Source organism: Telopea speciosissima, chromosome 3, assembly GCF_018873765.1.
Source record: "Telopea speciosissima isolate NSW1024214 ecotype Mountain lineage chromosome 3, Tspe_v1, whole genome shotgun sequence".
Lineage (NCBI taxonomy): Eukaryota > Viridiplantae > Streptophyta > Magnoliopsida > Proteales > Proteaceae > Telopea > Telopea speciosissima.
In genome coordinates this window covers 12,596,438-12,737,487 of record NC_057918.1, presented here as the reverse complement: position 1 = coordinate 12,737,487, position 141,050 = coordinate 12,596,438, and the positions used below count along the sequence as shown (strand labels likewise).

General features: G+C 40.1%; 12 protein-coding genes, 1 long non-coding RNA gene and 1 other non-coding gene across 19 annotated transcripts; 8 read left to right on the top strand and 6 right to left on the bottom strand.

Moving 5' to 3' along the window:
- Positions 1–3,233: 3,233 nt before the first annotated feature.
- TRNAA-UGC lies at positions 3,234–3,306 on the top strand. Its single transcript has one exon. It is a non-coding gene; the product is annotated as a tRNA-Ala (tRNA).
- Positions 3,307–4,666: 1,360 nt separating this feature from the next.
- LOC122654136 (protein NEN1-like) lies at positions 4,667–8,593 on the bottom strand. Its single transcript, XM_043848112.1, has 6 exons — positions 8,272–8,593; positions 7,999–8,156; positions 7,013–7,059; positions 6,260–6,323; positions 5,146–5,726; positions 4,667–5,049 (listed from the first exon to the last, which is right to left on the bottom strand). The coding sequence occupies exons 1-6, from the start codon at positions 8,552–8,554 to the stop codon at positions 4,815–4,817; spliced, it is 1,368 nt and encodes a 455-aa protein (XP_043704047.1). The 5' UTR covers positions 8,555–8,593; the 3' UTR covers positions 4,667–4,814.
- Positions 8,594–28,550: 19,957 nt separating this feature from the next.
- Positions 28,551–57,146, top strand: LOC122653987 (integrin-linked protein kinase 1). Of its 2 annotated transcripts, XM_043847960.1 has the most exons (13): positions 28,551–28,898; positions 30,315–30,389; positions 31,638–31,754; positions 36,062–36,156; positions 36,704–36,824; positions 36,964–37,043; positions 38,275–38,334; positions 46,158–46,279; positions 46,370–46,455; positions 46,558–46,673; positions 47,618–47,749; positions 56,864–56,873; positions 57,137–57,146. In XM_043847960.1, exons 1-11 carry the CDS (start codon positions 28,593–28,595, stop codon positions 47,742–47,744), a joined length of 1,305 nt encoding a protein of 434 aa, XP_043703895.1. In that variant the 5' UTR covers positions 28,551–28,592; the 3' UTR covers positions 47,745–47,749; positions 56,864–56,873; positions 57,137–57,146. The 2 variants fall into 2 exon arrangements, with proteins under 2 accessions (XP_043703895.1, XP_043703894.1); XM_043847959.1 differs by lacking the exons at positions 56,864–56,873; positions 57,137–57,146 and having other exon boundaries at positions 28,552–28,898; positions 47,618–47,884.
- On the top strand, positions 52,822–55,387 carry LOC122653988 (uncharacterized protein At5g39570). Of its 2 annotated transcripts, XM_043847962.1 has the most exons (4): positions 52,822–53,492; positions 53,523–53,723; positions 53,778–53,910; positions 55,103–55,387. In XM_043847962.1, the coding sequence occupies exons 1-4, from the start codon at positions 52,867–52,869 to the stop codon at positions 55,199–55,201; spliced, it is 1,059 nt and encodes a 352-aa protein (XP_043703897.1). In that variant the 5' UTR covers positions 52,822–52,866; the 3' UTR covers positions 55,202–55,387. The 2 variants fall into 2 exon arrangements, with proteins under 2 accessions (XP_043703897.1, XP_043703896.1); XM_043847961.1 differs by having other exon boundaries at positions 53,523–53,910.
- LOC122654856 (pentatricopeptide repeat-containing protein At5g66520-like) lies at positions 55,722–57,573 on the bottom strand. The gene has a single exon (XM_043849124.1). The coding sequence runs from the start codon at positions 57,571–57,573 to the stop codon at positions 55,927–55,929; it is 1,647 nt and encodes a 548-aa protein (XP_043705059.1). The 3' UTR covers positions 55,722–55,926.
- A 464-nt stretch (positions 57,574–58,037) lies between these two features.
- LOC122656263 (putative pentatricopeptide repeat-containing protein At1g74400) lies at positions 58,038–59,562 on the top strand. The gene has a single exon (XM_043850745.1). It carries the CDS (start codon positions 58,101–58,103, stop codon positions 59,514–59,516), a length of 1,416 nt encoding a protein of 471 aa, XP_043706680.1. The 5' UTR covers positions 58,038–58,100; the 3' UTR covers positions 59,517–59,562.
- A 24-nt stretch (positions 59,563–59,586) lies between these two features.
- Positions 59,587–64,339, bottom strand: LOC122656265 (transmembrane emp24 domain-containing protein p24delta9-like). Its single transcript, XM_043850746.1, has 4 exons — positions 63,931–64,339; positions 63,585–63,794; positions 60,121–60,197; positions 59,587–59,858 (listed from the first exon to the last, which is right to left on the bottom strand). Exons 1-4 carry the CDS (start codon positions 64,129–64,131, stop codon positions 59,714–59,716), a joined length of 633 nt encoding a protein of 210 aa, XP_043706681.1. The 5' UTR covers positions 64,132–64,339; the 3' UTR covers positions 59,587–59,713.
- Positions 64,340–74,713: 10,374 nt separating this feature from the next.
- On the top strand, positions 74,714–85,972 carry LOC122654709 (rhamnogalacturonan I rhamnosyltransferase 1). Of its 2 annotated transcripts, XM_043848922.1 has the most exons (9): positions 74,714–75,193; positions 75,242–75,447; positions 79,888–79,955; positions 80,041–80,129; positions 80,231–80,393; positions 83,353–83,642; positions 84,235–84,439; positions 84,860–85,017; positions 85,520–85,972. In XM_043848922.1, exons 1-9 carry the CDS (start codon positions 75,057–75,059, stop codon positions 85,791–85,793), a joined length of 1,590 nt encoding a protein of 529 aa, XP_043704857.1. In that variant the 5' UTR covers positions 74,714–75,056; the 3' UTR covers positions 85,794–85,972. The 2 variants fall into 2 exon arrangements, with proteins under 2 accessions (XP_043704857.1, XP_043704858.1); XM_043848923.1 differs by having other exon boundaries at positions 74,714–75,330.
- On the bottom strand, positions 79,195–98,995 carry LOC122654712. Its single transcript, XR_006331956.1, has 3 exons — positions 98,984–98,995; positions 94,526–94,528; positions 79,195–79,350 (listed from the first exon to the last, which is right to left on the bottom strand). It is a non-coding gene; the product is annotated as an uncharacterized LOC122654712 (long non-coding RNA).
- LOC122654711 (fructose-bisphosphate aldolase-lysine N-methyltransferase, chloroplastic) lies at positions 87,306–90,740 on the bottom strand. The gene is made up of 7 exons (XM_043848924.1): positions 90,171–90,740; positions 89,982–90,010; positions 89,477–89,688; positions 89,086–89,208; positions 88,295–88,699; positions 87,454–87,701; positions 87,306–87,385 (listed from the first exon to the last, which is right to left on the bottom strand). Exons 1-6 carry the CDS (start codon positions 90,674–90,676, stop codon positions 87,486–87,488), a joined length of 1,491 nt encoding a protein of 496 aa, XP_043704859.1. The 5' UTR covers positions 90,677–90,740; the 3' UTR covers positions 87,306–87,385; positions 87,454–87,485.
- Positions 98,996–99,265: 270 nt separating the features above from the next.
- LOC122654148 (phosphate transporter PHO1 homolog 3-like) lies at positions 99,266–104,698 on the top strand. Of its 2 annotated transcripts, none has more exons than XM_043848125.1 (13): positions 99,266–99,910; positions 100,923–101,257; positions 101,384–101,432; positions 101,551–101,622; positions 101,891–102,020; positions 102,184–102,304; positions 102,730–102,988; positions 103,079–103,183; positions 103,277–103,321; positions 103,417–103,566; positions 103,648–103,926; positions 104,009–104,145; positions 104,292–104,698. In XM_043848125.1, the coding sequence occupies exons 1-13, from the start codon at positions 99,266–99,268 to the stop codon at positions 104,389–104,391; spliced, it is 2,427 nt and encodes an 808-aa protein (XP_043704060.1). In that variant the 3' UTR covers positions 104,392–104,698. The 2 variants fall into 2 exon arrangements, with proteins under 2 accessions (XP_043704060.1, XP_043704059.1); XM_043848124.1 differs by lacking the exon at positions 99,266–99,910 and having other exon boundaries at positions 101,122–101,257; positions 101,891–101,939; positions 101,979–102,020.
- A 4,133-nt stretch (positions 104,699–108,831) lies between these two features.
- Positions 108,832–116,578, top strand: LOC122654149 (phosphate transporter PHO1 homolog 3-like). Its single transcript, XM_043848126.1, has 13 exons — positions 108,832–109,517; positions 112,925–113,318; positions 113,432–113,480; positions 113,628–113,699; positions 113,993–114,122; positions 114,285–114,405; positions 114,829–115,087; positions 115,177–115,281; positions 115,364–115,411; positions 115,506–115,652; positions 115,735–116,013; positions 116,096–116,232; positions 116,380–116,578. Exons 1-13 carry the CDS (start codon positions 108,866–108,868, stop codon positions 116,477–116,479), a joined length of 2,493 nt encoding a protein of 830 aa, XP_043704061.1. The 5' UTR covers positions 108,832–108,865; the 3' UTR covers positions 116,480–116,578.
- Positions 116,579–122,662: 6,084 nt separating this feature from the next.
- On the top strand, positions 122,663–127,386 carry LOC122654150 (phosphate transporter PHO1 homolog 3-like). Of its 2 annotated transcripts, none has more exons than XM_043848128.1 (13): positions 122,663–123,312; positions 123,445–123,795; positions 123,954–124,002; positions 124,178–124,249; positions 124,533–124,662; positions 124,820–124,940; positions 125,642–125,900; positions 125,992–126,096; positions 126,192–126,236; positions 126,331–126,480; positions 126,563–126,841; positions 126,924–127,060; positions 127,169–127,386. In XM_043848128.1, exons 1-13 carry the CDS (start codon positions 122,678–122,680, stop codon positions 127,272–127,274), a joined length of 2,439 nt encoding a protein of 812 aa, XP_043704063.1. In that variant the 5' UTR covers positions 122,663–122,677; the 3' UTR covers positions 127,275–127,386. The 2 variants fall into 2 exon arrangements, with proteins under 2 accessions (XP_043704063.1, XP_043704062.1); XM_043848127.1 differs by having other exon boundaries at positions 122,670–123,308; positions 123,456–123,795.
- Positions 127,387–131,699: 4,313 nt separating this feature from the next.
- On the bottom strand, positions 131,700–139,965 carry LOC122654147 (cystathionine gamma-synthase 1, chloroplastic-like). The gene is made up of 11 exons (XM_043848123.1): positions 139,441–139,965; positions 138,275–138,378; positions 137,883–137,956; positions 137,613–137,781; positions 137,276–137,335; positions 136,986–137,189; positions 136,692–136,778; positions 136,384–136,491; positions 132,502–132,597; positions 132,250–132,368; positions 131,700–132,001 (listed from the first exon to the last, which is right to left on the bottom strand). Exons 1-11 carry the CDS (start codon positions 139,934–139,936, stop codon positions 131,878–131,880), a joined length of 1,641 nt encoding a protein of 546 aa, XP_043704058.1. The 5' UTR covers positions 139,937–139,965; the 3' UTR covers positions 131,700–131,877.
- Positions 139,966–141,050: the final 1,085 nt, after the last annotated feature.

The following is a 141,050-nucleotide window of genomic DNA, read 5'->3' as shown; positions in this document are numbered from 1 at the left end:
AACATTTGATCATGTGAAATGTTTAAAAGTGAGTTTGGAGCTCAATAAAATGGTATTGCCAGTCGATGATTTATTAATTAATACAATAGAATATAATGACGTTCTGGTAACTCTTCTGTGGCTTTCGATTCACTTTCAAGAGAGTCTTGTATGGGGCCGCGGGCTGGGCCTGGGCTTTTTTTTTTTGTTTTTTTGGTAAACGCCGAATTTATTGCAAGGTGGGGCAAGGTTCGAACATGGTGTCCTGATTACAAAGATCAAGAATCCAATTAGTGGATTGTGGCCAAACTATCTTACTTGCCTGAGATAGGGTCTTCCTAGCTAGAGAATGAGCCACTATATTGGCTTCCCTAGGGAGCCAGCTACTATCACTGGAGATTAGCTGGGCCATAAACAGACGGATATCCTCAATAATGGTTTTGAGAGACATAGATCCGCTCGTTTTAAACTCATTAGTTAAGCATTTGTTGTGCTTGTTTTGAGCTGAAATTTAATCAATGAAATAGGTTTAGGTTCCTTAATCACATGCAGTCTCTCATGGTCATGCTGCTATGGAAGTTTGCTACGTATAGCACAATTGATTTTTTTCTTTAAAACAATTTCAACATTTTAAACAATTTGGAATAGTCTAAAAATTAAACATGGTTAATGTTAACAATCAACAGTCTACTCACAAATTCTAAGACATGCCACACATGATAGAAAGCGTGCGCCATTGGTCGCACATAAATTACAAACTCCCATTTTTGGTGGCACACCTCTTAACGCTAGCTCTACTTTGACAGATAAGGAAGAAAAAAACAAAAAGGCATATGTATAATTTGTTTCATCAAATTTATCTTAGTATTCAGTTTTCGTTCACTCCTGATAAATGGATCCCATTAGGGGTTTGTGACTCATAGATTGGTGGGTGAATCCTCCTCTATGGGTGGAGGAAAACTTTATTCTTTATTTTATTATATTCATTTTTTTTGTATAATTTTTAATGTATTTATATTCATGTGCATGATACACGATAAACATTAAATATTGTTAGATGGACACAAATGCTTATCCAAAATGACCATAACACCCGTCCCCCTTGTTTGATGAATTAATGTACGCACAGAATGTTATAATGTGGGGACAACGGTCGTGGAAGTCTCTAGAACATTGTCCTGTATCTCAGTTATCAATTACATGAGGAATGGATGGCAATAATGATTCACTAATGGATAAAGCTTATATGGTTGTTCCTATGTTACGGGTTCATGGCCTTTTTCAATTTGTGAATTAGCAGTTCGCACAGTTTGCTTATTTTCCTATTCTACAGATATGCACAACAAACAGATGCTGGACAACTAACAAGGAGTCTCCTCCTACAGCCCCGTGCAACCGTGAATGTAAAACCTAACCTCCAAATCATTGCTGATGATGTCAAATGCTCTCATGGTGCTGCAATAAGAGACCTTGAGAAGGGCCAGCTCTTCTACTTCCTGGCCCGGGGTATCGATTTACAGACAGAAAGAAAGGCCCTCGTCTTCTCCTTTGCAGCTGAGGTGATGGAGCGTTTGCCTTACACCTCCCTTCGAGAGAAACTAGAGAACCATATCCAAGGGTTGCTGGAACCTACACAGGATGGAGTTTTGCAATAAGATTATTGTTAAAATTTCCTATCATAATGAGCCATTTTGTTGCCATTTTTTTTTGTTTGTTGTACCAAAATATGTACAGGTTCAATCAGTGGTATCGTATCATAAGCAATCATTCAACTATTGGTAATATTTGGCAATCATCATTTAATCAGTGGTAATCATTAGTAGTAGTCATTGAGTCATTGGTATTGCTCACCTTAATTGAAAAATGGAGATTCTCCAAACCATCTGTCATTCAGGAGGTTAGTAAGATTCATTGAACACCATTCCCAAAACTCGACTCAAGGAAATCAAATGAAATTTTACAAGATCTTGACTAATTGATTTGTTATACTATTAATCATCTTTTAGAGTTAATATAGATGTTATACCTTAGAGCTGCAGAGGGTGGATATTGTACCTACAATCTTTATCCTCTCCTGTCCGCTGCCCGGACAGGACCATGCTGTCCCCTCACATGGGGGTGCGGAATGACGACCTAACCCCCTGTCCGAACACACTGCCCAGACGAGGTTAAGTCGTCATTTCGTGCCTTCATGTGAGGGGACAGCACGGTCCTGCCCGGACAGTGGGCAGGAGAGGAAAAAAATTCATTGTTACCTAGGTATTTAAATCAGTGAATCACGCACCTAATGTGTGAGTTTTGCTAGCTAGATAGATGGTCATTGTAAACATGGTCTTAGTACATGGTATTGGAAGAGGAGAAAACCTTCTTGGCTAACCCATAAGTAATTTATTACAACTCAACTTTAACGCCTGTGGTGTCCAAGTAAGTCCTTGTAAGGTTTTACATTGAGTTATTCACATCCAATGTGGGATCATGCTTTCACACGAAACCCTAATAATCTCCTAAAAATGTCAAACGGGATGGTCGGGGTAATTTTGACAGGTCATTACCGGTTCTAGTCCCAAGGGGCCAATCTTATAATCATCCCGTTTACTAAATGGTCCAAAAACTAGGATCCGATCCCGTTTACTAACGGGATGGTGCGGGTCTGGTTCCTTAATGGTTCTGCCTTCTCTTTTTTTAATGTTACAAAGGAGCTGGTCCCGTTTAATAACGGGATGGTCCGAGTCTGGTTCCTTAATGGTTCTGCCTTCTCTTTTTGAATGTTACATAGGCAGTTAATTGAGTACGGTTACTTTCATCAGGACATGAGAATAGAACAAAGTTGTGTTCTATTCTTTGTGAAGTACATGTAACAAAATCAAGATTACCATTCAGTGGGTCCAACTCATTGTGGTAAATTTATTCATCATCAATCTAAGGTGGTTGCTGATGTGTCTTCATCCCATTTACATGATTTTCATTTTTATTCTCTATCCACGGTGGTTGTTCATAATCACGTCTAGTCAAGTGCAATCCTTTTAGGACTTCAGAACCCTACACTTTTCATATTTCAGTAATTCCTACTGCTAATGTGAACGAACCTCACCCTTCTGCTTATTTTCAGTAACCCTAAACTTCTCCTTCTCCCCTTCCCCTCCGCCCCTCCCCTACCCCCAATTCATAGGTATAATATGGGGAAGTTTAGTCTAATTTTTAAATAAAATATATTAGTTGATTAATTATTACTTAGCTACATGAATTATACATTCGGGGATGTAGCTCAAATGGTAGAGCGCTCGCTTTGCATGCGAGAGGTACAGGGTTCGATCCCCTGCATCTCCATCTTTTTTTTTTTTTTTTTTGGGAATTTTTTGTTCATGATCACAATCAAGAAGTTGAAATTATGGTTGCAGTGGCAGAATGGTTGACCTCAACCTTGGATTGTTTTAGAGAAATCTGAAATGAAGAAATAGGTAAAGATTTGTTATTCGTCGAGATCTTCGATTTGATATATTTTTTCAGGTCTGAACCAAATGGGTAGGTCTCTAGGTGTAGTTTTGTATTTTCTGGGTTAAGGTTTTTTTATATATTGTAGTTATCTCTTTGAGAGAAGGAGAGAGCGAGGCTATGTATTTGCTTCACAGAAATAGTGGATTTGTTCTATCGCTTGATCGTGGATGTAGCCTTCCTTCTTGAGGGTGAAGCACGTAAATCTTGTCTTATGTGTGTGTGATTTGTCTTTCCCTTTGCATTTCTTCTGCAAAATCTCCATTACATTGCGTTGTTTTACTAATAAGATTGCCACTATATATATAGTGCACTCTAAACCATTCATAGAGATATCGAGAGAATGGATGCCTTCGTCTATGGATAGGTTGAAATTGAAATTGATGGTAACTCATGTGGATAAATCCCATGATAGAAGATTGATGGAAACAAAAATCCTTAATTTAAAGAAAAATTCTACAGGACTGTTGTCTGACCGGCTATAATGTAAGAGGCGGAATGTTGGGCAATTAAGAAGTGTCATATAGCGAAACTATGTGTAGCAGAGATGAGGATATTAAGATGAATGTGTGGCAAAACTAGGAATGACAAAGTAAGAAATGAACGTTTTAGAGCTGATTTGGGAGTTGCCTCGATTAGTGACAAGCTCCAAAAGTGTCGTTTGAGGTAGTATGGACATGTCCAACAGAGGCCTGGGGACGCCCCAGTAAAGAGGAGTGATCTGATCCCGATTGAAGGAGTTAAAAGAGCTACGGTCAGACCTAAAATGACCATAGGAGAGGTCGTGAAAATTGGCATGCATAGGCTGGGTCTTGTACCAAGTATGACTTCAAATAGAACCAATTAAAGAGCAAGAATCCATGTTGTCAACTCCATTTAGCTGAGATTTTCCTAACTTCCTAGGCTGTACCTCTTTTCTCTTACTTTCATTTCCCATTTCCCACTACTCTTCTTTCATTTCTTCATTTTATTCTTCATTCTTCTTACTTTCATTTCCCTTTTGTGTGGACTTTTTCAATTTTCCCTACTTTGTCTTGCAAGGATAGCCGACCCCATTTAGTTGGGAAAGGCTGAGTTGTTGTAGAATCATTGATTTGTTTTCATGTTAAATCCTCAAAGGAAATGGTATTGTGATTCATCTATATCCATGCACTACGAAGTACTATCAATGACTTGTGCATCATTTTCTAATTTGAAAACAATTGCTTTTTTCATTGAATCAGTTAGTGAAATTTACAGTCAAATACAAGTATACAATCCAATAATTGAAATCAATAGTACATGGGATTTCGCCCCCTTGGGCATATCATATGCCTTCTTCCTTTTCTTGACAGTTTCTCCAACTATCCGGAGTGGATGATCAATTTTTTTGCCACTAATCGAATACCAACATTTTGTTGATAATCATACGAGTCCAAGGAGAAGTAAGCTTCCACCAAAGTTCCTGGAAGAAATAAAGAATCAAGTTCACCTGGATCAAATTTACTGAACACAAGCCTCTGAGCATTGCCTGAAGCTTCTTGCTGGTATATCTCTGTCTCATAGATGTCAATGTCACCATTTGCTATAATGGGTATACTGTGTGATAAGAAAATACAGAGTATCTTCAGAATAGAACTTTATGAGGAGAGGAGAGCAACAAACTAGATAGAATTCAAGGATATGAAAACTTACTTCAGTCGGATTGTTGGAGGAATTAAGCCATTCTTCCTATTCACAATAGGCCTCCACCTTGAGCTGCTACCAGAATCCAGAGTCAATTTTTGTGAAACATGGTCACAAGCATCAAGAACCTGGCATAAGCTTGGTGGTATGTCAACCACTATATTCAATCGCGGCCTACCAGCTTTGTCGAAAAACTTTGAGCTTACTCCGTAACGCACTCTCAAACCAGTGGAACTTAGCTGAAAAAGGACATCTTGGTGCAATAGTTGTATCTTCTGGCCTCGAAAAAATGGGACATAGGATGCCCTAATAGAAGGAATTGAGACTTCATCTGGTGCTAAGAAGCCAGCATAGCCACTGCAACCTTCGGATGACACTGGAGTGGAAGACGTCGCTGGAGACTCTAATATGAGTCTCTCTTCCATAATGTCATCCACTTGCAGACTCTCTGTTTTCATTTGATCAATATGGGTAGACATATTTTGGTTTGTTTCATCAGGTGAAGCTTTTCCATTGCTACGAGTCCTTGCTGTACCATTATTTGGAGAGACCCAACTGTAGGGTGTAAATATATCTGAAAGGTTTGTTTCCTGCAGAAGATGCAGCAATGGCCCTTGAGCTACCAAGTAATGGAAGAACTACAATGTTGATGTAATTGAACCAAGTAACCATCTATCAAAGAAATACCCAAAATGTAGCACACAAAAGGGAATGTATCAATAAAAGTTTTCAAGTTTTCCTCAATTAGTAGACAATTTCTTTCCCAGAACAACCAAGAAGAAATTGCAAAAGATTGGATGGTTAGGATTGTCCAATTTTCCAGTTAGTTCAAAATTTTGTCATAGCTCAATGGCCCCAATGTTCCTACAATCCTACCATCAGATCCTAAATCCATCAACAATTTTCAATTTGAAATGATGCGCATCTCAGGTTTTAAAGGGTCCAACAGTTTTGTTTAAGGACCAATTTATCATTCTCTATAAGACCAAAACTTTAGATATTGCAAAAAATAAAGATTGGAAAATATGCATAATTTCAAGTAATTAGCAAACAGGTAAATAGCATAATGGCTTAATCATCAATATAATTGTAGCTGTTACAGCTTCTGGAGTTCTAAGATTACCAAGAACAAAACTGCAGCGCAGTTCTTGACAACTTCAAGATTCATCCGAACATCACCCAAGCTCCTGAAACATTATTTGAGTAATTATTAGTTATGACAGTTATAATTTTTGTGATGGAACCAGAAATTTGCTTCCTCAAACCCACAAAGAGAGCATCAGTTGAACCATATTTACGTAGACTGCTTCAATTTGGGTACAAACTTTCTTTAGAGTCTTGGCCACTCTCTATTATCAAAAAGCCCCTAACCTATTATGGAATAAATTTTGAAGCCTAAGGTTCCTAGTGTTCTTTTTTTTTTCAGAAAAATAGCTGATAATAATGATTGTTAATCCTGTTCAAGATCTATGGAAGAACAGAATCATCAAGTAAAGGTAGCATACTGAAAACATTTAAGCTGTGTTTGGTATGCATTCTATTTCTAGGTCGATTTTGCATTCTTGAATGATAAAAATAGTTGTTTCTATCATCGAAGAATGCAAAATTGAACTAGAATGCATACCAAACGCTGCCTTAATTTCTTGATTCACACTTTTGTGGGTTAATTTACTGTGAATTGATTCATTGTTCATTGGCAGGCATGATGAAACTGGAAACTACTACCTAAGTTGACCTAATGTCCTTTTGTAGAGCTTGAATTGGTTAGATGTTGACCAGCACAAGTATAATATTTACTAAATTAACTCATGAAATTTACCCCATTGAGGGTGGGGGAAGAATAATAATTAGAAAGTAAAGCAACCAGATTACGTACCTATGAGTCTGCTGGCCAAGTCCAAAATAAGTTGCTAGAGATGCCATCTGCATAGAAGAAGCTCAATCTATCAAATATGCACAAAGTCACATCAAACTAATTATGGGCATCAATTTAGAATCGAAATCGGATATTTAAAAGCGAAGTAAATTGAACTGAACCAAAATAAATTGATTCAATTTTTGTTTCAAAATATGGAATCTTTACTTGATTCGATTTAGTTTCGGTTTCAAGGTTGAACCTGTCGATTCGTATAATTGGTGGATTATGGTCCAAACAAACAAAGGTTTTTTTGGTTTTTTTTGGCGAAGATGTGAAAACATTTGCCCAAACACCTAAAACATGACCCAAATCAAATACAAACCGGGTCATCAAAATCAAATAAAAGCGAACCGTGTTATATGTTCTGGTTTTTCAACATGTTGTATCTTGATCCGAACCAGAAACTAAACCAAAATGAAAAGCAAAAACCGAACCAATTTAAACCCTTACATAATGACGTACGGTGAAGGGATTCTCCTTCACCATGCGTGAAGGAAATTCCATCCTCTACCGAAGGGAAAAAAGAAAAAAAGAGGAAAACGTAACCTTCGGTGTTAAACGTGCATGGCTTACCAAGAAAAGGATATTAATTTGGGATTGACCTTTATGCCCAAAAGATAACAATTGGACATTGAACCTTATGACTCAAAAAATAAATAGACTCAAATGATTTATGCGAAAATTAAAATCTTTTCCAATTCTTTGATCGGATTGAGAGGTCGACACCTGATAGGCACGACATCCAACAGTCCTAGGTCGATTGAGTGAAATTTCTTTTTTCTTTTTTCTTGAGCTTAGCATGATTGGATGTCTCGAGCTCAGCATGATTGAAAGTCACGTAGCTGTTAGGCCCGAACTCCACCGCATTTTTAGGAAATTGGAGAGGAATTCTTTTTCCAAAATCTTGAGGTACTAAACAAAGAGAATTAGATTAGAGCAGCTACCTTCATGTTCCCAGCTCTCCTTCCAAATGTATGGGTCAACAATTTCAATGAATCTATAGTTCCTTTAGGATGTGGAGCCGGCTTCCCTATCTCTGCAAATGCCTCCCAAATTCTTACGCAGTCGAATTTCTCTATATTATGTCCCGCCCAAACTCGACCTGCAAAAAACCTTACAAAATCAATTCACTGAAAAAAATCAAAACCTAAGAATGAAAAACCTCACAAGCCAAATTCTGTCATAGAGAGAGAGAGAGAGAGAGAGAGAAAGGGAACCATGAAGCATGTCGAAGATCTTATCGGAGACTTCTCGGAAACTAGGAGCAGAGGCAACGGCATCTCTGGTGATTCCATTACAACGAACGGAAGCAACGGAGACAGAGTAGAGATCGGCAGGCTTTATCAGGGTTGAGTAACTGTCCAGCTCCAACAGCTTTCGAGGACACACCAGAATCGCTCCAAACTCTAAAATGGCGTAACCTTGACCCTGTCGGGAAGGAATTGTGGTTTCCAAATCGAAGAAGACGATTTCTGAGCGTTCTTCACTACTCGACCCCATCTTTAGTTTTCCAATTTTGAATTTATGATTAGCTAGCTACTCTGTAATACAATACTAACTCAGGACTCGAGGAAGGAGACTCAGAAATGGAGGTAAATAATCTGAAAATGAAAACTATATTCCACGCGTGCCCATTTATATATACTTCTCCTTGCTTTCAAAAGAAGTAATCTATTTACACATGGAAGTGCCCCCCAGGAAACAATATCATGGGCTTTGACCAAAAGCCCATCTAAACTTTGGGGCCCCATTATCTTCTTTTCCCTTTTTTTAACTCCTACTATGCATGTGGGGCCGCATGGTTTTAAATATTGGTATAACGGTCTACTGATACATGGCTGATCCAGTATCGGTGTAACGGTTCTTGTTATGGGCAAATTTATAAATAATAATAATAATAATAATGTTGAGGGTAAAACTGTTTGATACAAGTCAATACTTATCGATATCGGTATTAGTGTCGATACTGATTTTTTTATATTTTTATAGGTAAGGGAGATGTAGGATGTGAACCAGGAGACTTGAACTCAAGACCTCTTCGTAGCAATGGGCCTTTACGCACCACTAGCTACCATGTTGAGGAGGTAGTGCTTAAAATTGTCCTCTGTTTCTATGGAGCATGGTTTCAAATATTGGTATAACGGCCAATCCATATTGGTATCGGTCTCTGATACTAATACATAGCTGATTTTGGATCGGTGTAATAGTTCTTGTTAGAGCTAAATTTGTAACAAAGTAATGTTTTTATTAAAGTTGAGGGTAAAATCGTTCAATACAAGCCGATACATTGATATTGATAGTGATATTTGAAACTATGTTGTGGAGGGAGAGTATAAAATTATAGCTTTGTTTGGTTGCAAGTAAAGGAAAGTAAACTCACTTTTGAAAGAGAAAAGGAAAAGTTTTTAATGACGACTGGTTAACTTACCTAAAACTCTTTATCACATTTGATAATTATATTTTTCAAAATAAATTTTGAAAAAAAAGAGTGCTAATGAGTTGAAATTTCTATTTTAATAATGATTTGATTTCACATCCCTTCCCTTTTATTCCCTACAAACCAAACTGAGTCATAAGTTATAGCAAAAGCTTATAGGTTGCGTGGAAAATGTAGTGGTGGAGGTTGGGGGCCCAAACAAATGGGGTAAACAAAAGAGTTGGGCCTTACAATGTTTTTGTTATATAGGTTAGGGTCCAAGTTAGAACCAAATATATCCAGTAACTAAGAAGCGTAGACGACCAAAATACACATACACATCTAGTATTATACGTTACCTCGTCCGAGTGCCCCGCAAGGAACCTATAAAAACCTCCCGGTAAGACTCACAAGCAAAGCAACCAACAGCTTACGATACCTTAACGTGGAAGTATGGAATATGAACACTTCCTTTTCGCTTTCTCGTGCTTTATAATTATAATTTGAAAAAGAGACCGGTATCTTGAGTTGATATATTCAATTTTTATTTGAATAACTTGATAGATCGTGGGAGAAGTCTAAACATTTAACAGAGTGGATCATATAGTAGGAATGAGATTCGAATATGCCACATGGTTGATCCTTTTCGTCTAAAGGTTGGTTTGTTTGAAATGAAGAAGTAAAACCATATTCTCTCTCTCTCTCTCTTCCCCTTTCATTTGTTGCTCCCCAAATCCCCAATGCTACCACAATTTGCGCCCAATTTTATTTGAAATGAAGAAGTAAAATCATATTCTCTCTCTCTTCTCCCTTCCATTTGTCCCCCCGAGCGCGGATTGTGTTTTTGTACAATTACCATCTAAGGTTTAGAGTGGATCTATGTGAGTGGCCCTGGACGGCCTTGGACGGTACTTGTACAAGGACACGATCCGATCTTCCCCAACATACTACCACAATTTGCAATTTTTGGTGTGCAACTCCCCATCTCTCCAACTCCAATGCACTTGTTCAGTGAAATGTGTGTATTGATATCGTAGTATCTCACAATAATATCATACCATCTACAATGATTTTTTTAAAATCATTTTGTAAGGTGAACACAAAGATATTATAGCACCACACAGTAAAATCGTAGTACTCCACACTAAAAGAGCATTGAATCAAATCAAATTACGTTTAAGTATGGGATTGTCTGCTTAACACTTCTTTTTTTTTTTTTTTGGTAAATAACAGGGCTATTCATTCACGTGCACCCAACGCCAACAGAAAAATAGGATACATAAAAGGATACTAAAAAAAGATAGGTAGTATGACCAACAGAAGGTTTGGGTATACAGAACCCAGACCGACGAAGCGAAAAGCGACCCGTTCTCGCATGCCAAAGACTGAGTCATTCAAAGAAGGGGATGGGTGAAAGCCATTGCCCCAGATAAAGCGGTGTCAACACAGCAATTGATAAGTTCATGCACTTTCGTGCCAAAAGAAAGGACCCCAAAAGTGCCAAAAAGATTTGCGCCATCATGCCTACGCGAGCCGGCATGCTGCCTCTCCGAGAGGAGCTTCGATGAACGGTGACCGGGCCCCAAGATCTGTATGGCGAGAGGGGTAACGGAGCCGGCTATTTCTATGGCGACACCAACGCCAAAATCAGAATAACCTGCAAAGCCAGAACCTAAAAAAGAAAGAGGAGGTGGTGGAACTCGGCACCACCCAAATAAAAAAGAAAAACCTTCCACACCAAACACCTCGGCGTTACTCACAGCTAGCATTGCCGATACTTCCAACAACTGCAGGGACTGAAACTCCATCAGCATCAGCCACGTCCCCCTGCCTATGAGGCTTCCGCCATCCTTATCGCGCGGGTCAAGAGCCCACCCAAAACCATCGTCAGAGATGAAGACGAAGACGCCGACGCCGCCCCGGTGGAAGTCGAAGAGCACCCTGACGTGGGCAGTGAGCAGGGGAACCACGGCCTTGCGCTGGAAGATCCAGAGAAACCAAAAGGTAACGCTGCCAAAAGGAGAAGGAGAGCTTGTATTGTTTATGCACTTGGGCTCAGCATCATTCCAAACGAACCAGATGCAGAGGAAGATTCCGGCGTTGGTCGGCAAGGCAAGCTTCTAGCATTCCTTGTCCAGATTGAAGAGACCGGTTGTCAGAGGGTAGTGGTGCTCGAGAGACAGGTTGCGTTTGGACTTGAGCTCACTGTTGGAATCGTCATCGGCATCGTCTTCGGCTTCGGCGTCTTCTTCGCTGGGGGATCCGATGAGCATGGTGAGAAAACGGAACACGCACTAAGGCGAAGAGCTAAACATGCACTACGGCGGAGAACGAAACACGCACTGCGGTGGAGAACTAACAAGCTCGGCGATAGAAAAATAAAATCACGCATCCTGCAGCGGACAACAGGAGAAAAGAAAAGAAAAACCTAACCCTGCGTAAAGTGCCATTTGAAACCCTTGTTCGAAACAACAGAAAGAGCTCGATCGCTTTCAATAGAAGTAGAGGCAGCAAATGGATTCAGCATTAGAGACAGCGAGAGCACAAACTCCACAATTGGTAACCAATATGATTACTCTGAGAGAGTCTGCGTTGCTTCTTTGATGTCTCTTCTTCTTTGTCTTCTGCGTTCAGTTATTCAAACAGAGTAGACACAGAGAAAGATTAAATCGTTGATGTCTCTTATCTTTATTTTATCATACTATCTTTGATACATCCAATATTCACCGGGCCAATCAAAGACCGCCACGTGTCACAGACGACCCGCTCCATAGCTAAGGGGAACGGACCGGGGTCCCAGCACCACTCGGGGGCGCGGCCACCACTCGGGCACGGCCCCGCATCAGGGCGCGGCCTCCTCACCCAGGCGTGGCCTCCTCACCAGGCGCGGCCTCACCCAGGCGTGGCCTCCTCACCAGGGCGCGGCCTCACCCAGGCGCGGCCTCCTCACCCAGGCGCGGCCTCACCCAGGCGCGGCCTCCTCACCAGGGCGCGGCCTCACCCAGGCGCGGCCTCCTCACCCAGGCGCGGCCTCACCCAGGCGGCTCGACCTCCTCACCAGGGAGCGGCCTCACCCAGGCCACGGCCTCCTCACCAGGGCGCGGCCTCACTCAGGCGCGGCCACCACTTGGGCGCGGCCTCACCTAGGCGCAGCCACACATCCAAGCGCAGCCTCACCCAGGCGCGGCCTGCACCCAGGCACAACATCGTGGGCACGTGAGGTGGGGGCCACCCATCTACGATCCGATCATATGGCTAAGACTCATGTCACTACCAGGACTCTAGACCGCCGCTTAGAGGTCACGTCATCCAGACGGATTCAAGCACCAAGGACGTTATCACCACACGCGGGTATCTATCCACCAAGGATCCTGATGCCACCAGGACACTCCCTCCCACGGGGAGATGGCCAATCAGGATAGAGCCCCGTTACCCAGGGCCTCTATCCACTCAACAGCACAATCACCATCAAACGGGGACTCTCCACACCGCCATATGCTACTATAAAAGGCAAGGTACGCAACCCCATCAAGGGACATCAAAACTCATACTGAATAATCACTATTCATCTATTTGCGCCAGGAGATCTAACTTTGGCATCGGAGAGCCCTAGGCCGGGACCACACCGGTTCTCTCTGATTGACCCCTTTGGTCCACTTGCAGGTGACGGCACTCGCAGGACCGCTCGATGATTTCTTGACGCAACAGATTGGCGCCGTCTGTGGGAACGACGCTAGCCATTACAGCTACTAGCTCGCTTCCATACTCATTCAATGGCACGAAGGAAGACTACCACCACCAACAACGGAGCAAGGAATGGATCACCACCCCCCAGAGTGCTCTGCGGCGAGCCAACGACCAGGACCATGTTCCTCTGGAGGAGGAGATCCCCCTTAATGACCAGTTCGTGATCGCCGAGCCCAACAATGACGAGGCCAACGATGTGGTGGTGGAGGTGACACCGACCCCAATGCTCCAGCCACTCGTGGGTCGATCAACGACCTGCAATGATAGATCCTCATGAACAACGACTCTTTCGAGAATACCGACGCAGCGTGCGACATCTCACCGTCGGAGGACTTCACCAGCGAAGGGTGGAGTCCATACCTCAACAAGAGCCAAACCCTAGGAGATCATCTCCCGGGGCGCGAGATCGAGAGACTTGCGCGACAGGCAACCCCCACTCCGCAGCGGGGGGGAGCCTTCCCAGCATCCCAGGAGAACAAGAGACCTCTCGCCACGGTCAGAACGTGGGAGGACGCCAACACCCAAGGCGAGGGTGTCTAGCCCGCAGAGATCGGTCCGGAGGTCCGTGTTTGACGGACGACTGGAAGAAAGTCACATACCACGACGAAGCCGGACCTACAGAGAAGAAAGCCCCTCACCTTCACGACAGGGTTCATCACGGCATGACCATTCACCATCCCGCCAACACTCAAGGCGGGAGGGGACATCCAGGAGAGAGCGTGAACGGGGCGCAGCGAACGTCCGGCTAGGCGTGGGGGCGCATACAAGGGACGAGGAGCTCGATCAAAGACTCCGCGACCTGGATGAGAAGCCGGAAGGGTTGAAGAAGCGCACCAAAGGCGAGACACATTCCATACCTGGACAACACCCCTTCTCGGCAGAGATCATGTCAGCCACACTACCTTCCAGGTTTCGACTACCCACCTTTGAACTCTACAGTGGTACCACTGACCCTAATGACCACATCAACTATTTTAATGGCATGATGACGCTGTATGGGGGTCGGACGTGGTATCCTGTCGGGCATTCCCTGCGTCCCTCAAGGGAGCAGCCACATCATGGTTCTCCAGGCTACGACCGAGATCTATATGCTCGTTCGCGAGCTATGCGACAGTTCGTCACCCGTTTCCAAAGCGTCAAGCGAAGAAGACCACCGCAATCTACTAAACGTGGTACGAACCCTGGGAATCTCTCAGGGAATACGTTACCAGGTTCACCAAGGAGTCCCTGGAGGTTCGAGACTTGGATGACCGGACACACGATGCAGCCCTAGCGGGAGGTATTAGGGACCTGGACTTGATCAAGGACCTGGCACGTCACGAGACCAGGACTATGAAAGAACTCCTGGAGAGGTGCAACGAGTTTGCAAATATGGCCGAGGTACTACAAGCTAGAACAAAAATAATCGAGGCCAAGCCACAGGACAACAAGAGGTCAGCACCTGATGACCGCAACGAGAGTAAGAGGTCGAGGACAGAGCGCCGACAAGAGAAGAGCGACCGCCCATCTAGGAGGACAGACCGCCGCCCAGAGAGAAGCGAGAGGGCAAGCACCCCTGAGTTCACACCACTGAACACCACCAGGTCCCAGATACTCATGCAGATCCAGGACCGTGACCTACTCCATTGGCCACGACCCATGCTTAGCAGCGCCAGAGAAGCGAAACCCTAACAAATATTGTCTCTTCCACAAAGAGAATGGGCACGACACAGAGGAGTGCTATCAATTGAAGAGAGAGATAGAACAACTAGTAAAAGTAGGAAGCTTGAACAAGTATGTGAAGGGGAGACGTGACAACCGCTCAGGCCAAGGAGATAGAGGTCGCGACGGAGACAGAGTGGAGCCGAGACGAGAAGAAAGAAGAACAGTCGAGAGAGAGACAGCCGAAGAGGCGGAGAGATGCCACGTAACCTAGTGGCACCAAGGGACCTCCTATCCTCACCATACTTGGAGGACCAGGGCAAGAGTCCACCAGAAAAGCTAAAGCCCATGCCAGGTTCGTGGGAGTGGCAGAGAAGCCCAGCAAGATAGCCAAGACTGAGGCGGTGATCTCCTTCTCGGATGAAGACCTGGAAGGACTAAACTTCCCGCATGAAGATGCCCTGGTAGTACAGTGGAGGTAGCCAATCGACCTGCATACGTGGTACCGATAGACACGGGGCGTCCGTTGACGTACTCTCCTTGGACGCCTATCGACAATTCGGGTTCGAGGACGACCAGCTCAAACTAGAGCCCACTTATCTCCATGGATTCTCAGGTGCCACCGCCTCCATCAGAGGTACCATAGAGCTACCCGTCACCTTCGGGATACACCCTCAACAAGTAACCATCATGGTAAATTTCATGGTAGTCAAGTCCGTGGTGTCCTTCAACGGCCTCTTAGGGCGACCATCACTGACAGCCCTTAGAGGAGTCATATCACTACTTCACCTGAAGATGAAGTTCCCCACCGAGAATGGGGTAGGCGAAGTCCGAGGAGATCAGAAGAAAGCAAGGGAGTGCTACGCCACCTTCATGAAAAAGAATAATGACAACACCCGTGGGATGGCACTCTGCCTAGAGAGCATGATCAGTGACTAGAGAGATGAACTGACAGAGAGAAGGGGAAGGCCAGTGGAAGACCTCATCCCATGGCCCCTCAGCCAGGATGACCCCTCCAAGGTCGTTCAGGTCGGCTCGCTGCTAAGCAAGGAACAGAAAGAAGGGCTTGGACACCTCCTCCAAGCGAACATGGATGTCTTCGCATGGTCGACCTCCGACATGCTAGGAATACCACGTTCCATAGCGGAACACCGACTACATGTCGACCCAACCAGGAAGCCCGTTCAACAGAAGCGGCGTAACTTCGCCCTCGACCGACAAGCAGCAATCAAGGAGGAGGTCGAGAAGTTAAGCCGATCAGGGTTCATTAGAAAGGAGAAGTTCCCAACCTGGCTCGCCAACGTGGTCATGGTACCAAAGCCAAGTGGAAAGTGGAGGATGTGTGTCGACTACACCGACCTGAACAAGGCATGCCCAAAAGATGAGTACCCACTGCCCCCGAATCGACCCTACTGATCGACGCCACCGCCGGCCATGAGATGCTGAGTTTCATGGACGCCTACTCCGGATACAACCAGATCCTCATGTATGAGGATGATGAGTCTTACACCGCATTCCAGACGGACAAAGAGAACTACTGCTACAACGTCATGCCGTTCGGGTTAAAGAATGCAGGGGCCACCTACCAGAGAATGGTCAACAAGATGTTCGAGGAGCAGATCTGGCGCAACATGGAGGTATATGTGGATGACATGCTTGTGAAAAGCGTCCACACCAACCAACACCGACCGACCTAGAGGAAGCATTCACGAGTGCGAGGAGGAACCGGATGAAGCTAAACCTGCAAAGTGCACCTTCGGTGTAACGTCAGGAAAATTCCTGGGGTTCATGGTCTCAGTCCGTGGAATAGAAGCCAACCCATCCAAGATCAAGGCCATCCAAGAGATGGCACCTCCTCGAACGGTCAGGGAAGTGCAGAGGTTGAATGGAAGGGTTGCCGCCCTTTCCAGGTTCGTGTCACGATCAGGTGATAAGTGCTTACCATTCTTCAAAACATTGAAGAACCTCCGAAGCCCTAAGGACTTCACATGGACGGAAGAGTGCCAAAAGGCGTTCGGAGAATTGAAGGAGTACCTAGAGAGCCCACCCCTGCTTGGGCAACCGGAACCTAACGAAGAGTTGCAGCACTACCTGGCCGCCACCCCTGTCGCGGTCAGCACAGTACTGCTAAAGGAAGAGGACAAAGTCCAGAGGCCCATCTACTACGTCAGCCATGTCCTGATCGATGCAGAGACCAGGTACACTAGGATCGAGAAGGTAGCCTATGCATTGGTAATGGCAGCCAGGAAGCTACGACCATACTTCCAAGCCCATACCATCATAGTCCTCACAGACCTACCCCTGAAGAAGATACTGCATAAGCCGGACGTCTCCGGGAGATTGATAGCATGGGCGGTGGAGTTAAGTGAGCATGACATCAGGTTCCAACCCAGGACTACCATCAAAGGCCAAGCCTTGGCAGACTTCGTCGTTGAATGCACCTTACCAGAGACAGAGCCAGGAAAAAAAAAAAAAAAAAAAAAAAAGGGAAGAGAGAGAGGCCAAGTGGCTACAGCCAAGAGGCCATGGCCAAAAGACCACGACCAAGAGGCCACGGCCAAAGGGCTATGGTCGTCACCTATCAAGAGGAAAAGAAAAAAAAAAAAAAAAAAAAAAAAAATAAAAATTTTTGGGTGCCATCCGTCAAAGGCCGCTGCCCAAAAGCAAAGAAGAAAAGAGAGAAGAAAGAAAAATAAAAAGGGGGTCTTTGGCCATGGCCAAGGACCACAATCGACAAACCATGGTAGAAGTTCAAGGTTCGAGGTTCGAGGTCCGAGGTCAGGAAGTTCGAGATGGTTCGAGTTCTAAGGATCGAGAATGCAACTTTGATGCACCGTCCAGGCTAGCCAATGATGAACTCGAAACCTGGCCAATGCGATTACGTGGAAATATTACATGAGCTAACATGCCGGGAGAAGCAAGTTAATGAGATTGAGGAGGGGCCTAGCTAGATGGACCCTATACTCAACTACCTACAGGACGACGTCTTACCAGAAGACAAGGCCGAGGCAAGGAAGGTCGATGAGAGCCGCAAAGTACACCGTCCCTAGACGGGATCGTACAAGCTGGGGCAACAAGACCACTACTCCTAGGTGCCTAGGACCCAAGGGGGCAGAGTACGCCCAGCCAAGTCCATGAGGGGATATATGGAAGCTACATGGGGGGACGAGCCCTAGCCTACAAAATCCTCTGCCAGGGACTATACTGGCCACGAATGCAAGAGGAGGCCATCCAATATGCCAAGAAGTGCGAGCAATGTCAGTTGTTCGCCCCAGTACCCATCTACCCGCCACCAAGCTGACATCAATCCTCAACCCCATACCTTTTGCCATGTGGGGACTAGACATCTTAGGCAACTTCACCGCAGCACCAGGAAACAGAAGGTACCTGGTCGTCGCGATCGACTACTTCACCAAGTGGGTTGAAGCTAAACCCTTGGCCAAGATAACAGAGACAGAGATGGAGAAGTTCGTCCGCGACGACGTCATCTACAGGTTCGGGGTGCCACGGATCCTGGTCTCCTCGCACAATGGAAAACAATTCAACAACCCTAAATTCCAAGCATTCTGCACATACAACATCGACTATCGGCTCGTGTCGGTAGCATACCCACAGCCAATGGTCGGTGGAGGTCACCAATGTAACGCTACTCGGAAGGAGTCAAGAAAAGGCTAGAAGGAGCCAAAGGCAAGTGGGTAGAAGAGCTACCAAGCGTCCTGTGGGCATACCGAACTACAGATGAACGCCCACAGGAGAGAGCCCATTCCGCCTAGCATATGGCACTGAAGCATTGGCACCGGCAGAGGTCTGCGCTATGTCCCATAGGGTTCTGCACTTCAATGAACGCACCTATGTCGACGGACTGCGGGCGAACCTAGACTTTATAGATTAGGTCCGCGAAAGAGCACTACTAAGGAACGTCGCCCACCAGCAACGTACTGCCAGGTACTATAATGTCAGGGTCAAGGAAAGGCTATTCCACCAGGGAGAGTTAGTACTACGGAGGGCAAGTGCTTCACATGACCACAAAAGGCAGGGAAGTCGTCACCCAATCGGAAGGACCCTACATAGTCTCCAAGCGGATACGCCCGGGGACCTACACGCTTGAAGACTCCAGGGGGCAAGAAGGTAGACCGCACTGAACTCACTATACTTGAAGAAGTACTATCGAAGTAACAACAATGAGTTTGGCACCACCAACAGAGCAGTAGATGGCATTACAGCTTTCAAAGATGAATTGAAAAAAAACGGGAATACTCGGCTTCTTCTACTACTCAATCGAGGCTTGTGCCTCGAGGCGTCATGCCACCACCGAGGCTTCATGCCTAAGGCGATATGCCAACACCGAGGCTTCGTGCCTAAGGCGATATGCCAACATCGAGGCTTCGTGCCTAAGGCGATATGCCAACAAAGAGGCTTCATGCCTAAGGCGATATGCCAACACTGAGGCTTCGTGCCTAAGGCGATATGCCAACACTGAGGCTTCGTGCCTAAGGCGATATGCCAACACTGAGGCTTTATGCCTAAGGCAACATGCCAACACTGAGGCTTCGTGCCTAAGGCGATATGCCAACACTGAGGCTTCGTGCCTAAGGCGATATGCCAACATTGAGGCTTATGCCTAAGGCGACATGCCAACAACGAGGCTTTGTGCCTAAGGCGATATGCCAACACTGAGGCTTCGTGCCTAAGGCGACATGCCAACACCGAGGCTTCATGCCTAAGGCGACATGCCAACACGAGGCTTCGTGCCTAAGGCGATATGCCAACACCGAGGCTTCGTCTAAGGCATGCCAACACTGAGGCTTTATGCCTAAGGCAACATGCCAACACTGAGGCTTCATGCCTAAGGTGATATGCCAACACTGAGGCTTCATGCCTAAGGCGACATGCCAACATCGAGGCTTTATGCCTAAGGCAACATGCCAACACTGAGGCTTCATGCCTAAGGCGACATGCCAACACCAAGGCTTCATGCCTAAGGCGACGTGCCACCACTGAGGCTGTATGCCTAAGGCGTCATACCAACACTGAGGCTCTACGCCTAAGGCGTTAACCCACCAAGGTCCAAGGATCACCAAGGCACGACGCCACTACCAAAATCCTATGACTATCAAGGGTCAGAAAGCATCAACGCGCAAACGATCACCAGGAGACAATGCAATCAATATCAAAGCGACAAGGATCAAACCATATCAACATCTAAAGAAAGAGTCAAGTACATACAAAAGCAAGCATCACAATCCAAAAGTTATCATTAAAAAAGTCAACATCCAGAAAGAACATCTATAAAATCAGGGGGCATCTAATGGAGGAGCAGCCTCTGATCCAGAAGGAGACATCATATCAGCCTCAGCAGGACAAGCAACACTCTCCTCTGGTAAGACCGCACCCTCCTCTGTCACCACAACATCATCCTCAGGAGAGACACGAGCCACTATAGCAGTCTCAGGTAGCAGCGTAGTGACCTCAGGGAACCTTGAGAAGTCATAATTACGGGTCTTCTCCAGGATGCGAACCGCCAAGTCCGAAGAAGTCAAGACGCTAGGAATGAAAGCCAACTTACTCCTAAGGTCACCAACAGAAATAGAAGCTCTGGAGGCCCTACGACCCCTACTAGGGGTGGAATCTCCAGAAACCTCCTCCTCCCCTTCACTACCAACAGGGGAAGGCAAAGAAGAAAAAGTATCCGCGGGGGAAGAAGACTCCTCAAGGGATCCAACCACGACCGCAGTCAGATCAGAGTCATTAGGTGATGACATGGATAAAATAATGAAGCAGACTAGCTACTTGCTCAGAGCAACGATCTCCCAGACAAGAAGCCAGCAAGAAAAATGAAATGAAGAACACCTGCAAAGTATAAACAGCAGATCCATCACAGACAAGAAGAAGGGGAGTGGACAAGCATGAGGGTCCATCACACCCACGCCGTGGCCACCATAGGCGCGGCCTCACACCCACAGCCACGGCCATCCCGGCCAGCCCCTCACACCAGGGGCGGCACCCAGCGCGCTGCCTCACGCAGGCGCGGCGACCCAGCGGCCTCACGCCCGCAGGTGCGGCCACCCAAGGCGCGGCCTCAAGCCCCACAAGCGCGGCCTCACGCCCCACAGGCGCGGCCTCGCTCCCACAGGCGCGGCCTCACCTAGGCGCAGCCCTGCATAAAGAAAAAAAAAAAAAAAAAAAAAAAAGAAAAAAGAAAGAGAAGGGGTCCGAACTTACCTCAAGGGGAAGGCGATCGCACTGGGAGGCAGGCACACGACGACGCGGCCACCCCACTGGGGCACGATCAAGTAACAGAGATCACAAGAGGGAAGGCACTCAAGCCAAGCACCACTCAAGCTTTCCAAGCAAACCAAGGCACCAAGATAACACAACCCCAACACAAGGACCCAAAATCAAGCAAAATGGATACTAGTGGAGGTGACCCAAAAACAAGCACATGGTGGGCACCAAAGAGAAGACCAAAGACAAAAAGGGGGAATTAAAGGAGAGCAAAAGGGGAGACAAGAAGTAAGAAAGAGAAATGAGAAGTGAAAGAAGAAGGGAGAGGAAGGAACATATACCTACAAAAAACAAAAAGAAAAAGTGTAGGAGGTAAGGTTTGAACCCCCAACCTCTCCTACCTCATTAGTGGATTTACAGGCAAACCCCACAAGAAAGTCTATTCGCAGCGGACCCCTCACTATGCAAAGATACCTACTCTCTTGGACATCCTATCCCAAGAGAGTGGGGGGGCAAATGATACATCCAATATTCACCGGGCCAATCAACGACCGCCACGTGTCACAGACGACCCGCTCCATAGCTAAGGGGAACGAACCGGGTCCCAGCACCACTCGGGCGCGGCCACCACTCGGGCACGGCCCCGCATCGGGCGGCCTCCTCACCCAGCGTGGCCTCCTCACCGGCGCGGCCTCACCCGAGCGTGGCCTCCTCACCGAGCGCGGCCTCACCCGAGCGCGGCCTCCTCACCCAGCGCGCCTCACCCGGCGCGGCCTCCTCACCGGCGCGGCCTCACCCGAGCGCGCCTCACCCAGCGGCTCGACCTCCTCACCGGGAGCGGCCTCACCCAGCCACGGCCTCCTCACCGGCGCGGCCTCACTCAGCGCGGCCACCACTTGGGCGCGGCCTCACCTAGGCGCAGACCACACATCCAAGCGCGCCTCACCCAGCGCGGCTGCACCCGCACAACATCGTGGGCACGTGAGGTGGGGGCCACCCATCTACGATCCGATCGTATGGCTAAGACTCATGTCACTACCAGGACTCTAGACCGCCGCTTAGAGGTCACGTCATCCAGACGGATTCAAGCACCAAGGACGTTATCACCACACGCGGGTATCTATCCACCAAGGATCCTGATGCCACCAGGACACTCCCTCCCACGGGGAGATGGCCAATCAGGATAGAGCCCCGTTACCCAGGGCCTCTATCCACTCAACAGCACAATCGCCATCAAACGGGGACTCTCCACACCGCCATATGCTACTATAAAAGGCAAGGTACGCAACCCCATCAAGGGACATCAAAACTCATACTGAATAATCACTATTCATCTATTTGCGCCAGGAGATCTAACTTTGGCATCGGAGAGCCCTAGGCCGGGACCACACCGGTTCTCTCTGATTGACCCCTTTGGTCCACTTGCAGGTGACGGCACTCGCAGGACCGCTCGATGATTTCTTGATGCAACAATCTTCATATATAATATATCATATAACATAATATCTTTTTTTTTTTTCTTTTTTTTGGTTAGAACAAAATGTCTTCTATATGTATATATATTTAGGATATATATTTGTAGTTTAATTCATCCTCAGTCGTATTCCTTAAAATTCTTCAAGTTAAAAGTAGAAAAAGATTTTTAAAGATAATTTGAAATTTATTTACCATCATGTTATTCTCAAGAAAGGTCATTGTCTTACATGTTTTTCAAATACACGCTGCCCTGCACCTAGACATAGGGGTGCATGAAATGACCGCTACACCCCTGGTCATTTCCATCTTTTCGGGGATGCGGCGGTCATTATGTGCGCTTGAGTGTCTAGCTTAGGCGTGGCGTGCACTGCACCACCGAGTGGCATTCTTTTTCCCAAAAAATAAAATAAAAAAAGGGAGAAAGAACACCTATCTGTGCGTGTATAGTGCACTGCCCCTTGCGCCCAGAAACAGTGGCATGCAAAATGACCATCGTACCCCAGGGAAAAGCAAAATTTCCCAGGCACACGCTAATCATTTCGTTTGCCACTATAGTTGAACATAGGGGCAACACACCACACACATCCAATAGATAGGGTTCTCTTTCCCAATAGGAAAATTAGGAAGAGGATTTCTTTATGGAGGAATCAAGTTGGAGTCCTGTCGATAGGGGACTTCTCTCCATTGTCGCGTTTTCCTTCTATTTACACATACCACCCCTGAGGTTTGACGAAAGGATAATTTTACCCCCCCCCCCCCCAGTTTTGAAAAATTTTGCGTACCCCCCTGAGGTTTGTAAACAGTAACAAATAAGCCCATGCCGTCAGTTCATGACTAACAGTGTTAAAAATAAGAGGTGAACTGACAAAATTACCCTTGCAAAAAAAGAAAAGAAAAAAAAACCTGCAACTCGTCTTCCCCAAATCGATTGGGGGGATTGGGGAAGATGAGTTGCAGGTTTCAAAACCCTTTCAACCCTTCAGGAATGTAGGGTTTCAAATTGGGAAAAAATCCCAAATCAAAACCCTTTTGCGCCATGATTGTTGTTATCCTTTCAAGGTTTCAGCCTGTTATCATCAAAACCCAAATAATTATCAATTTTTTGAGACCAAAATTAAATTAGACCCAGCAATGGAAAGGGAGAGAATCACTGTACTACAGAAGTTGTTGTTCCAGAAGTGAAGACATGGCAGGCCGTGATTGGAACTTGGAAGTCTCCGAGTTGAGGCCAAGACACGCTTTTAAAAACTATAAAATAAAGATTGAAAGAGTGGGAATGATAATGGCAAATGGCAATCGTAGAGCATATCAATTTGACATGAAAGACTAAAACCTGATGGGCCTTTACAATGTAAGCAGAGGTCAACCTAGGAGAAAATATTTGGCATTTACATTATAAGCATTTCAATGTTTGTGACCAAAATTAAATCAATTCAATCACCATTATTTTCGTTCTTTGATTCTGATAAATGGATTTCAATATTTGGGTCCATTTCATCAGAGATCAGTACTGAGTAGCCAATTCGATTTCCGAAAACATTTGATTTAGTCAATTGATTCTTTCATTTGAGGCTATCACTCTGCCTCTGTGTACTCTGCTTTTAATAATTCTTCAAAAGTCAAAATTGCAGGATAGTCTTTGTATTTCCCCTAAAATTGCCAGACAAAGAAGAAGTTGTGCACTCGTCGGCAGACTCGATACTCGCTGGTCGGTGGGGAGTGGTGGAGGACTCCATGGCCTTTCTCTCGCTTGGAGTATCTCAAGTGCGCAAAAGGGTTTTGATTTGGGATTTTTTCTTAATTTAAAACCCTAAATTCCTTAAGGGTTGAAAGGGTTTTGAAACCTGTCGACTCATCTTTCCAATCGATTTGGGGAAGATGAGTTGCAGGTTTTTTTTTCTTTTTTTTTCTTTTTTTGCACGGGTAATTTTGTTAGCTCACCTCTTATTTTAAGACTGTTAATTATGAACTGATGGAATGGGTTTATTTGTTACTGTTTGCAAACCTCAGGGGGGGTACGTAGAATTTTTCAAAACTAGGGGTAAAATTATCCTTTCGTCAAACCTTAGGGGTGATATATGTAAATTACCCTTCTTTTTTCTTATCGATAACCATCGAAGAAAAAAGGGCGAAAAAAGTTAAAAGACAGGAATCCCGCCACTGAAAACATGGTGGAGAGTGGAGACACCCTTTCCCATCGTCAACTTATGTGTTTGGCAAGATCGACACTTTCGCGTATATCTTAGATGTATGCTGCCTCAGGATGGCCCAATATAAACCGCCATCACCGACCAGGCCCACAGGCCACAACAATGAGGATCACTTTGTCCCCAAGTCGGCTTCATTCCAAAACTCTCCTCCTACTTCTCCCTTATTGCCGACTGGTGACTGTGAGAACAAAGGCATTAACCGTGAGAGGTGCAAAATCCGATGTCAGATTTGGCCAACATGTGAATTTTAACCAGGGGCCTGTCAAATCGAGGATCATCAAATTTACGGTTTATTCAAAGAATTAGAAATGCTGATTGGGCATCAATTTTTTTAAAAAAATATAATTATTAATAAGTATTAATATTTTAAATCCTTTGTAAACTATGTACAAAACTTTCAATTATACTTAGTTTTATAAACTATTTCAAAACTGTTATCTCAAAATATTCATCTTATTCGAGAAGTGTATTCCATATTAAGCATCTCTTTCATTACTGGATAAAAACTGTGAATCCAACATACTAATATATAGTCATTGGAGGCATCAACCATTAGCACACCAAACGACACAATGTCTGACTACTACAGTAAGGACCTCATAGATGTGGGGACCAAACAAATATTATAGAGAACCTTGCTTCATAAAAGATTGATAGTAATTCATATAAGGTTCTCAAATGATCATGTACTCGATACACACATATGAATACTTGCATTTTTGTCTAGAATCACCATTTGTAGACTCGAGTTGGGATTTTGAAGCTCGAGGTTGGGTTAGTCCTAGCCCAGGCTACCTTGACTGACCCAACTCAACCCTATATAAAATATGTCTTTCTCAATTTATGTATATAAAAATATAATTTTCAATCTATTAAAGATTATTCATCAAATTTATTTTTTTTTTTGGGGGGGGGGGGGAGAGGGGGTTAGAACTTCGAAGTTAGTTTATCAAATATGAACTATTTTTCATTTTGATGTTTTGTATTTACATGCTATTGATATATTATGGGTTGATCTATGCTACATTGATTTATATTGGGTTAACAATGTTTTTGTTTTTTAAGAATGATTGGTGTTGGTCATGTTTCAATTTTTTCTCAATGCATATAGGGATACAAATGGAAATATATGGAGTTGCTAGGGTCAATCAAGGCCATCCCAGCTCTAATCAGGGTCAATCAAGACCAATTAAGGCTAGGCTACACCCGATAGGCTGGGTTAAGAGGTATCCCAGCCCGACCTAAGCTTGGGCTGCTTGGGCTGGGCCTAGGCTGAGTTAAGAGACCTTAGTATTGGGTTGGGGTTTTGGAAAACCCGGCCCATTGACACTTCTTATAAACTAAATTTCTTACTTTATTTAATAATAATGCTTTTTACATGTAATTTTTATTTCATTTTTGAAATCCAAGAAATTTTTAGATGCAAAGTAAATTTTTATAAACAAATATGGAATAATTTGAAGTTAATAATATAATCATGTGAGGATAATGATTATGAAACTTATTTTTTAGGTTGGAATATTTCATTTCCCTCCCCATTAATTTTACCTTCAACCAAACAAGAGCTAATGTGAATGCAAACCCTCTCTAGTTCTTCACCACATATTATTCATAAATGATAATTTTATAGGACAAAGTTTTCTTCCACTCATAGAGGACAGTTCACCCACCATCCTAGGGTACACAAACCCATCCTAGGGTTTTAGTATGTTTCAAAATACCCTCCTTATACCCTTTCCTGCTCTTTCCCACCTTGCGGTGAATGAGATCCTAATCACTAAACTCGATCCTTTTTATATTCCTTAAAACAAACTTACACCATATTGAGATTTATTTTGGATTGTCTTGAAAATGTATGGAGGCAAAAGGTCAATCTCCATATTCCAGCCTCCCCCCCTACCCTCTCCTCAAAAAAAAAAAAAAAAAAAAAAAAACTTCATAAAAGTGAGGTCATGTTCAACAAAAATTGTAACTATGCCCTTTGCTCAGCCATTATTTCCAACCTTTGGTTTCAAAATTGATGGACAACCAGGAACAGCCAGGATACCTTGGTCAACCCATTTCCAGATCAAAATCTCAAAAACGGGATTTTACCTTTCCTGATAGATAGAAAGGATTAGCTCAAGACTTGATTATTGGAAAAAATAATATTCAATTCTCTCAACACTGAGACAGTTAACTTTGATTAATTCAGTCATGTCAAGCAGGGTTTCATGGACCTCAAAATCCGGATTCTTTGATTCGGATCCAAAAGGAATCAATCATCATTGGAAGCTCAAGTTAATCATGAGAAACGTACTAATTAATAATCACACGTACAGCTTGAAAAGCAGTTAATCTACTCAGCAGCAGCAGATTTTCGAAGGATGGCTATGGAAATTTTTTAATGAAAAATATTCTTTGCACCGGATGCCTCCAGATACATTGGGTAGACAAAATGACCATCTCATCCTTTTGAATAATCAAAATGACATCTTATTTTGTCCCTAGTCTCCTATGTCAGCCGGTGCCCCATGAATTCTCATTTCTCAAAAATAGAACATCGCTATTCACTATTGTTTGATGTACCAAATACTTTTAAAAAGTTTAAAGGTTGAAATGTCAGCCATGTTCATAAAGATTTTGCACATCATGGCTTGAAAAGCAAGATTAGAATCCTTAACATCATGGGTTGGAAAGCAAAATTAGAATCTTTAACATTGTTTACCTACTTAATTTAATGATAGGGAATCTAATCATCGTTGGCGTGTAATGTACGCTGAGGTAATGGAATACAGAAAATAATCCTCTCTAATTCCTTAAAACTGTGCAGTTCAGCAATTCAAGATGGAGATGTTTGACACGTGACATTTCGGACATCCAACATTACATTTTATAGACGGAGAGGGTGAGGCGAAGTTGCAGGGTAGGGGAGCATGGTGAGTAGGAGAGGGAGGAGTTGTAACTGCCGGAGTGGGGTAAAATATTGGTTGGGTCAGGTGTGGGAATGGGGTTGAGAGGGATCAATTTGAAAAATAAAATGATTTTCAAACAAAACTACTCCTAAAAGCTATCCAAACGTTAGTTTTCAAAGATGAGACACCCTAAACCGGCGGAGGACCAGGATTTCCTAGAATAAGGGGTCCGGGGTCCTCATTGCTCAGGGCGATGACTCCGATGAGGCGATCCGTATGGAGCGTCTACTATGAGTCTCATGTTTATTTACCGAAACACCCTTATTCAGGTGAAAATAAAACACCGTCGATACTTCCAGACCCATGTGGTGTGAGAGAGACATTGGTGAATGACGTCCCATAGGGGTGGACATGATAGCGACTCGTGTTAAGCTTCTGCTACTCCCGTGCCAATGGGGTGTGGTTGACCTCTCATTGGCTGCAGGCTACTCTTCAACTCTTAAATTGGTAAACAGATCTTCACGATCCACAAACCCCATAAAATTTTCATTTCTATTTTTTTTTTGTCAAATCTGAATTCTTGAACTGGAAATGTGAAAGCAGAATCGCAGATTAAAGAAGAAATCAGAATCATATTCGGAAGGTAAAGTAGAAGAAGAAAGGAGCAGAGAGAATAGAAGAACAGAGACCTCCACCTCAGTTTGACTTGTGTGGCGATCGCTTTATATCTCACCGCATATCCCCCCTTCTTCCCCGCGCCACCGGTTTTGTTCAATCGAACACGCGACAGTTTTACTTCAAATTGAGCAGAATAACCTCACTCTTCTCACACTCTCTGAACAGTGAGGAGCACGATTTAATCTGAACTCTCTGAAAGTCATCCGATTCGACCTTCGATCTTATTTTTCATTCAATTCGATTCAACTGAGATGAGTGGAAAGGGGGAAGGAAACTCGGAGGGGACTGTGGGATCGTCTTCGTCTGCGGCGGCATCGGAGAAGCAGAGGGAGAAAGCTCGGGTGAGCAGAACGTCCCTAATCCTCTGGCACGCTCACCAGAACGACACTGCTGCTGTTCGAAAACTTCTCGAGGAAGACCGTTCTCTCGTTCACGCGAGGGATTACGATAGTAGGACTCCCTTACATGTCGCTTCTCTTCATGGTTGGATCGACGTCGCCAAATGCCTCATCGAGTATGGTGCCGATGTCAATGCCCAGGATCGTTGGAAGAACACGGTAAATTTGTCTTTTTCTGCTCAAGTTGATCGTCACTTGGAGGTCTTTTCGCGGTTTCCATTGCACTAGTCTTTCCTTCGGATACGATTTCACATACTATAGTCTTTTAGCCATTTGAAGTTCGGAAACTTCAATGGACATAATTCCAATGCTATACGCTCTTCTCACCGGGAATTTGAGCTCTCTACCCCAAATTCTTTGGTTTAGCTGAAATGCTGAGTTAACTAACAATTTTTTCGGTTGGAGGTACCGAAACATCACCCTCCCACAAGTAGTGCAGTGTTTTGATGTGTTGTTTTATGTGGGGAAGTGTTCCTTAAGTAGTTAGTGTGGTTACCACCAGAAGTCCATAATTGATTCATCTTCGTACACAATTGATAAATGAAAACTATGGAGGAACAAAATATGGAGGATATAGAAGAATTGGGACCCGTTTTAATGGTGTATTGTAAAATTGTAGAGCATAGTTGTATCCTTACATTTCCACAAAGTTATGGGTGAACTAGCACGTCCTACTTACAAAGATATCTTAGGAAACTGTAGTTCTCTTTCTTTACCAGGAGGTCAGAAATCATATTTATGCACAGTGACATGTCTCCTCATTTATCCCTCTGCCACTCTGAAATGCTAAATCCATTTTCCAAATGTAGCTTGATTCATCATGTACTCCCAGAGATGGAGAGAGAGAGAGAGAGGTAGAAAGCTTGATTCATCGAACTTAAGGATTAGTTAGTGTAGGAATATTTTAATGGGCTCGGTTATGAAGCCGGTGGACCAATAATAAACCAATTAACCGGTAACAAACCGATAATAACAGATTAATAATCAGTCTGATTTGGGTTTATACAGTCGGAATCAATTAGGAACCAGAACCGATTTACACCCTTAAGTGTTACATTGTGATACAAGGACATTGTTTTCTTCCAGGCATTGATCTCCTTTAGAGCCGGAGGCTCAGATCTTGTTAAAATGGTGCTATTTGCCATTTTATGGGTGTATCCGCAAGGAGCAGAATAGAAGGGATTTATTTGATGGGGGGGAAAAAAAAATGTCGGAAAGTTGGTTCCTTCTTGGTTGACCAGTCTTCTGCAACTAAAGAAATCCAGAGGATACATAGAACCTACAGCATCTTGATGTATTATGTTTCGTTTGGATTATCTCTAAGCATTTTAAAGAGGCTCTGTTTAAAAGCTTGTAGTTACATGGTTTCTCTAGTTTAGGCAAGAGCAATTAAGTGAAACACTTGCCTAAAATGCTTCAACTGTCTGAAACATTGTTTGGTAGAGTTGATGTATTCTGATAAGATATTCATTGTCTTCATCTTCTCATATTGCAAAGTTCTCAAATTTAATAGATATAGTGAAACAGTTTTTTGCCATTCTGTACTATTAATTGTATAATCTTGTCTTCTGACAGCCCCTAGCAGATGCAGAGGGAGCTAAAAAACATAGCATGATCGAGCTGCTGAAAGCGTATGGTGGCTTGTCTTATGTAAGTTTATTACTTCCATCGATTGTACTTTGATATAATTTGGCTTGTTAGTTTTGGTATTTCAGTCTTTGTGTTTCTATTATACTTGTAATTGCTGATGGATTCTCTGACTCTTTCATATGATTCATTTGCTTTTAGTTTGGTTGAGCCCTAGAGAAACTGAGCTCACCAAAAGGATAAAATTGTAAAGGAAGGGGGATGGCTGCCAGGCTGTGTGGGCCCTGCACCAGCACAGGGGCATCCAACAGGGGTGGGATTTTTCATTTCACCAGGGGGGTCATTTCACCCTTCCTGTGTCTGGGTGCAGGTTCCACGCAGCCTGTCAGCCTTCTTTTTCCCAATTTTTAATTGTACTAGGTGGATTTCTGCTAGAAAGAAAACCTGATGCAGTGAAATCTTAGTCAAATTAAGTCAATACCTCAATTTTAGGTGTGCTGTTGGACAGCATTATACTCGTGGTGGGATGCAGGTATAGGCATATAGCAGTGGTACCTTGAGTAACACTCAATATTTTATGGATGAAACCTTTTCATAATTGGTTTCCCTCTTCATATATTTATGAAGAACCAGGTTTTCCCAAACTCAGCTTGTCCCAATTAATCAGGTTCAGGTAGACATATTCTTTCATATGGTCGAGTAACCTGGTGTTGTGAAAAATAACACTAATGTTCCCTCTTGAAAGCTGCTTATCAGAGGAGTCCAATCTAAGGTATCAATTATAATCAGGAAAATTTATGTAGGAAATTACCAGGGTCTGTCTGACTTCAAATATTTTTTCTATAAGTTGCCACAAAATTGAAAATAGCCTCACACCTCCTGCTTTTTGAATTTATTGGGAACTAACTATATTTCTCTCTTTTTGGGTCTAAGCTATTCAAATACAAAATATAATTCTTTCCCCTTCTTTTTCTGTATTTTTAGTTATTCTAGAATGGGCATGCACCTCTTACCCATCCACACCCAGTCTAACTATACGCCTATACCTGCAACTATATTTTCTCTTAGCTTAAATCAAATGTAGATTTATACCTAAATAAACATCCTGTGCTTTCCATAAAAAAAAAACATCCTGTGCTGGATTACTTTAAACCTTTTTTTTTGTACCTTTGTACAGATGCAATGCCTTTTTTTTCCCCGTTTCTATTTGTCTTTGCTTTATGATCTACTTGATGCTAGCATTGCACTGAATGCAATTGTATACATTCTGAATGACTCCTGGTGCCTTGTATCTGAGAATGGCTACTGCAGGGTCAAACTGGCAGCCATTTTGAACAAAAGCCTGTTCCACCCCCTCTCCCAAACAAGTGTGACTGGGAAATTGACCCTTCTGAGCTGGACTTCGCCAATGCAAGTATTATTGGAAAGGTATGGCTTTATTTCCCTGCTTGAGATTGATGTGTGAAGCAGAATTTGGAAAATTATTATCAGTTGTTACATTTTGATTAAGTAAATTAATCACTGATAGTGGTCCATGTAGCTTGCTTTTTTTGAAAATATAAAATTGAGACCTGGTGCTTACCAAATATGGTGAATAGGATTTGTCTTGGTTGGCCCTTGTACTGTTGAAAACAAGTAATGTCTTTGCAATGATGGTTCTATTAAAATTTTCCTTTGATTGTGGACTTGAGAGCAATTTGGAGAGCCCTCCCTGATCACCATAAGCTGAATTTTGATGCATGTTACTTTGAGAATCTGTTGCCATCAAGAATGGGGGGAGGGAAAACTTCTGTTGAGATAAGGCAAGAATGAATACTTGGGTCCTAAAGAGTAATGCAACTATGGAGCTACAATCTATGCCTGTCTACAAAGGCTGGAAGTATTTAATGGCTTTTATTTTTGTGGCTTAGTAGTGTAAGGTGTGTTTAATGATGCTAGTACTTGTGCTACCGATATTATCATCTATCATCAAGCATGTTCCCTGACTGATTTGTTCAGCAGGATCTTCTCCCTTGTTCCAAGGGTGATCTGGAGCTTAAAAGGGATGTAACTGGTAGACTTCACATTTTGAGTGCATGTCCTGCTGTAGTACGGATTTTGTATTTTTTTTAAACAAATTAGTTTTGTTTTCTTTTTTGCTGATTATAAAATATTCATGATTCTCTTTTGAGTTTTTTTCCCCCATTCGTCACCTATGTTTGTCTAGCCTTATATGACATTACTACGCCATTTTGTTTTTTAACAAATTTTTTTTTTCCTGATTATAAAATTTCCATGACTCTTTTGAGTTTTTTTTCATCAATAGGTAAGCAAGGTATTAAGGTGACCCACCTCTTATTGTTTTTATGCATTGCCAAAGTATACATAAATTTAGTACTCCTTTACACTTTGTTCCTAATACATTACTTGTGGAAAGTGTTCACCATCTTCTGACACAGAATTTGGGAATGGATGTCACATGTTTGGAAGATATTGCTGTATGCTGCAATGGATTATCTTGTTTCATGGTTACAACATTCACTGCAATGATACTGTATAGGATATTGTGCTATAGGATTATCTGTGAGACTTCATTTGATTTAATTATTTAACTAATGCAACATTAGTAGCAATTGTTGTACGTTCACCAATTTGTTCTCAATTAGATGGGGGCAGACTCTTTGTGAATGTCAGGATGTGTATGATTAGGGAATACCATTCGTGTTTTTTTTTTTTGGATGATAAAAATTTAATTACAAAGAAAAAAGAGGGAATATACAAGCCCAAGGGCAACAAAGCCTAACTAGGGACTAGTTAGGGTGCAAAATAGATGTAGGGAGGCCCCAGGAGACAACAATGAGCTTGTTCCTTGGGGAATCCTTCACATCACAAAGGAGGAGGGAACTAACTTTAGATGAAACATAAAAAAAGATGGCCTTCCAAATCGTGTCGAAAGAGCGGGAGTTGGATGTCCATCTTCTAAGGTTGCATTCCATCCAAATGTGGGAGATGGTGGCGCAAAAGGCAATCTTGCCAACCTAGTCGCAGATCGATTTCCCTCCGAAAGTCATGTCAATCCGAATCCATTCCCAGTTGAGGGGAAGAGGAGTGCGCCGGCCAGGTCAACAATGGCGAAGGACACGGGACCAGATGGAGGAGGCAAAGGGGCAAGTGAAGAATAGGTGATCGACATCTTCAGTCCCATTCCAACAGAGACAGCAGTTGGGATGGACCTGAATATGCCAATAAATAAGGAAGGCTTGGGTAGGACGGCAGCCAGCAAGGGCGCGCCAGGCGGTGAGGCTATGTCGAGGTATGTGACCACGAAACCAAACAACTCTATGCCAAGGACAAGGGGTCCCTCTATGTCTAACCAAATCCCAAGCGGAGTGAGAGCTGAATCTGCCCGATTGGGATGGGAGCCACAAGATGGAGTCGCCTCTACCGCAATGCCCAGGGGGGATGGGAGCTCCAAAGGTCGGCGAGGGGGGGAGGGGAGGGGAGGAGGGGGGGGACCAAGAGCCTGAGGTAATGATGGCAGCAACATGGGCAAATCTGTCCAATCCGGAGGAGTAAATATCTCAGGAGCTCACAATAGAAGAGAGGACACCAAAGGGGTGCCACTTGTCAAGCCAAAGTAAGGTAGTCGTACCATCACCAATCCTACACGAAATGGCATCTCTGGCTAAATGTCTCACCTGCAGAATTCTACGCCAAACCCAGGAGGAATCAGTCCCTGGGCTAACAGACCAAATGGAATCTCTACGGAGGGGCCCAACGTACACCCATGAAGTCCAGATGGAGGATCTGTTGGTAAGGATCTTCCAAATAAGCTTAATGGACCCAGCCGTGTTGACATCTTTAATTCTCCTCAGCCCGAGGCCTCCTTCAGACTTAGGAACGCAAAGGGAAGCCCAGCTCATAGGATGAAGGAACCTGACAGAGTCCACACCTTTCCAGAGGAAGGCACACATAATGGATTCAGCCGCCTTGATGGTGGCCTTAGGGAGGCCAAAAACACCACTCCAGTAAATGTAGCAAGACTGGAGAACCAATCTGATGAGCCCGAGGTGACCTGCATAAGATAAAAGCTTGGCTTTCCAAAGCTGCAACCTCTTGCGGAGGAGATCCAGGATGGGGGAGCAGTGGTGGGCTGAAAGTTTGGCTGGTATGAGGGGGAGGCTTAAGTAGCGGACAGGGAGGGCGCCAATGGTAAAGCCAGTGAGGGAGGAGAGGGAGGCTTTGGTGGTATCTAAGACTCCGGCAAGGAAAATCTGGGACTTTTGCAGGTTAATGCGAAGACCAGAAAGACCTTGAAAGAGGTTGAGGGAAGACATGATGGTTTCAATGGAGAGGGGGTCAGCCTTAGAGAAGATCATGAGATCATCTGCGAAGGCAAGGTGAGTCAGGTTGGTAGGCTTGCACTTAGGGATGGGGGAGATGAGGTGGAGGTCAGTTTTGGACTGGATGCTACGAGAGAGGACCTCAAGGGACAGGCAAAAGAGAAAAGGGGATAGGGGACAGCCTCGACGGATACCAACTGAGGAGGAGAAATAACCTGCAGGACACCATTTACGTGTTATTATGAAGCAACTGCTCAATCACTTTTTTTAATCTCTAGCTTGAAGCACCATGAGAATATTTACCTCCTAAATTCAATATATTTACAATTCCAGATATATTTGAGTTATTGTAGAATGTGTAACATCATATTAGAACTTCCACAATGCCATTTTTTTAGGATAAATTATCTTTGATTGCTAATCACTGTGCTGCAGTCAGTCAGTCTTCTTTAAGCTTTCAACTGATATTGATTCAGTAATCCCATATGATGGTGACCTCATATGACACTTCATCTCTATATTGTGTTAGATATCATGTGAAAACTAACAAGTTTGCTGTACCTAGGTTCTCAACATGTGTCTGCAGAATGCATTTCATATGTGGTGGGATTTGTTTCTATGTTAGCATGGGTTAGGCGTTCCTACAGGCCAGACAGAAACGAGTATTGGAACTGGTATGAAAAAAGTTCCGGAAAATAAAGTTCTGGAGTCCTTTAAAGGGAAAATAAGACTGCACAGCCTATGAACTGTACCAGTTAGTGAAATAGTCTGAAGGAATGAAAACAGGAAAGGAATATGAGTTACTTGCCTTTTGGGGTCTATCAAGAAGGGAGAGCCAAGGGGCCTGGGGGTCCACCTAGGTAAAGGAGATTTATCTCCAGGGAAACTGCTACAGATCCACTGGAAAATATAAATTAATTCAATTAACCATTGTGCTTACAAATAAGGATGAGTTCCCCTTCGTATAGATTTCTTAAAGACAGGCAAACATTGAATAACACTTAGAATTCCATGACCCACAAGTTCCTAATCAAACTAGACTCACCTAGAAGATACTTGCCCAATTAGTACTTCTTGAATGAGTCAAGCACTCAAAGGCTTGTTCACTGTCCCCAACTACCTTGGGTTGGCTACACAAATATTTTCCTGTAATTTCACTTAATTTTAAGCCTTCGGTGGGCAGACCTTTTGTGGGAGCCATTTAATTGTGAATCCAGACCCTTGCATGACTTGTATGGTTGCACAATTGATACTTCTCACTGAAGATTGATAAGAAAATAGATTTCCTTATGCTAAAAGTGATGCTTCTATATTGACTTCATTTGCTTTTGAATGAAATATGTATATTTCTTGTGCCACACAAGATTTGCTTTGACGTATGACGTTTTTTTTTTTTCCTTTTCTTTTTAGCAGGGGTCTTTTGGTGAGATTGTGAAGGCCTCTTGGCGTGGAACACCTGTAGCTGTGAAACGCATTCTTCCTTCTCTTTCAGACGATAGATTGGTGATGTAATATCCTCTGTATACCTCTGCTGTTCTCTAGAGCAAGTTAAAGTATTTTGGTTCTATAGGGCTTAGTTGATCCATGATTTATGTTTCATCTATCTTTTCCTTTTCGTTTGTTTCGAGAAAATTATTTCCTATGTAAAGCAAAGCCATCGACACCACAAATTCACCAGAAGGAGATAATTTGCTGTGCCACTTGGAAGTGGCTTTATCTGGCATACTCATGCCATATGGCAACACCATAGATGTCTACAGTTATTCTCCAAGAACATTTGATTTTAACAGGTTGAAATGGGATTTATGAGAGATTATTGGATTAATCCTTTTTATCCACCGTGGAAGAGATGGTGTTGTTTCAATTAAAAAATGCTGCATCAATCATTCAATTCCAAGAAATAATGATTTTCCATTGAAATTGAAACTAATTTATATTTCACATTTTAAATTAAATGGATTGACTGTTATAATAATGGGTTTTATGTTTCCTAGTTTATTTATTTCTGGTTTTAAAGTACAAGTTCCTTATTTGTTCTATGCTCTGTTGATTCAGCCAGGATTTCAGGCACGAGGTGAATTTGCTAGTGAAGCTGCGCCACCCCAATATTGTCCAATTCCTTGGAGCAGTCACTGATAAGAAGCCGCTGATGTTGATCACTGAGTATCTACGAGGGGTAACATTGATGCTTAATTCTAGTTGATATTCCAGTTTCCCCTTTTTTTCCTTCTAGCTGATTTTTAGATAACCGGGCCATGTTTTTTGCTCAACTACCCGCTTTTCTAAATTGTAGTTACATTTATATGCTATGTCAGGGTGATCTTCACCAGTACCTCAAGGAAAAGGGATCACTAAGTCCATCTACAGCTGTTAACTTTGGTTTAGATATAGCCAGGTACATAAAACTTGTAAGCTTTTGTCTTTTACCTTTGCAATAGTTGGATGTTCTATTATCATTCTCCTTTGACTGAGGGATGGATAATTACACGCCCCATATATGGAAGTTACTTGGTCAGACAATATTGATATGTGTAGAATCAGAACCATACAATTGAAAACTCTCAACCAAGCAATTATTCACGTTGATGTAATCCCAGTTCCTCCTCACAATGTCATTATTGACCTCCCTTGATTACAGAAGGAAATAAAGTTGAATTTTCTGCTTTCCAAATCAGTAGTTCACTGGGATGACCTTTTCCTTGAAAAGACCAATGATTTCTCCCCTTCAATATATTCCAACTTTTTAATAGGAACAAATTCTTTCACAAGTGAGTAAAACCTTTCTCCAGCCATCATAAGTTTTATCAGTCATTATTATATTCACATAAAAGGCTTCATAATTAAGGCTTAATTTTGAAGGTTTTCTTGAGATATACAAAGGAAATTATAACTGGGAAGAGGGGAAAGTAAAACCTTGTGGGAAAAGGAGGAAATATGGATATCATGTAATTTTAATGATTGCACTGCTTTAGTATTTTTTTTTAAAACTTGTACTGTTGTAGTATACCTCCATTGTTTGGAGTTGTAGCTTTTCCTGGAACTTTACACCCTTCAACCCCATTGAAGCTTAAATCCTCAGAATTCAAGATATTGCAGGCTGCTTACAACAAGTAAAAGACTTCAAACCATTTGTGAATTGAGAACTTAGGTATTGATTGGAGACTTGATTATTAAATGCAGAAAATTTACATACATCCTTTGTTGTTAAGGCACAACCAGGAGTGTGCTTGAAGCACTCCTACCTTATGATCCCTCTCTTGCACCTTGATTCAGGTGTATCACTTCTGTTGGGCAACTGCCTTTTGAAGTATCATGTTTACTGTAACACCATGCCCTTTTTTTAATAGATTATAAGTGCTTATAACTGTAAACAGATTGAGAGGGGGTGAGAGAGATTGCGCCTGCTTTAGTATACATTGCTAATTTTTTGCCAATTGAGTTGACTTCTAAAATTCAGTTAAGTTTGGAGCGAACAAGCACTGAAACAATTTGCGAGGGAGATCAATTTGGAATATGCTATCTCACATTGCTTTTAGCTATTCTTTCTCCTACCTTAAATTATAACTGCAGATTAAACTTAGTTACTTGTCCATGCATAACCTCAGTTTTATGATCGTATGTTGCAGGGGTATGGCTTATCTCCATAATGAACCAAATGTCATAATTCACCGAGACCTAAAGCCAAGGTGAGGTTGTTTTGTGTCCACTGGAAAGCTAAGCCTGGCTATGATTTTCTTCTCTTTTTCTCTGATGCCCTTCATAAGAATATTTACATTGATCATTGGCATTATTTGGTAAATCAAAGGCACAGAATAAAAAAGTAAAGCTTCTCCACATTCACTGAGTATAATGTGGTTGATCTCCACATCCTGTTTCTAGTTACCATCTGGCTGAATTTTGTCTTCTTATTTTGCTAGCAACTTATAATCTTGTTAAAGTTACTGTTCATTACTTGTAATCTATTGTAGGGGAGTTTATGTAGTGTTCTTTTCTTATTGGGGACTTATGTGCAAATACATATAAGTTCATAGTTTAAGTTTGTATTTATTACTTTTTGCTTTAATATACATAAGGGAGTAGGGGTGTAGGGCTCACAGTTTCATTATTTAGAGAACCCATGAGCTAACTTTCCTTCTTCTATATTAACATGGTATCAGAGAAATAAATATCTGCTATCCTGTTCCTTTTTTTTCTTAAGAGTTCCATTAGGGTTTTCTCCATTGTGGTGTGCAGCCACCTATGCTGTTTTGTCTTTATGAAACCCTAATTGATTGAATATGGAAAATTAGGGTTTCTTGTATCGATATGATCATATATCTCTACTGCCCTGCACTCTGTGGTTGCTGTTTTCCTTGCTGATTTGTATATTGTGGTTGTTTCTTTGTCTTCTTCCTGTGCAAGAAGTCTCATTGCTGATCTGCATGCCCTTATCTCTATATGGTTTGATATTATGAAGATCACATGTTCTTCTGTGGCCTGTTAAGAGTGTTTTCTTGCCGATTATTGGGGCATCACAGTTTTGACTTTGATTCAAGTTTTCTGCAGGCATATCCTGCCTGAGATCCACCTGTGGTTCCGCTTTTCATATAATTTCCTTCTCTATTTGGGACTTCTATGTGCAGCATCATCTAGCCATCAGATTTGACTGAAAGTTTGGTGACTTATTATCTATGTTAAGGGGTTGCTTTGACTGTGATTGATCTGATCAGACTCCCTGATTGCTACTTCTTGGCATTCCTATATTTTAGGGACTCTAGTTTCTATTTCTGAAACAATCCTATATAGTCATATCCAACCATTGGATCCTCCTCAACTTTTATGGATCAATTCTGCTAAACAAGAGGGAAACTCAATCATTTCACCCCATCAGATCTTCTGATTTTGGTTTATTAATTTTCTCCCACTCTGCCTTCTTTTGCTCTACGATTTTCTGGTATGGTGTTTTCGTTCTTTAATTGATCTTTTGTGATATGATGTGCCACTCTGGTATTATCTGCTTGTGTAACAAGTTTTTCTCAGCTGTGACAATTAGGGGTTAATCTATTTTTCCTTATCTGATTTAAGGTCATTGGTGTGAAACTGCATCCTTCTCAACTTTGTTGGATTGGGGGATCCGAAGCCCTCTGTGGACTCGGTCAATGTCCAAAATATTTTTTTTGAGCTCAATGGTGAATCCAATTATCTTCTGTGAGGACATGTTGTGAAAGTATATATTAATGTAAAAGGGAAATTAAAGTATCTGAATTCCACACCTCCTGTTGCAGGCTCTAAAGATTATGAAGTATAGATGCGTGAGAATGATACTTTGCTTGTCTGGTTATGGAATATTATGAACTTGTCTGTTTCTGCAAATGTTATTTATTATACTGCAACTAAAGGTGTTTGGGATAACCTCAAGAACAGCTTTTCTCAAAATAAAAATCTATGGTGTTTGGGATGACCTCAAGGAAAGCTTTTCTCAAAATAAAAATCTATCTCGTGTATATGATCTTTATGAGAAGATCTTTTCCTTTAAAGGTGGTGATTCTGTTGGTCAATACTATAGTGCTCGCAAAGGCATGTGGGAGGAATTTAATATCATCAACCTCTCTCCAATGATTTGGAATTGTTGAAAACTCAACATGCAGAATTTCAAGTGGCAAAGTTTTTATCTGGGTCGAATGCTGACCTGCAACCTGTCAAAAGCCAATTTCTCACTGGTAATAGAGTACCTTCCATAAATGAAGTCCACCCGGAGTGGGCAAAGGTACTAAGTGAGATGGGTCGAATCATATCAGAGGAGTATTTAAGCTGGTTGGACCAGCAACAGTCCACCCGGAGTAGGCAGAGGTACTAAGCGAGATGGGTTGAGTCATTTATCAAATCAAAGATCTCGAGAAGCCTACTGCCTATGGCGCTGATGTATGCGTTTTTTGGCCATCCGGGCGCATTTCAAAGGCAAAAAAGCCCACCGAAGTTTTGAAATTTGAATTTTGGCGCAATATTTTGAATTTTGAATTTTAGCGCGCTTTTTAAATTTTGAATTGTATTTGACCTTATTGAAAGTCTCTTTTGAATTTGTAACCTTCATTCTGAAATCTATTGAAAAATTGATGATCTTGTCCTTTTCTCCTACCTTGTGGATTCGAGGTCATTTGAGCTAGAACGATATCTAGCCCACCCTTCTTCTACTGCGTCAGTCTTCCTCCCTCACTAAATCTGAACTCTTTTGTAAGGAAAGTTCTGCCTTTACTGCTAGCAATTATGGTACTGGTAGTGGCCGTGGCTCTATTTTTCTTAGTAGAGATCGTGGTTCAGCTGTTCAGGGGAGATCAAGGACATGGTGGAGGTCATGAACAGAAAACTGCCCAGACCTTACGTCAGTGTTCCCACTGTGGGAAGGTTTGTCATATTGTTGGAATACTGTGGGAAGGTTAGTCATATTTTTGATAAATGTTTGGTTAAGCATGATAAACCTTAGTGGGCACAACAACAACAATTTTCCAACATTTATGGAGGGAATTCTGAAGTGGTGTTATCTAATGACACTAATCTCGCTTCTTTGTCTGGAGGTAACCAATTATCTTCTTTGCCTCGTAATGATTTGGCCAACCAATTACTGAAACGTGTTCAGTAGCTTGTCCTCCACTTCCTCATCTACTGTTACATTAGCCCATTCAGGTACTGTTGCACTTCTTGCTTCCTCCTCTCTACAACTTTGGTTATTGATTTTGGTGCCTCGTCTCATATGATTGGTAAATCCAATATATTTTCTTCCTGGACCCCTTGTCATCCATCTCGTATTATTCTTGCTAATGGTACCGCGACTCAAGTTTTTGGTCATGGTGATGTGTCACTTCCTTCCTCATATTTAACTTCTATACTTCATGTGCCCCAGTTATCTTCAAATCTTCTTTCATTTAGTCAACTTCCCAGAGTACTAATTCTGTTACATTCTAGCAAGAAGGATCTCAAGACAAGAAAGACGATTGGTGGAGGGGCTTGAGAAGGATGGGTTATACTATCTTGATGATGCTTCTTCTACAACTGTCTCTGCTTCTTCTAATGTTGCTTACCCTCTAGAATGACATTTTTGTTTGGCTCATTTGTCACTTTCTAAACTCCAGCACATGGTTCTCAGTTGCAAGTATGTCTCTCGCATTGAGTATGAAGTATACGAGCTTGGAAAGCATCACCGTATTTTATTCCACTCCTAATGCCCCTAGGATTCGCTCTTTATTTTCCTTAGTCCATTCTGATATTTGAGGTCCATGTTGTGTCAAAAGCCAGTTTGCTTTCTTTTTTTTTGGACGATCATTCTCGAATGATGTGGTTGTATTTGTTAAAGGGTCATTTTTCCTTCTAGTCTAATTTCAAGTAATTTTGTAATGAAATAAACTCGGTGTGGTATTTGTTTGAAATTTTTTCGTTCTGACAATGCAATGTAATATACTCAATGAAAAAAATTATTCATTTTGCTCTGAGCATGCTATATTACATCATACTAGTTGTGATAGAATGGTGTTGCTGAAAGGAAAGACCAATATTTATTAGATATTGCTCATTCTTTAATGTTTCATATGAATGTTCCTAAGATATATTGGGGGGATGTTGTATAGACAGCTTGTTATCTTTCTTTCTCCGTGTTTTTTCCAAAATCCTCTTTGTTTAGGTCCACACCTAAAGTGTTCGGTTTCACTTGCTTTGTTCATGTTCTTTGTCCTGGTCTTGATAAATTGTCCCTCTGTTGCTAAATGTGTTTTCTTGGATATTTTTGTATCCAAAAGAGGTATCGATGTTATGATCTTGTTACTCAACACTTAATCAGTGCAGATGTTGCCTTTTTTGAGAATTTACCCCGTATTTTTCCATTGTGGGACATGACCTAGAAGTTGCACTTCCTATTGCACCTTGTTCCTACTTTGCTTCCTCTTGCAGATTCTCCTACTCTGTCGCGATCAGTGCCCCTCCAAGTCTACCGGCACCGCCCTTTGCCTTCTCCTCCAGTTACAATGATTCCTTCTCTACCGCTCTCTGAACAGTTGGATTCATTGCTTGGAGGTCCGTCCTTGACTGTTGAATTTCCTGTTGCTCTTCGAAAAGGCACTTGATCGTGTACTCAAAAGTCTCTTGTTACTTATCCTATTGCTCATTTTGTGTTTGTTTCACATTTTCTTGATTCTCTTTGCAATTTTGTTGTGTCCTGGTCTACATATACTGTTCCAAAAACCTATCAGGAGGCATTGTCCTATCCTGATTGGAAATCTATGGATGTAGAAATGGATGCGTTGTTTAGTCGTTGGACTTGGACTCTGATTGACTTACCTCTAGGTAAGAAACTTTTGATGCGTCATTTAGTGTATAATGTTAAGTACAACCCTGATGGTTTCATTAAGTGGCTTAAAGCTCGCTTAGTTGTTAAAGGGTGCACTCAGACTTTTGGAATTGATTATTTTGAGACCTTTTTGCTTGTTGCACGACTTAATGGGGTTGATATTTTGAGACCTTTTTTCCTGTTGCACGACAACTCTGTTCATGTTCTTATTTCTTTGGTTGTTAATCATGATTAGCCTCTCTTTCAGCTTGACATAAAAAATGATTTTCTCTATGGTGATTTAAAAGAAGAAGTGTATATAGGGCAGCCTCTTGGGTATATTGCTCAAGGGGAGAATTCATAGAAAGTCTATAAGCTTCACAAGGCCATTTATGGTTTGAAGTAGTCACCACGAGCCTGGTTTGATAAGTTTAGCAAAGTTGTTGTTGGTTGTGGCTTCACACAGTGCTACTCTGACCATTCTATCTATGTTCGTCGTCGGGGTTCCAAGGTGGTTATATTGGTTGTTTATGTTGATGCCATTATTGTCTCTAGTAATGACTTGTTTGCTGTTGAAGCTGTCAAAAACTATTTACAACAATATTTTCAGATGAAGGACTTGGGGGATTTCAAGTACTTTCTGTAATTGAGATTCGTAGCAAAAAAGGTATCAGCTTGTCTTAAAAGCTTATTGACTCCTATGGATGCCCATAAAAAGTTGTGTTTGTGAGGACAAGGAATTTGAGGACAAACACCAGTACAGGCGGTTGGTTGGTATACTTATGTATCTAACTATCACCTTTGTTGGTGTTAATAATCAGTTTATGGAAAAGTCTAGTGTTAGCTGAACAGAGATTGAGAGAATGAGAGAATGACTTGAGTGAGTTGAAGCTCTCCTCAGTCCCTCTATATAGATTTCATTAATTAGGACAAGTATACCCTCCATAGCCGACTATGATAGCTAAGAAGAGAAATAAAGAAACAAAAATAATAGAGGAAATGCCCAAAGTACCCTTATTGGGTTACATAACTTAACACTCCCCCTCAAGTTGGTGCATATATATCATGCATGCCCAACTTGATTAAACTAGGATGAAACAACTTTCCACTTAGCCCGTTGGTGAAGACATCTGCAAGTTTATCTTCTGACTTCACAAAGGGTATACAGATCTGCCCATGGTCTAACTTTTCCTTGATGAAGTGTCTGTCAATCTCCACATGCTTAGTACGATCATGTTGCACTGGATTGTGAGTAATGCCGATCGCCTCTTTGTTGTCACAATACAACATCATTGGATGATGAACAGAACCACCAATATCCTGGAGCAAACTCTGAAGCCATAATAGTTCATATATGCCCTGAGCCATGGCGCGGAACTCTGCTTCAGCACTGGACTTAGCCACCACATTTTGCTTTTTTACTTCGCCATGTGACAAGGTTACCTCCGAAAAAAGTACAATAACTTGAAGTGGACTTTCTGTTAGGGTTACCACCCCAGTCAACATCTGTGTAAGCCTCAATGCGGAGATGATCATGTGGAGATAAGAAAATCCCCTTCCCTGGAGCTGACTTCAAGTAGTGTAAAATACGAAGAACGGCAGCCATATGGGTAAAGTAGAGATCATGCACGAACTGAATGACCAAACTAACAGTAAATGCAATGTCTGGTCTCATGTGGGAGAGATAGATCAGTTTTCCCACCAACCTTTGATAGCGCCCCTTATCAACTGGATCACCATCCTTCTCTTGTATTCGAGTAGTAGCGCCTCCAAAGGGGTGTCACATGGGTGACATCCTAACAAACCAGTCTCTGAAAGTAAATCTAGAACATATTTCCTTTGGGAGAGGAAGATGCCTTTGGGAGAACGGGCAACTTCAATCCCAAGAAAGTACTTGAGCTGTCCTAGGTCCTTGATTTCAAATTCTCGGCCCAAGAATGTCTTTAGGTGAGAGGTTTCCTTTGCATCATTGCCAGTCACCACTACTGTACCACTTCTTTAACTGTCAGAATCTGATCCAGATCCAGATTCCGCTGCATTGAGAGAATGAGAGAATGACTTGAGTGAGTTGAAGCTCTCCTTAGTCCCTATATATAGATTTCATTAATTACGACAGAATTACAAGTATACCGTCCATAGCCGACTATGATAGCTAAGAAGAGAAATAAAGAAACAAAAATAATAGTGGAAATGCCCAAAGTACCCTTATTGGGTTACATAATTTAACACCTAGATAGGCTCACTGGGAGGAATCATGTTGTATTGTGAAGTATTTTAAGGGTGCGCCAGGAAAGGACTTATTTATAGGTGTCATTGTCATGTTGGTATTGTTAGTTATATTGATGCTGACTGGGCTGTTGCTGATGGTTACCAACGATCAACTACCTGGTATTGTACATTTGTTGGAGGTTGTAATATGGAGAAGTAAGAAACAAACTACAATAGCTCGATCTAGTGTTGAGGCTGAGTATAGGGCCATGACACACATTACGGTTGAATTAATGTGGTTGAAATCTCTTGTTAAGGAACATGGTTTTGCTTAACAGGCCGCAGTCTATATTGCTAGCAATCCCGCATTTCATGCGTGCACCAAACATATTGAAGTTGACTGTCATTTTGTGTGTGATACTGTAATGCGGATGTTGATCTCTCCTCCTTTTGGTAGGTTTACTGTTCAGCTTGGTGATATCTTCACCAAGGCTTGTTTCTACCTTTCTTGGTTGTTGTTTCAAGCTGGGCATGGGTGATATTTATGCTCCAGCTTGAAGGAGATTGTTAGCTACTGTTTATTACTTCTTGTTTATTGTAGGGGAGTTCATATAATGTTAGAGGGACTTATGAGCAAATACATATAAGTTCATTACTTTAGGTTTAATTATTACTTTTTTCTTTAATATAAATAAGGGAGTAAAGTTCACGGTTTGGTTATTTAGAGGAACCATGAGCTAGCTTTCATTCTCTCTTCTTTTCTCTTCTTTGTCTCTTCTATATTTTCACAGAAACTGGTTTCCTTGCTCTTGGTATTGTAACAAACCTAATGCTGTTAATTAGTACAATTAAATTGGTCCATGTAATTTGGAGGTTGTTTACTGACTAAAGATGCTCATTCTTTCCATCTTTCCTGCCCTCTATTATCAATCAACAATAATATGTGGTCAAAGTTCACTTCTTCTTTTTTCCGTCTTCTGCATCTGGCTGAATTTTATATGTTTCCAGGAATGTTCTTTTGGTCAACACCAGTGCAGACCACTTGAAGGTTGGAGACTTTGGATTAAGTAAGCTCATCAAGGTTCAGAATTCTCATGATGTCTACAAAATGACAGGAGAGACTGGCAGCTGTGAGTTTTCCTTAATCACATTCTATTTTACGGAATTGTATGCTTATAACTTAAACTTGCTTTTGATGTTTTCCATGGAATGAACCAAAGATCGTTATATGGCTCCGGAAGTCTTCAAGCACCGCAGATATGATAAGAAGGTTGATGTTTTCTCCTTTGCGATGATACTGTATGAGGTAATTTTGATTCCCATAATTAGTTTTGCGTTAGAACTAAGGTGTTGCAATTACTATGGTCTTGGAATTTTCTTTTATTGACTTGGTCAACCTTTATCATAGATGCTTGAAGGAGACCCACCTTTGTCAAACTATGAACCTTATGAAGCAGCAAAATATGTGGCAGAAGGACACAGACCCATTTTTCGTGCAAAAGGCTACACTCCTGAACTGAAAGAGTAAGTTAAAACCTGAATGATTTCTGTCTCAATAGGACTAAAGAAGTGGTCTTTGGGCTGTACCATGTGGCCCACTTTCCAATTAAGGGTCCCTTCTGGGGTGGAGATAAATGAAGGAAACTTGAGATTCTCAATTGCACCCATTGGCATTCCCATCCATTCCATAGCTTCCTTAGGTTGGTTTGCTGTTTGGATTGGGCTACTACCAACCTAAACAGAGCCAACCAAATTTTAATTCCGGTTGAACTGGGCTTTCTAGCCTGTGGGTTTAGGGCAGGTTAGTTTTTGGAAAGCTATTATCCATTGACACAGACATTAGTGTTCTGTAGAATGTAGACGCAAACACTAGTGTCTTGTAGAAGGTAGACACAGACATTTAGTATCAGGACATGTCCTAGATATAGAAATGCATACATGGGCTAGTAAATTTACTTGATCTGTTGTGGTTGACATTATCATTCTCAAGATTCAGAGGAGCCTTGACTTTGAGACTCTTTGTTGCTTGGATTATGGGAAGAGTGTATTCTTGTTTCTTACCTCTGTGTTTTTGTTTATGTATCTGGATAACTAAGAAGGTAAAGTAAGGAACATGATTTGGGGGTAGAAGTATCAGAACAGTTGAGGGAAATTCCATATGGAAAATTTATATGGGATTTCACAGATTTCACACCTTGGCCCAACCAGACCCAGAAATTGGGTCTGTTGGGTAATAGCCTAGCAGGATTGGTTGAGCTTGATAAAGATGGGTTGGGATAGGACGGTTTGTAAACTTGGGTTAGGCCATGATTTACACCAACCTGAGCTACCGGCCTTTTGCTCGTACTTTGGGGTTCTCGACAGATTTATCATTGTTGCATTTTGCATTGCTTTGAATTCCTGTTCAGAATATTTCCCGTCAACCATGGATAAAAGGGTTCTCATTTAATTAGTATTGAATATTTTAGGTTGATAGACCAGTGCTGGGCTGCTGACATGAACCAGAGACCTTCTTTCTTGGACATCCTCAAGAGACTTGAAAAGGTTAAAGATAGTCTATCTGTGGATCATCACTGGAGCATCTTTAATCCATGACTGCCGTGTAATGAGATGGGTTGGACCTTGTTAATTTTCTCCAAGGTTCGATCATTTCCACTTCTGCTGCTTTTTTTAGTTGTACAGATTGAGATGTATGATACCCAATTGGATGACTTAAAAAAGTATGGCTTATTTGATGGATCCTATGCCAGCATGGTTGATTCCAATTATGAGATGCAAAGGATAGGTCCATTCCACCCCCCCCCCCACCCCCATCCACCCAAATTCCAGCATCCTTATATCATGTGGATCTTCAAGGAGCAGGTCAAGGAGGTTTTAACTCACCAATTTTATTTTCGCTATAATTTGTTCTCTAAAAATTGTTGTCATAAGCCAAAATAGGCATTCTAGCCATCAGCTATTTTACTTTTAGTAGTCACGTTGGAAATTTTGTTAAGACTCTAGTGTTGTCTACTGTAAATACTGGAATTTTTTACGTTCTAGGGTGTTAAAACTTCTGAGATTCCTGGAATTTCATTGATAAAGGCTTCAATGGCTGATTTTATTTGCAATCAAACTAGTTTGTTGGTTGTTTCATAGAGGAGCTTTAAATAGATCTGTTTCTTATGTTTTTTTTTTTTTTTTTTTTAATTTAAATCTTTTGTTGAAACATATTGTTTGTATCCTTTTACTCTCCAAGTTGCAGTTAAGAAATCATCAATCTCATGGAAAATCTCAAATTTTCTTAATAGGGTCTACAAGGAAACATACTGGATCAGATGGATGTGGCAACTCAGTGGTGGTTATAGCCATATGTATGCCCATGTGCCCTGAAGTTGTGCTTCCATACGAACAATGAAACTAAAATGCCCAAAGGATTCTTGGCTGCAAAGACTATGTAGTCTGTAGCGCCCCCCCCCCCCCCTCCTCCCAAAACCGGCAAAAAAAACGGCAGTTCACCTTTTTTTTTTATGGTAAAAGAAAGTATTTATATTAGAAAAAGGAAGTACATACGTCTATACAGCAAGGGGTATGGGGGGCAGAGCCCAGAAAACACCTAAACCAATTCACAAGGGTCTAGTTAGGAAACGACTATCAACAGAATTAGTAGAGATCTTCAAAAGGTAGTCAAGGACTTCAAGGGGCCAAGGGGAAAGGGATGGAGTTGGAAGAAGTCCAGGTATCGCATCATTAGAGCATCAAACTTCTTTTAGCTTCAAACCTCTCAAGACAGCAAAATCAAGTACGTTGAGTATTCCAGTCAGCTCAGGTTCCAAAAATAATCATTGTGTCATCATCACTAATGAGATATAAAACTAAATTCTATGAAAAGAAAAAATATATAGCTAAGGTATTTATTAATTGAAGTTATCATCTAGTGTTTTACATGAGTAACATTGAATCTCATTTTTTTTTCCTTCTGCAATTTGATTTGATCCCGTAGGTAATGTCATCACTGCTCATTCTGGTATGCATTTTACTAATCTTTGTGTCCTCCAAAGACATGGACCTCTATTTGGAGAATTGTAAATTCCTAGTCCAGCGTTCCTATTTCATTTTTAGTAAAAACTCTTATACTGGCTTCCCATTTGATTTGTAACCCATGCCTGTCCAAAAGGACCTCATTCTGATGAACAGTCTCGATTGGCTGCATCATTCCTTAATGTTTGACTCGTACTCAGATGGGGAAACTGGACAGGTTGAGGTTACTAATGTTAAGAATTCAAATCACTAGAATGAGATATAGAACTTAACTTAAACGGCACCAATAAAATGGATTGATCATGGACACTTTAAGAGTTCTTTTCGCAAACAGAACATCAACTGCTACGATCACAATGTGGCACTTGAACACAAATGAGAGTGGGTTGAGGCGTGCCACTGGTCACTCTCTTTAAAATTATATTCACCCACTATGATGCAAATTGGGTTCATTGCGAATCGAACTCCAAGATAAAGGCGTGCACTCAACTAATGGGCCACATTGAGACATCAAGATTATTGTTCAACAATCTCTTATAAAACTATCAAAACTTGGTAAAACCAACAAGGAGATGAAAACACATGAGAGAGAGTGTGTTGAGAGCAAATAGGAGCAATAGAACATTAACAGATATCCCTCAACAACTATTTTCGGTCGTCCTTTTTGTTTATCTCATTCCAAAAAAAAAAAAAAAGTGTCTATGCCACACTCCCATGAATCTATCTCTCTCCTCCCCTTATGAAAAGACACCTCTACCCCCATTGTTTTGAGGAAGAGAGAGATAGACACATGGGAGTGCTGGCATAGGCCACACTCCCGGACAGAAAACTAGTTCCCTTAAAAAAAATACACTATTTTCATTCTCTATATAGAGGGAAAGTGTCCCTTGGACACACCTGTCTTGTATTCGAGATTCGGAGACCATGCATGTAATTTTATGGGGATTGAAAACTAGACAAACAATGAGGTGTTTTTCTCTTTCTCTTGATTAAAAATCAACTTTATTGTCAAAGAAGATGAAAAGATAATCAAGGGAACCCACTGGACCCTCAAGTATAAGCCCAAGGAGAGAAGGAGGAACCCCAAACCCAAAACAAAGCAGCACAGAAACCTAACCCGACCAGCCCTGGGGCACCCCAAGGGGAACCCGCTCAACCACAAAGAAACCAAGAAAGAAAACGGGGAGCCCAAGGCTTGGCCCTTAGGAACAGAGGCTCTACATGTGTCTTCAACATCATCACAAATGTCTCTCACAATCGTTGATCAGGCTTGGGTTTTGTTTCTGAAAATCCGAAGGTTTCTTTCCTTTAGTAAGTTTGGCAATGATCCAATAGTGTCTCCCTTGAAAGTCTTTTCCATCCACTGAGTTTCCAGCTAAACACTCCTCCTAGATTAGATGGTTCTTACTCTCCATCCCAGCCCAATAGAAAAACAAAAAAAAAAAGAAAAAGAAAAGAACAACCTGGAATGGATCTCCTCCGAAGTTGGTCTTACAAAAACAAAAATCTTTTCTTCTACTTTTTCTTATTCAGATGTTTAGGGTTCAAGCCAATTGATCAAATTTTGCCGACCAGGTTGTAGTTTGTGACAAGTGATTAGGATGAACCAGAAACATAATCTGACTCCTAAATTGCTCCTAGGCTGTTGATGAAACAGTTCAGTAACTACCATGGATGAGGGATACATGGCAGAAGGGTGAGACATCCTGGGGAGGAATAAGTTATGGCCCATTAGCAATGGCAGTTGCATAAGACGAGAGAAACGATTTCCAGCCAGAAGAAGTCAATAAAAAGTGAGGCTGGCCTAATATCTCTCTTTTCTTCTTCCACACATACTCAACTTGAAATGTAGTAGCATGGATTTTCTCTGCAATTTGGCAACTTTAGATTCCCATTATTCTACTTGAACTTGTTCCTTCGGTCTTCCATTTCATTTTTCTTTTCAAATTGGTCGTTCTCTGTCAACTGGACATACGCTCTCCATAGTCTATGCAGTTATGAAAATGGTCTGAATTTCCTTTTATTTGTTCATCCTCATCATTGACTAGTGCTTAAATTTGTATTACTGGAAGGTTTACTTGTAAGTTTTATTCAAAAGTAAGGAGAGAGTTGGGTATGTGGTATGCCACTAATTTTCGGTAGAATACATCAGTCACAGGGCTGGACACAGAAGAGTAAGGGTGTCTTTTCCAAAGGGGGAGGAGAGAGGATGACACATGTGGGCATCCTGGCAGCATGGCCAACTTTTTCCCTTAAAATTAAATCCTTTTGTCCTTTGAAATTGGGGAAAGTTTTCTGTCATGCGATAAAGGTTCACCACACCATCTTAGGGTTTTAGTATGTTTTCCAAAATATCCTTGGGATATCCTTCTACAAGTATCTAAAGACCCACGATAAATAAATTTGTATTCTACGTGGCTGAAGAAATACTCGGTCCTTTGAAGTTTGTTTATCTTAAGTTGACATCATTTAATCTATTGATATTTTTGCACCAAAAAAAAAAAAAAGACTGGGTTTCCCTCCATCCTCGGTAAATGGAATTCCATTCACCGAAGGGCGGGAGAGGCAGGAATGGATATTGGGAGGGTATTTTGAAACACACAAAAACCTTAGGAGGGTTTGTGAACCCTAGGATGACGGATGAAACGTCTTCTATGGATGGAGGAAAACTTTGTCCAAAAAAATTGATGAAAAGAAGAAAACAATAAATTATGGCCGAAATCGAGGGTCAAATAGATCACTGCAACCAAATTAATCGCAAAAACCTTAGAAATAAGAATTGACCACTTTGGAACGTTTGGAATTGGGATTGATTATGACTAATCGAATCGATCCAACGCCAATTTTTTAAACCATGCTTTCAACCTTTTTGATCACTAGAATCATTTCAGGTTAATAGGTCATGGTCTACTAATTATGCAATGGGGTGATCATGTAATAGGATGGATGAAATGAAGAAATGCCTCCAAAATTTGATGTGATTGACGTAATCCCTTTAAAATTTAAAAGAAAATTTTATAGAATAGTCATACAACTAACTATGATATATGATGCATAATGATAATCCTCTCAAAAAAGAAATCATTTAAAAAATTTACAAGATATTCATACACACACCTACCATTGACCAAATCATTTCCACCAATAGAAAATGTCGGCATGGTAACTCTCTCTTTGGAAAGAAAATAATTAAAAACAAAAATATTAAAGTTTGGCTAAAATCTATTGGGCAACTTGTCATCTTTATATCCATTGATAGTAAAATAGTCGGTGATGATGACAACGACGATGATTGTGAGAGTGATAATGAGATGCAAATGACAAAACCTGATCCTAATTTTACCCCAATGGACTCCATTTTCCTTTATTATTAGTAGTGGAATAAAGAAGGAAAATTACTTCCCAAAGTAAATAAACCCAAAAACAAAAGATCTGATTCGGTTCAGGCTCCAGACGGTTTCGCCTTTAGCCCTCTCAAAGTAAGAGTGGCCATGAGGGAAAGGAAGGGCCACTGAGGGGTAGTTTTGTTATTCTTTACAGATCTAAGGGCCTTCTTCTTTCTTTCTCTCCCCAAATTCCAGAGACACGGAAACGCTCCATAAAATCCCCTTCGAGACCTTACTTTTATTTTAGCAGATCTAGAGATTTTGCAGAGTTCGATCAGATCTGAAAAAAAAAAAAGAAAGGTAAAGAAGCTATGGCATACGGATCGAGAGGCGAAGATGTGGATGACTTCGACGAGTACGATCCCACCCCTTACGGCGGAGGATATGATCTCGCTCTCACCTTCGGTCGCCCCCTTCAACCTACCGATGAGACCTGCTACCCGATCTCCTCCTCGACTTCCGATTTCGATTATGGCAGGTCCCAGTACACCTCCTCTGCTGAACCCTCCGCTTACACTGAGGAGGCTCAGCAGGCCGAGTTTAGCCGCTACTCTCGCCCCAAGCCGAGGCCTCAGGCCGCTCCCAGCTTCCACCCTCATGGTGAAGAACCACCTGTAGAATACGGCGGCAGCGATGAGTACGGCTATGGAGGAAGGCCGAAGCCACAGCCAAACTATGGATCCCAGCCCGGTTATGGTGGTGAGAGCGAGGTTGGGTATGGTCGAAGGCCTGAACCGGAAGAGCCTGTGTCGGAGTACGGGTCTGGATATGGTGGCCGGCCGGCCAGGCCTGGCTATGGTGGGGAGCAGGAAGGTGGGGCTTATCCTCCGCCCAGCCGATCGGAAGACGAAGAAGGAAGCGGTGGAGGGTATGGTTATGGGAGGACCGAGAAGCCCAGTTATGGGAGGACTGAGTATGAGAAACCGGAATATGAGAGGCCAAGCTATGGTAGGAACGAAGATGAGAAGCCTAGTTACGAGGAGGAGCCACCTCGGAGACCTTATAGGAAACCCAGCTATGAACAGCAGGAGGAAGAATCGTATCCCAAGCCCTCTTATGGAAGACCCAGCTATGGGCAGCAGGAGGAGGAGTACCCGAAGCCGGCTTATGGAAAGACCAGCTATGGGGAGTCGGAGGAAGAGGGTTACCCGAAGCCCTCTTATGGGAGGCCCAGCTATGGGCAGTCGGAGGAAGAGGGTTACCCGAAGCCCTCTTATGAGAGGCCCAGCTATGGGCAGCCGGAGGAGGAGTATCCAAAGCCAGCTTATGGGAGATCTAGCTTCAATGACGAAGACAAGCCTCAGAAGTTCCAGGAGAGCAGTTATGGAGAAGAAAGCTATGGTCGCAAGAAATCTGTGAGTTGATCTTTGAATCTTGTTGCGATCTCTATATCAGATGAATAGTTAGTCAGCGATAGTAGTTTCTGTTCTTAGTTATCGCTATTTTAAATAATGAGATGGTGGGATTATCTTTTGATTTCTAATAGTAAATGGATTTTCACCCATTTGATGATTTGATTGGGTGATTTGGTTGCTGCTTTCTGCTTTGAATCGAATTGGGGTTTTGATCCGTTGTACCCACTAAGTCTGTTTTTTCAGTAAACTTGGCGTAATGGCTTTGCTTCCCAATTTTCCTGTTGGAAAAAAATTCGATTCTGGTTTGTGTCGAAACCTTGTGGATGGAGGGAAGAATATATCACTTCTGAATCTTGTCACGTTAACTAGCTACCTTCCTTGTTACTTTATCTGAAATTCTAGCATGTTACTGCTCCTTTAGTAGTTTTAAATCGAATTCCCTTTTTCAAAAGCTGGGGGCCTATAGTGTGAGAGGCTGCGTCAGCCTGGTACAGAGTCTTGTTTAATTTTCTGGTGCCAGTGACCATGTGTTGTGAACAATGCTCCTGTTTTAGGTGGATCTTAGGTTTAAATGAAGAAATTTCCCTATCATGCCTCAGGATTTTGGTGGAGTTAGAATCATTTTACAACTCTTCAAACTTGAGTTGTACATGGTTTCATGCCATGAAACTATGCTAATCATTCTCTGCTTAAAATCTATTTCATGTGGATGGCATTCGAGAATGCTAATCATTCTCTGCTTAAAATCTATTTCATGTGGATGACATTCGAGAATCCTTGCTATTCGTTTTTTACTAAATTTTTTGTTGGGTTTCTGTTCTCATCTCGTAAATGTTGGATACCCCATACAAAGCATGCAACTAAATTGGAACAAATCTCAAGGACCCAGAGTTTGCTAGTATTGATAATGAAGGGTTTTAGACTTCTCTAATTAAATTGATTTTAAAGTATGCAATCCTGGTTTATGGTTTTGCAATGTTATGTTAAGCTTCTGAATCATCCAAAAAAGCAAATTCTCACAAATGTGCCTACACAGACGTTTGAGTTTGAATGTAAATTGTTAGCGAAATAAAACATACTTTGAATACCTTGAAATAAAGTTGTAACTGATGTTATTGAGAAATAGCAAAAGTTGGTTCATTGTTTTGTTGAGGTGTGCTCCATTCTAATTATATACTATTACAATTTTCAGGGAGATGATGATTCTGACGATGATGATGATGAAAAGAAGAAGCACCGCTATCAGAAGCACCACCACCACCACCACCGCAAGGACTATGATGATGAATGAAAAGAGCACCTAAATATCCCAATAGGCCCCCGGTCAAAGTAGGGTTTATGCCCACTCCGTATCAGTTTACTAAATAAAGATTGGGGACCCTGCGTGTGTTTGAGTTCTCTTGAGACTTTATTTGACTTGTTTGCTAGACTGGTAAATGTGTCATTTGAATAAAATCCCAAACTTTGTGGATTGTTTCTTTCAAATGAATTCTTGTGCATTTGCGTGATGATTATACCATGCACACACACACACACAGGCCAATATTTGTTACAGGAACAAGCTCCTCGGATTGAAATCCTCTCCAATTCAACGGTGCAGAGAGCTCGACATGTGGAAGATACTAAATCCAACGGTGCCAAGCTCTATTGACCCAGTTTTTTTTTTTCCCTTCTCGAGCTCGGCACTGTTGGATTTAACATCTTCAACTTGTTGAGCTCTCTTCCCCAAACCGCACCTCACTGCACTTTTGAGGGAATTGGAGTGGATATTTCTGTGATCCCCTATAATATAGCATTGAAATTAGTGGAATCGAGTGTGATCTTTTATAATGATATTTCTGTCAAAAATCATTGAAACAAATTTAGTGATGGAATGGCAGCCTGAAGTCTGAATAGACCCTGTGATTTTTTACAATTAGAATTGATGTCCCTATGTCTGGGATGCTGACCAACCCAAAAGCCATCTCCAATTTCTCACTGTGAATGTAGAGAAACTGCTCACCCTCCCCTAGTCTTCTACATCCAACAGACTTCTGATGTGCATGGTACGTGGCCTTCCAATTGGGCCAGCCTTGTGATCTCTTCAACCATCTTGTAGATAGCAGTCGCATGCCTGTGGCTCTGATCACCTGCAACAAATTCATGGATGACTCCGTCCACTTGGATCCAACTGCGACCTGAAGGCTTCCTCAGACCCATTGCAACCATCCTCTGTCTAACCGTAACAACATCATCCCATCTTTTGGCTGCGGCATACACGTTCGACAAGAGCACTAGAAATCCAGAAGCTTGGTCTGGCTCAACCTCTAAAACCAACTGGTTATCAATATTGGCTGCAAGCTCCACATTCTTGTAAATCCTGCAACCACCAAGGAGAGCGCCCCATATAGCAGTATTTGGTTTCATCGGCACAGTCTCAATAAGCTTCTGCGCTTCATCCAATTGACCTGCACGACTCAGCAGATCAACCAGGCACCCGTAGTGCTCAATCCTTGGCTCAAGGTTGTAAGTGGTAGTCATGCACTTGAAATAAGTGAGACCCTCGTCAACCCATCCCGTGTGGCTGCAGGCACACAGCACCCCAATGAAGGTTATCTCATCAGGTCTATTTCCTTCTCCTTCCACACTTTGCATCCACCGGAAGACAGCCAGAGCCTCCACTCCAAAGCCGTGCTTTGCGAAACCTGTGATCATGGTTGTCCAAGAGATGGTGCTTCTGTGTGACATCTCTTTGAACATCCTGTAAGCTTCTTCAATAACTCCACAACTTGCATACATATGAATGAGTGCATTCTTTAGAGGCACATAATGTGGTTTTTGAATGCATGAAGCCTTGTCAAGATAGGAGTGTATCCATCTTCCTGTTCTCAAGTCTCCTAGTTCAGCACAAGCTGATAATACTGCTAATAAAACTACCTGGTCCACTTCCACATGAGCTTTCCTCATCTGATAGAACAATGCCAGTGCCTGCTTGCATTTCCCGGTCTTGGCATAGCCTGCAATCATGGTTGTCCATGATACGGTATTCCTCTCTGGCATGCTATCAAATATTTCCCCTGCAGTCTTAACGTCTCCACATCTAAAATAGCCAGAAAGCATGGAATTCCATGTCCTTGCACTCCGTTGAGTCATCTCATCGAACACCTTACGTGCCTTGAGAACACCAGCAACCCCTCCTGCAGTAACATACATGTTGATTAGATTTGTCTGCACAAAAACATTTGAGCAGAGTCCATTGGACATAATTCTCCCATGTAGTTGTTCCCCTTCTTTCAAGTAGGACGGTCTTAGACAAGCACTAAGAAGGAACAAGAAGGTGAAACCATCAGGTTTGGCTTCAGTAGCTCCCATTTGATTGTATAACTGGAAGGATTTCTTTGGTGTTTCGCTCAAAGCGTACCCTCTGATCATCTGATTCCATAGAATGGTGCTCGGATCCATGATCTGGTCAAAAGCCAGTTGGGCACGTACGAGGCTCCCAGAGGTGACGCAGAAGGACAAAAGCTTGGCAAGAATGTAATTTTTCTGAGAGAAGCCATTAACCACTATCTGGGCATGAATCTGGGTGAGCTCCTTGCTTCTTTTGCAGCGCTGCAACAAGGAAAACAGGTACTGTTGCTTAGCTCTATAGGTCAGATTGGCCAGTAAGTATTTTAAGGACATGAGAGCTTGCAACCCGATGCTTGATAGTCTGAGTTATACAATCATTATAAATGGGCGGTCCCGAGCCAAGCGTATGCTCTGTGCAATGATGTTGCCCGCTGCTATGGAATGGACACCATAAATCTGCTGTTAAAATTTTAGAAGAGGCAGACGAACAGTCTTGAAATGGATTTTGGGGGTTCGATCACTCTCACTTGGAGATGGTCTTTTGGGTCATTGGAGTTGAAGGGAGATTCCTACACTTCGTTATGATGATTCATGAACGTATCACCACCAGGTTGTAATCCACGCGAAAAGGGTTGTCACTTCTCACAGAAACTGAGACCCATTGAAATTATTGCTAAATTCTGTCCTACTATTAGCAAAAGAGCCATCTGAGGGATCGCATGCAGGTGGGGTGAAGATAGCCTCTTTACAACCCAAATTTCCACATAAATTCCCCAATTGACTTTATACTAATATGTTCAACGTCACCATTACCCTCCTCTACCCGTTCTTTTTGCCTCTCCCTTCGAGTCACCCATATCATGAGATTCCTGAGTAGGTATCCTTCGCCCTTGACAACCTTGACCAAGTTATATTCTACCATCCAACAGGAAGCTCAACTCCATAGCCACCTCAAACCACAAAAATCAAACACCATTCTTAAGGGCTACGTCAAGACCAGCTCCACCATTAAGGCCCTCTTACTCTTTCGAAGCCTATGGAGAAAAGGCACTTCTTGCATCGACAGCTTCTCCCTCCTCCTCATCCTCAAGGCATGCACTCTGAAGTCCCATGTCGGAGAAGGCAAACAAGTTCACGCTATGATCATAAACCTGGGCTTTGAATCAGTCATTTTCCTTCAAACAACTCTACTGAATATGTATTCGGCAATGGGAAACCTTGATGATGCACATCGCCTGTTCGATGAAATCCCCTCCAAAAATGTTGTCTGCTGGACTGCCTTGATTTCAGCTTATGTCAACAACGGGAAGCCTAATAAGGCTCTCAAGATCTTCAGACAAATGCAAGTGGATAATGTGGAGCCAGATCAGGTGACTGTCACTGTTGCTCTCTCTGCATGTGCAGATCTTGGAGCGCTGGACATGGGAGAATGGATCCATGCCTATGTCTGTCGTTATCAAGGGGTTGAAGCAGATCTATGCCTTAATAATGCTCTCATAAACATGTATGCAAAATGTGGGGACATAAGAAAAGCCAGGAGATTGTTTGATAGGGTGAAGCAGAAGGATGTCGCTACTTGGACATCAATGATTGTCGGCCACGCTCTGCATGGGCAAACAGAAGAAGCTCTGCAACTTTTTGAGAAAATGGAAGAAAGTAACAGGTGCAGGAATAGAAACAGGAACAATAGTGATCAGAGAAGTAATTTAGTGCTACCCAACCAAGTTACATTCATTGGAGTCTTAATGGCTTGTAGCCACGCAGGGCTTGTGGAAGAAGGGAGGCAATATTTGAAAAGCATGAAGGAAAATTATGGTTTGACCCCTCAGATTTCTCACCATGGCTGCATTGTTGATCTCTTGTGCCGAGCTGGGCTTCTGGAAGAGGCCTATGGCTTTATCATGAACATGCCAATTCAGGCAAGTGTAGTGGTGTGGCGTACCTTGCTCAGTGCTAGTAGCCTCCATGGGAACATTGAACTTGCAGCAAATATCCATCACCGGCTGCGTGAGTTAGAGCCTAACCACGCTGGTGATGATGTTACCATGTCTAACACCTATGCTGCTGCAGGTATGTGGAACAATAAGTTAACTGTAAGAGATCAGATGATGCAACGGCGACCTCCAGGTAGCAGCTCAATCGAAGTGGGAAGTACAGTTCATGAGTTTGTGGCCGCTGATAAGAGTCATCCTTTAAGAAGGGATATATATGCCACCATTGAGGGTATGAACAAGAACATTAAGGCTTTTGGCTACACACCAGATATCTCATGGTAGGATTACAACAGCAAAACAGAGTACTAAAGTTAATAGACCAACAGTGGGTAAAGGTTGCTGTAGAAAACAGAATCGAAGTGATAAACTACATTAATAAGTTAAGTGTCTATTTTCTCTGGCCTGTTCATGTAATTTCTCTTAAATACATTATTGTTGGGGGAAAATTACAGAAGCAAAAGAAATATTCTAAGAAAGAACTACAGGAGCTTCTTCCTCTCAAAAAACGTCTTCAAATGCCATAGCTGCAAGCCTGCCACTGACAAGCATACTAACAATGAAAGAAAGCTCAACCAGGCCATTCTGGAATTGGTTTTTATATTAAGTTCCTGCATTTCTTCCTCCCTGAGACAGCCACAAAAAGAAAGGAAAAAGAAAAAGACTAAATGGTTAAGAAACAAAAGGCATTAGATAGACGGAAGAACTAAAACCATGTGCGCATTCTGGGAAGCATGGCTAGTATCCAATCCAAACAGTGTCCAGCTCGGGGCACCAGCCATGTCCCAGAACACTAGCGAACAATCATCATTTTCCTTGGATATCTAACAATCCACAGAGAGAGAGAGAGAGAAGCTTTGGTTAATGGAAACTTGACCTACTAGCTTACCTTTCACGGAGATAAAACATTTCTTCATGAATGGATGATACAGTGTCGAACAACTTCTTCAGCTCCAGCTCCATGACCTGGAACAGTACAAATAGGAGGGAAAAAAAACTCAAATATAATTCAGTAGCTACCTCCCAAGGAATGCGCATGTTCACTAAAATTAGAAATCTCTCTTCAATAGTAAATAGTGGAATATATTAAAAAAAAAAGGGGGGCAAGAAGATAATGTTCTACATAGGGCACGTGTTTCCAACGTTTAAAAATTAATCAGAATTTCCCTGCTAACATATCAGCTACTGGATTAAGTCTTAGAATGTGATGGAAGCCTATATTTTCCCTCATCAGCTCATATTCAGCCATGTTATGCAAAACAATATCGTTAAACTATCAGACAGCTAATTAAAAAATTAAATTCCTTTCCACAAAAGTGTCACAACAGCTTATCCCAAAAGCTCGAGCTGTTAAGTAAAGACCAACAATGCATATCAACACACATCAACAACCTCCCCCCCCCCACGCACAAGCTCATACACACATGGCTCTGTGTGACACCATCAAGTGATGGCGCCATCATGTAGCACCAAGGAGCACAACAAGCTGCACAACAATACATAATACGTATCCCTAGCGCTACCAGGGATCGAACACCCGACCTCCTGCCTTTGATACCATATCACAACTGCGTATCCCATAAGCTCGAGCTGTTTAGTAAGGGCTACAATAATGTATATTAACACACATCCACAGTAAGAAACTTTAAAGGCAATGGGACCTGAAAGTGCTAATCTTTCATTATATTATTTGAATTGTAACATAATGTCTTTTAACACAAACCTACTCATTCCATAACACTTTTTTTTTTTGGTGATAGATAACAAAAGGAAATTTTATTGAGAAGATGTGGAATACAGGACGAAAATGATACAACAACAACCACAACAACCAGAGGCACCTAATACTTTCCCAATGGGAGACCGAGGCACAAAAGAGGAGTTACATTAATGAGAACACTCCCACAGATGATCGATCCCTATTAATTCTCTCCTCATCGTTCCATGACACTGTTGATGTAAAATAAGTGGTCAAACCAGCAAACTGGATCAAACCAGTGAAATCAGGCCACCCATAAATGTAAATTAACAAAATAAATATCTTTTATCCTTTTCCTCACTCCAAATCCCCCAGGAAGCACTAAAAGTAGTAATAAATATTGTGTCTTTTCTTTTAGTTTCCTTTTTTTTTCATTTCAACATAGAAAGCATTTACACTCAATTCAATGGATGGGTTTCAATACTTCAAAGAGGATAACTTCCACCAGCTTCTTGGCAAGGTACTTTATAGACCAGGGTGATACACAAAGACAGACTATAAAAGAGAAGAGAAAAGTTGTAGGTGAATAGAACCAAGTTAGTCTGTTCCAGTAAGACATCCTCCTCACCAAAACATGATACGCAGCTTTTGCCAACTTTGGCATACATACAAGTAAAAACTTTTTGAGGTATCCAACGACAACCTCAAAACTAGCACTGAGAAGGTCATTGTCTAGTATGTCTTCAGGTCAGGTTTCTTGTCCTCAGTAAAGATTTACAATCCCCACTGGTAAAACTGAAAAGCAAACAAATGAAGTCTGGACCCTAATACAGGTGCTACAATCCCTCATCTGATCTCTTCTCTACAGTAGTCATATTTGAAATGCCAAAAAAATGACAAGAAATATTTTCAAGGAAAAGTTCATCCCAAGACCTTGTAAACAGAAATTGACCTTCATACATTTATCCCAGAGTCCATAAACCCATGAACAACAAAATCTCCATCTAGGATTTCTTTACCCCATGGAAATGAAAATTGAGGATGATTAGTAGTTCAAATACTCTAAACGTCAAAGGAAATAATTTGGCTATGATTTTGACAACAACAAAAACTCAGCTTTATCCCAACTAAATGGGTCAGCTACATGGATCCTTACCCTCCAATCAGCTCTTTTCAAGGTCATACTTGATACAAGGCCTAAGCTATGGATGTCTTTCCTCACCACTTCTCCTAGAATCATTTTAGGTCTACCCCTGGCTCTTTTAGATCCTTCAATCTGAATCAAATCACTCCTCTGTATTGGAGCATCCAAAGGCCTCTGTTGAACATGGTCAGACCACCGTAAACGACTTTCTCGTAGCTTATCATGTATCGGAGCTACTCCCAAATTCTAACTTCTTTATATGATCATTCCTTACTTTATTTTTCCTAGTTTTTCACACATCCATCTCAACATCCTCATCTCAGCTCAACTGAGTTTATCTATATGATGCTTCTTAACTGCCCGACATTCCACACCATATATCATAGCCTGTAGTATGACTGTCCTGTGATTTCACAGACGTCCATCTAAATGATGGCTCTAAAATCGTCAAAGAAAACCAGCCCATCCATCTCTAGAGCAAGGTTAAGGGGATGAAAAGCTGATTAAAGGGATCCAATTTCACATCTCATATAAATCATTCAACGAAAATTCATACCCACGATGCTGATACAGCTGAAAAAGGTTGGCCAAATAGTTTTTATTTTATTATTCCCGGGGAGGAGGGGGGAGGGGGCTGGTGAAGCTAATCAAATAGTTTTAGTGTACAACCAAATCACTATAATCACACAACCAAAATAATCCGTGGTCCAACTAGTTGAGATCAGCTATGCAGATCCTAGTGGCAATAGAGTGAGGACCTTACCATTTGGCTACCACATGTCAAGGTCCCAATGCTTCAGGTGACTGACAATTTGAGAAGCATTCAACACTTAGTGGTCACTGATCTGTTGATTAACCTCAAAGGCTCATATGCTAAAGGTCCATGAAGGTTTTCCCCTTGATTAGCGAGATCAGATCTCGTCTCAGTGAGGAATGCTTGGTTCCACCAGGAGCCAAGGTCAGTTCACTCCATGATGGATGAGCTTGCCAAATATGGGGAGAGAGAAACTCTCTACCAAGTTTGTTCCCCCCCTTGGCCTCCCCGTAACCACTCTTGAATCATCCCTCCCTTCCTTCCCCATTTTTTAACTCTTCTATTCTTCGTAATGTAACTTATCTCTTCCCTCTTTTGTACAAAGATGAGTTATGAATCAAGATAATTTTAATCAATAACATTTATCACATAAAAAAAGTTTAGTCAATAACATGTATTAAATTACATAGAATTACAGGGATTGTGGAGACCCTTTTTCTATCTGATGTTCTGCAAGAGCCAAGAGGCCTATCAGATCAGTTCATCAGAACTGATTGTGAATACCATTGAGACCAAAAGGGGACAAATGTTGTATTTACCAGTCTTCTCACAACCTAGTCGACAAGCATAGCCCTTCTGGAAATTTTGAAGGGCCTGAACTCAATAAATTTAATACCAAAACAACAGAACGAGTACCAAGTAATGCGAATCCAGGAAAAAACAGTTACAGAAGATAATGGCACATGAGTTACTTACATCGATTTGCCCTTTCTTAGCAACATTCGACCAGTCCTTCGCAGCAACACCACTCTTCCAATCGAAATCAACCGTCAACTTGACTGGTGGCTTCTGCTCAGGAACCCAGAAACAAGCCATGTAGTCACCAGACTCAGCAGCAGTGAAAGCAAATTGTCCAGACTCCACAAGTTCTCCATAGTGATAATTGTTGCCGTAAGAGGAGGTAACCTGATAATTCCATGACCACAGTCACTCTAACCACAACCAAAGAGACAAAGCTCTAGAATTGCAGACAAATCATAAAATTCAAAACGAAACTGAGGTCAGAGACTCATGTTATAGTGATTAATCTTTAGATTCTTACCCTCACAGTGACCTTATGCGAATCGGGCAACGGGTACCCCTCGTTCAAATTAACAACGCTGTACTTCCCAACAGTCATAGAGTTGCTCTTTATATCTTCCGAGATGCATTTGGTGTGACCAGACTGAAGGTCAAAACGGAGGGATTGAGCGACAGAGGAGAGAAGCCCTAGAGTTAAAATAAATAATCCGAATCCGCTCATCGTGTCGAAAACCCTAAACCGATTTATTAGCTTCCACAGCAAGATGTTAGCTTCAGTAGCGGATTCGATACCCAAAAGACTGTGGATGCGGTTGGGCTTCGAAGCCTCTGCAACTCCGTCTGTGCAAGATCTCTTGGTTTTTCTCGCCGAACGTCCGAACTACAGATACTAAAGACCACCCCTGCGCGCTAACTCCAATTCCAATGTTATTCGGAAGTATTTATCGTGTGTAAGTTAATCGTAATCGTGTATGGTATGACAACAACGATCCGACCGTTGTTTATCAATTGCTGAGGGTCAGCGACAAAACAACGATCTACAACTCGATCCCACCTGTACTGGGCCCATGATAAGTGTTAAGGTGAAACCACAGATTCGAAGTCTAGAATCAGGGAGTCGGACGAAATGAATCTATTTTTCGTTTCCATTTTTTCTGCAAAATTGATACAGGGGAAAGGTAACGCTAACTGGTGCTGTCCTGGGCGTGTACCTGCGCCCAGACACAGCCCAGTGTGGAAAGACTGGCACTGCCCCTGATTCTTTCCGCTTTACAGGAGCAGCACCGATCTTTTCTGTGCTGGGCTGTGCAGGTACACATCGAGGCACAGCACCGGTAAGCATTCTTTCTCCCTTGATTTAATTATGTATTGAAAGAAAGAACGCTAACTGGGTGCACGTAGGGCGCTACCCCTGTGCCTAGACACAGAGGCGTGTTAAATGATCGCCGCACCCTCATGGAAAGGCAGAATTTCTAGGGGGTGCAGTGGTCATTTCGCACACCCCTGTGTCTGGTTGCAGAGACAATGCACCAAGTATCATTCTCTTTCCCTTATGTATTATATGTAGTTGTGATATAAGTGAGTATTTCAAAATGAGCCGTTTACTTCTCTGTATGTGTTTAGTGTTATTTATGTAAGAAAAGTGAGTACTTCAAAATAAGTTGTTTACTTCTCTCTATGTGTTTAGTGTTATTTATGTAAAAAAATGAGTCTTAGAAGCATCTCAAACAAAGAATTATATAGTTCCAATCTACGAAGAACAAAATCATCAATAAGAATTATTTATCTATAGATTTTTCAATAGGAGAAAAATGAAAAAGACATACCCTTTTGAAGATGTGAATCTAAAATGCTTTGTTGAATGAGTTGAAGAAGAAGACTTAAACTTCTCTTAGTAAATTTTATAAGAAAAATTGTAGATGAACACAATTTGATGAAGCCACTAGAATTTTCAAGGATCTCACAAACAATCAAGGTGTTTCACCCCAATGGACAGGTATACCACAATCCGGTATTTTGAGCATCTAAAAGATCTCATTGCCTGTGTGACCTTGAGATATTTATATATTTAGGTGAAAAAGATTAGTCATAAAGTCCAACCTTAAGTGAGATGCTAGCCACCTAATATCTATATCCAGAATGCCTCTTGGGCTGAAAAGGCAAGCGTTTGGTTTGGTTTGGGCTAGCCAGAGGTGCACGGTAACCGAACCCAAACCGAACCGACCTAACCCGATAAATGAGTAAATCGTAAATGCCTAATGCCCCATTGTCCCTAAATGTGTTGTGATAGTTTCTCACTTTATCTCATATCCTTTGTTAGTGATTACAACCAATTGTATCCATAGGCCATAGGACACGGGATACAAAGATGCGTTGTATTTGAAATATTTTATGTATTTAAAAGAGAAAGAGAAGAAAAATTAGCACTAATGGACCTTACTAGTTATATAAAATCGGTATCAAATCGAATCTAAACCGATATCAACCCGTTATCATAAATCGAAACGACACGAAACCAAACCGCACCGAAATCGAATATTTCTTAATGGTTTGGTTTCGGTTTCTATAAAAGTTACAGAAACCAAAAGCCCGAACCGAAACCGGCCCGAACCGGCCCATTGACACCCCTAGTAGTTGTGATATAAGTGAGTATTTCAAAATGAGCCGTTTACCTCTCTCTATGTGTTTAGTGTTATTTATGTAAGAAAAGTGAGTATTTCAAAATGTGCTGTTTACTTCTCTCTATGTGTTTAGTGTTATTTATGTGAAAAAAGGAGTCCTAAAAGCATCTCAAATAAAGAATTATATAGTTCCAACTATGAAGAACAAAATCCTCAATAAGAATTATTTATCTATAGATTTTTCAATAGGAGAAAAATGAAAAAGACATACCCTTTTGAAGATGTGAATCTAAAATGTTTTGTTGAATGAGTTGAAGAAGAAGACTTAAACTTCTCTTAGTAAATTTTAGAAGAAAAATTGTAGATGAACACAATTTGATGAAGCCACTAGAATTTTCAAGGATCTCACAAACAATCAAGGTGCTCACCCCACCGGACAGGATATACCACAACCCGGTATTTTGAGCTTCTAAAAAGATCTCCTTGCCTGTGTGACCTTGAGATATTTATATCTTTAGGGTAAAAAAGATCAGCTATAAAGTCCAACCCTAAGTGAGATGCTAGCCACCTAATATCTATATCCAGAATGCCTCTTGGGCTTACCTTGACAATTACCAAAAATGCCCCCAAACAAAAAGAAAACAAAAATTACAAAACTGCCCTTAAACAAATAAAAAATGGTTTTACAAAGATAGAAAATAAATAATATTTTTATATCAATAAATAAAAACATTTTCACAAAACTATATTGACGATAAAACCTTTTAAATTGGCAGTTTGTAGGTACGCATACACTTCCGTAATTGTCAAAACACTGGCAATGGAATATTAGTCACTAAGATCAACACTCAACGTACACGAGGTCTTTTCATGGATGGACTCCACAGACCTTATGTGTTTAGACCATCAAGAGACTAGTCTTCATGTCTCTCATAGTCTGAGCAATTTTGACTTGTACCCCTCAAACCTATCACAGTCCAACAATGCATACATAAACATGTAATACATCATGATAAGTGCGATCAAGTCGAGGACTACAAAGTGGTTCATCAAGATGATCATCCAAAACACCAGTTCACTAGCCAAGTAGACCAAAAATCATGGTACCAATTTAATTAATTTTACAAGCCACAAAATATAAATGTCACATGACATATGCCACAAAATGAGAATATAGAAATGTCCAATAATGTGTAAAAATTACACAAAATAAAATTGTGTTGCGCCACACAATTCTAACAATTTATCATTGTAATTATGAATTTGTGTTAAAAATAGAAAGCTATCTATGCATGTTAAATATGTTATGGACTGATTTTGTTTTGTTAACGAATATTTTTCATTTCAAAAATAAAATAAATAATAATAAGAACTCCCTAATGGTTTCCAAACACTTTTTCTCTCCATAGGCTTTCCAATGCTAATTAATAAAGGAACAGTCTAGTTGGTCCAATTAGAAGGAATCTTTGGTTGGTAGATTTATTTCTATCGTGTAGCTAATTTTGTTTGATTGAAATTTGAATTTTGGACATGTGTACCCACAATCCCTATGGGTTTTTTTTTTTTTTGGTAAACCCCACAATCCCTATGGTAGAAATTTGGATATTTGACATGTATAACCAGGATTGCAAGTTTGGCCCAGCAAACTCAAGCCAACCTCTTTTTTTATTTTTTTTATTTTTTTGTGAAAGCCCAAGCCAACCTGAAGCCTGCTCAGAGCCAAAGTTGAGATTTATAGGCCCGAATCTAAGCTGAGGCCTGAGTTGAACCTGGCCCTATAAGGGCGGCCACGGATTAAATATCATCATTTACATTTGAATAAGATTTATTGGATCCATGGACAACCCAGACACATTCTTAATAGTCCTAAACACGACTTGGAACAATTGGTTGGATAAATCCTTTATCCTTATTTTTTGCCATTGATGATAAATCACTCATATCTCGTTCAAAATTTAATGATTTTAAATGAATTTTGATTCCTTACGAAGCTAAGCCTCCAAGGATATAAAAAGGCTTTTACCCAAAGTCCACAAGCACCTTTGGAGAACTTTTAGAGAATGCAAGAGAATCCCCAACATATTCAACAAAGCCAGAGATAAATTCACTGTCAATATCCCTAAAAACTCCTAATACTTGTTGGGCCAGGAGAACCAATAGTAGAACCGTCAATCTCTTGGTTTTCAAATAAAACTCAAATCATCCCCTGGTTTTTGAACAAACTCAAATCACCCCCTAGTTTAGACCCCAATATGACAAATTAATCCCTATCGTTAGTTTGATGCTTTTAAGTGATGATGTCAGCCAGTTAAATAAATTTAAATCCCTAAACTATCCTTGGCCAATGTTGAAGATGTAGGAAGGGTAGTATTGTAAATTTAATTTTAATGTTTTAGTACAAGGATAAAATAGTCCTTTCACAATAATAACTAACACCGTTACTGTAGAGGGGGTGATTTGAGTTTTTTCAAAAACCAGGAGGTGATCTGAGTTTCATTTGAAAACCATGGGGTGACGTGTAATTTATCCTTGATTTTAATATGACCCTCAAAAAGTTTAAACCAAGAAATAAGAGTTCGATTTCAAATCCTACATGTCTCTATAATAAAGAAGCAAAAGTGCAAGATAAAAAGAGATCATCTATTGTGATTAGAGAAGAAAAAAAGGAACATTCAGTAGAAGTGGCACTCCATATATAAGAATCTGCCCCATCAGACAAGGGCAAAATCTCAAGAAAAGAAAATGGCATGACACATGACTAATAAGTAGTTGTCAATGGTTGTTATCACTACAATGGTGCAATTAAGTTGTTGCAGCCTCAAATTATCAGGGTTTGAAGTAAAATAACTTTGCAAATGCAAGTTTTCTAGTAATGCCGGAGTTGAATGCTAACATAAGGGAAGTACTTAATATTCAAAGTCAAAGTGGGTTTGAACTTTGGCAGGAGTTTTGGGTGGTTCGTTGATCTGATCAATCAATAAAATGGGTTGAGTGCTGCCACAGGTTTCAGAACAATTGTTTTAATGCCCCCAATACTTTTTCTGCAAGATTAGCTCAATAGAGTATCCATCGATCCTCTAGAACTACTACACAAGGAAGAGGTTGAAGACTGATTATTGATGTATACATTAATGTATTCTCCCTAACTGTTCGAGTTTTTAGGTGAAACGGTAGCAAATATGGTATCAAAGCAAAGAGATTAAATATTCGACTCTTGAGAAGTGCATCGAAGGAGCTTTCTTAACATTTCTTCTCCCTAGATGTCACAGAAATTGTTCCATCACCTCATAATTAGTCTCAATTAATAACATCCACCAGCTAATGGGCAAAGCAATCAAACTAATAAAGACCCCTCAACTAAGCAAATGAAGCAGAAACATACACTGCTTAGACAATATCTATTTCTTAAGAGGAAAAAGAAGATGAAACATCCCATCAATCAGCAACCCCAAATCCTTATATTTTGGTGGATGATTAATTTTTTTATTTTTTTTTGGTTGAAGGATGATTAATTTAGTAAGACGTCTTTCAGCGTGATATATATTTTTTTGGGTCTACCAATTTAATTTGATCTGTGAATACTACTACCAGAGAGGGGGAGTGTGGTATTACTATTTACTACTAAACTGTATGCAAAATGCCGCTTTTTCTTTCTCTTTGCAGGTCAGGGGTAGGGGTGTCAAAAGTTGGCCACACTCGTAGGCTCGTTTGGAACCGATCGGTTAAAACCCAAAACCAGATCGATCGATCAGTAGACCATCTAGTGCCGAGCCAAGACTGATTATTTTATTTGGGCGTTCACGGTGCTTGATTATAGCCCGTTGGGCATCCAATCGACACCAGTAATCGATCGGGACCGATCATTTATAGCTCATTTATATCTTGATCAACTTGTTAAGCGCCTATTTACTAAGCCTAATTAGCCCATTTAAATACCAATTAGTAACCAACCTATCAATCAGATATAAATGTGTGCATGCCTAGCCTATGTGGTCCGATTAACTAACTTATGCAATAACGATGAAAGGCTTTAAATTAGTGGAGACCGCTTAGGCCTACCAAAACTGACCTACACCAATTCGTTTACACCCCTAATGGGGGCGGGTGTTTTCACTTTTCATGAGAGGTGGGGTGGTCATTTTGCATCCCTTTGTGATGTTATGTAGTGTCATATTTTTCAGAGTTATTTTCCCTTTTCAATAATTAAAAATTAGAAAACAAAAAACTGTGTGAGTGTGTATGCCATGCACCTTGACATATGGGGGCAAAATGACTGCCCTACCCCCCATAAAATGTGCATTTGACATCTCACTTGATGTCCTTATGTGTTCTCCCATTAGCCCCTACGCACACCACACATGAATCATGCTCCTTTCCTTAAAAATTGGACTAAATTTTCTTTCACCAAAGGTCAAGTTAGAATACTAGAATCTCTTGACCAATGATGGGATAGTGTGAGAAGGTTTAGGGGGGGAGTCATGGGAATATTATCGACTTTAGTGATTGTAATAATGAACTTGTTAGCTTTGTTGTTTCCAAGATTTTGAAGAAAAAGTTTGCCCGTGCATACCGTGTGTGAGCATTCATTCATTTTATCTTTCATTATGTGATTATCTACTTTTGTCAATACCGTGTGTGAGCATTCATTCATTTTATCTTTCATTATGTGATTATCTACTTTTGTCAGGAAGAATGAGTTTTTTTTTTTTTTTTTGGGTAAATGGGAATATTATTGCAAAGGGGGGACAAGCGAAGCACCTGGCATCCTTACAACAGAGATCAAGAAGCCAGGGAGAGGAAATAGGCCAAAGAGTCTGGCTTGCCACAGACAATGCCTTCCGAGCTAGAGAGTGCGCAACAAGGTTTGCATCTCTAGGGATATAGGAGAAATTACAAGTGATAAAGCTTGGGATAAGCACTATTAAGCACCCAAATATCTTGCAAAGTGCTCCGGAGGAAGAGGGGGTGTGGTCTAGATGGGTCTCTAATAAGCGAGACCAGGTCCTCATTATCCGATTCAATGTGAACTTTGATAAAAACTCCGCTGCTGGCCAATTACAGACCAAAGAGCACAGCAAGGGCTTCACCAAGCAGAACCTCCTTAAATGGAATGGGATTCGATGCGGCTTGTATAAGATTACCCAGGTGGTCTCTTAGCACCACATCGATACCACTGGCAGAAACCTTCAGTGAGAATGCAACGTCACAATTTATCTTGATGATGCCTGACTCTGGAGGAGACCATTGCCTGCTAATAGAATGGTCCACATGAGTATTCCTCTCGGAGGGGATGTTACCCCTAGTAATTGAAAGGAACTCAGCAGAAGACGCTTGGGCTCGAGATATAATATCCTCCCGGGTCCAATCTTTGATGCCAAACACCAAATCATTTCTGGCCAACCAGATGTTCCAACACATGAAAGATAAAAGGCACAACACATCCTCGCAACATCTCTTATCATGAAATTTTAGACTTGGCCAGTGGAGCAAGAGCTGAGCAAGTGTGAAGGGTCCATAAGCAAGAATACCAACATTAAGATTGCTTCCAAACCAAGCCGCTCGGGCTATAGGGTAGAGGAATAGGAGGTGATTGACAGATTCGGGATCGTGCCCACATCTATTGCAAGAGGGATCAATGGGGATGTGGTGTTTCATAAGATTTTCACCTGAGGCTACACCATTAGCGCAGCATCTCCACAGGAAATTTTTAACTTTAGGAAGAGTTTTGATATTCCAGATCCTTTTCCACACCTCGGATGGGATGTCTTCCCAAGCATGCCTATGCGATGAAGTAGCATGGGTCGAAAACTGCTAATCACGTTGATTGCTACACCATTAGTGCAGCATCTCCACAGGAAATTTTTAACTTTAGGAAGAGTTTTGATATTCCAGATCCTTTTCCACACCTCGGATGGGATGTCTTCCCAAGCATGCCTATGCGATGAAGTAGCATGGGTCGAGAACTGCTGATCACGCTGATTGCATAATAGGTGATAGGCAGATTTGACAATGAAAATGCCGTTTCTAGCTCCTCCCCAACATAGCACATCCTCACTGGGATTAACGCTCAACTTGATCTGCTTAATGGCCTCTCTATCCTCAACCGAAAAGAACTGGCTAAGTAAATCCATCTTCCATGTTCGATTCCCTTGATCAATGAGGTCCTTCACTTCCTTAAGATGGCAGCCTATGGGACGTTGACCTTGGAGTCGGAAGTTGAGGTGAGAGGGGATCCAGTTGCTCCGCCAGTTGTTCACCTTATTCCCGTTCCCAATGGACTAGAGTTGACCCAGATCGATGACCTTATGCCCCTCTAAAATGCTCCTCCAGGCCCAAGATGGGTTTCTACCAACCGAAGCTTCCAGAAAGTTGCAACGTGGGAAGTAAATAGCTTTGGTGAATTTGGCCCATAATGAATCCGGATTGTCCAATAATCTCCAAGCAACCTTAGCGAGGAGCGCCCTGTTGTGTAGAGTGGGGTCCCTAAAACCCAAACCTCCCTTCTCCTTGGACCTGCATAATCAAGTCCACGATATCCATTGAAGTGTGCGTTTGTCTTCTTTTTGACCCCAAAAGAAATTCGACATCGCCGATCTAGTCGAATCATGGTGGGAAGCCGGGAGGATAAAGTGCGAACCAACATAGCTGGAAATAGTGGATGCAACAGATTTTATGAGCACTTCACGACCGGCCTGAGAGAGCTATGTTTCCAACCCTGTACCCGTTGGCACGTTCTGGTAGTGATGTCCTTAAAGACCTCGGCCTTGGAGACCCCCATCTCAATGGGCAAGCCCAGGTATTTAGAAGGACCATCACCATAGCGGACCTTGAGAATGCGAGAGAACCATCTCTTGAACTTTGTAGGAGTGTTTGGGCTAAAAGTGAGATTAGATTTACTAAAATGGATCTCCTGGCCACTGGCTTGGCAATAAGTATCAAGACAATCTTTGAGGTGATTGATCTCTTGCAGCGTAAAGCATGCTCAGAGCCTCCACCATCCCTATTTGTTGATTATGGATTTTTAGATTCCTAATTTTTCTTTGGGTAGAAAGATTCCTAACTTATGTTATTCATTTTAATGTCTGGTGGTTAGTCCCCCTCCTATCCCTGTTGTACTCCCAACACCTTGCTGGAATTTTTTGATTTAATAAATCATGGTAGTATTGTGTTTAACAAAAAAAAAAAAAAAACTAGAGAAGGAAATGAACCCCACGTCTTCGTTTTCCAGTTGGCCACTAGTCACATCCAGTCACTCTCCTGGTTAATTAATTATTTTTTTAGGGTAAGAGAATGGCAACTGGTTGTGTAGTATCTGCATCAACGTGGGATCAATGCAAATGCGTGTAGAAGCATTTAACTGAATGGAACTTTCATTTGCAAGAACCACGCAACCAGTTAGTGTTTTTATTTTTTATTTTTTATGTTACTAATGTCAAAATCCAAGCCAAATTACTCCATAAACTATTATGGATCTTTTTCTATGATTTTGTTCCACGAAAAACATGATCTCCATTCTTTACAATTTTTTTGCGTATTTTAAAATAATATATTGTAACGATAAGCTCCATAGTGAGAGGAGAGATTTGGTTTTGTTACTAATTAATCGGGAAAATGTTATTTGAGCAAGTAGAGGGTATGTTAGCCAAGGTTCAATACTTCAATTAAGTAGAAGGGAGAACGTATATTGCTAAGCTGCGTAAGTTACTCTAAGGTCTCCTTGTGTCTATCTATTTCTTTACTCTGCTGAAATGATATATTTGCCCCCTATTGTGGGAGGAGAGAGAGGGAGAGAGAGAGAATGGAATCAATATTAGAATAGGCCAATTCTGATCTTCTTCCTCAAACCTAGTTTTTATTTTAAAAAATACTTTATTTTAGGGATAAAAAAGAATTTTTAAAAATATATTAAAAGTGACTTTATCATTATGTCATGGGGAAAGGGTTCATGCACGCTTGCATATGACTATCGAAACCATTCATCAAATAAGAGAAGGGGAGGGTTTGATCATTTCTTCCTCCTATTATTGTTCTCATCCTATGTTTCGTGGGTGATCATGCACAAAACCTTTGGCCTTACGTTATTATCCAAAGAGGCAAAGATATTGACTTGCATAGGGTTAAAATGACACGAATTAGTTTTATTTTTTTTAAAATATATTATATTAAAAAGAAAAAAAAAATAAAAGGAAAAGAAGACTGCCAGCTGTGTACAGTCTCTGTACATAGACAAAGGAAGAGGGCAAAATGATCGTTCACCCCTGTGAAATAAAAATCCCACCCTGTTGGATGCCCCTCCACTGTTGGTGGCCCACACAGCCTAGCAACGATCCCCTTCTAAAATAAAAAATAAGAACACAGGAGTAAATCTGTCCGATAAGGGTCTATCCGGATCGGTATCGGATGTATTGGTTATATCCGATACCGCATACCGAAACCTAAATCCCCGCCGAGAATCCGAGATTCTAAAGAGGATTCATTTCCAGTCAGCGACAGCGTTGGCATCATGGCGTGGCGTCGTCTCTATTTTCCAAACAACACTCTCAAAATTGCCTCTTATTGAGTGATCGACGAACCAACTACCAGGAAAGAAGAGAAGCAAAGCAAGCGACCCAGAGAGGGACTGTGAGAGAGAGACTTTTTCGCTTTCTTTTGGGTCCGTGTTTCAACAGTTTGGCCTCTCCAATTTCTTTTTCCCTTTCATTCATTGATTCGGGACGATACTTCAGAGCAGTTATTGGAGTACATTTATTTATTTTTGTTTCTGCTTCGATTCTTACGATTTCTCCTCTCGATCGTTTCGTCACAGCTTTGGCCTTGGGATTGCAGAACACATTAGCTAGGGTTTCTTTCTAGTGGAGTTCTGCGGAAACCTATGCTGAATGATTCGACATTGATGTATTTTGTCCCTAGCTAGATGTTTTTCTGGAGATCATTTCGTTATGTTTCGTTTGATTCAGTGGACTCAGTGTTCCGATTGCTGAGGAGAAAGGTCGGATGAAGCGGCTGAGTGGGTTGGGCATTAGATATGGAGGTTAGATCGGAGGCTTTATCTTTGCGGTGTGATAAGCTTCCAACCTCCGTGCTTCCCAAGACTCGTTTGCAACTTTGGTTCATTCGCGTCTGTTCCAGCATTTTGTTATGGACTTGCTTTGTTCACCTGGTTGTCTTCGGGGAATTCTGGCATCCACAGTTGTTGACTGGCTTGTCCAACCAGGTATCAAGGTTCACTTACTCACACCGTAAGGAAGGGTCTTCTCCAATTACCCCTCCAATAATGCACCGGCAGCTTTTACCTCCAAGTGAGACCGCTCCACTGCACCTGCAGCTTCTGCCTATAAGTGAGACTGCTTCAATTCCCCGGCAGCTGCCTACTCCAACTGAGTCCGCTGCAATTCCCCGGCGGCTCCCACCTCCAAGTGAGTCTTTTTTTTTTCTACTCTCTAGGGAAGCTTCCGAATCGTCTTTTTTTTTTTTTTCCCCTCACACTTTAAGAAAATCCTTACTATAATTATTAATTCAGTTCCTGCAAATGATGGAAATCCAAGAAAAGAACGCGTTGATTTCTTTCTGAATGGTGTGTGATTTTGATATAATTGTTTGCACCCAAATTTCACAAATTGGGATTCGGTAATTCGTGCTTTAAGGCCGTGCATTGCACGCTGTCATCAAAGAGTTCCCCTTTTGATTTTGAATGACAGCATGGAAAGGTGGGACCCGCCATGACTATAGATGGTGGGAGGTTACAAACCCCACATGGCCACATGGCGCAGGAGATTAGCACTTTGGAATGAAAGTGGCCTCAATACAAGGAAGTGGAAGTGTTGGTTACGGGAGTTACCAAGTAAATGTCTTCTATATAAGACAAAAGCCAAGCAAAAGAAAGACACAATCAACAACACAACACTCTACAATAGAGTTTTTATCTTTTCTTTTTTTATCATTTAAGATGTAGATCTCTCATCTTGTCATGTAATTTTCGCTGGAGTTGGCTTCCAGCCACCGATGCCTCTTTGGCTTGTGTTTCAAGGGGCATTCATGTAGGTCTTGCTTGGAGAATAACTCCAGCACCCATGTCTTTTGGCCCGTGTTTCAGAAGACAATCGTCATCATCAAGTTGCAAACTTCATCAGTCCGTGGTTGACAGAGTTGTGGAAGCTTCATCAATACCGTTTTTGGGAGATGCTTGGAGAATAACTCTAGCAATTTTGTCTTTTGGCCCGTGTTTCAGAAGACGACCATTAACATCAAGTTACAAGTTCCATCAATCCATGGCTGGCAGAGTTGTGGATGCTTTATCAAAACCGTTTTTGGGAGATGCTTGGAGAATAACTTTAGCAATTTTGTCTTTTGGCCCGTGTTTCAGAAGACGACCATTAACATTAAGTTGTAAGCTCCATCAATCCATGGCTGGCAGAGTTGTGAAGCTTCATCAAATCCGTTTCTGTGAGATTATGTGATTTAGTCGTAGAGTAGTTGTACTGTAAACATAAAGTTGTAAATCTCATCAATGTCGGATTTTGTAAGTTGTAATGACTCCAACGGATACAGATTGCAAGTAAGCAATTTGATCTTCAATCTTCTTCCTTTGCTTTGTCCATCGCGATTTTCTTTTACCTAAAAAACCTTATAGCTACTCAGGCACGGAAGGATCCTCTTCTCGTCCTGGTTAGAAGTCAGAACAGGCCGTTTCTGGCCTCTTAGAACAGGCCGTTTCATCTTAGAATAGGCCGTTTCGTCCTAGAACAGGTCGTTTAGTCATTTAGAACAGGCCATTTCGTCCCGGTCGAAAGTTAGAACAGGCCGGTTTGTTAGTTAGAACAGGCCGTTTCATTCTGGTTGGAAGCTAAGACAGGCCGTTTCCAGTTCCGTTTGGGCCTGCGTCAAAGGCTCTGGCATGCCTGCATTACCTCCATCACGTGTGTTGTGCCCCTGTATGTAGGTGTTGGATTTTTCGCCAACAATAATGCATACGTATTTGTCATTTTTTAATGTTGATAGTAAGAGTGGTATAAGGGGGTGCATTTACTTCTTAAATGCGTGTGTGGTTTACCCCATCTACTGCTCCACATTGTGCATTTGTTGAATTGCTGAACCTTAGTAAATTCGTCTACTGCAGCACGGCATAAACTTGGGAGTTTCTTGCCTTCATGGTTCAAACACTGTCAGCTCAGTCGGTAGTGTTTATATGTGGGTTTGAGGATCGATGCACTCCAAAACTCTAGCATTTTATCCCTTGCTACCCTATAGGTCTATGAAAGTGCTCCCCCACCTCCCCCACCCAGCCCAAAAAAAAAAAAAAAAACTCTTTCTAAAACTTAAGACCTCGTAGAAAATGGTAAATGATTCTTATTCCCAAGTGCAGCCTTCAACACTTGTTTTTCTGACATCTCTTAGCAGCTGGGTTGATTTCCCAGTTGTGTGAGGTGACATACAAGGGTTAGGGTGTAACACCCTACAACAAAGTGTAGACCTTTCGATACCAAAACAGTTATCACTGACTATTATTGCTTTAGCAGTGAAATTATTTATTTTATTCTTATAGAAGTATGGGAGAGGGTTCCTTGAAAGGAAGCGTGGCCCCTACGCTAGTATGGGGGCCAATGAGAGCATGCGCAGAAGCATCAACAGGGGTGGGATTTCCACCTTTCATGGAGGCGGGGCAGGCGCCCTCTGTGTTTGGGCACAGAGCCCACATTGCTTTTCAATGATTTTTTTCCCATAAATTTATTTAAGGGAAAGGATACATGATAAACTATGAAAAAATCGTTTGAGGTGGCATGACCATGTTTAACAGAGGCCTATGGATGCTCCAGTACGAAGAAGTTACTTGATTCAGATCGAAGGAATTAAAAGAGCAACTCGTAGACCTAAAATGACCATAGGAGAAGTGGTGAGGAAAGACATGCATAGCTTGGGCCTTGTATCAAATATGATCTCGAATAGAGCTGATTGGAGGGCAAGGATCCATGTAGCTGATCCCATTTAGTTGGGATAAGGCTGAGTTGTTGAACTATTGTGCATTCTTTCACATATACTGAAACAACCGTGAAAGGGGAACCATACGTATTTACTTGATAGAGGAAACAACATAATTGGATATGCCCTTATGTGAAAATGTTCCTTGACATCACCCTCCCCGACCAGCTTGTCCTATAATGTATTGCTTGATCTTGCTCTCCATTGGAAGGAGATGGTTCTAGATCAATTAAGGAGTTTGGCTAGTGTAATCTGAATATCTGATGTGAATATTTTCATGGGATTGCACCATCTTGGTTAGCCATCGGAATATCTAATAACTAATGCCAAGTGACCTTCCACCATCAATTGCCCCCAAGTCTTTTTCTCTCTTTTTCCCCCTTAAAGAGTTACTAGGTATTCTTTTAAATGGTTTGGCTCAATCATGAGCCTTTTAAGATGTTTAAATGTTAATACTCCCCTTGGGGGAGGGATTTCATTCAAGTGGACTGGAGAAGCATAAAATTGTACAGTTTAAAGTTCTGCATATGAAATTTAATACCAAAGAGTCCAAGGGATTTGAGAGAGCTGAGACCCTAATGAAGGCTGAAAATTATGGTAATTCATATCTCATCTCAAAATTTCATGCATCAGAGTGACAATGGATGGATTGGTAGGAAATTAGATGGGAATTAACCTTCTTTCACATGCGAACAGAATTGAGAGAATTGTGTTGCTGGTGTTTGCAAGGATGTATATCTTAGCCTTAAATTCGTTGATTTTATTTCTTACTAGCTGTTGTGGGAGGGTTTTATATGCTTAGAATGTGGGTGAATGACTTACATGTTGCATGGAGGTATCCTCATCTAATTGATGGACTGAGTCTGTGGTACCTCCTGGCTACCTATGGGGTAGTGATGAAAACTTACAATTTTCACTGGAAGTTCATGTTGAGGGTTGATGTCTTGTATTTTGTAGTTTAGTTTGTGGGCTTAAAAGCCTGTAAGGTTTGAAAATTGGGAAAAAGAACTCTGTCCGAGAGTGTGTGCCATGCGCTCAGACACATTGGGGTGGGGGGGCGAATTACCGCCCCGCCCCCCATGATATCCACAATTGACCCCCGCTTGATGCCCCCAGGTGTTCTCCCATTGGCCCCACGCGTGAGCAAGAGCCATGCTCCCGGACAGAGAACACTTTCCCTTGAAAATTTTTAGGGTTTACATGGGGTTAATTACGGAAATTTGTAACTCTTTGTTTTCCCTTTAAATTATTAGTGATGGGGGTTAGGGCTACGGGGAATTCTTTGTAAACACAAAGAGGCATGAGGATGAGAGCTTGTAACCCTTTCTCCATTGCTAATGAAACTGTGCTCATCTCTCCGTAGATGTAGGGACCTTGCCGAATCACGTATATCCTTGCATTGTGGTTGTTTGATTCTCTTTCCTTTTGTTTCGCTTTGTTTTCTGCATCGTGTATAAGTTTCCATTACTACAGTCCATCTTGTGGGTTGGCTTATCCATTCTTTGAGAATTTTGGGCTATGCCCATCTGATCGATTGTCTAGGTCAGTTGGCTGTACCCATATTATCATAGACTTGAGAGGCTTTTAAACTCTTTGGTTATCTTTCTCATTATTATAAAATCTTTTGTACTCGCACGGTCGCCAATAGTTGTTTTATACTGCCAGTGAAGATGTGGATTACTATTTTCTTCCACAATGAATATTCCATATGTAAATCTATTGACAATTTTACTAATGAAAACATCCTATTGGCGTACCCAGGGCCCTGGAGGCTATTGTGAAACTCTTTGCTTCTTTAATAAAAAGAAAAGTAAAGAAAAGTAGAAAAAACCTCTTTGCTTCTTAGGCAGTAATTAATGCCTTAACAATGCACATTGCAGGAATCTATAAAAGCAATGGTTATCTTAAAGTGTCTTGCAATGGAGGCTTGAATCAAATGCGTGCTGGGGTTTGTATTCATCATCATTTTGCTTCTTGTGGCTTGGCTGTCCCCATCGATATGCTGTGTTATTAATCATCATTTATCATTTCAGATCTGTGACATGGTGACAGTTGCTCGGCTTTTGAACCTCACCTTGGTTGTTCCAGAGCTTGACAAGACTTCTTTCTGGGCAGACCCCAGGTATTTAACTGGTCTGGAAAGTCTGTAACTGAATGTCATTATGTTGCAGCTATTGGTTATAAAAGGGGGAAACTGGTAACTTCTGTGGTTTTTACTGGCAGCAATTTTGGTGACATATTTAATGTGAAACACTTCATTAATTCCTTGAGAGATGAAGTCCAAATCATCAGGAGGATGCCAAAGAGGCTTAGTAGGAAAACTGCATATAAACCTTTAGTGATGCCACCAGTGAGCTGGTCGAGTGAAAAATATTACTTGGAGAAGGTTTGCAACTTTCTGTACTCTTTTTTTTTCGTGGTTGATAACTTTCTGTACTTCCTAATTTATCTACTGGAAATGATTGCACCCCTGTTGGGGATCTACCTCAATCTCTGTGGTTGTGCCTTGTTTAGAGAAATGAAAATAATCTCCCCTGATTTGTCTCAGTTATTTTCTTACTCTGAAAGGTGATACAGATAGAACACAGACATGAGATTATTTTAGTGGATATCATAAACCTTTTGTTGAGTTACATATATGTTGGGCCTTTGATCCAATGAGTTTTCTTTGTAACAGGCTACTTTAATGGGTCTAAAATATGGGTAGGAGGAAGGAATACAGGATTTAATAATTACTTAAGTTATGGGGGTCTTGTTAGAGTCATATTCATTTATTTCTAGTTGTTATTAAGTGTTAGTAGTTGGCTAGATTAGGGACTCCATGTGTCCAGTCTCATGTTAAGCTGCTTTCCTTTATTTTATGCAGAGTTTGAGTCAGTGAAGACTACTTTCATAGCAATTTATTGGCTGGAGGAGTTTTAAACTTAGTTTGAGTTTGTTTTTTAGTCTTTTATATAAGGTTGTAAGGGGCTTCAGCCTGCCACAGGAATTTGATGAATGAAAATTGGCTTTTCCTTTTGGTTCTGTGAGATTCAGAGGTCTGTTTTGTTGTGAGATGCAGTGAAGGCTTGGTGGAATTCCAAGCTTGGGTTTGGTGGGTTGCCAACTCAGAGGATCGGATGTGATTACTGATTCATACCCCCTCTTCTTTTTGTCATATCGTCTATTCTTCTTCAATTGAACAGGTTAGATCTGCAACTTTCTATTTGCTGCGCACTTTTCTTATTGACTTAAATCTGATGCTTACTTGATTTATCTGGGTAGCTGAACTTCTGTTTACAATTCTCTTAAAAGTTCTGATTTTGTTCAAATGTAAAAATCCAATCTTTTTCAAGTTTCTTGAATTCCAACTCCAACAAGGAATTTTCTGAAACTTCAAATCCAGCCATTGGATTTCAGATCTGTTTTCACTTAACCATCGGTTTCTGTTAAAAAATTGCCTAAAATTTCAAATTTCAATCTTTGGTTTTATTTCCTGTTTTCCTACTAGAAGTCTGATTTCAGTTTAATCAATTTTCAATATCTGTTTTCTAAGTCTGATCTCAGTTTTCTGGCTATCATTAGGCTTGTTATTTAGTATTGAGATTAATCTCTAATCTGGTTTGTGAATCTTTCCTTGATTCTCTGATTTGGGAATTCTTTCTTCAAGAAGGAATTTTCAGATCCTAAGAATTTGATCATCGGATCTCTATCAATTTCTGCAGAACAGTTCTGTCTGCCCTGGGAATTTTGACCAGAATTATAGCCAGATCATACTTGCCTTATTGAAATCTAGTTTCACTCCTAATTTCCTGCGATTCTGGTTTAAATGAGGTTTTCTTAATCCTGAATCCTTAGGTGCTAGAAAACCCCCCATTAAAAGGTCTTTATTAAGGTAACCAGTCAGGGGAAAACGGTGTTTGTGGTCCTTAGCTTTACCTATTTGGTGTTGGAAAACAAGGGTAACCATAAATTGAAGCTGGCTTCTGGAACAATAAGAAGCCTAGGAATTTTAGTGACATTATTGGAATGGTGTTTGATATGTTGGGTAGGGCCAAAAGATTGTATATCACAAAAAACACTTGTCAAAATCATAAGAAAGAAAAAAGGAGAAAGGATAATTTTCAATAGGGGATCCGCATGGATCCTCTTAGAATCTACAAAGAGGAACTGAATTCCCCAGTGGCAGTTGAATAAAAAATTCGGGAATTTACTAGTCACTACAGTAATAAGGTTTAGAGAAATGTTTCAGGTATCAATATTGCTGTTACTTTTTGTAACCAACACAAATTTCTGCCATGTGGCTTTCTTTGTTGGTCATTTTGACCATGGGATTGCATAGATGGGAAATTCTGTGTATAAAGCTACAATGTTAAATCTAGTGGCCTACCTCAACCATATAATTTGCCATGTTTGGGGCTTTTCCCATTGTTCTTAGACAGTCCCTGTTTTTCAAGCAGAATTTCTTTTCAAACATTTTTCTTTTGCAATATATATTTTTTTATAAGTTACATGGAAGTATTTAGATGGATTGAAAATTAAGATGTTATTAGATGATGACATGAATTACATGATTTCAAAGCTTGGGTGCCAACATTCACTGCCACGTGGCCAAAATTGCATTGGTTCTGAAATGATACCAGCACGGTTGGTGCTGGGTACCCAGTCATGTGAAATCTATAGAAGATTTAGCCTCCTGAGAAAGAATTTGAGTATAGTGTCTATATAAATATATTATTATAGTGGAAGAGTGAACTATAAAAACTTGGTTAAGAAGATTCTGTCTTCATGAAGGATTTAATAATCCAGAGGACCAGATCATGATCAGCCGAGGCTGAACCAAGTTAGCTATAGATTGGGCAACTCAGCATATCCTAGCTACTTTAGTTGAGAACCAGTCAAAGTTGAATTGGCTAAACCAAATCAGGGTTTCTGTTCACTGATCGAATGCTACAATCCTTTTGTTGAGCTCCCAATAAATTATGCCCCTGAAATGAGCAGATAGTTGCCATAGATTGATAACTTGTGGGAGAGACATGGTGGAAACAGGTGACACAGCTATTCCCTTTTTCTATCTAATTCAATATAGTAAGATATAAGAAATATTGAGAAACTGGTTATTAAAAAGTATAATCACTGATTGAATCAGACTGAATATTACTGATTTAAGTTGTTTGATTTGACTAGTTTTGAAATATCGAGTTTGTGTGACGAATGAGTCATGAATCTGCCTGATATTTAGTTGTGTTGTTTGACCGATTTAAGTTTCAGACTATGCTTCCCATAGTTGATGATTCCTCTAATGATTGATACCAACAACTGCATGGCGCTCCATTTTAATTGATGATTTTTCATCAATCCTGCAGATCTTGCCACTTCTAAGCAGGTATAAAGTGATTCACTTTATTAAAACAGATACACGTCTGGCAAATAATGAGCTCCCTATCAACCTTCAGATGCTCAGGTGCCGTGTTAATTTTGAGGCGTTGAAATTCACTCCTCAGATTGAGGCCTTGGGGCACAAATTGGTTCAAATTCTTCAACAGAGGGGATCATTTGTAGCATTGCATCTGAGATATGAGATGGACATGTTAGCTTTCTCAGGTTGTACTCAAGGCTGCACTGAAGAAGAAGCAGAGGAGCTGAAGAGGATGAGGTTTGTTGCTGACTTATTTCTTTTGTAGGGATTCTTAGCTCTTGTGTTACTAGATGTCCTGTCAAGGAGAGGGTCCATGTGGGATCCATCACATGGTCCCATATCCTCTGTAAATCTATAACACTATGGCAGGAACTACAAAGTGTTCAGTTTTCATCTATATAAGTCAGCTCTTCTTTCTGTACCTTTAATCTAAAGAAATGCCAAGGCAACTCCTAATTATTGGAGGTCCGATGATTAAAAATGTCTTGTTTGATTGTTTGAGTTACATGGATGCCTTTTTGGAGAGCATTCTTTATGAAATTATAGGTTTGGTGGCATTGGCATTTCCTTGGTTTATGGCACTTGTTGAGTTTTGAAATAGAGAACAGTTGTTGGAGGCATGCCCATGATTTATTCAACAAACTATTCCAGTTCATCAAATCAGAGTTGAAAATTTTACTTCCTCTTGTGTACATTAACGGTTCTGAAAATCTGTCTTTCTATATTATCAGAGGATATAAATACCCTTTTATTATACCATTACTAATTCAAAAGATGAAACACAGTTAAATTCTTTTTTGTTTTTATTATTTTGTTGTAAATCATTCAGATATGCATATCCTTGGTGGAAAGAGAAAGAAATAGTATCTGCAGAGAGGAGATCCCTAGGTTTGTGCCCTCTTACACCAGAGGAAGCTGCTTTAGTTTTGCAAGCATTAGGCTTCCAGAAGGACACTTATATTTACATTGCTTCTGGTGAGATATATGGTAGCAAACGGAGGCTTGCTGCACTAAAAGATGTTTTTCCTCGGATTGTGAGTTTATTGCCACCCTTCATATTGTTGGACTTTTTTAATAGTACACTGTATCTGCTCATTCACTTGGGTAGATTTTGCTGACTTGTTAAATCAGTTTTTCTTTGGCCTGAAAAGTATGAGGGTGATAGATCAGTTGGTACATGAGGGTTCATTTTCTCCACCTTTGGCGTGGCAAGGCAACTTGCATGTCTGAGACCACCATTTAATAGCAATGCTTCCCCACCCTCCCTTACTGGGAGATGAATTATGTGAACTACCTGATGATCCTACCTGTAAAATCCAATGCTCCATTTTTTACAATATATGGAGGACAATGTACTCAATTCAGTGTAGTAATGGGCATTACTTGCTTTCATTCAACAACAAAGTAAAGAAATTTGATATTCTAATCTTTGATTTGGATCACTGGTATTTTAGGTGAAAAAGGAGATGCTATTAGATCCAAAGGATCTGCAACAATTCCAGAACCACTCTTCTCAAATGGCAGCCTTGGATTTTATGGTTTCAGTTGCTAGTGACATTTTCATCCCCACTTATGATGGAAACATGGCGAAACTTGTTGAAGGTCACCGCAGGTTAATGCTCAAACCATGCTTGTTTTTTATTCATATGTTTTGCTGATATTTATGCTTATAACTGTTGTTATAATCCATGTTTGTGGGTTACTGGCATGCTACAGGTATCCATGCTGCACATCTGGGCTGCACAAGGTGTTCCTGAGTGTGTTGGCACTTCAGAGCAACACTCTGTGCAGTTGAAATATTTGGCTGTGAGCCAAATGGCTGTGTTCCTTCGGCACAAACACCTTACAATCTTAATGGGTGCTGCTGACTGCTGAGACCATGGCAATGTAGTCTGAAGTCAACAGTGATTAGTGACTACAGTTGTTTTCTTAGACCCAAATGACCAATATACATCTTATGCTGTTTGGCTGGTAGAATTTGCAGAGTCAAGATTTTTTTTTTTTTTTTTTTTTGTGGGGGGGGGTGGTGTTAATTTCTCAGCTAGGTGGACATGTAAAACTCTACACCACTGTAGATCATGCAAGATTGAAGTTTGGAACTACCTCTTGTGCAGGTACTTTGGGTTTAAGAAGACCATCCTGTTGGATCGAAAAAGGCTTGTTGAGCTGCTTGATTTGCACCAGAATAGGACACTTTCATGGAAAGAGTTTGTAATTGCTGTTAGGTTGGCACATGAGAAAAGTGTAGGACAACCTGCTCACCGGAGAGTTATTGTGGACAAGCCAAAGGAGGAAGATTATTTCTATGCTAACCCGCAAGAGTGTCTCTGCATAAGGACAGATTGCATTGGATTATTAAGTCCAGTTAACTCAAGTGTTATCCAATAAGGTCCGAGTAAATCTAAGGCTCGGAGGTTGTAAATTCCATAATTCCTCTCCCGCAGATCGCAAGATGGGAACTAGGAACCCTGTTTATGACATGGCATCGATTAATGCAAGTGTATTCCCTACTTGATCAGCCATGTAAGTTACTGAAAGAAAAGAAAGCTGATGTTCTTAAATTTCACACGAGTCCTGGTACTATCTTTCATTCTTTTGTTAATATGTCAATTTGTGATCCTAATATTTTTTATTTTTTGTTAATTGTTAATTTACATAATTTAACGTATTTTATTTGATAGAATGAATCTAAATAAATTTGGAGAAACGCATTCCAGATGTTATGGCTCCATCGTGTTTTGGAATTGGTAAGTCTTAACAGAATTGCTTCGTTGTTTACCTGAGCTTGGAATCCCTTATAATGGGAGAATTGGAGAAATTGTTTTCCTTTTTATATGACGATTCTAGAGAAGAGTTGGCCGAAATTGCCTAACTTTCCTAGGCCTGGAGCGCGGAGAGTGGAGACAACCCTTGACTTCGTACTCAGTGGGGTACCGGCAAACAACTAATCTTAACGAGTTTACCAATTAGAAAAGAACCTTTCAAGTTTCAATGATGATGGCAGTTTGAGAAAATAAGACTAAGAATCTGCGTATTTGAAAAAAGGTGTTCCATTTGATTCCATTATTTAATATGATTGTATAAATTACTTAAATTTCTTATCATATTTAGTAATGAATCTTTTTAGATGCAATTTTTATTCTACATTTCAAATTTAAGGGATTTAGATTTAAAGTAAAGAGAATTTTTATAATCTAGAATTAACTGAAATTATAATATAATCATGTGAAATAATGATTATAAAAGTTTCTTTTTTAGGTTTGAAAATTTCTCTTTCTATTCCTTTAATTTCATTTGCAACTAAAACAGAGCATAGGTTCTATCTGGTCGCAAGAGAAATAATGGGAAGAAAAGTAAAATTAAATCAAAACTAGAAAACTAGAAAAAGACAGCTAAGATGGGTTCATCCCTTGCCGAAGCTGTCAGATAGAAGAGAAACATAGGTTTTAAAGGGAACTTCTCCCCCAAACCCCTCCTCTTTCCCTTGCAATTCGTATTCCTTTCTGTATGAAGTTTCGGGCATATTTTAACAGCTAAACTTCCATAGGCATTTTGAAGAGGTGAAAACTGAACTACACCTCCAAAGCTTTCCCCTTCAGAAACTTTTACAAGTTCTAGCTCTTCATTGGAAAGTAAGAATGCATTTGAATTCACATTTATGTTAGGACCCAGTTTTTAACACGGCCATGTATAACATATACTCCTCTCTCCCCCATTCAACAGGTGAAGGCACGACCGTTTGTAGGGGCAAAAGGTTTTATGCACGGCAATGCATTTTGCCCCCTACATTAATGATCAAGAGTCTAGAAAATGGATTAGTGAGCATGCATGTGTATGCAAGCTAAGGTCCATTAGGTATTTACACTAGTTACTGTAAGATGCTTTGGACTAAATTATTTAAGAAATATCCAATTATCATTGCTACTCAAGACAAAAAAATGATCCAAACAAAAGCCTTCTTAACACTACTCTTTAAACACCTCACTGTATCATTTTATGATTCCAGCTCCTCTCTCTCTTTTGTTTTGTTTTTTCTATAGTCGTTCACCAAAATTAGCACACACACACACAGTCCATACCCTAATTGGACTCCCAAAAGATGATTTCTCCTTGTTCTCCAACCAGCCCAAGGTCTTTGAGCCTCCTTTCTTGGTAGTATTCCAACACATCCAACTCCAGCTCCCTCTCCCTGAATATCCCATCAATTTGCTCCAATACTTTCTTCTCACCAGCTCTTATTCCAACTGCTATTTCAAGCCTTGGGACCAGGTTCACTCCGTTCCTTAGCTTCTCATCCTGCAAACCGCATTCATGTATCCAGTAAAACTACACATTTATACTAAGATTTAGTTTTATTGATCCATGTTGGTTTATAATAATAAATATTACCCCTGGAAGAATGTAAATATGGCTTCCATCTCTTAAAGACGTTTTCCAACTGACCTTGGAAAACCATATAACAGGAGTACGGAGTTGAAGTTGCACAGGTTGGCTTGTCATGAATGAGCCAATGTGAAATTCAACTGATTTGATGAGTCTCTAACTATTTCACAAATTGACGGAAACATCCTTAAAACATGAATCCATTTGTCATTGCCTATGTTACATGGTATGGATGCAGGTGTTGGGAGTCTGAATGGTTCATGTATTGAGTCTGGCTCAAGCAAGTGACAAAATGGAATATCAAAAGAATTGAAGCTAGATTTACTGGTCTACGCATTTATCCATAATGTGGCACAAGATAACTGTACAAAGGAACCCATATTTATTTTTTCATTGCTGTGTCAATGCCTATACTTGGTAGTACTGTATAATAATTGAATGTCACTCAGGACCATATTCTTTTGTCAAAGAGAATATTATAAATTAAATAGAGAAAGTCTCCTTACCTCTTCAATGGTAGTATGATAGCCAGAGAGTGCGGACTTGCAGGCATCTCTTACTACTCGACATATAAGCTCCTCATTGGCGCGGCTAACAGGCAACTCAAGGTGACCCCAAACTTTGTTTCTGAATATAGATTCAAGAAGGAAAGCATCGGTTCCTCCAAGAGCCACCAGCCGTAGATACGGAAGCATTGCTGGTGGGAGAGAACAACCCAGAATGATGTCAAAGTAAGCAGTTTCACCCAGACCATTGGACTCAGCTATGTCAAGTTTGTCTCCGAAAAAAGGGTCTGACTCAGAAATCTCCAGTGTCAGGGTATATGCATTGCGTTCTGGTCTTGATTCAATAAAGCCATAATCTAATGCCAACTCAGCATTGCTCTTGCCAATATCATATTGGATCAAGACCTGTCAAAAAACCATCCTAACTGTCATAGTATCATCAAGACTAATGAAACTGGTGTTATTCATGGCAGTTCTTACAGTTATTTTATATAGTAGTATCTCTTTAACAGAAACCAGCAACATGTCTATCACATCAGATTTGGATGCAACGACACTTTAACATTGATATGTTAAACTTTTAGTATTACAATTCATTTTCTGGTCCATTTGAAGAATTGCATAGCTGCTTCCAAGTATTTTGCATCCTTCGGGATAAAGATTCCTCAGTTGATTTGTTGTGTTACACAGACACAAACATGTCCCAATGTTTTATCAATTATTCCATTATGTTTAATGAAATATCAGAATGTTTTTGCAGCTATAGGAACTCAAATTTATAAGAATTTCACCTGCTCACCAGGCTTGACATAAACTGGTGTCCGCAAAGAAAACAGGAGATCCTTGGAGAAGAGACCTGCTTGTTTGGACTCCCAAGCATATTCTTCTGTAATTATGCTAGGACTGTGGTTGATCTGAGCAAGAAAACAGATGCATTGAGGATGTGGAGTCCAAAAGATAATTGATTCGACTGAAACATCTCAGGGGAAACTAATAAACTTGTTTATTCGAAATCATTCTATTTCTTTTGTTCGCTTTGATGAAAAATCTGATTTGATACAATATTTTTTATATTTGAAGAACTTAACCCTATGCAGATATGCTTTTATTCTTGAATACAAGTTCGGATTTTATCTAGAATTCTGGCCTAGAACAACTCGAAGAAAGAGACAGAGATCTTACCAAGTCTGCAACAGGAATTAGAACAAGATTTTGGCCTCGAAGCCGTGAAAATGCCCTTGATCTGAGAGTCCCAAATGCCCAGAGGAAGTCATCCAATGTAATAGGAGTAGGGAAAAGATTCTTTTGAGGGAGTATGACTTCTTGCTCGACTTTAAGAAATTCACTTTGCACATATTCTTTCACACCCAAGGTTGTGCTCAATAGTTGGGTCCCTGCATAAGTTCAATTTTCATATATTGCATAACAAGGAGTGGCAAAAATCCACCAAATTAGATTGTGGTGTCCATTATCCACTTAATTCATCTAAACTATACTTCGGCCCCATAAGACTAATTTGATTCTGCAACATACTGTAGTAAGCAAATGTAGGAAGCAAACTTCCATCTTTTGGTCGTTTCATCAGAAATGGAAACCTTTGAAATAACTAGCAAGCTGATATGTTTATCTTACAAATGGTTGCCATTTTGAGAAAACAGAAGGTCGAAGCAAGAAAAAGCATACTAACCCTGAAGTTCAGAAAGCTCCTCTTCTGACCTGCACTGGAGACATCAAACAACACTTATTAACAGCCGAAGAGAGATTTTTCAATTTTCCAAGAAAATTGAGAATAGCCTTCCATAAATAAGCCTCTAAAATTTTGTTTTCAGAACTGAAAAAACCACACTGAATACCCCAAGAGGTAAGCCACACTGACCAATATATGGTGGAATCTGTGGTCTCTGGAAGGATGTCAAGGTAACAACGCAATGGTGAATTCTCCCTCGCCTTCTCTCTAATAAGAAACAGAGCTATAGAAATCCATGGTTTTAATCCACCAAAGACCTTCCCAATCTCAGAAGCGGCTACAGTGTCTGAATTTATCCAAAACTTCTTGGGTACTTCAAGAACCACTTCGTTGCGAGATATATTCCTCTGAGCAACCAGACCCAGTCCTTCCGGTACAATTCCGGGCATTACAGGCGGAGATTTAGCCGAGATCACTCCTTTGTCACAAACCCACTTCCAGAAGTTCTGCACGGCTGGTGGAAGTGTCTCACTTCCCGGTGAGCTGAGTGAATTGACAATGAGAAACCTTGTAAGATGAAGAGTCAGCCCCTTTCTTGGGAAAGATTGAGCTTTAGCAGAGTAAAGTAAAGCTGAAGAAGAGCAAGATGAGGAGAAAGAGGAGGAAGGGAGAGAGAGGAGGGACGCCATGACCATGCTTTCCTTTCAGAGTTTTTCAGTTCAGTCTCTCTGGCGGACTTCCCTTCTCAACCCAACTGATCGTTGGGGTAATGAAATGTAGCCGTTGATTTTGTAGTTTGTCGATTCTTGTGGATAAGCTTTTGCTTTTGTACGTTTCGATGACAAATTTACCATTATTTGGACAAAGATCTCAAACTACGAGTCCAGCTCACGTTCCGTGAACGGCTCTCAGCTGTTCAGATGGAATCTATTCTGCGGGACGAAGTGGATTCCATTTGAATAGCTGGGAGCCGTTCTCGTGCATTCAGCCCAACTCTCAATTTACTGCCATTCTTAAACCCAGCCCAACTTCGGTGTTACGGATCTTTGTTCTCTTCAGTTCCTTGTCCGGCCTAGTTCCCTCAATTTCTGTAATAAAAGGGGGGGGGGGAATGACCACCCTACCCCTGCCTGAACACTCAGTCTGGGTGGGGTCCACCCCCTATTATAGGCACTAGGGAATTAGGCTGGCGGGGAACTGGAGGAGATATACTTTTCCTCAATGTTATAGAGTTTCTTCCCACATGTCAAGTTCTTCGAGTTTCTCGGTGCTTTGGGCAAAGAATTCGCAACCATAATGAAATCTTTCATTCATAACCTATAGCAAGGAAATAATTGGTTTGGTTTATTTTGGCTTTTTAGTATCGGGTTCATATTGGTTTAGATTGATCTATTTTCGGGTTTAAACCGTAATGAAATCGTACATTCATAACTTATATAGTGAGGAAATATTTGATAAAAACACTTTAAATTATCTTCCCAAGTCGAACAAGTAAACAACCAAGAATAGATAAATTGATCTGATATGTTCATATTGTAATTGGAATGAGAGGACTGAATTCCAAGGTGAAGATAACTAATATTGAAATCAATAGATGAATAGAGTTTGTAGCCGAAATCATTGTTTATCATTATAAGGGGACTATTACTAATATTGAAATCAATGGATGAGAAAATATCTAATATTGGAATCACACAATGAACCTTATTATCAAATCATTCAATTAAATGTCCAACTAATTTTGTATAGTAAACAAGGAGATCAAAGGAAACATTCTTACATATCAATTTTCATATTCATGACCTCATACTCATTAATTTATAATAGTTCCTCTTATAGCATCAACCGATAATCAATTCACGTATTCATAACCTATTACTCAATTTTGGGAAAATTTCTTGTACATCCCTTAGACTATTGCCCGTTTTCTTAATACACCAATCTTTTTAAACAATTACTTGACACTAGCTGAAACCTATGTTAGTGGTTGAATGGAAAAATCCATTTTACCCTTGTCACAATTTCAATTGAAACTTGTGAAGTAAAATTACACTTGCCCTCAAATGCCCAGGTCACCCAAATAACATTTTTCAAGTTGGAAGTTAGCTTTGAATAAAGAAACAGATAAAGTGAAACCAGAACCCCAAAATGGTTCAAATCTCAATAAAAATCCACCCAAACCACTAAACATTTCGGGGTTCTTCAAAGCTTTCACAGGGGACGGTGATCTATCAATGGAGCTAAGAGACCAAGAAGAAATTCTAGATCGGAAGAGAGATGATTATGAAGGGGTTCTTCAAGCTTTTACATGCTCTAATTCTGGCTCCAATCTCTCTTCTTCTTTGTATCCCGTCTTCCATGGTTTCACGCCCTCACCGATCATTCCAGTGTTCAGAATTGGTGGTCCTTGAAAACCAAGATCGGAAGAGAGAGATGATTGAGGTACGAATAAAATCACAAACACAAGAACAGCGAGAAGAATCTCTTCAACCGTCACCACTGGAGGAGCAGCAGCAGAGATGAAGAGGGTCACCGCCGGAGAAGAGAGAGAGAATGGTCGGATCTTCCTAACCTCGAAAAGGTAAAGTTGCCTCACCGAGCTACACCGATGGTGCCAATAAACGGTAAAGTGAAACCCTAGGGCTGGGTTTTGGATTTTCAATTGCAGGTTTTTCCTACTGAACAGGGAAGCAGTTATCTCAATATTTGTCACCTCTGCTAGTTTTTGTGTTGCAGGAAGAAGAAGAGGGTAAAATGGTCACTTCACTAGTCTTGGAGGGTAATTTAGGTATTTAGGATTTTTCTAACTTATGATGTCATCACTAAATGGTGATTGACTAAGAAATACTGAAATAGTAAAATGGAGGGGGTGTTCAAGTATGGTTTTGAAAAATGAGAGGTATTGAAAAAAGGAAGGGAAAATTTCACAGACACCCCAAACGTTAAGCACAGTTAGTACCCAAAGGTGAAATATTCATTTTATCCCTTAGTTATTTAAATAAAAGGACAAAATTATCATTTCATCTTCTTCCCTCTATGGCACCGGCTCTGGTGACCATCACCTGCTTCGGTTACGGTGACCATTACCAGCGGCAAGGCAAGGAGAAAGCGAACTGAAGAAGGGCGACAAAACGAGAAGATGACCGGACTTCCATTTCCACCCATGGCTGAAAGCGAACTGAAGAAGGGCGACAAAACAAGGCAAATACATCTTCCATTTCCGAAACCCCATCACCGACCCTCTCTCAAAACCCATCTCTGCTAAAACCGCCATCATCTCCAATAACCCCTATTTCTCCTTTCATCTCTATTCTTTTCTCTTTATTTTTTTTTTTAATCATTTTCATTCTAAAAACCCTCATCCCACCATCACCGATTCTCCTCTCCATTTCTTTTCACTTGTAATCTAACCCACATCCTTGTCTAAACAAAACCCCAATCTGAATTCCAGCCATGACCACACCCATCCTCAACTAATTTATCATTTCTGATCCCATCATGTCTTTGATTTCCTTTTCCATTTTCCCTTCCAATAACCATCGGATCCCTATTTCTTTTCTTTTATTCCCATTTTTCCAAACCCAACACAGAATCAAAATCCATTAGCTGCCATCATTTTTTTTCAATCTCTCTGGAATCCATTCTCGATTGTGGTGCAAAGAAATGGGGAGGAAATTGTGCGGACATAGAAGGAGGGCTGGAGGGGGTGGCGGTGGTGGTGGTGGCGGCGGAAGAAACAACAGAAGGAGAAGGAGAAGAAGGGGAGAAAAAAGGAATAAAAAAAAATATTGAATAAAAACAAGGGCAAAATTGTCTTTTTCTAAAAACTAACTTCTAACATCATTAATTCATCATTAAGGGTATTATAGGGATTTCACTGTGGTAAGGGTAATTTCACCATTTAAAAAAGTTAACAGACACTTAACTGCAGAGACTAACGGAGTGGACTAAATTGAAATAAATTCATACAAATAGGGGGTGTCTGTGACATTTTGGCCAAGTATGGTAAGTTTTTGAGATATTGGATACTTTTAGGGGGTGTTCGTGAAATTTTCCCAAAAAGGAACAATAGCCTAAGGGGTGTACAAGTAATTTTTCCATTCAATTTTTTATTGGTTTCATTTGATCCAATTTTCGGTTTGGATATCGAGCCGTTCAGTATGGTCTGATTTTCATCTGGTCCCATCATACCCAAGTCCAAAATCAATCCGATGAAGATCGATTCAGTTCGATCCAAATTTTTTTTTTGTCGTTTCGATCGATGTTACCGGCTTGGGCTAGGCTTTGACACCCGTGATCGTCAAGCCTAAGAACAAGTTGCGGTTCAATTGATTTGGCATACTAGCCTATTAGGATAAAATGTGAGTTTTTTTTATGTATTGATCAAATATAGTACTTCAAGACAATTGCTTGCTGAGTTGATTACCGGTAGATTCCAACCTCATAATTTTTATCAAGGGTAAAGATTGGGCACACCGGGGTTCTGCCCAGCCTGAGTCCTTTCACACCGCAATGGAAATGATCCCCTGCCCTCTACATCCCACACTCTCCATTGGCACAGCCGCTAGCCCCAAGAAAGTTAGTGGGCGTGCCAAACCCTGCACCCTCTCCCTTTTATTAATTATAAATAATGGATGACAAAAAAAAATGGATTGGGGTGAGGAGAAAGAAAACGATTTTTGCCTAATATTAACTTGGGGAGTGGCTACCTAGCAAAAGTGGAAGTGGAATTAGCGTGCCCGTTTGAAAACGTTACGGGTGTTTCTGTTCTGATTATGTGCTGAGAAACAACAAAACAGTTTTTTTCATTTTCTGTGTTGAGAAACCGTTTTTGACCCGCTTGGTAAACCTGTTCTTGAAAACAAGCAAAACCTTTTTTTTTTTTTTTTTAAAGTTAACAAAAAGATATGTTTGGCACATTTTTCGAATTTTACAAAAGAGCATAGTGAACGAATATAGGAGTTTTTATCGGGCACATTTTTCCAATTTTCAACCAAGAAAAGTCTTCCAGGGAGCATAAATTTTGATTTATGTTTCCAAAAATAATCACAAAAAACACTTCGTTATCAAACGATTTTTAGGTGTTTTTCCGTTTCTCAGAACGAAAAAACACAAAAACAAAAAACTGTTTCTCGTAAGGTTATCAAGCGGGCTCAGCATTTCCCATGTTTCTACATCCTCGAAAGTTTTCCTTCACCTGTGCTCATCGTTGAAGTGACCATTTGATCGGACTCTTGAATCATCGTTACACTCCCACCCTTATTTGGATCATGATCCTTTACAGTCGAGTTGTTTGGCAAGACTATGTTGCGCAGACACAGCAAGACGGGAAATGACCGCCTTACTCCCACTCGGGCAGGGGTAAGGTGATCATTTCCTATCTTGTTGTGTCTGCACAGCACGGTCCTGTCGGACAATTCGATAGTAGAGGATCCAAATTGCCCTTATTTATGAGGTCTAAACTATCCTTCCCATTGAGCCATTTGATGTAAGGATGTAAATCAATTCGGAATCGGGCATTCAGTTTGATTCCAAGGAGTATTAGTGTGATCCAAATCCAGATCAAGTCTTGCTTCGATCATGAAATTTGGTACTCATTCCTAACCTTCATAGTTCCCGTTTGGATCTGATTACAATTTGGTTCTTATACGGTTACTATATCCAGTTATTATGTCCGGTTTAAATTCGGTTATTCCATTCAATTCTCATTCGGTTATGATATTCAAGGTACAAGACAAATACTCATTCTCTGGCCAAAAGATGTTTGGGGTTTAGGATAACTTTGGTTAAAATTTTAATAAAATATTTTAATTGAAAAAAGAATATTAATCTAATTGATATTTACTAAGCCGCAAAGAGTAAGGACTAGGTCACTAAGCCACTAAGGTAAGTTAACCGTCAACTTAAGAGTCTTAGACTTAGAGTCTTAAACCATTAAAAAACTAAAACTAATAAACTATCAGGGTTTTAAGTTTTAACATTTAAGTTGGGTATTCGGTTTGAATTCAATTAGAATCATTGGTTTAGTGTCTAGTTTTGGATCCGAACCGAACTAAATTATAAAGACATTTTCAGATCCAAGATTTAATCATATTAAATTCGATCGGGATTGATTCAGTTTATTCGGTTCAGATCCAGATTCGGAATTCGGTTCCAATTTCTCATTGACACCCTCAATACGATGCCACCAATGCCCATAGTGAAAGAAATATTTTATTAGCGAAATCATAACTATCCTCCTCTTTAGCCATCTCACGCCACCATTGTCATTGGTGAAAGGTGAAGGAATTCCTCTTTTACCATGGGTGAAGAATAACTTGGTGCTTTATTTTTTGCAATCAGTTCCCTTAACTTTGTCATTATCATTTCATTACACGGTTTATCAAAAAACAAAAACATTTTAGAGATTTTAAAATCAGAATCAAGGCATCTTGACTGGAAGACGAATTAAGGAGTCTTGGCTAAGATTTTAAAATCAGAATCGTATCAAGCGAATCAGAATTGGTCGAACCAATCTTAATTCTTTCTAGAAAAATGAAATGACTACTACAATGCATCGGGGTCCTCTATTGCCGAGTTGCCCCTACTGCCGTGTGCACCCCAGTCATAGTGGGATGATGAAAAGACTGCCCTATCCCTGCCCGAGCGGGGGTAAGGCAATCTTTACCGCCTTGCTATGTCTGGGGCGTACGACAGTAGAAGCAACTTGGAAGTAGAGGATCCGGATCCGGATCCCTACTTACAATAGGGTGCATGGACATACATGGATGTACAACTGAAAATCCATCCCACCCTCTTCATTGGACACAGCCGACCTTCACCCTTCATTTTTTAGGTTGGTAATCTAACCGTAGACCTATCTATCTACCCACCATGTGGTTAAAATCGATGATGCAGCCACCGTCTAAAGTAACTTTTGCCTAATAAAATTGACTCGGTCAATGGTGATTACCTACGAGGCAATGACTGATAAGTACCTCATACATGCACCATTAGTCCATTCCCATGGTGGTGTTACTATTCCAGTCAAGGTTCAACACTGAAATCACCAGTAAAGCAGTAATGTTTGAGTTTTCTAATCTGAACTGAAGAAAGAGTTGTTCCCTCCAAGAAGTCTTCCACTCGCTTTCATCATCAGTGTCAACGACAAGAGTTGGTGAGATCTATTAGTTGATTAATATTGGGACCAATTCCAACACTATCATTATATGAAAAAGACACAAAATTAACTGAAATTAGTTTAGTGGAAGCGTCACCTTCCTTTCCTAAATCTTGAATATTACACTTTGTTCCTTCATTTCTTTGGATATTAAGTCTGTACGTACATGCATTTACCCAAACCATGAAGCAGTTAGTTGAGAATTTTCAAATGTTTTAACTTTAGACAACCCTATGAAGGCCTAAAGTTGCCTTTAGTAGGCTAGGCAATGAGCTCAACAAGTTCTAGAGGAACAAAGTGGATTTGGTAGGTCTAGAGCTCTAACTCTAGGGCATGCGCTCACATGTACATTCACCTATCGGTATGTGTAGATGATTTCATTCTCCTTTTTCTATGGGTTGGATTCTGACCAGACACTTTTTTTTTTTTTCCCCCAAGAGTTTTAATAGGAGGGTGGGGATTAGGGGGGGATAGACCTCAAGGTGGTTTGAACTCATTACCTTTTATTTGAGGAATTGGTCTTTTATCAACTACGCTGACCCCTTGGGGTCCTGACCAGACTTTTCTTCATATTTCTAAGGTACGTACCAATCAGAGTCTCATGCTTGGAATCAATGGTACAGGCAACCTAGGATCATTCATTTGTTATACCACTTGTACATTGTGCACCAAATTGAAGTTGTACATTTCAACACCGGAGAACCTTGATCCAATGACTTATATTATGGTTCAACTCTACAATCGTAAATGCTGAATATATAAGGTTACAATTATGATTTGGTATGGCTAGATAGCAAGGATATATATACAAAGGAAATTAATTAGAATATAACCTAAACAAGGAGACCTAGGATTTATTAGCCCAATCTAAGTGAATAAACCCCACTTAAGAATTAAGATAAGGCAACACAAATAGCACACATACACACGCAAACGGTTCAATACACCCCCCTCAAGTTGAAGGACTGTTGGAATGGACCTTTAAATTTTCTTGAAAAAATTGAACTTCTGCTTGTTATAGTCCTTTTGTCATGATATCTGCAATTTGATCAGTTATGGAGAAAAAGTTTACTGTTAACTTGCGACACACAATATTTTCACGGATAAAATGAAAATCAATCTCTACATGTTTGATGTGCGCATAAAAGACATCGTACCCTAATGTAGGAGCCATACAGCCTGCCATTGATCACGAGACATCGCTTCCTAAGGCGGAGTCTCATGTCCCCTCCAAATCAGCTGCACTAACCCCTTGGGGTTAATTCTTCCCATGTTAAAAATACATGTATGAAGAAGGTGTTACAATTCCACAATTGAAGAGTATGAATTATTCCTCCCTCTTGCCTTACCTACGGAATGTACAAAATCAAAGAAGGCCTACGACGTATCTATTCATGGAAGAGGGAACGCGAACTCATGGCCAAAAGCTTGACACCACAAACAAGACTAATGTCGAATGTTGGAATCCTGAATCTTTCTCGGAAACCTAGAAAGAGAGTTATTTTACAAACGCGGTAATGTAATATAATATCATATCCCTTTACTTCTTATCATTTGTAGAAAGTTTTCCTTTTGTCATTCATTACCAAATATAGTCTATGAGATAGACTATTCAATTCAATGGCTACACAAATTACAGTCATATATCGATCCGTACGTTCTTGCTAGGCCATCTCATCTCAATGATCTCATAGAAAGAAGAAGCACTCCTCCTGCTGGTCTTCCAAGATTAATCAATCCTAATTCCAAAAGGCACGTGTTTCCATTTTCAACCTTTCTTTTTGTATTTCTTCGGACGAAAAAAGTACAAATCAGGATTCTTCTATTTCTATGTAGCCGCCACGCTCTCCTCTCCTGATCAGTGCCCTATTTCTGTTTCTATTTCTAATTCTCTCTCTTTCTTCATGACTGACATAATGAATGCATTATATAAATAAATGATCGATGTGTTTCTCTAAGACCAAGACGTACACCATCTGACGTTAATTAGCTGTGTGTGGTCGATCGATCGATCTAGCTCTCTCGTATTGGCCGGCCCCTATTGCTATTATACCTCCACCTTCCTTTCTCCTCCTCTAGTACTACGTACTCGAAGAGTTGTTTTTAAGAACTGTTTTAGTTAGATATGAAGTTTGGGAAGGAGTTTGCTTCGCAAATGGTGCCAGAATGGCAAGAGGCATACATGGATTACAACCACCTCAAGACTCTCCTCAAAGAGATCCTACGGTTCAACCAAAGAACTAAACCACCGGTCACTACACCGGCCGGCCTGAAGCGAAAGCTGACCATGTACAGAGCTTTCAGTGGCCTAACCCAGAGGCACGCCAAGAGCCCCCACGGTGGTGGAGACGTTGAAGATCAAGTGATACTGGTAAAAGCTATGCAGAGTGAGGGCGGCGGCTCATCTGATGTTCATAGCAGATACCAGTCAAACTTTCTGATGACGGCCGAGGAAGGAGGAGAGTATGAGCTGTTGTACTTCAGGAGGCTTGACGATGAACTCAACAAGGTGAACAAGTTCTATAGGAACAAGGTGGATGAGGTTCTTAAAGAGGCTGCCGAGTTGAATAAGCAAATGGACGCTTTGATTTCGTTTCGGATTAAGATCGAGAATCCCAACGTCGCTGGTGGTACCTTCGAAGACAACTTCGATCGTAAGGCTGAGATGAGTCGTCTTGTTTCTGATGTTGCTGCCTCCACTGCCTCATTGAATGCCTCTACTCCTTCCCGTGCTAGAACCATCAGTGAGTCTCTTTTACTACCGTCTCTAGCTACTCCCTCTACTCTCCATTTACAATTTTTCTTTAATATCTACCAATTTTTTTTGACACTGCCCACCATATCCGATCCATACATACCACCCTTAGATCGGTGTAGTAAGAGTTTTAGGTAAATCTTATTTAGATTTGAACAACTAGATTGAGGATCTTTGTCCCCTCCGATTCTCTGCCCGGCCCAGTCCCCCGTGCCTGTAATCAGGGGAGTGTAATGACCACCCTATCCCTATCTGAACACTTTACTCAGGTGGGATCCAACCCCTTTTATTATAGCCACTGCAGGAACTGGGCCAGACAGAGAACTGGAGGAAATAATTTTTCAAGATTAATTGATGGTATCAATCAGTTGGATTATGGCTCCTAGCTAGGTAGTCCATCCCGGTGTTAACTCAGTCAATACAGTCAATATAGATATTGATCCCATAACCCCCATCAATTTAGTAAATAATTTGATGATTTTTCCTCCATGTATAATAAATGTGAGATGCAGCCATCTTGAATGGCAAATTCCAAAGAGAAAGATGTTGATGATGATGTCAAATATAATAGGGGGTACATTTTTCATTTTGATGGGTTTTTCTTTTTAACGTCCCCATCCAACATCTTGTGCGTGAAGTATGCACTCGTGCATAAAACTTTTCACCTAATAAGAGATCTCTCCTTGGTTGCATTGTCTCTACACAAGCATCTGGGCCAATCGAGGATCATGCTTGGGTATCTATCCAGCCAGGGGTAAAAGTGTCATTTTACAGTGCCCTGTGATAGGGCGTAGGAAACACCACCACGTAGAGATCTTTTTGATTTTTTTCCCTAATAATAAAGATTCTTTCTTCATTGAGAAGAAGAAGTAGACTAGCTAGAATGTAATGAAAGCAGAGCATCAGCTCATTGGGTGTCATTCTTAGTTCATAACAACAGAGTTAGTTAGTAGTTTAACGAAGTCATGCAATTGTACATGCAGAAGGAGGGTACATGGGAGGAGAAGGGCACATGGACGTAATAGAGGAAGTTGAGCTGAGCAACAGATCAGGAGATTCGGATAACTCAGGTGGAGAGACAGAAGTCAATAATGAGCCCAATACTACTAGCAGCGTTGTTCACGAAGAGAAGCCGCGAAACGACATCAAGGCCTCCTCCTCCTCCAGACCAGCCCCTTTACAAATCCGTAACCGTGTGAAGCTCAACAACACACTTGAGACTCCCCGCTCCACCATTAAAGGAATTCTCAAGGTCTCCAAGAACAGAGATCTCAACCTTAAGGACCTCAGGAAAGTTGAGGGACAACTGAAGCGGGCTTTCATCGAATTTTATCAGAAGCTTCGACTTCTTAAGAGCTACAGGTAACAAATTTTCTTTCGAGTTTTAAACTATTTAGTTGTTGGCTTTATTAGCCCAATTTCTGATGGCCCCCTTTAAAGTTTAAAGTTTAAATATCCACATTTTTAATATATTATTTCATGAACCAGCTTTTTGAATCTCTTGGCATTCTCAAAGATCATGAAGAAATATGACAAGGTTAGTTAGTTCTCTAGTTACACAATAGACTAAAATTTCTGATATATTGGAAATTAAAACAAAATGAAAATTAACAAGAATTGTTTCATTATCTTAATTCATTTGTTAATTTTTTCAGATCACTTCAAGAACTGCAGCTAAGACTTACCTAAATATGGTTGACAACTCCTATCTTGGAAGTTCAGATGAGGTCAGTACAAATTATTCAATTAGCAAACTTTGGGGCATGCTTATGGATCAATTTGATGAAATTATTATTAATTGGATTCTAGATCCTTTCTTTAGTTAAGAATACAAACACTAATTTTATATACTTCTTGTACTTGGAATGAATTGGTATCTTCCCACAAGTGCAAGCATTGAAAGCAGAGTATTATTAGCTCATTCAGTGTTAGCCTTGTCTGATACATCATTTTCTCTTACCATCAACTAATCTGGTTTGGTTTGTGTGCTCACAGGTCACTAGGCTCATGGAGAGAGTGGAAGCTACCTTCATAAAGCACTTCTCAAACTCAAACCGCAGCAAGGGCATAAACATCTTGAGACCAAAAGCAAAGAGAGAAAGGCATAGAACAACATTTTCCATGGGTAAATTTTGGTCTTCTATGTAACTCTACCAAGTTGAATCCAACTTTTGATACAAATTTTCTTTAATTCTGTTACAAAATGTTAAACACAAGTTATCCCTTTGGATCTTTTTGAATCCTCGGATCAAGGGAACTAATTGAATCTGTATATGGTGATTTCTCAGGCTTCTTTGCTGGTTGCACCACAGCTTTACTTGTGGCCCTTATTTTGATTATACGTGCAAGAAATATCCTGAACAAAGAAGGGAGTACCCAGTACATGAATACCTTGTTTCCCCTCTACAGGTGAGCTATGGATTCACTTTCAGCACCTTAATCTTCCAGCAATAGAATGATACTAGGTTCGTTGGCCTCCTCCTCATCTCAAGCTGTTCCACTTAGTTAGGGTTCAAATTTCTGGTCCAATGTGGTGCACCTGGGCCAAGTCATCTCTGTTTATGTGAAAGGGTAGGATAGGTAGCCACCAGTACAAGTCCATCCCCATTGCGCATCACATTTGCAGTCATCGAAAACTTAATAGAATTGTTCGAGTGACATAGCAGTGAAGACTAGCCCAGGATTTAGTTGTACTGATCCCAGTATTGCCCATGTTACAGCATAGAACTGTGTCCCAAGTTCTGGCTTCCCTTCGTTCCTCCCAACAAGACATTTTCAAAATTTTGAACCAACTTATTTATTGAAGTAATGAATCACTTGAATTTTTCTTGCAGCTTGTTTGGATTTGTTGTCCTACATATGGTCATGTATGGTATAAATATATACTTTTGGAGGCTTTACCGAGTCAATCATCCCTTCATATTTGGGTTCAAACAAGGAACTGAATTGGGATACCGAGAAATATTCCTCCTCAGCTCAGGTCTTGCAGCTCTTGCGCTTGTCAGTGTGCTGTCAAACCTAGACATGGAGATGGATCCAAAAACAAATGACTACAAGGCGTTCACTGAACTAATCCCTCTGGGAATAGTTTGTGTATGATTCCTAGACATGCCCAACTTTTTTCATTCCTCTCCTGGTCACAGATTAGCATTTGTTTGACTGATAACCTTTCTCTTTGTGCAGCTAGTACTTGCCATAACATTTTGCCCATTTGACATTATATACCGTTCAAGTCGCTTCTTCCTACTCCGATGTGCTTTCCACTGTATCAGTGCCCCTCTCTACAAGGTACAAGATGAAGCAGACTCATCACTGGAAAAGCATAAGGAAATTATATCTGGGCATGTTTGTTTATTTGTATTTTTTTTCTCTCCTCTACAGGTTACTCTCCCGGATTTTTTCCTAGCAGACCAGCTAACTAGCCAGGTCTGGTATTGTTGCTCATGCTATGTATCAATTGTGCCAGATACTTTTTGGTTTATTTGGAGAACTAATAGGAAGTTATTATTGTTCTGTTCCAGGTCCAAGCCATTAGAAATCTGGAGTTCTACATCTGCTATTATGGTTGGGGAGACTACAAACACAGAGCAAACACTTGCAATGGTTCTGATGTCTACAAAACTTTCTTTTATATAATTGCCATAATTCCTTATTGGTCCCGCCTCCTTCAGGTATGTCCTGCACTCTTGCCTACCCTTTCCTCAAACACCATATTGATATGTGAATTCTCAGTACAGTTTGTTATGTTATAGTGCCTCCGACGGTTGTACGAAGAGAAAGACCCAATGCAAGGATACAATGGGCTGAAATACTTCTCAACCATTTTGGCCGTCGTTATGAGGACAGCTTACAGTTGGAATAAGGGACTTGTTTGGCAGGTGTTAGCTGCGATCACATCAGCCATTGCAGCAATTGTGAGCACCTATTGGGATCTTGTTTTTGACTGGGGGCTTCTACAACGTAACTCAAAGAACCGTTGGTTGAGAGACAAGCTTCTTATCTCTCACAAAAGTGTATATTTTGGAGCCATGGTTAGTAAGAAGAAAAAAGTTTAATCATTAATTAGTAATGCCATTAAAATACAACAACTAATACTTCTCAATGAATTTGCAGATCCTGAATGTTCTACTCAGATTTGCCTGGCTGCAAACTGTTCTGAACTTTCAAGTATCTTTCCTACATAAAAATGCCTTGATTACAATAGTCGCAAGCCTAGAGATTATTCGTCGTGGCATTTGGAATTTCTTCAGGTATGCTCAGGGTTTTTTCTTGTCTATTTAACTCTGGTATCACAGTGATCTAAAGTCAACAAAAAATGAGCTTAAACTGCTGATATGTGTACTTTATCATGGTTTGCTTCACTGACAAGAACTTGAACTGAAATCCTGATTTTTAGGTTGGAGAATGAACACCTGAACAATGTTGGGAAATATCGTGCCTTCAAGTCAGTACCTCTCCCATTTAATTGTGATGAGGATGAAAACGAAGACGAATAAGGATCAACCATAATCCACAAAGACAAAAGGGCATGCCAGAACAATCAATCCCTGCAGAAGAATAAGATTAAAGCCACTGTGGAATTGATAGGAACCCACAGAACAAGACAACCAAGACATTACAATGGATGACCTGATTAACAGCTAAGATGCAGACTTGTAGTTCAATAATATGCAGTGGATAAGTGGTGGTAAGGCAACAACAATGGAGCCAGCACAATGGAACTGATTCAGTAGCAACAGAACAGATTAACATTTTTTTTTTTTGTCGTAACTATTGTCTATATTGTATTTCATTTTTTCAGTCTATTCAGTTGATTCCTTATCAATTCATCATTGTTACACAAATTTTTGTAATAACGAAGGATCGATTTATTTTTTAATACACAGCAAATTATTCCTTACAAACTTCAATTTTTCCTTTCAAATTACTGAAAGTAGGAAGTATTTACAACTAGATAAAAAGAGGGGGAAGGGAGTGGATATCATAGCCTTACATCCTATACGCATTTCTCTGTCCCCAAACAACAGAAATCCCCTGGGAGGCTATTCATATAGAATAGTGTCTCTCTAGAATGAATACCTCAATCCCCTTGACATCTTGACAAGCAATGAATATAATCTTTACCAACTGAGTTATCCCCGTGGGGTTATGAACATAAAAAATTTGGTTCCGCTTTATTGTACTAAAAAAATTCAAAGTTGATACCTTGGAAGCTGTCCTTCAACCCATGAATAGTAGCATCCAATACACACTGACTGAGACCATGTAACCCCTGTTTAACCCTCCACAAAAAAAAAAAAAAAAAAAAAAAAAAAACTCAGAATCAGAATAAATTTGAACTCTCTGAAATTTTACCGAGACGGGTTGATCTTGATTCACTGGAGAATGCTCAAACCGCAGTTCCATCACTATCCCCCCAGGCCTCCACAACTATAAGCTGGTCATTCTCCCCTTCAGCAAGCCATTAATATTTAAGCTGATCTAGCTTGGCCTCTACACAGATATGGCACTTTCATTTACATAAGTTGGGGACTGGTCCTCTCCTTTCCTCATACAAATTGGACCTCTAGTCCCCAATATTGGAAGAGTGAAAAGAGCTCAAAAAGAAGAAAAGAGGAAGTTAACCATCTGACCCGCTCATCATCTGGATGTATTTTTCTTTATCATACCATTTTGGTTTACTGTGAATCAAAGCGAGCTTGATTAACCCAAACAAACAAAAAGATGAATTTATTTGTGTTAAAATGATATATAACCTCACCCCCCCACCTCCCTACATTGGAGGAGTGAATTGGCAGGGACCGATTTGATCTCCTAATTCGAGATTAAAATTCTTGGTTGAATTGGATGGTTTTGATCGGAATCGACCGGATCCCAATTTTGTCAGTTCCAAAACAGCCAATTATAAGGGTTTTTGGATCGATTTCGGCCAATTTCGATTAGATCTTGATTAGAATTGACATGGATTGATTCGATCTCCAATTCCAAGTTCAAAAATTCTTGGTCGAATCAGTCGATTTTAATAGGAATTGGCTGTGATCAATCCCAATTTCGTCTGATTCTAGGGTTTTGAGGACTAGATTGCTGGGTTTTCAAATTGGGGGTGGGGGAGGGGGTGTGGGAGATTCTAGGTTTTGAGACTGATTCTGGCCTTGGATCAGAATCGGTAGGGACCGTTTCGATATCAGATTTTGAATATAAAATCCTGGGTCAAATCGTCCAATTCAGATCCAAATAGGCCATGACCAATCTCGATTTGAGTCGTTCCAAAACAACAGCCGAAGGTCAAGGATTTGGTCTTTTCCCGCGGTAAATTTCCATCACAAAAATCCTATTTTAACATTACCTAGGCGCGTGCACGTTGCCTCTGCACCCACACCAAGGATGTGGACGGTCATTTCATGTGTCGCTATGTCTGACATAGGGGCAGCGCATTGCACGTGCCCTGATAGTGTTCTTTTTCTCATAGTATACACTTGGTTCAGAAACCCAGAATTGGGATTCTGAACTTGATTTGGATCAGAATTGCCTTGAAATGGTCCATATTGATTCCAAAATCGATAAATTTAAGGCATCCACGGTTTTTCAACACATAATCGATTTGAGGCAGGGGAAGGCCGATCACAGTCCAATCTGATCCGATATTTAAAACCTTGATATATCTATGTATGTATATGAGTGTTAAAAGAAAGATAGAGAATCATGGTTCATGATCTCGGTATCGGCTGATACGGATCAGGCGATACAGAATGGGATCACCCAAACTCGGGCAAATATGACATTTTTGTCCCTGTTTTTCTTATTAAAAAAAACCTAATTTTTTTTTTATATTTGTACCCCTGTCCATACAGCTGGATTGGATCGGTATCAGGATTGGTCTCGGCCGATACCGATCCAATCTGGCCAAAATCGGCTGATCCGATCCGATCCAATACCTCAAACCAAGGAGAGAATAGAGAGAGCATGTACTCTCTTGATTGTCTCATAATTTATTTTAAAAAAAAACTCTTTTTTTGATTGATAGCTCTTGATTTGGTGCTTGATGATAAAGAAAGCTAATCCATAAATTAATCTCTCAACATTTTATGGAGGAATCAACTGATGAACATTGACAACATCTTAGTTCGAGAGAGAGAAGACTTGGTCCGACTTCAATTCAAAAGAAGGCAGCGAGAGACTGGGCAATTAACTTATTGCCATGCCATGGTTGAAGAAGCTTTACACAGGAAAAAAGATACATCTTATTCAAGAACACATGGCTTTGATTCTTCATGCTCGACGAGGAGTGCTTCTTCTATGGGATGGGTTCTTTGCAGGAAGGAAAGAAAGAAAGAAAGAAAGAAAGTAAGAATTTGCTGCACTCAAGTCAATGAATAGTCTCATAATTGGTGCTGTTGGGGTATTTGGTATAATGACCCAGTCAATTTCATATAATCATATTAATTATGATTCTTAATTTAGAATCAAGAAGAATAAGACATAATATTGCCTCGTTTTTTTCTTCTAGTTTTTCAAGAAAAGGTCAGAATTCCAACTTATGGTGTCAAGATTTGGCCATGAGTTTTTTTCAAAGTGGGAGTTCCTCAACTCCATGAAAGATACGTAGAGGCCTTCCTTCAATTCCTTTGATATTGTGCGTAAGCAAAGTAAAAAAGGAGGAACTCATAGTTCTCTCAGAGTAATAGCCCCTCTCCATATATTAAAGCCCCCTGCTCAGGTAGGCTGACTCCTAGCGATTGTTCAAAAATCTGGTGGTGGCTAAGCTACACTTACTTCTGAGTGGCGTAGAGCGAGCCACCTCTTGCTTTTTGTGATGGCGATTGTTCAAAAATCTGGTGGTGGCTAAGCTACACTTACTTCGGACTTTTATTTCACCCGTTGTGCACACATGACCGTTGCTGTGCACATCATGCGACATAGCAATGCTACAGTTACAACAGCGGATAAAAATTCAAAAATTTTTCATCGATCACTTACTGTATAATCCTAATCTCTCCCTCTCCCTTCCATCTGAAAGTCCAAAGAATATTTAATGTAGAAAACGAAAGCTATAATGATCCATAAAAGAATGAAAATTACAAATAAACAATCACTCAGTTTATATAAGAATTTACATTGTTTGTTTGATAAGATTGTCTATGTTCAGGGTGAGATGATGAAATCGGTTTCACTATATCAATAAAGAATAGGATTACAACCGTTCGTTCTCACACCTCTCGGGAGATTCGTATCAATATCTATACAGACTAATACCAATTCCTGACCGATCCCATATCGGTGGATTGATAAAGACCAAGGGTAAAAATATTTTTTTTTTTAAAAATTAAGTGTTTGAAGAAAACAAGGATAAATCTATCCAATTCAAGCCAATATAAACCGATCTAGATCTGTATCAAATCAATCCTGATATCAATTACTAAACCCTTGCTCTCAATTTGCATTATAGAGAAATAACCCTCGTAGCATAACCCTATATAAAAATTTTACCAAAATACCAAAAATTTTCTTACAAGTGACAGTCCACAACCTCCGCATGGACCCACTTGTTCATCGAAGCCCCGTTGATAACATAGATTAACGGATCTTTATCCTCTCAATTACACTGTCTGTACTTGATGTCAAGTACATCTAACAGAGGAGGCAGAAATGATCATTCTACCCCCTGCCCAAACACACTGCCCGAGTTGGGGTCCACCTCCCTCTATTAGATGTACTCGACGTCAAGTACGGGCAGTGTAATAATATTAAGTTTCATTTACAGCAAGCAGTAAAACTTCTGTAGGACTGTTAACAGGCCGAAGGCCTCGAGGAATCATGGATGGTGGAGCCATATATATATTGGCCTATTAAATGCTCTCCTTCCTATATCTTCTACCACTTTAATTGCCAAAACTGCCATCTTAGCCCGCATTTAAAGAGTTGTTCTAAAGCTGTTAATTTGAGGCAACCCAAAATCCAAAAAACAAAAAGATGAAGTTTGGGAAGGAATTTGCATCCCAAATGGTTCCAGAATGGCAATACGCATACATGGACTACAACTATCTCAAGATTCTTCTCAAAGAGATCAAACGATTCAAGCAAAGAACTAATAACAAGCCTCTGGTCTCCACCCCGGTCGGCCTAAAGCGGAAGCTAACCTTTTACAGAGCTTTCAGTGGCCTAATCCAGAGACACATCAAGAGTCCCAACAGCGCCGGTGGAGACATTGAAGATCAAGTGATACTAGTAAGAGCCATGCAGCAGCAGCAGCAGAGTAGTGTGGATTCGTCGGATTCATCATCATCATCTCATCATCATGTCCATTATCAGTCAAATTTTCTTATGTCGGCGGAGGCAGGTGGAGAGTACGAGTTGTTTTACTTCAGGAGGCTTGACGATGAGCTGAACAAGGTTAACAAGTTCTATAGAGATAAGGTCGATGAGGTTCTTAAAGAGGCTGTAGAGTTGAATAAGCAAATGGATGCTTTGATTGCGTTTCGGATTAAGGCTGAGAATCCCAACATCGACGACGGCGTTTTCCAGAATTTCGATCGAAACGTTGAGATGAGTCGCCTTGTTTCTGACATCGCTGCCTCTACTGCCGCATTGAATGCCTCAACTCCCTCCCGTGCAAAATCAACGAGTGAGTTTTTAAAATTTTTTTTAGTAAAAAAGAGCTCATTTATTAATGCGGGAAAAACTCAAGGTATCTAGTTACATAACACCGACAACGAAGGGTGGAACTGGCCAACTGGACCATTATTTTTTATTTTTTATTTTTTAAAGGAATTGGCCATTCAGTCCCATAAACACAATACATTGCCCTCCCCTCCGTGTCAGGGAGTCAGCTTCAGCTGTGTTGTTAATCTCCCTTGGTATACACAAGAGTGAGTTTTACAATCTATAATTTTTAATTTTACACTTCAACTATATACAATACAAATATCTGTTATTTATTCATGAGTTTGGTTCCTCTGCAAACACCAATGGGTGAGCGTACATGTGAGAGCTAATCACCTGTTCTATTTTTACCATTTACAAGGGGAAGAAGGATTTTTATGAAAACAAAATTAAAATTTGATTGATTCTCTCATGTATGTTCACCTGTTGGTACGTACGGATGATCCGTTCTCTTTATCATATGATTGCTCTAATATCTATCATGTAACATATTTTAGATTGCCAATTTTCTGTCCACACTAGTCTTAGATTTTTATTTTTTGGTTTTTGGGTTGAAGAAAAAAAGGGTCATGCATGCATTATATCTCGACCCCCACCCCTCCACCCCAAAAAAAATGGTCTAGTTCAAGTCCATCCCAAAGAAAAGAGGAGATTTTAAAAGAAGTTATAAGATGGGCAGAAGAGTTTGCCGTCTTCAAGATATGCAATAGAATAGTAAGCATCAAATATTTGTTCTACATAGTCTGATTCCACCACAATGTTCTAAATCCCTAAGCTGCACATTAAGAAAAAAGAGGGTAGATATGGGTCTATATTTTATAATAATCACAAAAAATTGCCATGGCTGTCGCGGATGAGATTACCATAATTAATAGTGATTCCTTTGACGAAGGCACCATTTGAATTTAGTTTTGCATAACCTTGTACATGAGTAGTCCAAAAAGAGATTCCTAGAGAGGGATGGAGGAAGGACTGTCAATGAAGACAATCAACAAGTTCTGCACCATCCTATTAGCCAAAAATAAGGTTTCATTTGGATTAGTTGAAACATCTTTAAAACCTTTTCTATTTCTTGTGCGCTAGATCTCCTATGAGAGAAAAAGAATTATATTGGGTTCAGCTTTTTACAATCTCTCTTACAAAAATCAGGGACCTCAAACCAAGACTTAATCTACTTTGCAAAGGAAAGGTATTTAACAGGGGGTAGAAAGCAGAAAGTGAATCCAAACTAGACTACCTTAGCATGATTGCAAGATAAAAGGGCATGGAAAACAGTTTCATTAGATTTATTGTAGCATGGACAGGAAAGGTTAGAGATTTGATTCCTCTCAACCAAGTTGGATTTAACATCCAAAGCATTATGCTAGACTCTCCAAATAAAGGATTTGATTTCTAGGAGAGATCTAAATTTCCAAGTAAAGGATGGAAGGTGATTTTGTCTAGTTAATCTAGAAGACGGAGGAGGCGATTTGGAGAGGTCGTAAGCTATCTTGCCCGAATGGCACCTTTCTTATCAAAATCCGAACTCAACAATCATAAAAAATAGTGGAGCTTAATTTTTACTTTCTCAAAAGCAAAGTCTGGTAGGAAAATTGAAGTCGGGGAGATTAGTTTTCCATTCCGTAGTATTAAGGTCAATGAGATCAGTAACAAACTCAAGATTGCAATGAACAACTTTAGGATAGGGGACTCTCGAGTCGTGAGAGAAGGAGACCCAAGGATTAGACCAAATACTAATTAAAGTGCCACTACCAATAATCGTCCTGATACCTATAAGGAGACCACCTATCATATCAATGACCTTGTTCCAACCTAAAGAGACATTACTAAGAACATGAGCATGCAAAATGGAAGAATTGTGGAAGTAGCGAGCTTTCAGATATACATTTAACCTAAATAGAAGAAGAATTTGCTAGTAATTGTCAATCTTGCTTAGAGAGAGGGCCAAACTAAAATGAAAATCTCTAAACCTAACCCTCCCTTATTCTTACTCATGGTCATGGAGTCCTAGCTGATCCAATAGATTATCTTTTTCTCATCCTTGACTTGGCCCCACCAAATAAATTGTCTTTGGATGCGATTTATCTCATTTGTGATACACTTTGGCAAGAGGTAACGAGGGATCAAATGACTAGGAATGGCTAAAACAACTGACTTAAGAAGGATATCTCTTCTCGTGTAGGAAAAAAGTCTTTCTTTCCAACCTTGCACTCTATCTCTAACACTATCAACAATGTCAGAGAATGTTTTGGATTTGGATCGACTAATATCAAGGGTTTTTTAGCATTCCATTTGAAAAACAACACATTGCACTGCATCCATAGTACAAATATCAGAGACTAAAGGGCTTAAAGAGGGACTTGAAGTCATTGATGAGGTGGTTTGGGATAGTCTCATTCAAATATCAGAGACTAAAGGGCTTAAAGATGAGTAAAGATCAAAATAGAAATTGACAATGTGATCATGAATCTCTTAGGGGTTCATACACCCATTTATTATCAGATTCCAACTAAATAATGTGAGTCCTGACTATTCTTTGAATTGTTGACGCATAAAATAATTTAGTGTTTTTATCACCAAATTTAAGCAAAGTATTTGTGTGAGAACTTCAATCTCACATTGGAAATGGGAGAGAACAAAGTGAGGTTTATGTATTGAAATAGACCCTACAAGGATAGGATTCCATGAAAGGAAAGGTTACTATGCTCTTATTTTCGGGGGTGTTTTGGATTTATTTTTTACACACACGTGCCAAGTTGGGCCGGGCCGGGCCGGGTCATTGCATTGTATGGCCTTGTACATGTGTGGTTTCTTTTGTTGGCAGATCATTTTCTCGGTGCTAAATTAATGCATTCCAAGTCTGGGTTTATCATGGACCATACCAATATTTACTGTTCTTTGTTCAATGTTGAACAAGAACTTGCCGCCATTGGCGATCTTGCATTGTATGCCATCTAGAATGTCTTGAATGCTGGCATCCCTGGTACTTCAGATCATAATTCTAAGTGCTATTCTCCCTTCTCACTCTCTCGTCTTGTGTGTTGTACATCCAAAGAATCCACCTCTGTTTTCCTCTATCTTACTGATTGTTCTTTAAAATTCCTCTTTAAGGCTGAGCACAACTTTGTAGAACTTGAAAAGGCACAATATGAGAGTGCACTACTACTCCTGAAAGCCAAAGATTGTTTTATCTTATCGATCAATACGCATATCTCCCGATTGCATCATACATTCACCATTGATAAAGTAACTGTTACAGCACCACCAAGTTCACAGTTACAACAAGGCTAGTGAATATTGAGACCTTCACCCAAAAAAAGAGTGAATATTGAGACAACAGACATGATATTAGTCATACTGTACATGCAGAAGGATACATGGGCGTAATAGAAGAAGTTGAACTGAGCAACAGAAATGATGCAGAAGGGTACATGGATGTAATAGAAGAATTTTTACTGAACAACGGAGAGAATTCGGATGGCACAAGTGCAATCATAGATATCAATGAGCACAAAACTACCAGCTCTACTGTTTGTGAAGAGAGGCCAGACAGCATCAAGGGCTCCAGACCAACCCCTTTACAAGTCCTTAACCGTGTGAAGCTCAACAACACACTTGAGACTCCCTGCTCCACTATTAAAGGCATTCTTAACATCTCCATGAACAGAAAACTGAGCCTGAAGGACTTGAAGAAAGTTGAGGGACAATTAAAGCGGACATTCATCGAATTTTATCAGAAGCTTCGACTTCTTAAGAGCTACAGGTAACAAAACACTTCATGGTATGCATTTATGTCTTTGAAGTTTGAAACTATTAAGTTGGCTTATTATCTTTTAAAGTGTATTTATCGACATTTTTAATAATTGCATGAACCAGCTTTTTGAATCTCTTGGCATTCTCAAAGATCATGAAGAAATATGACAAGGTTAGTTCTTTACAAAATAGACAAAAATTTCATGTTTGTTTTAAGTTTTTCAATGCAATAGGTGTCTGAAAATGAGCCTCTGTTCCATGACCCTGCCATTCTGTGCATCTAAAATCAAGAATTCTTTTATTCATTTGTCAATCTCAGATCACTTCAAGAAGTGCAGCAAAGGCTTACCTAAACATGGTTGATGACTCCTATCTTGGCAGCTCCGATGAGGTTAGTCCAACATATTCACTTAGATATGGAGAGCACATGATAATTTGAACTGCGAAAAGGAGGCATCTCCATTTTCAAAGAGATATCAGCAAATATTATTAATTGGATTCTAGATCCTTTCTTTCGTCAAGAATAAAAACAGTAGTTTTATGTACTTCTTGTACTTGCATGAATTGAAATCTTCCCACAAGTGCAAGCATTGAAAGCAGAGTATCAGCTCATTGAGTGTTGCCATGTCTGATACATCATTCTCTCTTACCATCACTAATCTAGTGTGGTTTGTGTACTTACAGGTCACTAGGCTCATGGAGAGAGTGGAAGCTACCTTCATCAAGCACTTCTCAAACTCAAACCGCCGTAAGGGCATAAACATCTTGAGACCAAAAGCAAAGAGAGAAAGACATAGAATAACATTTTTCATTGGTAAAATTTGTTCTTCTATTTAACCCTACCAGGTTAAATCTGACTTTTGACATAAGTTTTCTTTGATTCTCTAACAAAATGGTGACAAAAGTTATCCCTTTGGATTTGTTTGGATCCTCGGACCAAGGGAACTAATTAAATCTGTATATGGTAATTTCTCAGGCTTATTAGTTGGTGGTACCACAGCTTTACTATTGGCCCTTATTTTGATTATACATGCAAGACATATACTGAACAAGAAAGGGAGTACCCAGTACATGGAAACCATGTTTCCACTATACAGGTGAGCTATGGATTCAGTTTCAGCTCCTCAATGTTCCAGCAATAGAATGATATTAGTTTCTGCCTATTAAAAAAAAAACTCTCTTTCCCATTCGCTGGCCTCTTTCTCATCTGCAGTTCTTCCACTCAAGAGTTTTACGTGAGAAGTTAGGACAAGGAGCTAGGAGTACAAGTTCATCCCCATTGCACACCACATTTGCACTTTGCAGTCACCAAAAACTTAATATAATTGTAAGAGTGAGATAGCTGTGAATACTAGCTCTGTTTTCCCAGGACTTAGTTGTACTGATCCCAGTATTGGCCATGTTACAGCATAGAACAGTGTCCGAGTAATCTGGCTCCCCTTTGTTCCAAACGAGACATTTTCAGTTTTTTGAACCAACTTATTTATTGAAGTAACAAGTCCATTTAATATTTCTTGCAGTTTGTTTGGATTCGTCGTCCTACATATGGTCATGTATGGTATGAATATATACTTTTGGAGGCGCTACCGAGTCAATCATCCCTTCATATTTGGATTCAAACAAGGAACCGAATTGGGGTACCGAGAAGTCTTCCTCCTCAGCTCAGGTCTTGCAGTACTTGCATTTGCCAGTGTCCTAGCAAACCTAGACATGGAGATGGATCTGATAACAAAAGACTTCAAGGCACTCACTGAACTAATCCCTCTGGGATTAGTTTGTGTATGATTCCTAGACATGCCAACTTTTTTCAGTCCTCTCCTTGTTGCAGATAAGCATTTGTTTGACTAATGACCTTTCTCCTTGTGCAGCTAGTACTTGCCATAACATTTTGCCCATTTGACATTATATATCGTTCGAGTCGCTTCTTCCTACTCCGATGTGCTCTCCACTGTATCAGTTCCCCTCTCTACAAGGTACACTATGAAGCAGACTCATCACTCGAACAGCATAAAGAAATTCATTGGTGTATTTGTATTTATTTTCTGTCCTCTACAGGTTACACTCGCAGATTTTTTCCTAGCAGACCAGCTAACTAGCCAGGTCTGGTATCATTGCTCATGCTATGTATCAATTATTCCAGATACCTTTTGGTTTGTTTGGAGAACTAATAGGAAGTTATTATTGTTCTATCCAGATTCAAGCCTTTAGAAGTTTGGAGTTCTACATCTGCTATTATGGTTGGGGAGACTACAAACTCAGAACAAACAACTGCAAAGATAATGATGTCTACAAAACTTTCTTTTATATAGTTGCTGTAATTCCTTTCTGGTTCCGCTTCCTTCAGGTAGGTCCTGCCTCCTCTTTCCTCTTTCCTCAAACACCATATTAACCTGTGAAATCTCAGAGTACAGTTTGTTATGTTGTAGTGCATCCGACGGTTGTTCGAAGAGAAAGACCCAATGCAAGGATACAATGGGCTGAAATACTTCTCGATCATTTTGTCCATTGTTATGAGGACAGCTTACAGTTTGAATAAAGGATTGGTTTGGCAGGTGTTAGCCTGGATCACCTCAGCCATTGCAGGAATTGTAAGCACCTATTGGGACATTGTTTTCGACTGGGGGCTTCTACAACGTAACTCAAAGAATCGATGGTTGAGAGACAAGCTTCTTATCTCTCACAAAAGCATATATTTCGGAGCCATAGTAAGTAAGAAGAAAGAAGTTTAATCATTAATTAGTAGTTCCATTAACATCCAACATCTAATACCTCATAATGAATTAGCAGATCTTGGATGTTCTACTCAGATTTGCCTGGCTGCAAACTGTTTTGAACTTTGAAGTATCTTTCCTACATAGAGAAGCCATGATTACGGTAGTCGCAAGCCTAGAAATTATTCGTCGTGGCATTTGGAATTTCTTCAGGTATGTCAGGGTTTTTGCTAATTATCTATTTAGCTCAGGTATCACAGTGACCTAAAGTCAACAGAGATGAGCTTAATAAAATGCTGATAAGTGTACTTACATGATTTGCTTCACTGATAAGAACTGAACTGAAATCCTGATTTTCAGGTTGGAGAATGAACACCTGAACAATGTTGGGAAATATCGTGCCTTCAAGTCCGTACCTCTCCCATTTAATTGTGATGAGGATGAAGGCGAAGACGAATAAGGACGAACCACAATCCACAAAGACAAAAGAGCATGCCAGAACAATCAATTCCAGCAGAAGAATCAGATTAAAGCAGCTGTAGGAACTAATATAAACCAACAAAGGATATGACCAAAATGGCCTATTTCCTGATTATCGAGTAAAGTCAGCACAATGGAACTGCTTCAGTAGCGAAAGAACAGAATTACAATTTTTATAATGGTTGTCTATAGTGTCTTTCATTTTTTTCAGTTCCTATAAGGCTACATGTGATTATTTAACAGTTCATTATTCATACACATATTTCTGTAAAAAGAAGGATCTATTTATTTTTTACTACCCAACAATTTTCTACCAAAATTCTTCTTTCCTTTCAAATTTCTGAATGAGATAAAAAAGAGGGGGAGGGGGTTGGATATCATAGGCTAACAACCTATTCACATATATATGTCCCCATAGTACAGACTTGGCTGGGAGGCTATTCATACAGAATAAATTTTAACTCCTGGATTTTACCAAGACAGGTTGATCTTGATCCACCAGCCAATGCTCAAACAGAACATCATCATCCCAGGCCTCTACACCTAAAGATGAAAATCAGATCTACATGACAGCTGAATCCTATTACCATGTTGTTGACATAATTCTTTTTTTTTTTTAAATGAGTTTGCCATGATTTGTTTTAAATTTAATTTCCAGTCAATTACATATAGGTTATTAATGACTCCTCAAAATTCCGTCATTAAATGATAGTTTAAAAGACTAAGGAAAAACAAATATCAATGTTAAGAATTTCATGGCTTCTCAATTGGCAACTGAAGCTCCCATACATAGGATGCCGATTCAAAGGTGTTAGGGACCATCTCATATATATTCTCAACTTCCATTGCTGGATGAGATTTTACATTGGCCTCCAGAGGCCAAAGCTCTTCCAATGAAGTAGCTAATGGTCTTTCAATGCCTGGAGGCCCTGGGGATTCATATATGCTTACAAGTTATCCTTGTAAGCTGTCTTTTATTAATCTTATCACCCCTCAGCCCTACTTCATCATGCACTCCATTATTTTAAACTGATAAAACATTGCTGTTATAGACCCTAGGGAAAAACGAGAAAAAGGAAAAATAAAGAACAATTCAAGTACCTTAGGATGTGCCTCTAAAATCTCGGCCATTGTCAATGAACGCTGTTGAATTTGCTTCTGTACATGAAGATTCAATATTTTCATGCTTCAGATGAGGACATACGCGGCATTTTAATAAAAGCAAAATGAGAACGATTATTATGGTGTAAACTCATCAAGAGCAGTGAGAACTTCAAGTCACGCCTATCGCTTTGTATGACATCCAAACATAGTTTCCAACTAGTTCAAAGCATTGGGGATTCAGTAAAGAAAAGAGTTACCTACAGAAGACCCCAAAAAAAATTCCATCAAGAAGTCATGTAGGTCTCTTATCTTCTAATTAAACAGGCAAAATACCTCAATCCCGCGACTGGCATCTACCCAATTGGACTGATGGAAAACGACTATGCATCCATGCAATCATAGTAAAATAATTCAAAAAACATAGCACACAAAGGTCATATACGATATATGTATGAAAGCATATTACCCTGATCATCCCCATTTTGGGGAGTATGGTTTCAATAGTATTCTAGTCTTCCTGTAGCAATCTGTAGTCATTATAATATGACCACCAGCTAGAACCAATGCAAACAGCATAAAAATAATAGTATACATTCCTGAAGCCATCAACTGTATTGATTCAGCCCCTTCAAGTGCACTGCTCCATTAATGAAGACATGTAGGTAGGCCTCATTACTTATGAAATATTATTATCCAATGGCACAATTGACAGTTGAAATACATATTGAGAGGTAGCCCAAACCTTAGCTTTTCCTTAGCAACCAACATAGTACATATAAGCTCAAAGAATTTAACAGAATACCAGATATTAATACACTGAAAACCCAGTACAGAGCTTTATTCACTGCAACTGATATCATAATGTGTACTACCTCAACAGGGGAGATGATTGCATCAGTAATCATACGACGCCCTAATCTTTCACCTGGACAAACCAAAAGGAGGAAAAATATTATGGATAAACCGAAAAAGAATGTAAGTACGGCAAATACAATAATGCCTTTGGAACATAAACTAATAATCCAGTCGAAAAAAAAAAAAAAAAAAAATTCGTTTTGCCTCTGCTTTTGAAGGAACCCTTTTCATATATTGTCAATTTTGGAATTTCTTACATGCAGGTAGATCCATACTCCAAATTAAATAGTCACCGCACTTGGATTCCAGAGTTTATTCTTGACAAATCCCACTGTATGGATTCTTTGGTAGCTTCTTTGGTTCTTCTTCGTTTTACACTTATTTTCCCTCTTTGTATCAATGGATTCGTTATTCATTAAAAAAAATTGAAAATAAGGACTTTTAGGGACTTTAAAAATCAAAATGGTGATAAACAATCTTCTAAGGTGAATCCACAAGGTTATGGAGAACTTGTTCCGGAAAAAATAAATCATTTCTCATCTATGTACAACAAGTTAATGGAGATAAACAATAATAACCAAATATATGCAAAATAATAACACCCACAAATAAATCATAAATCAATTGAGCCACAAAGAACATTTCAATTTTAACTCAGAAAACCCCTCCAAGATAAAAGGGAAAAATCACAAGACTTCGTGAAATTAAAAAACTCTCACTATGATAATAATGGGGTTACAATCTTTTCTTTGTCCCTCTTGAATGACAAAGTAATTTACCAAACAATGTTGGATTCACAAGAGTTTAGCATTCTCACTTCAAAACTCGACGTGACAAAAATATAAAAGAAACCACAATACTTTCCCTTCTTTCATTGACCGAGAAATTATTGTTACACCGCAATCCAAGAAATTTATCCTCTCAAGTGCAGTGCATTACCTAGTGCATCACATTTAAGAATTCAACCATCCACCCAACACTTAAGAGGATAAAAAGATGTCATTACCCATGTTTTTATGTTTGGATTCTTAAGTGTGGTGCATTGGGCAGTGTACCACAATTGAGAGGATGAAAATCCCTCAACCCACGTATGATAAATGCAAGAAAGTGCCACTTCTCTTCTCTTCTTCCAACTTTACTCTCCACTCGAATCGTTATCGTCTACAGTTTCTTAATTGGTGTGGTTCCCTAGTGCCTCTCACAAGAGGGGGGTGGGATCCACCCGAGGCATCTGACAGAACACTCTGCCCGGGTGGGGTTCACCCTCCTCTTGTGAGAGGCACTAGTAACCGCATCGGTCAGGGAACCGCATACCATAAAAATTCCTCTCCAATCCCACCATGAAAATGAACAAGAAAAAGGAGGGCTTTACTAGGTATTAATGTATCTTAGTGAGGACCTCACAGATGGGGACGAAATAAATAACCATCAAAACAATGCATTGAAAGTTATATTTAATGCCCTGATTAAATAGTTTATCATAAAGCCTTCAAGAGGCAGATCCGAGAGATGTCCATTAATTAAATAACATTACACCAATTTTTTTTTTTAAACTTTTACCCAAAATTTGAGGTTTACAATGAAAAAACGAACAATACCAAATATAGGAGATACAACGTTATTGCACAAAACACCAACAAATTATGGTACTTTCCTCGCAAAGAAACCCAAAATAAACCTTCCAACGAATTGGAAATGATCTAAGAATCAAGCCACAACAGTTGCAACTTTCCAACAGAAATTCTTGAAGTTAAAAATAAGAAAGAACTAGCCAAAACTCTGCTTTTACCCTGTGAGAAATAGCCTTGCTGAAACCTCCTCCTCTTCTTCAAGAGGTTTCATATCCGATCTAAGTTGCCTTCCAATAAACTTTAAAATCCTCTTCAGATCATGGTTTGAGATATCAGTATTAGATCACCTGTTACTGTTGATATTGCACGATTTTAAAGGTGGCCGATATTGATACCATATCGGTAAAACGATACAAACAAGGGATAAATAGTAAACAAAAACCCATTTTTTTAAAGAAATATCAGAAATAAACTTGTCCGATACAACCAATCCATGTCAATTCCATATCAATATCATGTTAGTTTTGAAAGCGACTGATACCCAATCCGATATCGTGCACTAAAACCATGTTTCTCATCTCACTGACTCACATAGTCACATATATGTTGCACTACTCTCTCTTCGTATTATTCTTTTCTTAAAAAGAAAATTTGTGGGGTCAAATCATGTACTGGACCCCACAAAGTTGCATCAATGTGGGTCATATATATCTCAATTTTGTTTCCCAAATAATATTTCAAAGCTTATTTTACAAATACCATTGCCTCGGTATTGTATGTACACCATACTTTGGTTTGCCCCATTGTCAAGAATGGTAGTTTAACTACTCAAGTTGTTGCAAAATTTCTTGCCTCTTCTTCTCGTACACTTTTTAACAACTTTTGTGAAGTTTGAAAGTATTTATGGACTATTTCAATTCACCTAAGATTTAAAATATTTTTGTGGAAGGTTCTCCTTGAATTTCTTTGTAGTTCCTCTTTGCTTCATCAATCTCCTTTATGACTTAATCATTAACTCTAATTGCTCTAAATCTGATATTAAGTCTATTGTTTATGTGTTTGCTATAACCTATTATTTCCTATGGCAGGTTATGAATCAAAAGTTGTTTGGTTTCAGAAGTCCTAATCCCTATCACCTTATTCAGTAAATGATGGATTGGTTATCTCAAGACCCCAGGATAGGATGGCCTTGGGACATGTTTATCTTGTTATCTGATAACTCTAAAACTCTTATCTTATTTTAAGTCTGTAAATATATTAAAATGTGACTGATCATTAGAAGGGGGTGACAACTGACAAATGACTTAGCTTGAAAAGTTAGGTTTAGTAACTTATTAATTAAAGTGTTGTGTACAGAATGTGAACTCAAAAAATCTTAGGCAACATAAGACTAATGTGTAATGTTGGAATTCTGACCCTTTCTCATTGAATATAAAATATTGGTCATCCAAAATTATTATATGTCATGTCTTTTTTCTTCATGTCATTTTAGAATTTGAAATTGACTGGCTCAGTATATTCCAAAAACTAACAGTACCACTTATTGACTTATGAGATCATCAATTGACTACAGTGTCTTCCTCCCTATGTTCGTGCAAGGCCCAATCCCATACAAATAAAATTAAAGCCATGTGTTTCAATTCAATAATGTTGTCTTCTTTTTAGTCAAGTATTTTTTAGAATACTAATAATGTTAAAATAAACACGAACAAAATGCGAGATAGAGCAAAGATGACACACAGATTTAATGTGGTTCATTTGCCAATACGATTTACTATGTCCATGGACGAAGCAAAAGATGACTCACTATGTAATGGAAGAAGATATATACAATGTGGAAATCTCTCAAGAACACCCAAAACGGCAGCAAGAACTCTGACCTAGAAACCTCAACTTGAAAATCCTTAGATTTCATTTGTTTTACTTGCGTACAGAGCAAGACGGATAAAATATATAAATACTCTTCCAAACAAGTCGTACTGTATCGTACCCCCCCCCCCCCTCAAACGAGATCAATATTGGTCTCCAAGCCCACTACTACCATTACAAAACCCCAGGAAAAAAAATCACTTTCAAACCGCCACCAAAAAATGTCGGAGCCGATCAAACTTTGAAACGGTACAAGAATTCGAAACACACATAACAAATGACTGTTCTTTCTTTCTTTCTTTCTTGTTCTTCTTTTTCTGTATTTCTATATGCAGCCGCCATGCACCCTCTCCCCAGTCGCTGACCAGCTTTCTCAACCTTAGATTTTTCTTCGACGAAGAAATCTTTTTCTTTCAAGCTTCATGCATCAAACCAGAGTCAAGAGTCAAGACTGCTTCTCCTACTCTCTCTCTCCCTCTCTTTCTTGACAGTCACGTTACATGAGTTATAAATATATGTTTCTCTAAGACACATCTCACGCTCTGTTTGGACTCTTTGTCGTCCTTATTACCTCCTTTCTCCTCTAGCTTCACTGTGTGTGTCTGTCTATCATTGATAACAGGAAGTAGGTTATCTATAAATTGACAGAGCTTATTAAAACTTCTCCTTCAAAGATCTCTGTCTACCCATTTACCAAAACCATCTATAGCAGTAGTCGTACTTGGAAGAGTTTTATAATTGTTTCGCAGAAAGCAAAGACAGAGACAAAAAAAAAAAACATGAAGTTCGGGAAGGAGTTTGCATCACAAATGGTGCCAGAATGGCAATATGCTTACATGGACTACGCCTATCTCAAGACTCTCCTCAAAGAGATCATACGCTTCAAGCAAAGAACTGAGCCTCCGGTAACCACCCCGGCCGGCCTGAAGCGGAGTCTGACAATGTACAGAGCTTTTAGTGGCCTAATCCATAGGCATGGGCACGTCGGGCATGTCAAGAGCCCGAACAATGCCGCCGCCGGTGGAGACATTGAGGATCAAGTGATACTGGTAAAAGCCATGAAGAGTGAGAAATCATATTCTGATGATGGTAATTACCAATCAAACTTTCTCATGTCAGCCGAAGAAGGTGGAGAGTATGAGCTGCTTTACTTCAGGAGGCTAGATGATGAGCTTAACAAGGTGAACAAGTTCTATAAGGACAAGGTGGATGAGGTCCTTAAGGAGGCTAATCAATTGAATAAGCAAATGGATGCTTTGATTGCGCTTCGGATTAAGGCTGAGAATCCTAACATGGACAGTGTCTATGAATACTCCAATCGTAACGCCGAAATGAGTCACCTTGCTTCTGATGTCGCTGCAACCTCAGCTGCATTGAATGCATCTACTCCTTACCGTGCTAGATCTACAAGTAAGTTTTAGTAGTCTCTCTGGTTTAATTTACAACTTTAGGCTGTGTTTGATCTGTCAATCTCTAACAAATTCATATTGTACAAACAAGCAGAAGGGCACATGGGGGTAATAGAAGAAGTTGAGCTCAGCAACAGAGGTGATGCAGAAGTGCACATGGAGGTAATTGAAGAATTTTTACTGAACAATAGAGGGAATTTGAATGATTCAAGTGCAGACAGAGATGTCAATGAGCCCAAAACTACTAACTCTAGTGTTCATGAAGAGAGACCAGATGGCATCAAGGCCTCTAGACCAGCCCCTTTACAAATCCTTGGCCGTGTGAAGCTCCACAACACACTTGAGACTCCCCGCTCTACCATTAAAGGCATTCTCAAGGTCTCCAAGAACAGAGAACTCAACCATAAACACTTGAAGAAAGTTGAGGGACAACTGAAGCGGACATTCATCGAATTTTATCAGAAGCTTCGACTTCTTAAGAGCTACAGGTAACAAATTAAACTCTACCTACATTATATATATATATATATATATATATATATATATATATATATATATATATATATATACATTTATGTCTTTCAAGTTTGAAACTATTAGCTTTTAAAGTGTATTTATGGACATTTTTAATAATTGCATGAACCAGCTTTTTGAATCTCTTGGCATTCTCAAAGATCATGAAGAAATATGACAAGGTTAGTTCTTTACATAATAGACAAAAATTTCATGTTTGTTTTTAAGTTTTTCAGTGTAATAGGTATCTGATATATTGGTAAAACAAAATAAACCTCTATTCCAAGACCCTGCCATTCTGTTAATCTAAAATCAAGAATTCTCTCCTTTCTCTTAGTCATTTGTCTATTGTTTCAGATCACTTCAAGAAATGCATCGAGGTCTTACCTAAACATGGTTGACGACTCCTATCTTGGCAGCTCCGATGAGGTTAGTCCAACATATTCAATTAGATACGGAGAGCATATGATAATTTGCATTGTTAAAAGAGATATTAGCAGCTTTGGGTATGCTTATGGCTCAATTTGATGAAAATCTTATTAATTTGGATTCTAGAGAATTAAAACAGATACTTCTTGTACTTGTATGAATTGGTATCTTACCACAAGTGCAAGCATTGAAAGCAGGGCATCAGCTTTCAATGACTGTTGCCTAGTCTAATACATCATTCTCTCTTACAATCCCTAATCTGGTTTGGTTTGTGTGTTTACAGGTCACTAAGCTCATGGAGAGAGTGGAAGCTACCTTCATCAAGCACTTCTCAAACTCAAACCGTAGGAAGGGCATAAACATCTTGAGACCAAAAGCAAAGAGAGAAAGGCACAGAATAACATTTTCCATGGGTAAATTTTGGTCTTCAATATAACCCTACCAAGTTAAATCCAACTTTTGACATAAATTTCTTTGATTCTCTTACAAATGACACAAGTTATCCCTTTGGATTTGTTTGGATCCTCGGATCAAGGGAACTAATTGAATCTGTATATGGTAATTTCTCAGGCTTATTTGTTGGTGCCGCCACAGCTTTACTAGTGGGCCTTATTTTGATTATACGTGCAAGAAATATCCTGAACAAGGGAGGGAGTACCCTGTACATGGAAACCATGTTTCCCCTCTACAGGTGAGCTACTGATTCACATTCAGCTCCTCAATCTTCCAGTAATAGATTAATATTAGGTTCTACCTATTAGGAGGGGGGGGGGGGAGCAAACTCTTTTTCCATCACTGGCCTCTTTCTCATCTACAGTTGTTACACTCGGGGTTTAAATTTCTGATGCAATGAGGTGCACCATGGCCAAGTCATTTGGCCAATACCAGGTATATAAGCAGTGATTTTAAATCCAGAGGGCAGAGCTTTTTGTTTTTTCATGTAATGTTGTCAAAGAGTTGAACACTCATTATCAACAACCAATATATGACGGGGTTGTCTGATATTGAAAAATTGTTGATCAGAAAGAAGAAAGAAACCCCGCCCCTCTCTTTCCTTTTTGTGCCTCCCATGTCAGAGGGAATTTCTGGTAGAGAGGTGAAATGCGTTCTGTTAATGTGAAAGGGTAGGACACGTAGCAACCAGTACAAGTCCATCCCCATTGCACATCACATTTGTAGTCACTGAAAACTCTAATATAATTGTAAGAGAGACAGCAGTGAAGAGTAGCTCAGTTTTCTCAGGACGTAGCTGTATTGATCCCAGTATTGGCCATGTTACAGCATAGAACCGTGTCCCAAGTTCTGGCTTCCCTTTGTTCCCAACAATACTATTCCAATGTTTTGAACCAACTTATTTATTGAAGTAACAAGTCAATTTAATCTTCCGTGCAGCTTGTTTGGATTCATTGTCCTACATTTGTTCCTGTATGGTATGAATATATACTTCTGGAGGCGCTACCGAGTCAATCATCCATTCATATTTGGATTCAAACAAGGAACTGAATTGGGGTACCGAGAAGTCTTCCTCATCAGCTCAGGTATTGCAGTACTTGCACTTGCCAGTGTGTTGTCAAACCTAGACATGGAGATGGATCCAATAACAAAAGAATACAAGGCACTTACGGAACTAGTTCCTCTGGCATTAGTTTGTGTATGATTCCTAGACATGCCAACTTTTTTCATCCAACCTCCTGTTTGCAGATTAGCATTCATTTGACTAAGAAACTTTCCCCCTTTTGCAGCTAGTAGTTGGCATAACATTTTGCCCATTTGACATTATATACCGTTCAAGTCGCTTCTTCCTACTCCGATGTACTCTCCACTCTGTCTGTGCCCCTCTCTACAAGGTACAAGATGAAGCAAGACTCAATCACTAGAAAAGCATTAAGAAATTATATCAGGGCACATTTGTTTATTTGTATCTATTTTCTCTGCACTACAGGTTACTCTACCAGATTTTTTCCTAGCAGATCAGCTAACTAGCCAGGTCTGGTATCATTGCTCATGCTATGTATCAATTATTCCAGATACCTTTTGGTTTGTTTGGAGAACTAATAGAAAGTTATTATTGTTCTATCCAGATTCAAGCCTTTAGAAGTCTGGAGTTCTACATCTGTTATTATGGTTGGGGAGACTACAAATACAGAACAAACAACTGCAAAGATAATGATGTCTACAAAACTTTCTTTTATATAGTTGCTGTAATTCCTTTCTGGTTCCGCTTCCTTCAGGTATGTCCTGCCTCCTCTTTCCTCTTTCCTTAAACACCATATTGATCTGTGAAATCTCAGAGTACAGTTTGTTATGCTGTAGTGCATCCGACGGTTGTTCGAAGAGAAAGACCCAATGCAAGGATACAATGGACTGAAATACTTCTCGATCATTTTGTCCATTATTATGAGGACAGCTTACAGTTTGAATAAGGGAATGGTTTGGCAGGTGTTAGCCTGGATCACCTCAGCCATTGCAGGAATTGTAAGCACCTATTGGGACATTGTTTTCGACTGGGGGCTTCTACAACGTAACTCAAAGAATCGATGGTTGAGAGATAAGCTTCTTATCTCTCACAAAAGTGTATATTTCGGAGCCATAGTAAGTAAGAAGAAAGAAGTGTAATCATTAATTAGTAGTGCCATTAACAACCAACATCTAATACTTCTCAATGAATTTGCAGATCTTGGATTGTCTACTCAGATTTGCCTGGCTGCAAACTGTTTTGAACTTTGAAGTATCTTTCCTACATAAAGAAGCCATGATTGCTGTAGTTGCAAGCCTAGAGATAATTCGTCGTGGCGTTTGGAATTTCTTCAGGTATGATCCAAGTCAAACAGAAATGAGCTTAACAAACTGCTGATGAGTGTAATTTATCATGATTTGCTTCTTACTGACAAGAACTGGAACTAAAATCCTGATTTTTAGATTGGAGAATGAACACCTGAACAATGTTGGAAAGTTTCGTGCCTTCAAGTCAGTTCCTCTACCATTTAATGTCGATGAGGATGAAGAAAAAGATGAAGACAAATAAGGATCAACCACAATCCACAAAGACAAAAGAGCATGCTAGAACAATCAATCTCTGCAGAAGAATCAGATTAAAGCAGCTTTAGGAATTGAAATAAACCAACAGAAGACATGACAAAGGATGGAACAGATTCAGTTCCAACATAACAGAATTACATTTTTTTGTAACAGTTGGCTATAGTGTCTTTCATGTTTTCAGTCTATATTCCTTAACAGTTCATTATTCACTCACAGATTTCTGTAAAAAGAAAGGATCCATTTATTTTTATTTTTTTCTACCCAACAATTTATTCCTACCAAAGTTCGCTTTTTCCTTTCAGAAGGCAACAGATTCATATTTGCTGCTTCCATCACAGCCACAAGTTTTTTAAGTGACCAATCATACAACCACAACGCACGACATACGTGGTTGACAAAATGCCTACTATTGGGAATCAAGTAGTAGAACCCATCTTTAAAAGCTAGCTATTAATGAGAGGGTGTCTAAGTCCTTATAAGTCTTCACATCAGGCTATTCACATTTGCTATGGGATCGGTTGCCTGAAAGGCAATGTGACCCTCTACCAACACGGAGGTTAATGAAAGCATGTGCAAAAGCATCAATTGGGATGGAATTTCTGCCTTTCATAGGGGATGAGACCATCACCAACCCAAGGCTGATGACCATATCCCCATATGAAAGAAGGCTAGGCATGCTGCCAGGATACTCTCCACCCAGCACGTGTCATCCTCCATCCTCCTCCCTCTTCAAAAAGGCCTCCTTGGCTTTGGCTTCTTGTGTCCAGCCCTGTTACCGCATGACCTTACATCAACATGAGCCAATAAGAACATGTGTTTAATTTCAAATATAGGGTGGTTATTTACATGCTTTCTTTGTTTTTTGTCTGGGCGGAGGAGCCATGCGAACAGATAGCGTTCTTTTGCCCTTTATGTATTATATATCTTTTAATTCATGTCATGTGAGAATCAAAATATAATATATGAAATTGACATGGTCATTACTACCATATGAGACCATTCATTAACGACAGGACCATTCATTGACGACAGGAGTCCTCCTCGTGTTGGAAGAACCGAAACCACGTCTTTCAACTTTCAACTTTCAACTTTCATCCTCTTTTTTTTCATTTTTGACGACAGATTTTGTTTTTCTCTAGAAAACTAGAGGAGTTGTTCTATTTCTAATTCTAATTTTCCTAGGCAGCCGCCACTTCGCCAGATTCGTTGTTTGGCTATCTTTCTCTCTCAGTCTATGACTTTTCAACAACTCTTGAGTAAGATCTTTTCCTGCCTAGAGCTTCAACCAGATTTAAAAATCAGATTGGATGGAGAATGAGTTTTGTAGCTCAATAGGAAAAGGTCTGTGAGCGATTTCCTTCCCATTTTCCAATTTCCTTCTTAGCCGGAGATGGAGGGGTTGAGATCTGTAATAGGAAAAGGAAGATGATATACCGGATCGCACAAAAAACAGAGTTGAAAGAGATCACCACCATCACTGTTGTCATCGCGACATGTACTGATCTGAATAAGAATGGGGGTTGTTGATCCTCCCCAAATCATCTTCATGCGATGCTAACTCCCCATTTCAAAGAAAATTCTTCCATAACCTATGTCTACTCTATGTAGCTTTTGAGCTCAACTGTTTTGGTTAAAGAAAATCCCAATTTTCTTGAGGCTTTGTTTACCCATTTTTCTCCACATAACACTACTATATAGGTTGTTTTTTTTAGGGGAAATTTCCGAGATCCACTAGATTCTATTGAAGAGAGAGGGTGCCAGGGTGGGGGAGATTACGTCCAGAATCCAGATACTGTGGGGACCAAAATGACCATTCCATCCGCATGAAAGGGGGAAATCCCTACCCTTAGATGCCAATATGCGTTCTCATTGATTGCTCGCACACGCATGATTCTATGCTCTTCATAAGAAAATTGCAAGATACATTGAAGGGGGAATTTCCTAGATCTACTTAGATTAAAAAAAGATTTACAAAACCAGTACTTATAAATTATGTTTTACATTTATAAGTTACTTGATTTAAAAAGATTTACCAAATCCCATGTGAGTAAAAGAAGTTAAATGAATAACCCAAAATACCCCCAACATCTTTCTCTCTTTCCTTCTTCTTCTCCGATGGAACCAACCACTCTCTCCTGCAACAGTGCAACCACTCCCCTGATCCCCCTCCGTTCCTTGCTTGCTCTTCTCCTTCATATTATCTACCACTTCCCTCGTGGTATCCTTAACCTCCCTTGCTTTCTCTTTTGCTGTTTCTTTCACCCTTTTGGCCCCTTCCTTCACTGTCTCCTTCGGCCTTTCGGACATATCGGATGCCCTATCGCTTGCTTCTCTCAATGAATCCTTTGTCTTTTTTGACATGTAAGCATCTGATTCTTACATTTCTTCTGTTGCATTTCGATTTTGCTGCCAAAATTTCATTCCACACAGCAAGTCATCAGCAACTAAATGGATCACATACTTGAACAGAAACGCTGTTGGATAATACATATAATAAGAGTCTTTACCTCAGAGTATTTGGAAGCAGAGGCGAAGCAAAACCTTGAGATCTTGCCAGTGGGTGAAACTTGAAGAGAAGGTTTTCGAGGGAAGGCCTTAGACAGATTGAGCAATGACGCTAGATAACTCGCTGCCATGGTTTGGTTTTGGCTTCTGCAAATCGGAAAGTTAAACTACCTTGAGTGTTCTTCCCTCCCTGTCTCGTCCACTGGGATATAAAGGTGCCACGAGAAGCAGGTGGCGCCATCGCTGAAAGACACGTGCCCAGCACTAATGAAGACGAAGATGAAATTTTAGGGGTGGCTGACGGTGGAGGTGGTAGTACAAGGCAGGTTTGCAAGGAGAAGGGTGGGGCGGGATATCAAGGGAGTGGTTGCAGGAGGAAGTAGTTGGTTCCATCGAAGAAAAAGGAGAGAGAGAGAAGGATATTGGGGACATTTTGGATTATTCATTTAATTTCTTTTATTTACATGGGAGTTTGATAAATCTTTTTAAATCAAGTAACTTATAAATGTAAAAAAAATTTACAGTTACTGGTTTTGTAAATTTTTTTTTAATCTAAATAGATCTAGGAAATTCCCCTTAAATGACATTAAAATTTGTTTTATATTTACTAACTTTAATTTTGAAAAAAATATAACAAATTATTTATTGCTCATGTGGAAGAAAACAAAATATCAACTCCCTCTCCCACTCCCATTCTCCCAATCCCGTATGCATTGCTTGACAACATCAAAACTCTTGTAAGGGGCCAAAAAACAAAACCCATATATTCTTTACTCAAATCATCCTCAATTGATGGATGGTGTATTTATATATAAAGGTTTTCTAAAATTCTAAAATAACTCCTAATCACATTGACACACTCAATAAAATAAATAAACTTCAAAAAAAATTCTATCTTGTAATTAAATATTCTAATCTAACTCAAACACATAATTATGAATCCTACGATCCGATTTTATTTTCATTTTATAGACTTATAAATTAAACCCATTACAATAAAACCCATAATAATAAAAAGCTCAAGCTATAATAAAACTACCGAAAGGTCAATTTCAACCCATTAGACTATCAACTACTCCTTGGAAACCTTTTACACTTACATAAGGGCATCCATATCGGATTAGTGTCTAATACAACTGCATCGCCTAAACAAACCCTCCTCCCCCATCCAAAACCAAAAGAATAAGGGCAGCCCTTGACCTAAAAAAGAAATAAAAAATAAAGTGGAAAAAGATAATACATTATAGGCCACGCAATTGAGATCGACAAATTTGATAATGATTCACTAAGAAGTTTCCAACCTTATCCAACATTTAGCATGTCAAATCATCAATCCAAATAGCTAAAAAGTTGAGGCTAAGTAGATAAACATTTGAATGAAGACACAACGGAACAATCAAATCCCCACCCCCCCTCCCCTCCCCAAAAAAAAACCCAGCAAAGTGGAAATCAAATATTTGGCCTCCCCCCCCTCCCCCCTCCCCCCTCACCAAAAAAAAACCCAGCAAAGTGGAAATCAAATATTTGGCCTCCCCCCCTCCCCCAAAAAAAAAACCCAGCAAAGTGGAAATCAAATATTTGGCCTCCACATATTTTAAAAGATAAAAGAGATAGAAAAGTTAAAATTTTACGAAAACAAACAATTGGTCTTAATGAAGTAAAACAATTCAATTTCCATGGCACAGATCAGCTTTAAGAAAATAACTAATTAACATAACAAATCTGGCACCAACAATCAAACTTCGATGAGTAAAAAGTTAATAAAATTTTGCAAAAATCATTGTTGGATAGAAAGCTCACTAGCTAACCAACTTTCACAAACCAAGTTGAGCATGAATGATATCATATTCCTCGAAGATGTGAGGAACTCCTGAAATGAACAATCAAAGTTCTAGAAACCAATATATGAAAAAGAAGTGCTCCAATTTTTTTTTATAGCTAAAAGATAAAATCATTATCCAAGCTGGCAATTACATGGAAGAATTCTTATTTTGACTTGGAACAACACACAGCAAAAGGTCATAAAACACCAGAAGAAAATTTAGATGCAGTCCACCAGAACACCTTGTGAAAGTTGACACACCCTATATGGCCTCTAGAGCATGGAGTATATCAGCCTTCAAGTCTTCAAAATCCTCTATTCCAAAACTGAACCTTATCAAGCTCTCCTTGATCCCAACCTTAGCTCTTCCCGACTGTGTCAGATCCCTGATTCAAAGTGCATTGTGATAGTACGATGGGTAAGCAGAAAATACGAAATTATAATTTCAGCCATATTAACAAAACTATTATTTTAGCCATATTGAAGGTGTCTAGTAGAAACTTCACTCAAATTGAGGGGTCATGAAGGCAAATACCTGTAGCCAATATCTTCCAGAAGTCGTGTAAAAACAAACTATTCAAAATAAAAATATATAATACAAAATAATGATCTGGAAGGCAAATAGAGTGAATACCAGTAGGACATGATTGCAGGCTGATCTACAATGCTCTCACAGCCACCAAAGGATGGGGCGTTATAGGGTATTTTTAAGTTGTCAATGAAATTCCTAGTGGTCATCAAGTCTCCGTCAATCTGCATCAGCAAATAACAAAGGTTTCCAGTCACCACCAACAGGAGCTCCAATCAGTATCAATCCATTTGAAAAGTAGAAAAGAAAACAAGAAATAAACCTTCAACATATTAGAAATATACCTAAGAAGCTCACCTCAAAACTGACAACACCACCAAAACCAGTCATTTGTTTCTTGGCTATGTGATGTTCTGGGTGACTAGACAAGCCAGGATAATGGACACGCGCCACCTGCAATTATGCCAGGTCAGCATTCTAGTACAAAGTGACACTAAGGTGTTATAGGGGGAAAAAAACTCGTCAGATCTGTAAGCCAAATAGAACTGACCTCTGTTAGTTCTGTTAATACAGGTTTCTAGAAAGAGATTAAAGAGCTCCAGCAAATTCATATACTAGATCAGTCATATTTTCATCTTATCAAAGCTGATTTTCAGGTATGAATTGCTAATGTAGGACCTAGTCCTGATTATATGGAAGCACATCCCATTATGGCAGGGTAACGTTTCACAGTTTAATGAATCCTCCACTTATTTGATGGGATGGTTAAACTCTTCACAACATATCAATGGATATAACCCTTTTGGAATGAATAGTTTATCGGTCTGGACGTGGAATGTCCAAATATACATATACATTTCTTATTTATTTTATCATAATACAGATACATGGAAAGTTATGGGACCCGCAACCTCATATGCAAGACATTCTAATGGGGTTCTAAAACACCTAAGGGTGGGTTTAGAAATCCAACTCAACACCAGAATTGCAGGGATAAAACTATGAACCAGACAACAAACAAAATTAAACGACTCAGGAATGACAAAGTCTGATTGGGTTAAATTCTGGTCAATGGTCTATTCCAATAAGAGGAATAATCCAGTAAAAAAAAAAGGAGTACCCGATGCATGAGGCTCCCACCACTGAGGAGTCTGGGGAGGGTCATACTATACGCAGCCGTACCCCTGCTTCGTGGAGAGGCCGTTTCCCGAACCCGCGACCACTTGGTTGCAATGGAGAAACCCCAGATAAGATGCAAAAATCAAAAGCAGATGGTTAGAATCCAGAACAGAACTCAATTACTGAAGGATATTGACTGATCAAGCATTACCCCATTAAGTTGGGATAAGGTTATGGTGGTTGTTGTTGATCGACCGATCAAGCATCAGAAAATCAAATCCAGAAATCAATCGAGAGATGTTTTTGAAGAAGCAAATCTGAGATATGACAATAGAATCGATCAGATTATAAGTAATAAAACAGGACTAAGAGCTGTCTTCAAAGAGGAATCAATGGCCAGCAAGTGATAAAACAACAAATAACTCAGAAACAAAACCAGAACTAATCAAAACAAAAAACAGAATTAAAAAATGTGAAAACAGGGATGTGTACGTAAGAAAAGATAAGATCTGACCTGTTCAGAGAACTGATGGAAGAATGAGATAAAGAAAAGAAAAGGGGATATGAATCAGGAATCACCACCTGATTCTCAGATTGTAATCACTGCCAATCTAACGTGGAATCACTACCAGGGGTCCTACTGAATCACCACACAACTGAAAAGGCAATAGCCAGCTTTCATTCATCTCAAATTGTGTGGGGCAGTCTAGCCATTACATGTTTAAACAGGACACAACAAGCAACAAATAAACTGACCACGACTCTCCAGGCGCAAGCTATGCTTGGAAGATCCTTAAATGAATAAAACTCTTAGAGAATAATAAAACCAAAAAAAAAAACAATAATGTAATACTGTAATTAAAGAATCAAAACAGTACCAAAACAGAATTAAATTTCCAGAGAACATAAACCAGATTACGGAGAACTATCATAACTCGAAATCCGCTGGTTCAATGAAACTGAAACTCAGGTCAAGTTCAGCAGTAAGGGAATAAAACACATGCTGAAATTTTCAACTCAATCCAACGGATGGATTTGAAAATATAGGTCAGTCCTAGTTACATTAGGAAGGGTATAACTGTAATTTCACATACCAGAATATAAATCAGAGAACAGAAATATGTTGAGCAGTCAATTCTGATCACAGAGTATAAATCTCAGTAAAAACAAATCACTAAAACTGGTAAATCGATTCACAAAGTTGAAGACAGAATTCAAGTTTAAGCAATAAGGGCAGAATAGAAAATCTTAAATAACTCCAGATCAATAGGTCAGAATTGTACCAAACTGGAATCAAGTTTATGATTAGGATTGCTGAAAATTAGGTCAAATTATGGAATGAATTTAACGGTCGGATTGCTCAATACAGAATTTATGCAAAAAAAGCCTTGCATATGAATTTCAACTAGAACAGGAATTGCAGAGATTTCAGATCTTGAACTTACTTGTTAATGGATGAATGATGGTGGAAGAGGAATAAACAGAAATTAAACACCTGGGTTTCACACTGAAGGTGGTTCGACTGGATCAAACACCAATCTAAATCTTGATCGCACTCAAAGGGTTTCTTGATCATACACAAGAGATCTTCAATGGAGATGAAGAGCAACAATAGCCTTTTCATTAATCAAAATGCATATACAATGCTGGCCTCCCTTACAAAATTATATAGAATACTCAAAAATAGACTCCTAACCTACACTAAAAAGGAAACACCTAACCCAATCCTTAACTAATAATGTAACCTAAACTGACTTAAAATAGGACTGGACTTATAGGATCCTAATCCAGCCTAACTAAAACAATCAAAATTCATATACAATGCTGGCCTCCCTTACAAAATAATATAGAATACTCAAAAATAGACTCCTACATTAAAAAGGAAAGACCTAACCCACTCCTTAACTAATAATGTAACGTAAACTGACTAGATAACTAAAATAATAAAGGAAACTAACTCAAAATAGGACTGGACTTATAGGATCCTAATCCAGCCTAACTAAAACACTTAACACCATTTAGAATAAAGAAATAAAGACAATAACTAACTAATCCCGTATGCCTAGCCACTACCAATATTATAAGCCCATTAAAGTGCCTCATTACAAAGAAAACCCATTGTACTAAAGGCCCAACATGGCTTATTTCTAGTAAAATAAGCTTATTTAGATGATTTAACTGCATCATCCAAACAGTGAAGAAAACTTCCTACCTTGTGCAGACTAAGTTTCATTGTTGTCCCAAACAGACCCAACAACTGAAATAAGTGACCCAATAAAATATCCAACTTTGGCTTTATACAACTGAATGTTAAATAAAATAAAGAAAATGAAGTCCTAATCACACCACAAATGAAATCTGGTGCTAAAGGAAAAAGGGAGGAGAAGTGCGAGTTCTAGCAACAAGATATTCATCTCATTTAGGAGAGACATGTCCTAAATAGTTTCTTCTGAATTTATATAAAATGATTTTCTAGTACCAGAAGAAGAATGTAGAGAAGCAGAAACGAAGAAAAGAAGTTAGTTACCAAAAAAAAAAGATGGGACAGCAAAAATTTTAGGCAACTATTCCAGGTGTAAAGTAGATTACCATGTTGACATACTTCTGTTTTTTTTTCTTTTTAATGAGTCTGCCATGATTTGTTTTTATATTCTAATTCCCAGTCAATTACATTTAAGCTACATCATTGACTCTTCTAAATTCCATCCTCAAATGGAAGTTTTAAAAGACTTAAAGAAGTAAAAACAAATTTCAATATTAAGCATTTCATTGCTTCTCAGTTTGGGAAACTGGGCCCCCCCATACGAAGGAGGGCTATTCAAAGGTTTTTGGCACCATCTTATGTATGTTTTCAACTTCCATTTCCGTATGAAATTTTACATTGGCCTCCAAAGGCCCAAGCTCCTCCAATGAAACAGCAAACGGCCTTTCAATGCCTGAAGGTCCTGGGGATGCATTATGCGCAGTCTAAGTTATCCTTGTAGGCAATCTTTATCAACCCCCCTCCCAAGCTTCCTTCATGCACTCCATTATTCAAATTGATCAAATATTGCTGTTATTGACCCTAAGGAGCAAAAGTTAAACAAGAAAAAGGAAAAAAAAAATAAAGAACTTAAATACCTTAGGATGTGCCTCTAAAATCTCGGCCATCCTCAACGCTGTCGAATTATGTTGCTGTACACGAAGATGCAATGTCTTCATGCCTCGGATAAGGAGATACGCGGCATTCTAAAAGAAGAAGAAAAATGAGAATGGATTTATGACGCAACCTTAAGAGCAGTGAGAACTTGAAGTCACGCCTATCACTTTGTATGACATCCAAATATAGTTTCCAATTAGATCACATGTTTTTTAAGATATTAATAAGATGACTTTCAAACTATAACACTCACAACCCATTAGAAGGCTACCCAATATGAATAACTTACTGGGTTGAGAGCACCACCAAAAATATGATGAATCTTACGAACTTCAGATATTATTTTTTCAGAACCACTAACGTAACCTGCAAGAACCTGTATAGGAATAATATCAGTGTATTGATTAAATTGAACATCCAGCTCACACTTGTCAAGCTATACAACCGTGATATTCCCAGAGCATCAGAGACATTGCTCACAAGTTGTTCGAGATCTCTTTACTGCTTAATTTCATTCTACCAAATCTTAACACCAATTACTGTTTAAATAGATAAATCTAGCAAAGGATACAGCATAACTCACATCATTATGACCTCCAATGTACTTTGTTGCAGAGTGCAGAACAATGTCCGCACCAAGGGCAAGGGCCTTCTGGTTCACAGGTGTGGCAAATGTTCCATCCACACAGACCAGTGCACCATGGCTATGGCAAAGCTTTGAAACAAATTCAACGTCAACACATCGGAGGTATGGATTGGTTGGAGATTCTGTAAAGAAAAGAGTTACCTGCAAGAAGGAAAAAAATTCGATTAAGTCATGTGGGTCTCTTATTTTCTAATAAAACAGGCAAAACACCTTTATTCATTACTGACATCATGCTTTTCGAGTGTACTTTTCAGGGACTCCATATCAGCAGGGTCAATAACGGTAACCTGCAAATTGAGGATGAGAAAATGAAAACTCAGAGAAATTCAGAAATAATAAAAGATTTTATTTTAATTTATAACATGACAAATTATGGAGGATCTCTGCTAAAACTTGTAAATGTTTGAGACAGCAATGACCACCAATACAGAAACTCATATACCCAATTGGATTTATGGAAAAGAATGTTCAAATATGCATTCATACAATCATATTAGCAAATGATTCAACAAAACTTAGCAAACAAAGGTCATATACGATAATATATGTATGAAAGCATATTACCGTGATCGCCATTTTGGGGAGTATGGTTTCAATAAATATTCTTGTTTTCCTGTAGCAGTCTGTAGTTGTTATGATATGACCACCAGCTGGAACCAATGCAAACATCATAACTATACTAGCATACATTCCTGATGCCATCAACTGTGTTGATTCAGCCCCTTCAAGTGCACTGCTCCATTAAGGAAGACATGAAGACCTCATTACTTATGAAATAATAGTATCCAATGGCACAAGTGACAGTAGAAATACATATCAAGAGGCAGCACAAACCTCAGCTTTTCCTCAGCAACCACCGTAGTTGGATTTCCATAGCGCCCATACTCAAAACTATCATGGCGTTTCTCCTGTCAGAAGATCAGAATACATATAAGCTCAAAGAATCATGGCCACAGTAGTCATTAGAAATAGAGCCTTAGTATTACGGTCAATTAGTTGTTGGTTACACCAATCAATTCACAATCACAAGAGTCCACTCATGAATTAATTGCTGGAGATGAGAAGTGAAGGATAAATACTTACTAAACTATTGGTGGCTACTTCTTCAAAAATATAAACCAGTGCAGAGAACTAATAACTAAATGATTGTGTAAGAGGATGCACAAGAACATTTATGACAGTAGGATTGTGGCTAGTTTCCCTAGAATGCCATGTGTGATACACACCTTGAAATCAATAAGCTGTTCAGTATTCTGAAAGAAGTAAGCAGAAGTATTGACAACAGGGGTGGTGATTGCATCAGTAACTATACCGCGCCCTAATCTTTCACCTGAACAAACCAAAAGGGAGAATATATTATGGAAAACCAAAAAAGAATACAAGTGTGGCCAATACAATTATGCCTTCCGAACATGAAGTTATAATACAATAAAAAACGTTTGTTTTGCCTCGGCTTCGGAAGCAAACCCTTCATATGTTGTCAATTTTGAAACGATTTATTACATGCAAACAGATCAATAATCCAAATCAGAGTAATTATATAATTACAGCATAAAATAAAATAATCACCGCAATTTGATTCCAGAATTGATTCTTGACAAATCCCACAGTATGTGTTCTTTTGACAGCTTCTTTGAATCCCCTCCGTTTACACATTTTCTGTCTCCATATCGATGTATTGGTTGTTCATAAACCAATTGAAAATAAACCATTTAAATTCTAGTGTGAATCTCCAAGCTTATGGAGAACCAACAGAGAGCAAGTCCAAGGTCAAGGAGCTGAATTATGGGTCATCCATGAATGAAGAAGGCTGGGAATTATGGAGGATTGGAATTTTGGGATGTTAAAGTTAGAAGTGGGTCTACCCAAGCTGTGAGTATGGATACCAATACCGATAATTATCGTCATATCAGGCCATATCGGATGGTTTTGCCCTGACTCGGGATTGGCCGTCCCATACCGATATTTAAACCCATGCCTGTGAGCTCTGATTAAGTGAGAAGGATCACCGTAGGCTCTTCCTTCAACACATAACCCCTCCTCTTTCCATCCGCCTCAAGAAATGACTGTCTTTTTTCTTAATGTCTGCGCAGCAAGACCTGAAAACCAAATGGTTGGAGACTATGAAAGTCTTGGTCTGCCGAAGAAGAGAGAGTAGCACCTTCAAATGGATCTCTTCCTAATCGATAGGAAATACGAAATAGAAAAACCAAAACTCGAACAAAAGCTCCAGGTGAGGAATCGTTTAAAAAAAATGGAACCAAGTAAATTAGGGAAGAGAAAGTGCAGTAATAAACATGCATTTGCCAGATACCAATATCAATTATCAATAGCCAGGGAGAATTATAAAAGTTATAGTGTGTGAGATTTGGAGAGAGAGAGAGGGGTGTACCGGCATGAACAGCGAGGCTCGCATCGGAGCGCAAAAATGAGGCCGTCAAAGCGGCCGAACCCTTAAACTGTACATTAGTATTAGTACTGTCAGAACATTCACCATCGGCCACCACCTGGGCACCATTGACGATGTTGATATCGTCGAGAGGAGCAGTGGTGGTGGGGTTGACGGCGGTAGCAGAAGCAGGTACAGCAGAAGAAGGATTGTTCGACCAAGCAGCCGCCACGACTTGGGCCACGCCGATGTTGCTGCAATTTCTCCGAGCTTTGTTGCTGAGCTGACGGACGAAATTGGGAGGGAACTTGAGGATAAGAGAAGACAAACCCGAGCCAAAGAAGGGAGACGAAGGCGATGATCCTCCCTGGAAAGGAAGCGAACGGGCCTTGCTAGAAGATAACGAGGGTATCTCAGGGCGAAAGTTGCCGGTGAAATGGGGATCTGGGCGGCAATCAAAAGAACAAGAAAGAACCCTAGCGCAGCTGGAAACAGCCATGATGATATTAATCAATCAAAACTCGAACAGGAGAGATTTTTTTCTGTTTTGGTTTTGTATCCAGCGAACCCTATTAATTTGCTCCTCAGTCCTCAATACCCACCTGTCTTCGAGTCCCTTCAAGGCCTTGCTGGAACTCAGAAGCCCCTAAAGGCGTAAAGGCGTAAAGGCGGAATTGTTGGCTCGGTACTGTTTTATTTTTCATATATATATATATAATTTATGACGGCTAGATTGGGAATTGGAAATAGGAGATTGACTGGGTTCTATTAACTTAACTACGGTTAGCACTTATAAAATTAAAATTGGGGGTCCGTGCGGGGAGGTTAGGTGAGTAAGATATTTGTTTTCTGAATTTTTTTTTTGGGTTAAAAAGATTAATAAATAATATTTTAGAGAAAAAAATATAGGATTAACATCTAAACATAACCAAATGAAATATAAAATAGGGTTTGTGTTCTCAGGGGGTAGCATATTAGCATGGCACGTGCAATGACATCATGGGGATGAGATTTCTGCCTTTCATGGGGATAGGACGGTCATTTCATCTTTCTCTGTGTTGGGATACGGGCAGTACATTCCCCCCACAGAGTACTTTTCTCCAATAAATATTAGGGCAAGAGATCGCTACTTAGTTGTGTAGTCCTTGCACCAATGCGGGGACCAGTGAGACCACAGGCAAAGGCATCAACATGGATAGGATTTTTTATTTCAATAGAGGTTGAGAGATATTCTACACACTCCCATGTCTGGGTTTAGGAGCTACGCTACCAAACAACGTTCTTTTTCCTAAATATTAATGGGAAAAAAATCCTTGCTTGGTGGTGCCGCGTACACCCTCTCACAGGACATCATGAAATGACACCCTTGTCCCTAATTAGGTAGATACCCGGTGTGCTTCCCCTTTGGCCCAGACATTGGTGTTAGAGACCATGTGACCAAGTTGCGATCTCCTACACAATATTAATATAAATTTCTCACCTTCGCCAATGCCATCACAAGAAAATCTATATACCATCGCAGATAAAAAGAATTGTGCAAGATAATCAAACCTAAATTTAATGGAAGACATCTTCCCAGTGCAATTGATAGAGAATAGAGAGAATGGTGCAAT

Excerpts from the sequence above, each read along its gene's own strand:
- LOC122654136 (XM_043848112.1), bottom strand. The coding sequence starts at position 8,554 with ATGGGGTCGAGTAGTGAAGAACGCTCAGAAATCGTCTTCTTCGATTTG. Across the intron at positions 8,157-8,271 it reads GATCTTCGACATGCTTCATG|GTCGAGTTTGGGCGGGACAT; the intron begins GTTCCCTTTCTC and ends GGTTTTTTGCAG. Across the intron at positions 5,050-5,145 it reads CCTCCAACAATCCGACTGAA|TATACCCATTATAGCAAATG; the intron begins GTAAGTTTTCAT and ends CTTATCACACAG.
- LOC122653987 (XM_043847960.1), top strand. The coding sequence starts at position 28,593 with ATGAGTGGAAAGGGGGAAGGAAACTCGGAGGGGACTGTGGGATCGTCT. Across the intron at positions 31,755-36,061 it reads ATGCAAGTATTATTGGAAAG|GGGTCTTTTGGTGAGATTGT; the intron begins GTATGGCTTTAT and ends TCTTTTTAGCAG. Across the intron at positions 36,825-36,963 it reads TCACTGAGTATCTACGAGGG|GGTGATCTTCACCAGTACCT; the intron begins GTAACATTGATG and ends ATGCTATGTCAG.
- LOC122653988 (XM_043847961.1), top strand. The coding sequence starts at position 52,867 with ATGGCATACGGATCGAGAGGCGAAGATGTGGATGACTTCGACGAGTAC. Across the intron at positions 53,493-53,522 it reads GAGAAACCGGAATATGAGAG|GCCTAGTTACGAGGAGGAGC; the intron begins GCCAAGCTATGG and ends CGAAGATGAGAA. Across the intron at positions 53,911-55,102 it reads GCTATGGTCGCAAGAAATCT|GGAGATGATGATTCTGACGA; the intron begins GTGAGTTGATCT and ends TACAATTTTCAG.
- LOC122654856 (XM_043849124.1), bottom strand. The coding sequence starts at position 57,573 with ATGTCCTTAAAATACTTACTGGCCAATCTGACCTATAGAGCTAAGCAA.
- LOC122656263 (XM_043850745.1), top strand. The coding sequence starts at position 58,101 with ATGAGATTCCTGAGTAGGTATCCTTCGCCCTTGACAACCTTGACCAAG.
- LOC122656265 (XM_043850746.1), bottom strand. The coding sequence starts at position 64,131 with ATGAGCGGATTCGGATTATTTATTTTAACTCTAGGGCTTCTCTCCTCT. Across the intron at positions 63,795-63,930 it reads CGCATAAGGTCACTGTGAGG|GTTACCTCCTCTTACGGCAA; the intron begins GTAAGAATCTAA and ends TGGAATTATCAG. Across the intron at positions 59,859-60,120 it reads ATGTTTTATCTCCGTGAAAG|GGAGGAAGAAATGCAGGAAC; the intron begins GTAAGCTAGTAG and ends TGGCTGTCTCAG.
- LOC122654709 (XM_043848922.1), top strand. The coding sequence starts at position 75,057 with ATGGAGGTTAGATCGGAGGCTTTATCTTTGCGGTGTGATAAGCTTCCA. Across the intron at positions 84,440-84,859 it reads AAGATGTTTTTCCTCGGATT|GTGAAAAAGGAGATGCTATT; the intron begins GTGAGTTTATTG and ends CTGGTATTTTAG. Across the intron at positions 85,018-85,519 it reads CTTGTTGAAGGTCACCGCAG|GTACTTTGGGTTTAAGAAGA; the intron begins GTTAATGCTCAA and ends CCTCTTGTGCAG.
- LOC122654711 (XM_043848924.1), bottom strand. The coding sequence starts at position 90,676 with ATGGTCATGGCGTCCCTCCTCTCTCTCCCTTCCTCCTCTTTCTCCTCA. Across the intron at positions 89,689-89,981 it reads GGAGCTTTCTGAACTTCAGG|GGACCCAACTATTGAGCACA; the intron begins GTTAGTATGCTT and ends GAACTTATGCAG. Across the intron at positions 88,700-89,085 it reads ATGTCAAGCCTGGTGAGCAG|GTCTTGATCCAATATGATAT; the intron begins GTGAAATTCTTA and ends GTTTTTTGACAG.
- LOC122654148 (XM_043848125.1), top strand. The coding sequence starts at position 99,266 with ATGAAGTTTGGGAAGGAGTTTGCTTCGCAAATGGTGCCAGAATGGCAA. Across the intron at positions 102,021-102,183 it reads TAGAACAACATTTTCCATGG|GCTTCTTTGCTGGTTGCACC; the intron begins GTAAATTTTGGT and ends GTGATTTCTCAG. Across the intron at positions 103,927-104,008 it reads GTGTATATTTTGGAGCCATG|ATCCTGAATGTTCTACTCAG; the intron begins GTTAGTAAGAAG and ends ATGAATTTGCAG.
- LOC122654149 (XM_043848126.1), top strand. The coding sequence starts at position 108,866 with ATGAAGTTTGGGAAGGAATTTGCATCCCAAATGGTTCCAGAATGGCAA. Across the intron at positions 113,319-113,431 it reads CGACTTCTTAAGAGCTACAG|CTTTTTGAATCTCTTGGCAT; the intron begins GTAACAAAACAC and ends TGCATGAACCAG. Across the intron at positions 114,406-114,828 it reads ACCATGTTTCCACTATACAG|TTTGTTTGGATTCGTCGTCC; the intron begins GTGAGCTATGGA and ends TATTTCTTGCAG.
- LOC122654150 (XM_043848128.1), top strand. The coding sequence starts at position 122,678 with ATGAAGTTCGGGAAGGAGTTTGCATCACAAATGGTGCCAGAATGGCAA. Across the intron at positions 124,250-124,532 it reads ATCTTGGCAGCTCCGATGAG|GTCACTAAGCTCATGGAGAG; the intron begins GTTAGTCCAACA and ends GTGTGTTTACAG. Across the intron at positions 125,901-125,991 it reads TTCCTCTGGCATTAGTTTGT|CTAGTAGTTGGCATAACATT; the intron begins GTATGATTCCTA and ends CCCCTTTTGCAG.
- LOC122654147 (XM_043848123.1), bottom strand. The coding sequence starts at position 139,936 with ATGGCTGTTTCCAGCTGCGCTAGGGTTCTTTCTTGTTCTTTTGATTGC. Across the intron at positions 136,492-136,691 it reads TTGGTGGTGCTCTCAACCCA|AATGCCGCGTATCTCCTTAT; the intron begins GTAAGTTATTCA and ends TTCTTCTTTTAG. Across the intron at positions 132,369-132,501 it reads GTGGTGTTGTCAGTTTTGAG|ATTGACGGAGACTTGATGAC; the intron begins GTGAGCTTCTTA and ends TTGCTGATGCAG.